Source organism: Pipistrellus kuhlii, unplaced genomic scaffold (assembly GCF_014108245.1).
Source record: "Pipistrellus kuhlii isolate mPipKuh1 unplaced genomic scaffold, mPipKuh1.p scaffold_m20_p_5, whole genome shotgun sequence".
NCBI classification, from domain to species: Eukaryota; Metazoa; Chordata; class Mammalia; order Chiroptera; family Vespertilionidae; genus Pipistrellus; species Pipistrellus kuhlii.
The window spans coordinates 42,924,772-43,068,950 of NW_023425551.1; positions in this window are offsets into that span (position 1 = coordinate 42,924,772).

Sequence of the window (144,179 nt, forward strand, 5' to 3'; positions counted from 1 at the left end):
TCTTCCCCAGATGCCTTGCTCCAGCCACATGGAACACCTTGCATTTCTCTGAATGTTTGTCCTGCTCTCCCTCACCTCTGTGGGCTTTGGGTACAAAGTTCCATCTTTCAGGAACTGTATCTCCACTATCTTTTTGGTGAATATGTACATTGCCTCTTATGTTATAATTGCATCCCCAAAGAAACCAATCCCTGTTTCAAAAACCAAGGTCAAGTTTCCTGCCTCTGCACTCCCAAAGCATGTGGTTCACCACCACACCTTCCTTCACACAAGGTCTTATAGCTGTGTTTTCCCATCTCTTCCTTTGCACTTTGAACTCCATGAGATCAGAGACCGTATCTGTCTTCTTACCATTATATCTCCAGAACCTAGTACATTGCTTGACATACAATTGCTCAATAAAAACATGTTCCAAAATGACAAGTTAACACATTTTAAGGAAAAATCTAGTCATAGCATTTTCTTAATCACATAAGAATGTAATTCAATATTACCTGAGATGCTTAAAAAGAAGAGTATTTTATTGATTACTAGTATGGTTTAAAACATTTTCAGTAACTTCTAATACTTCTTACACTACTTTATGCTATTTTATAACACATTTCTTATTCTAGCATACTATATAATTTAGTTACCCATAATGCTATCAGAGTTCCCTCTCAAGAAAGCAAACTCCATAAAAATGAAGACTCTTTTCTGTCTCATTCACTGATGCTTTCCCCATGTAACTATCCTGGAACATAAAGGGTAAATTAAGTGTATATGCAGTTTTCTACATGCCCTTTTTATTAATTGGAGATTTTATAATACAAGATTTCACCCTAATTATGTCTGAAAGTGTTTAAAATACCTTATATATTAAACACTGTGCAACCTGACTCACTTATATTTCAAATAAATTCATCCAAAAGCAGCAGAACTAATCTTCCAGAAATTATATTTGAGAATATTACAATTTTTGTACACTAGATGCACACTAAGTTTTTTAGTACATAAGGTAAAGTGGGAAATCTGTTATATTACATTGTTTTTATTTCCCTAACAACAAGAGGAGACAACTTTTATATACAGAGTCAAAACTGCTCTCCCAAGTGTTCTCATGTTGGAATTTATGGTGACACTCCTTATATAAAATTCACAGAGTTTTACAATGGATAATATCAAAAAATACTTTTTTCTTTCACCAAAGGCATAAATAAAATGGGCAAGAGGACAATTCTCACATCAACAGAGGGCACACTATTTAATCATAACTCAGCAAAGGCAGTTTACTAAAAGTCTGATAAATAGAATTTAGACACTCTGCTTTTGACAGTCAAATAATGCAGAGAAGGATAATCTTTGTTGATTAAAATAAGAGAGACAAATTAACATTATATTATAGAGGTGTAAGACAATTTTTGGCACATAGATGTTTTACACTTTAAAAAATAACTTTATCATGTTGAAAAAGCAGTACTTCTTTAGTGTTCAAAATTTAAGAAATAAAATCACATACACACACAGATTATCTGAAGTCCTCTGCTCAAAGAGGACTGATTTTGGTATATACATTTTCATATAAACCCCAATACACACACACACACACACACACACACACAAGCACACACATGCACACACAGAGAGTCAGCTGTATATAAAGTGACATTATAGTTTTCCCTCAAGTTTATGATTTACGTTACATTTACATAATCATATGTATTACATATTTTAACTGAAATAAGTTCATAATATATACTACTAGCACGTCAAACTCAAAGGCAAACACAGGCCAAATAAACAAGATTTAAGTTTATGTGGGCCAAAGAAAAGCAAAAGCATCAATTTTCATAGAAACGTAGGTTTATTTCAATAGAGACATGTTGAATACAAAGGTCTGAAATAAATGAGTAATCATTTACATAAAATAGAACATTTTAATAAAAGTTAATATTTTTTCTTGAACATTAACTTACCAGACACTGAATAACTGCACAAAGCAAATAAACACATTTTTCTTATTCTCTGAAAGTGAAATATTTCCTGTTTACACACACCAAGCAAGTCAGTACAAGACTAATTACATGCCAATAGGCTGCTAAAGTATTTGCTGCTAGTATTAGTGGAGAGAAATGGTGCATCTGCGCATAAGGTGCATAAGGGAAATGAATGCAACACGATTATAGTAATCAGTCATTAGCAAACATTGTAGTTTGTTATTAATAATTATGTATAACAGGATATTGTAAAAATTAAGTTACAAAATTTTTATTAAAATATTCTTACATACCGTTATATTGGCTGGGCCACAAAAATATTCATTGTGGGCCACATGTGGCCCACTGGCCATGTGTTTGACATACTTGGTGTACTATGTTTTATAATCCAGGGTGTTTTTTTTTTCTTTCTAATTATAAATATACCATGGCCATTATCACTCCAGGTCAGAGAAAATGTGCTTCATGCAAAATTTTATATATATATATATATTAAATTAACTGCCACATGTCCAAAATGGAAACCATCACCACATATAAAAATATTTTTAATTTAATTTAAAAAATCAATTTTCAGTGAATATCATAAAAATAAATATATTATTCACAATTGGGGTGTTCTTGAATATTTTCATCTGAAAATTCTCACAAAAAAATGATTTTAAAGTTAGTCAGGACTGCCACTTAAGGGAGAATATTTTTTTTTTATAGACACAGGTGGTATGTGGGGAAGGTCTGCCACCTATGTCTACAGACGTTTATGGTGTACAATGGGATATATCCTATATAATAAAAAGGTAATATGCAAATCAACCAAACAGCAGAATGACCAGTTGCTATGATGCACACTGATCATCAGAGGTCAGTCATTCAATGCAGGAGCTGCCCCCAGTGGTCAGTGCCCTCTCACAGAGGGAGTGCCATTCAGCCAGAAGCCCTGAGCCAGGCTCACAGCTGGGGAGTGGCGGGAGCCTCTCCTGGATCTGTGGCAGCACTAAGGATATCCAGGATATCTGACTGACCGCTCCCATACTGCAAGAGGGCACATGCCAGGCTGAGGGACAGCCCCCTCCCCCAAGCCACCAAGTGCACAAATTACATAAAAACTGTTTTTATCTAAAAGCTGATTTCAGAATTTTTCTTAAGCTAGAAACTATATAGAGAAAAGACCTCTGTAAGCTTCTGGGGTAGAAGGTGAATACTGAGGTTATAGATGTCATCAAGGTCAAAGCAATGCAAGGCAATACAATTTATCAATAGTGGGAGCTTTTTTTTTTTTAACCTCCAGAGAAAGAAGGTGGAGTGAAAGAAAGTAGAAGATGGTGGAAAAAGGAGAAGGAGGAGAGAGAGGATGGGAGCAAAAGGAGAGGGAACAGAGGGATACCCAAAGACTAGGGAGGTGGGGGATCAGAGGAAATCCCCATGTGTTAGGAGGTTACCTATGATAATAAGAATAATGCCCCACTTCCACTCTAAAAAAAAATTTAAATTAAAAAAAAAGATACCCAAACCCTAATCCCAGAAACCTATGGATATGTTGGATTACATAGCAAAGGGATTACATTTGAGAAAGCCTTGATTGACCATTGTTGGCTTGGAATACTGAAGTGGGCCATGGGCCAAGGAATATCGACAGCCTCTAGAAGCAAGAAAAGAGATTCTCACCTAGAGCTTTCAGAAAAGAGTGCAACCCTGAAGCAGCACCTTTAGGGATTTTTAGCCCAGTGAGACACATTTTGGACATCTGCATATATATAATGTTGTATTTACTTGCTATGATTGTGGTAATTCGTTATAGCAGCAACAGAAAACCAATATAGTGGCTAAATGTCATTTAATGATAGTAACAATCCTTTGCTCTCTATATGCCTGTGCCATCCATCCCCATCATTGAGATAGTGTTGATTCCTCCAGTCTTGTGACTGGTTTGGTCTGAGTTCTTTGATTGACTGTGGCAAAAGTGAAGCTATAGCCTTAGATTTTTAAGAGGGGTTTTCAGATTCCTCCTGGTTCTCTTGGCATGCTCTCTCTTGGAAGACTCCTTCTCAGGCCTAGTCACCATGTTGTTTAAAGTCCAAGTCACATGACAGCCATTCATAGATGTTCCAGTTAAGGGCTTCTAGTGAACTAGCCAACAACCAGCATCAACATCTTGCCATGTGTGTGAACCACCTTAAATATCCAGGCCAACTGAGACTTCAGATGATTGAACCTTAATTGCAACCAAGTGACAGACACAAAGCAAGAACCTCCCATCTGATATCTGTCAGAGGTAGTCAACAGGAACAGATACTTAGTGTTGAATGTAATGTTGTTTATATTGCTATGATGTGACTCACCTAATCCTCCACAAACAAATGTTTGGAAATATTTACTATCTATCAGAAATGTGTGTGTGTGTGTGTGTGTGTGTGTGTGTGTGTGTGTGTGTGTGTTGGGCATACAGAGGATGGTTGATAGAAATTTGGAAATTGTGTGAATGGGACTGAATTTCACATACAGTTTTAAAAGAAACAAAAACACATGGAAACAGAGAGTAGTGGTAACCTTGAAAACCTAAGCTCACTGGAGAATTTCTGGAAACATGTAGGGTTAATTAACCTCTGCATGATATGGTATTGGGGACCTGAGCTATTCTCAAATATCAGTGAGACATCAGCTAACATAAGATTTATTTATTTACATAAGGGGCAATAAAAGCTAAATTTGGTCTATCTACAACTCTGCCTTACTCACCTACATATCTTCAATACCTAAAACCATGCCTAGTGCATGATAGGTGTTCCTAAATGTTTATTAGTTATTTGTCAAAGGGTTAAAAAAAAAAAGCTAATGTAAATAACTCTTCATTCCCTTGTCTCAATAAACTGGCAATAGAATTTGAGATATTATCACTCAACCTTTTTCTTCATATCCCAAACATCCCTACTTCAAGAATGAGATTAGGTGATAGAAGACAAGTAAGTGTGAGTGAGAAATGTGATTTATTAACATTCTTTTAGTAAAGGTAAAGAACATAGAGACTGATGGCTAGATAGTTAATATATTGGTATTACAGCTTAAAGTATATACCTATATCTATTCTAAATATTTTTAAAAAACTAAAATTTCTACAAATGTAATAGTGAAGTAAAATTTACAGCCAAATACTCTTGAGAGATAGTGCATTCAGATTAGTTTTAGATTACAAATCGACAGAACCATACTACCATTCAAAATTTACAGAATTAGCAGTATAGAAGATATTGGCTATTTTCTTAGATACTCTCACAAGCACATATATACATTATTTATTTATTCCTTCCTCTGTCCAAAACAGATTTGAGACCACTGACAATATCATGTCATCAATTATAAAATACATAACCAAGAACCATTGAAGGAATTCAATAAACTACTCTTCAAATGTGAATAGACATGGAGGGCCTGAACTTCAAATTTAGTTCAGAATTTCCTAACTTAATAGTCCAGAGAAGACGATACAGCTCTCATTATCAGAAGGACTTTAGGGATGTACTTAACTTCTCTCAAAATGATTCTAAATAGCTAAGAGATTGTTGCATAATGTATTTGATGCAATCGATATATTATGGATTTGTAAGAAGGTGAATCAATACTGAAATGAATAGGTTCACAGTGAAAGGTTCATTCAACACAGAGACTTTGATCTAGACTGAAGGTAAACAGACCCGAGTAATGCTCTTCACATAGTAAATATGAATTAGTAAAACATTTGACATAGAAATATGTGTTAGGAGTGTTGGTACCCTGGGTGAGTCTAATGTCATACTTGAAGGTGCTGCATTCAATTTTATTCTGTTGAACAAGTTTTGTTAAGGATATTGCTATGTGGCTGATAAAATTTGAAAATTATATATTACTAGACTATTAGTTAATATATTGGATAGAACATATATTGGTTAAACAGGAAAAAAAGATTTTAACACATTCAACTAAATAGCTATTTTTGCTTGTGGGGTTTACTAATGGCTATGTAAGTGTCCTCCACTCAAATATAGAGGTCAGAACAAGGAGAAGGAGAAATGGATGCATGGGACCATCTGCCCCTCCACCAACATAAAATGAAATCTCGCTGAGTCCCAAGAAAATATCTGAGTCAACACAGCCACGTGCAGCCAAAGACAGAAGAGAGAAGTAGTAACAAGGTCTCAGAGATGTAGAGGGAGAGTGTACATGGATAGAATAAGAGTTCAAGAAAGGAAGTGGAATCTGAGTGTGTGCTTTTTAAAGTACAAAGACTGTATCCACTAATAAAGAACTGCAGACTAAATGAGGTCTTAGTGCTGAACAAGAAATTGGAAATTTCCCCAACCACTGAGAGAGGCCTAAAAGGACGATAAGGAGTGACATTCTTAGAGCAGAGAAAAGGGTGCTCTTCTTCGTAGAACATCTTGCACTATTCTTTCTTAGCTCACGTAACATGGGAGGTAAGACTGTGATTAAGAAGGGATGTGGCTGACCATTTCTAGAAAGGAGCCCATGAGTGTGTTGGGGAGAGCTGATCCTACTTTACTGGACCCATTTCCCTACATTGTTCTTTTTTCTTCCTGAGTATGATGAAATGGGGGCCTGTGGTGATGAGTTAAATGTCAAAAGAGAAATGTTTTAAAGTGCTAAATCCAATACAAAGTAAAGAGTGTTGAAAATTTATAAACACATTTTACCTGAAAAATAGTTGAGGGACCTGAAGATGTTAAGCCTATGGACAAGAAGATACACAGAAACAAACAAACAAAAATCCTAATAACTTGTCAAGTGAAAGGCAGATTAAAAGTGTTCCATAAGATCCCAGAGAGTCAAACTAGGTCTTCCAGATAAAGGTGATTAAAAAAAATTTTTAATTTGTGTAATGAAACACTGTTATAATGATCTAACATTTGTTTAGGACACATGTTATAGTGTCAGGCACTATAAGAAGTATTGGGACTCAGGCATACTGAAGACAAAACTCCAATCCTACCAGCAAGAAGAGAAATATGGCAGTCATCCACAAAAATAATTAAGTTAATCCCACCTGATGAAATTAATAAGGACTGTATAACATGCAGACAAAAGAAAGAACCAGGGAAAGCAATGAATGATAACTACAGAGGATGGGATAGGGGGCTGAGGAACAGGAAATTTGGGGTGAATTAGAAGACATTTTATTCGTCTCTATCACTGAGATATACTGCTGTGAGATGCTCAGATCTGGGGAAGAAGTGAACTACTACTCATCACAAAGAAAAAGCCAGCACTGTGCTGGGAAGAGAGTTATCTATATATTCAGTCATGCCCTAAAAAAACACAGGGAGCTTGATCAGTGAGTACAGAGTATCCCAGTGGCTCATGCCTGTCCAGTAAAGAAATAAAACATTGATAGTTGCTGCTTCTAAGGCTGAGTTGAATGCAAGAGGTGGGAGTGATATGTTATGTACTGAATATTTGTGTCTTCCCAGAATCCGTATGTTGAAATCCTAAGCCCAAAGTGATGGTATTTCAAGATGGGGCCTTTGAAGGGTAATTAGGATTAGATAAGGTTTGGGAAAGATAATTAGGGTAAGGTTCTCTCTCTCTCTCTCTCTCTCTCTCTCTCTCTCTCTCTCTCTCTCTCTCTCTCTCTCTCTCCCTCTCCCTCTCCCTCCCTCCCTCCTTCCCTCCCTCCCTCCCCACAAATGAGTCATGTGAGTATGCAGCAGGAAGGCAGAAATCTTAACCAAGGGCAGAGCTCTCACCATAATCCAATCCTGCCAAAAATTAAGGTATTAGGTTGATGATGTTAATTTTCAAAGTATTAGCTACCTCTCACTCAGGAAGTGTTATACGTTTTCACCCATTTGATGTCAGAGGGCCTGTGACATGCTCTGGCTAAAGAAACAGGAGAAAAAGTAGCACACATCACTTTTAAGTGGATGCTTTAAGATGAGGGCTTTGGTTCATCATAATCCATCTTCAGTCTCTGCCATAAGGCCAGCAGGGTTTCAGATAGTTGCAGCGAACCTACAATGGACATGCAGTATCAGCAGGTAATACATTTTGGCTGATGTAAGCAATTGAGATTTCAGATTATTTGTTACTTTTTTAGCATAATTAGAATATTCTGATTTATACTCTATTCACTTAGGTATTAAGTCTGAAATGGTGGGAAAGGTACATATACATAGGGCATTATTGCTTCTCTCAGAGTCACTCTTTGGGCCTTTCATTGTTTTATTTCTTTGTATGGCTGATGGATAATTCTAACTTGTTTTGGAAGTAGAATGTGGTTCCTGAAGCATATATATGTGTGTGTGTATATATATTATCAGAGAACTCAATATTGATTTTGGTCCCAGTGTTGAGAAGAGTTGATAGGAATAAATATTTCTGTGTCCTACACAGAGTAATCTAAGGCAGCAGAGTAGAGATAAAATAAACTGGATGGAGTTTATTGCATTGTAAGTATCAATGCAAAAGCATAAGGGGGCTGCTGGAATTAGAAAGCCATGGGGCTCACATATCTATAGCCTCAAAGACTTCTAAGAAATAATCCTATGTTTATGGTGCAGGCCAAGAGTGATGAGAGGAAAGCCAAAAATACTTTGTATTCATGTTTCTTTCCTAGGACTTATTTTCTTGTTGTTGTTGTTAATCCTCACTTGAGATAGATTTTTCCCATTGATTTTTAGAGAGGGTGGATGGAGAGAGAAAGAGATAAATCAATTGGTTGCCGCCTGTACATGCCCTGACATGGGACTCGGGATCAAGCTTGCACCAAGGTACATGCTCTTGATCGTAATCAAGCCCATGACTCTTCAGTCAGTGGGCCAATGCTCTAACCACTGAGCAAAACTAATAGCTTTCCTAGGACTTACCCAAATTAGTGCAGTCCTTGTATAACCTTGATAATCCAGAGGCAGCTTAAGAATCAATCTGTGTTGCCCTAAACTTCCAAAGTACCAATGATGTTAGAGCATCAATGAGCCAGAGGAAGTATGAGAAGGAAAATCTGAAAACCATGATATCGTAGCTGGAGGGTTATGTGAGTTTTTGCATACGAATTATCTTGTAGCAAGATAGAGGGATGGATCATTTTACCAGGAGTGTCTCTCATCTATCTGGCTGATAGGCTCTGTCTGGGCAGCAGTCTGAGAGGTGGGCTGAATGTGAGGGCAGGCAGCCTGAGGAGCTGGAAGGTTTCCTCACCCATGTGAAAATTTCAGTTGCCCCAGCATTCCGTGTCTCACTCAATGTGTACAAGTGCATTAACACTACAATAGCTACCCCCATTTTACAGAGGAAGAGATTGATAGTTTCTTGAGCTTAACTTCTACCTTGGACTAGTAACTGCTTATGGGTTGTCACACTTTCTAGGACATTCTTAAATATGGAATTGTTTCATTACCTAGTGGTACTCTTGATTCTTGTAGAAGGCACCTGTCTGGCAGTTTGGGGCTCCCTAACAATAAAAAAGTCCCAGAAAATCAGAATTCCAAAGACTGATACTCAATGCCCCTCCAAGGAAAGCAAGCATCTAGGCTGCCGAACTGAAGCTGGGCTGTGGCAAGGGAGCAAGATAGGAAAAGGCTTACTTGCTATCTGTGACAAATGACACCAAGGAGGGGAATTGATCCAGGAAGGTGCAGCCATGGGAAAATTTAATAAGAGGGGCAAAGGTTTTTCTTTGTACAACAAATGTTGGAGAGTAAAATCCCCTTTACATCTCTCCCTAAGTGCAATCCAGTTGGATATTCAAACCTTTGGCTTTTGTCTCCTCATATTCAACTGTGTGTGTGTGAGGGAGGAGGAGATGGAGGGGATGGTAGCAGGGGGGCAGGGCGGTGAATCCATCATTCAACAAGATAAACTGAGATGATCTTTCAGGGAAGGTGAAACCCAGTGGCAACTTCCTGTGTAAAAATTCCTATAAAATGTTTGTAGTTCTGTCTTTCACTGTGATTTTCCTCAGGGCTTTCATTCCATACGAACTATAGATTTGTTTTGTTTTGTTTTACTCTGCTGCTATCTTCCTAAATTTTATCTGTCCTTTAATAAATATCTGTCAATTAAAATGAACTGAATGAATTTATGAGTAAGACTATTCAGTGGAGAAGCAGACTATTTTCTTCAATTTCAGTGTGAAAGAGGAGACGTAGATTACTTTTTTTTTTTTTCAGGTTTCTTGGCAAGACAGATCTATAGATGAGTTTCTATATAGTATCTTCAGCACCACACTGCATCATACCTTACCCCGGGGCAATATATCAAAAGGTTGTGAGCACTAACCTCAAAATCCCTCCCCTACAAACACATATATTTGGAGATTCCCTCTTATCACCTACTCCTCCCTACTTGTAGCATCATAATCTAAAGGACTGGGAAGAGGGAATATTAAATTATCTACCTCTTTTTTAGTTCCTTTCAAAATGCATAGGGACCAGTGACAGAAGGAAACACCCCTGTTAATAACTCCCTTGGAACTTCTTTTTTTTTTTTACCTAAGTTGTCCTTTCAATAGAGAGTCTACCTTTGGTAAGTGTTAGCATCTCACATCTTCCACCTCCAAGACAGCCTATGGAGGCCATTCAACCACCCCAGGTAGCAGGTTAGGTCCAGCTGGGATCTCCAGGGAACTATTTGGAGAGAAAAATATATCTATCTTCCCTGTTCATAACTAAAAAATTATTAAACTAAGTAAAATTGGTTAAGATATGTTCAAATGACCACCTCACACCTGTCAGAATGGCTATCATCAACAAATCAACAAATGACAAGTGCTGGTGAGGATGTGGAGAAAAAGGAACCCTCATGCACTGCTGGTGGGAATGCAGACTGGTGAAGACACTATGGAGAACAGTATGGAGTTTCCTCAAAAAACTAAAAATGTAACTCCCATTTGATCCAGTGATCCCACTTCTTGGAATATATCCCAAGAAGCTAGAAACATCAGTCAGAAAGTATATATACACCCCTATGATCATAGCAGCACAGTTTACCATAGCTAAGATTTGGAAGCTGCCTAAGTGTCCATCAGTAGATTAAAACACTGTGCTATATCTACACAATGGAATACTATGTTGTGGGTAAAAAAAAAAAAAAAAAAAAAAAAAAAAAAAAAAGGAATTCTTACCATTTGCAACAGCATGGATGGAACTGGAAAGCATTATGCTAAGTGAAATAAGCCAGTCAGAGAAAGATAAATATCACATATTCTCACTCATTTATGGAAAATAATGAACAACATAAACTGATGAACAAAAACAGATCCAGAGACAGAGAAGCATCTTTCAGACCATCAAACCTCAGAGGGAAGGTACGGGAGGGTGAGGATAAGAAGGAAAGATCAACCAAAGGACTTATATGCATGCATATAAGCCTAACCAATGGACACAGACAGTAGGGGGGGTGAGGGCATATGGGGGGTTAGGAGGCAATGGGTAGATAAGGATACATATGTAATACTTTAATCAATAAAATAAAATTTAAAAAGGTATGTTATACCATACTCTGACATATATACATCTTTAGAAAATCATGTAAGTAATAAAATTGATTAAGGATTATATTGTAAATAGTTATCCTAATAATGCTAAGTGTCCAGTCAACCAGTCGTCCATTCAACCAATCAAACCGTAATAGGCTAATGATATGCTCAGGCTGTTCAATTGCTCGCTATAACATGCACTGACCATCAGGTGGAAGACAGTCAACCGGTTGACCGGTTGTTATGACATGCACTGATCACCAGGGGGCAGATGCTCCAATTGGTAGGTTCACTTGCTGCTGGGGTCCAGCTAATGGAGACTGAGTGAGATGGGCTGGCCATGCCCTGGAGCCCTCTCATGGTCCCTACCTGGCAGGCCAACCTCCCATGTCTCTCCCCTATCTTTTTTATTTTATTTTATTTTTTTATTAAGGTATTATATGTGTACATATACTCATGGGTTCGCTCGACCTAACCTGTATCCTCTCGCAATCTGGGACCCCTCAGGGGATGTTAGAGAGTCAGTTAGGCCTAATTTCACAGGAGGAGTGCTGCTCAGCTGGCAAATGCAGTGATGGTGGCGGAAGCCTTTCCCACATCTGCAGCAGCATTAAGAATGTCCAACTGCTGGCTACGCCTGCTCCCCTCAGGGGAGGGGGCCTAAGCTGTCAGTCAGATGTTACCCAGAGGACTCCAGGACTGACAGAGTACACAGGCAGGGCTGAGGGAATCCCACCCCAAGTGCACAAATTTTGTGCACTGGGCCTCTAGTTGAATAATAATATATCAGTGGACTAGAATCCCAGCATCTTAAATTAATTAACATGAATGTGCCAGTAAGAAGATATTAATAAAACACATAAAATATAGATGATACTGTCTTTGTAAGAATGAATCATAAAGAAAGAGTACTATAGAGCTTTCTAGTTTACTTATATAAATTTCAGATATTAGCAATTATAGCTTATGCTTTCAAATTCCATAAAATGCAAAACTACCATAAAATAGAATTAGCAGGGAGCTTTATAAATTCATTACACTGAATTCTAGTAGCAGTTTCATTTTATTGGCTAATATTGAAGTATATGTTCATGATACACTATGATACCATTTGAGACTTACAAAAAATATAAGTGTTGCCTTCAATAATTTACAAAGGTAGAAAATAATAGCAAGGGGATTTGAGAACAAACCTCACCTTTTATCATACTGTAATATACGTATATTACATCTGTGGCTTCCAATACAGATTCTTAATTTGAGCCCAGACAAGCCTTAGAGTGTGAAGAGATTAAAAGGATATCTGAGGGAGGAACTATAGATGCTTTTTCTGGTGCATAATCATGTTTGCAAACATGTTAATCAAATCTGGATGCTTGCTGACTTGATAATTAAATTTACAAATGATTGGAAATATTTGCCACAGAAAGATTTAAAATCATTCCTGAAATCCTAATGACAGCTCTAGCAATATGTGTATGCCTCTTGAGGGCCCACTGAGGATAGATGGTATTAAAAATATAATTGGTTTTAAAGTACATTAGATTAAATTTTTTCCTATGATTCATTCTCTCTTCTTTATATTCACCTTTCAGGTCATTTCCTGCTTCCTGAACAAAGTATCCATAATTCAAATGAACTACCATATAAATTTGCTTATTTTTGTTGAATCCAGCTAGTTTCAAAATGTCCCATTTCCAAATTTGAAGCACATTTAAAATGATGTGCTTCAAAATGAAAAGTTCAAACTTTTGAATTAAGTGATTCTTAGAAAAAGGCATCAACAGTAGCTGAAATCTGACAAAAGGCACATTGTTAAAAAACACCGAAGTAGAAAGCAACTGGGAAGTTAGTTGAGGTCACTCTAAATTAAAAAAATAAAATAAATTTACTAGGTCCACTTTTAGCTCCTCCATGTAGTTTCATGCCACATCTGACATATTGCATTTACATGTTGAATAAAAGCATTCTGGTTAAGTCACAATTTTTAAAATGATGCATGAACTTTCAGCTGCATTGAATGAGTTTCTAACAGCATTTCCAACCCCCTGTTGTTAGGGGGGAAAATAAAAATCCAACCTCCCAATTTTGGTGGCTGCAGCTAGCAATGGCACATGGAGTGCTCTCTTGTGCATATTATAATGGGGTCAAGGGTCATAGGAATGAATTGGTTGCCAAACAATATCAATGGTGCCCTGGTCTGACCTTGTATATAATTGTTTGCCTAACAGAGCTGAAGAGTAGCAGCATGGCTAATCTGTGCTTGTGTATTTCTAGCCATCCGGGTACCTTAAGGGTCAATATGATTTACTAACATCCACTAAAGGTTATTAAAATCGCTGTACAAAGTTGATGAAAAGATGTTATTGCCTTTGTAACAAAAAATTACTTTCATGGGAAAATTTACACAGAATTTTTTTTTATTAGATTTTACTTCTCCTCCTCCTCCTCCTCCTCCTCACCCCTTCAGTTTCACGGTTGATAACAGTTGATTATTTGTGTTGCTTGGTGGCATTCTTTATTTTTTAGATGTATGGCACCAAGAATGTGGATAGTAGTTTCCAGGGCTTAAATTATAAATGAGGCAGCTCTCTGCCCCAGATAGCCCCAGGCTGCTGCCTATACAAAGCGCACCAGGAGGAAAGCAGGAGATTTGTCCTCAGAATAATATGATCATAGTGACTGTCCAAATTAAGAGATTTCAATGATCTGAAACGTTCATACTTCTCCAGAGTCCTCCGGGCAGCTGAAATGTTTGAAAATGCATCAAATGAATTGCTAACCTCCCCCCAGCCCCCGAAAATAGAACCATCGCTTTGGAAAAATCCCATAGCCACCAGCAGACCTAAACAGAACAGCAAAAGTGAAGTCCAGCAAAGAGTACATGTAGGTGTCGAAAGAGGAAAAAATTGGAGCAAAGAGAAGGGACAGAAGGTTACAGAGTATCACCATCACAAAACATTTGTTAAACCCAACATCAGGTGAAGTACAGCATAGATATGTTTCTGGCCCATCAGAAATTTAACATCTGAGTTGTCACTCAAGGGGAAAGCCAACTAAAAACACGGAAGTTATTCAGAGCAAACTCATACAGAGAAAGACACAAAGAAAACATAGATGTAGAAACTAGGAGAAAGGTTGGCTTTGAAAAGTTACTTCAATTAGAACACTATTATGAAATGTGACTATAAAGTTATGATCATATGTATGTGATATAATCAATGTAATGCAGTCTCATTACTTTCCTATAGTGTGTTTTATTTTCCACTGCTTCATACTAAAGCATACCAGAAAAAGTATCCAATTTAAATTGCATCTGGTCTTTAGGGAAATAATAGGCCACACGACTCTGATTCAAGATTTAGCAAGTGCTAATACGAGCTCAATATACTTTTTTTAATAAATGAAAGACTCTAAAATTAATAATTTTTATGATTTATTATATGGAACTCTAGATGTATTTTTCACTTTAGGTACATTTTAGTACTTCACATTCTCTCTCACTCAATGCATAATATTTCAGATATAAAGAAATATCCATCATGTTTCTATCATTATAACTCAGAAGAAAATCTCAGAACACATAAGTTATAATTAGAAAGTGATTTTAACATTTAATTTATATTATAGTTTGTTTTCTTCTTTAGGAATAAGGACAATGAACTGTAATGAGATTCAGATTAAGCTAACATTTTTTGAATACTAAATATGTGCCATATACTTATAAGTGCTTCTACAGTAAGATCAAAACCTATGGAATTTTTAATTTGTCACCATGAGAAATTCCCAAGGGATCTATAATTAAATAGCATAAAAAAAGAAAAAGCTAAGAAAAAAAACAGTATCAAGAATTCCCTAGGCCTACTTAAGGGAGAACAAAAGAAAATATCCTCATATCTGAGAAATATGAACAAGGAAAATCTTTATTTGATTTTATTTCTTTGATGGCCCCAGTGTCCCCATGCTACCTGCCAGTGTGCATTGAGAAGTCCTATGACAGGTCTGCCTTTATTTATTTTTATTTTATTTTCTATATTCTTTTTTAAATTTATTGTTGACATTATTACAGATGTCCCTTGTTTCCCTCTGCCCTTTACCCACCTCCACCTAGCCACTGACCCACCCCCTGGCCATCACCACACCTGTCTGTGTCCATTGGCTATGTCTATATGTTCTTTGAATAATCTCTTCACCGTCTTTCTCCCAGGCCCCAACCATCCCCATCACCCTCCCTGCCAATCTGTCTCATGTATCCATGCCTCTGGTTCTATTGTGTCCATCAGTTTAACAAGGAAAATTTCTAAGTAAGAATATGATTTTAAAATACGTGCATACATTTAGATTTTCTCTTTTGTCCTCTGGGAATTCTTCATAAAGCAGTGAAGTGGGGAAGAGGAAAATGCAAATACGGTCTCCAGTGAAACTGAGATGCCCCAAACTCTGGATCACAAAACAGGAAGAGACTCTAACAAATGCACTGAAGTTCAAAGAAGGGGATGGGGTGACCAGCAGAAAGATGTTTGCAGCTGCAGATACCAGAAAAAAAACTAACAAACAAACAAACAAAAAATCTAGCCAAATACAAAGCTTCTAAGAGCGTACACATCTTCAAGTTTAAAACAATACAAAACAAACAAATAAAAAATGGTAACTTTGTTGCTATAACAAGCCAGGTTTGGGGAACTAAAGGCAGTGGCTCTCTTGATCCCAATATGCATAAATAGTGGAGAGTAGGGTGAGCTCAGTCTGTGTGTGGTGTGTCTGGTGGACAGGGGAACAGTAGCTGTAAAATCGGAAAGATTTGAACATGTAAACAGACCCAGAATACCTCTCTCTCTCTCTCTCTCTCTCTCTCTCTCTCTCTCTCTCTCTCTCTCTCTCTCTCTCTCTCCCCTTCACACACACACACACACACTAATCATAGATGGATGGGTAAACAAGGTGAGGGGATTAAGAAACACAAATTGGTTGTTACAAAATAGTCACAGGGATGTAAATTCAGCACAGGGAATATAGTCATTAATACTTTAATAACTCTGTATGGTGCTAGTTTCTACATTTATGTTTTCTTAGTGTCTTTCTCTGTATGAGTTTGCTCTTGAATAACTTTTGTGTTTTAGTTGGATTTTCCCTCAAGTGACAACTCAGATGTTAAATTTCTGATGGGCCAAAATCTTTCTAGAAGTAACGAATTAAAAATCATTTCAATTCAGTCTCACCCTGGGTATGAAATGCTAGAAAAAATACAACAGGAGATAAAAAGTATTTTTTTCTATAACAAGGTATGATTTATCCTATCTAATAAAAGAATAATATGCAAATTGACCATATCTCTGCCGGACCCACAAACCAAGCCCACCAGCCAATCAGAAACAAGTATGCAAATTACCCCAACCAAGATGGCTGTGGCCATGGAGAGAGCTGGAGGCTTGGGTTTCCCTAGCAATGGAGGAAGCCAAGTTTTCTGCACACCCTGGACTCTCTTGGCCTCCACTTAAGGCTATCCCCCCAAAAATGGCTGTGGCCATGGAGCAAGCAGGAGGCTTGGCTCCACTCAAGGCTACAAAGTTTCAATTATAGAAGATAAATAAATCCCAGATACCAGGGCCTCTGATTGGGTCGCTGGGGGTGGGTTCGCCTGAAAACCACCACAGGCCCCTAACCCAGGCTGTCCCATGCCCCAAGGTAACCCCCACCCTGATCTGGGACACCCTTCAGGGCAAACCAGCTAGTCCCCACCCACGTACCAGGTCTTTATTCTATCTAATCCTATCTAAACAAAGAATAATATGCAAATTGACCATCACTCCAATACACAAGATGGCTGCCCCCATGTGATCAAAAATGACTGCCCCCATGTGGACACAAGATGGCCACCACAACATGGCCAGCAGAAGAAGGCAGTTGGGAGGGACCAGGCTTGCAGGGGAGGGCAGTTAGGGGCAAACAGACTGGTAGGGGAGTGGTTAGAGAGTGATCAAGCTGGCAGGCAGAAGTAGTTAGGGGCAATCAGGAAGGCAGGTAGGCGAGCAGTTGGAAGCCAGCAGTCTTGGATTGTGAGAGGAATGCCCAACTGCCCATTTAGGCCTGATCCCAGTAGATCAGGCCTAAATGGGCAATTGGACATCCCTCAAGGGGTCCCAGATTAGAGAGGGTGCAGGCTGGGCTGAGGGACACCCCTCCTCATGTATGAATTTTGTGCACCAGGCCTCTGTATATATATATAGTTCTTAATAGTTAGTTCTTAATAGTTTCATTGCTTTCTGGCACAACGACTGAATGACTGAATGACCAAACAACTGGTTGACCAGTTGCTATGACATGCACTGACCGTCAGGAGCAGATGCTCAAGCAGGAGCTGGCCCTGGTGGTCAGTGCACTTCCACAGTGGAAACACCATTCAGCTGACCTTAGGATGCCAGCTGGCAAGTGGAGCTGCTGTAGTGCGACCATCTCCTGCCTCCACAGCAGTGCTACTAAGCAGCAGTGTCAGTAGGCATAGTGGGGTTGGGATGAGCAAGAACAAAGCAGTGCCTGGCCTGAGCTCAGGCTCCTCCCTGACTGCCTGCCATGCACTACTGTGGGGATCAGGCCGAAACTATGAGTCCAATATACCCTGAGGGTCCTAGATTGTTAGGGCGCAGGCCAGGCTGAGGGACCCCACAAGTGCATGAATCCACACACCAGGCCTCTAGTTATATTATAAAAAAGAATCTACCTCTGCTATATATCAGCGAATCAGAACTGGAATTCCATAACTGATTTCAGTATTAAATTTGATATTTCAAATCAATGAGGAATAGATGAATTGAATATAAACAGTGAAGTCCTACCTCAAACTTTAAACAAAGATAAATTCAAGCTGATACAAAGTTATTAAAAGGTTAAAAATGAAAGTCTAAAAATATTTAGAGAAATTTTTTAAATAATTCAAGATCAAAAAAGAATTTGTTAAATAAGATTTCAGTCCAAGTGCCATAAAAGAAAAAAAAAGAATTGATAAATTTTACCACATTCAAAAGATATAAGATATAAAACACCATAAATAATCAAGTGACAAACAGCAAATGTGGCTGGTATTTGCAATACATATGACAGGCAATAATTCCTATGAATCACTTAGAAAAAGACCAGCAACTCTTTAGGGCAAACAGGGCAAATATTTAGTTTAGAAAAAAAGAAAATACAAAAGGATTCATCTCTATGAAAATGTGCTAGCCTTTTCAACAAGAAAAATAAAATAAAAATTGCAACAAATACTAGCTGGTTCCATGTCTAGAGCTGAAAATATACAAGATGTACCTGAGATAGCAGGTTGTGCCAGAAAGCAATGAAACTATTAAGAACTAAATGGGCCATGTCACAGGGACACAGGAAACAATATGAGGACTATTTGGCCAATATGTAACAATTAGAGCTTGAAAAGAGATTAATGAATGCAAATGATTGAAGCACATAAAATATGAAAACTCAAGCATTCCCATGACAGCCTCCTCAATAAAAGAGCTGGAGAGAGAGAACCTAAAATTTAAATAAAATGAACAGAACACCACTGGAAATAACAAGGGCCCAAAATTTTTATCCTGAAAATAAACAGTTAAAAGGAAATAACTCATATTGCCTTTCTTCTATGAAGTATACATAAGGAAAATAATTAGCCCTAGTTGGTGTGGAAAGGTTATTTTTTATTGCAGAGTTCTAACTAAAACTTATGGAAGGAATGGTAGAATTTTTTTTTTAAATCACCGTTCTGCAATCCCTCATAAAATAAATGATTCAAGCAATGATCACATGGATGAAGCCATTTGATAAAATATAAATGGGGAACTTTAAAATGGAGAGATCAGACTGTGACCACCTGAATCCATTTATCATCAGTCTATCATCTCAGAAAATAGCAAAAGCACGGAACATACTTTAATACCTATGAAGTATTGCTATCATGTTGAACCCAAATCTAATCCAATGTCAGGTGTTCACTTTTCTCTACAGGGGATAAATGAACAAGTTAAATTGCATCACAAGAAAGCAAACAGGCAAATCCAGAATTTGGGACTCTGTGTAGGAGAAAAGGAAAGAATGCTGTGCTAATTTGAAAGAGAGTTAGAAGACATAAAAAAACAAACATAATGGGTGGATCTTTTACAGGCCCTGATTCAATCAAACCATCAATTATATGATTTTTTTCTCACATTTGGAGAAATCTGCTTAAGACTTTTTATTAGATGATAAGGGAGCAATAAACATTAATGAGATCTGATTATGACATTGTGGTTATACAATAAAATGCCCACATGTTTTAGAGATGCTTGTTGAAGTATAGAGATGAAATAAAGTTATGTCTGGATCATCTTAAAATAGTTCAGTAACGAAAATAGCAAAAATAGCAGTAGATCACTGAAACAAATGTGGCAAAATTCTGATAATTGTAAAGTTTGACTGATGATTATGTGAAGTGTCATTCTTTCTATATTTGCATACCACAAGGTCCAGTTCTTAATCTATCAGTTTGAATTTCAAACTGTGTAAAGACAGTTACTCTCATATAATATGGAGGGAGGGTAAACTGATCAACCCTATGTGGAGAAGATGGCAGTATTTATCAAAATTTTAAATGCATATAACCAGCATTTATACTCTTAGGTGTGTATTCTACACATATATTCTCATATCTACAAAGTATACTTTCATTAGAGCATTGTTTGTAATAGAAAATATTAAAAACTACCTGATGAGATACCTAAAGATTAATCAAAGGTTAGTGCAGGCAGACAAAACACCCTGCTATCATTCAAGAAGGAGAAGAGAACTAGGTCAAGCAAATAACAGGGCACTTGCTGGGTTGCAGGCTTGATCCCAATCAATGGTTCTCTCCCATCATTGATATTTCTCTTTCTCCCTCCCCCTTCCTCTCTGAAATCAATAAAGACATTTTTTTAAATAACAACAGACAAAATAATACAAATACTAAATATTTTTAAGTTATTCAAATAATTCTGAAAAACTTTTAAGTTTGTGGATGCACTTTCCAGAAAGGAAGGAAATCTCAAAGGCAGAAGTAAGGACGTAGGGAAGTAGGACCAAGCTGAAGCTCTTGGCACCAACCAGTCCTGTTTGACCTAGAACATGGTTTCTCCAATTAGTGATTAGTGACTTTTGGAGCCAGGTAAATCTTTGTTGAAACTGGTCTGTGCATTGTAGGACTTTTAGGGGATCCTTAGCCTTTACCCACTAAATTCCAGTGGGCACCTCCCTCCAACTATAATAACCAGAAATGTCTCCAGACATTGCCATTGTCCCTTATGGGAGCCTGGGGGAAGGTCTACGGGGGAAAAATGAGATATATGTACTACTATATGTAATACTTTAAACAATAAAAAATAAATAAAATTTAAAAAAAAATCACTCTGACTAGTATCAGCTACAAAGAGGCCATTGAGGAGAAATGTAAGCAGACCTTCCCCAATAAAACTTGAAGCCATGGAAAGGAGGAATAAATATATGTAAAATCTGACCAGCAGAGAAAGACAGCAAGGAAACTTATTTATTTTTATCCATACTCATTCTTTTTACAAGGTCTAAAAAAATAAAACTCAAGTTAATTAAAATCAGACATATTTTGGTAGTAGCAACTGACAAGTAAAAACATCTTCAGAAAGAAAGAAACGCACTATTCAAATAAAGCCCACAGATAAAGTTCCAATGAACAGAGTCTCTCAGAAAGTAATTAAACACCCAAATACATAATTAAGCAACACACCAGTAGCAAGAGTCAATAGAAACAATAACCCACAAAACCAGGTACAAAAGATATATAAATATATTAATTTAATTATCAAGTACAAACTATAAAGTATATTCAATATATTTTTAAAACTGATAGTTGAAAATATGTATAATTATATAATTATCAAAAATTACCAGAAATATTTATAGAAGAATTAAATAAAATATTTAGAAATGAGAAATGTAATTGAAATAGAAAACTTATTAGATAGGGTGACAGGAAATTATACTGAAATAAACAATTAGTCAACTGGAACCTAAAGCAGATGAGATTATCCCTGATGCAGCACAGAGACATTGAATTGAAATACATGAAATAGAGCTTAAGACTCATAAAGGATAAAATGAGAATGTCTAAAGAAAATCTGTCAAAATTTATAGGGAAGCAGTAGAAACAATGAAAGTGAGTAATATTTGAAGAAAAAATGGCTGAAATTTTCCAGAATGGAAAAAAAGATCAATTGTCAAACTCAACTTCAAGCAAGAATTGTTGATATTCTGAGATGTCATAATAAAAATAATAATAGCACAATAATAGCTACCATGTTGGATGTTTACTCTGTACTAGATGTTATATTTACTATGCTGCATAAATTACCCTATTTGATAAATAATTTTTTTAAAAGAGGAAGACATGCAGCTGCCATCTATGTTAAAGATTAGATATACTGAAAAAAATGTTAGGAGATAATCAAAACCAATTGCAATGCATGGATAATGTTTGATAATTCAAGCAATAAAACTATAATTATCATATTATTTAATGTTTCTCTGTGGAAAGATTTAAACCCAGGGTTAGAAGCGATGTTTAAACCATGCAAATCTCTAAAAGTTTGCTATTATTTTGTACTCTTTCTTAAAGTAATTTGATTTCAGAAAATGTTCTATACAGCTTTTACTGGAATAAAGGGAAACTAAGTATAATGACAACAAGGACAAAATTAAGAATGATATGAACAAAATAAAAATTATAATAAAACATTGTTAAAAACAAGCTAATGATAACAGACATAATTTATCATTTCTATTATGCAAGAAGATTCCTTCTATTTGTATCATAGTTTTCCTCAGTAAAGATATAAGAAATATGTTTTGCAAGTTATTATTTAAAACTAAGATATTAAACAATATGCATAAAGTGGCCAAATGTCTCTCTAACTCCATCAGTATACCACATAAATGTCTAATTTATAAATGACATTCTGTGAAGAAGAAAGTTTTACATGACTTTCTTACAGCTTTGATACAGAGAGAGATAAAGCAAATCTTTCTGCATCACCACAGCCTAGTTGTGATTCTCAAACCAAGAGAACTAAAATAAATCCCAAACTAAGCTCCCAAATATGTTTATAGCTAAGGGCCCCAGAGGGTTGGGGAGGAATTGGAGAAGAACCAGGATCACATTAATGGACACTGAGGGCAAGCCTCATACAAGGTAAGACTAGGGTAAGAAAAGCTTCCCGATAGTAATAATTTGATGCAAAGAACTTGGTTCTAAACTATGAACTCAAAAGATAGGTGCCTCTCTCATGTGATTCTTGTACTGGGTATTTAATAGGTATCCCTAAGATAGACTAAGCTGGACTGAGCAAAATAACGAAACAATATTTATCCCTCTGACCGCCCCCCATGAATTTTTCCTCCTTGATAATTTCCTGTGCTAAATCCCTATAGTCTTACTATACTTGAGCTAAGTCTCTTGAGACCAAAGTAAATGGCGGGGAATGAAGGGGGTGACTAATCTAATAAATTTAACCCCTTACAAACATTTTTAGGAAAAATATAGAGCCAAACTAGATGTGTACATCTGGCCAGATAATTCCATTTACTAACTTTTCATTCCTTTTCCCTCAGACTGGACACTCTGCTTGCATATATTTTAAAGATAAAACTTCTTTAATTTTCTACTTAATAGCCTAGATAGGTATAAACACATTATAAGTGTTCACTTTAATTATCTTAGAAAAGAAATCTGATAGTAGAAGGTCAGATTAGAAAAAAAGAGGTCTTACTATGAAGGCAGGCAACTTGGGTAATTTCCTTCTCATATGAGTGTGTGTTTGCACTCAGGGAGAAGAAAAGTTGAAGGCAGAGGGTATGTAAATTGGATTTTTTTTTAAATTAAAATAAAGTCAAAGGAAAAGACATGGGTGTAGTTAATATTCTCCTTTGTGTAGACATCTACAAGGGAGCAGGAGAGCATAACTGACACCTTCCATTATAGACCAGTACAGTAAATGCACTCTCTGTTGTTGAGACACAAAAATTACTAGAGATCAGAAAAGTAACAGAGAAATGGCTAGAGGCCAACACACTGAATTAATTTGTAATAGATTCCAAGAGAAGTGGAAAGAAGCAGTCTCAGCAATGAAGAGAAAATAGATTTTGATGATCATTTCCAGAAGAAAAAGATTAGATAGAAAAGTTAGGCTTTACATATAATTTATTTTCAATAGGATGCTACTGGTTTATGCTTTAGTATTCTTATAGTCATAGTTCTAGCAACATTTAAAATTAAGAACAATTAAACATAAAAATATGTTAATTGCCTATGAGAGTTCTGAGTGTCCTAAATAAAAGGTTATGATTTATAAAACGTTGTCCTGCACTGGGAAGAGTGGGAAAGCAGGAAGAAGGGAAACGATGTTTGCCAATTACCTTCTGCATATTGTGGTAGGTACCATCACATATGAGGGCTGGCTAACCCCTAACAACAATCCTGGGTGTGAAGCATCCTGACACTCTTTGAAAAAGTCAAAAAAGACAGAAAGAGGTGGAAGGATCAACTGAGATCTTTCCACAATAAGTGGCTGAAATGCAATTTAAATCTAGATTGTCTCCAGATATCTTACTATGATGGACTGTTTGGTAATTTGCATTTAATAAATAAATCTTAATAATGAAAATAATGGCATAGTCACAAATGTGTTGAAACCAAGCAATAAGGAATGGTTTAGTGGTGTTTGTTTCAAGCAGTTTTCTCCACTGGCTAAAATAAGTCAACTTTGACTACTACACCACTCACTATTGCTAAGTTTATATAAATTGTTCCATATCATAGGATCAAAAAATATTTTTGAAAATCATTCATTCAATAAAGATTTACTGAGCTCTTACTTCATGATTATGCTGTACACTGATGCAATGACTGTGAGTAAAACAGACATGATAATGCATATTTTACAGTCTAGCAGGAGCTCACTCAATTGTCTTCATTTGAAATATGAAAACAATATCTTTAAATATTGGTTAATTTGTCCCCACAAACCAATAGTGTTTTTCTTCCCCATTTACTAATTCAGTACTATAATTTCCTAGAAGTACAAAGGGAACTGAATGAAAGAAAGGTGGTTATTGTGACCTTTTCTGTCACAACAGATACCAAATCATCAACATATTGTCCAACACGAATAACAGAGAATAACAACATCAAATGCTATCCTCATAAAGCTTTCTTAAAATTTTCAAAATGGTTACACTATTATCAATAAGGTTCGTCTTCTAAAACAATACTTCTTCTTAACTTAGAATTTGGGATATTCTGTGTTTCAAAAGTACAGTATTAATAGATGACTACTTTATTGATTCATTTAAAAGAAATGTCACTAAATTTACATTATCTGTCTCAGCTGCACACAAAAGAGGAGATTTTGGCAAGTACTGATACAACTGTGTAGGAGGGAGATTAATGGAGAGCAAATTGGAGACTAATTAATCAAGCTGCATAAGAAAGTGAGAAGAAAAAACAAAGATGCAAGATTTGACAGGAGAATTCTAAGCTCTTTGTACTTGGCACCAGTCAAAAACATTTTTTTTTAAAGAAGCATAAATGGGCTAAAAAGTTCATGAATATGCTTCAATTAATCTGTATGTGCACTCAAATGCTTTTTAGTTTGGTTCATTTAAATCTGAAATTCCCTTCCCCATTGATGTCAGCTAGTTAGCCAAGATGGTGCAATACCGTTATGATCACTGCAGCGCACATAATTTAGATTTATCTCTTTGGGGACTCGGCCCCACCCCCTGCTAGCTAATATGCTCACCATGTTTAATGATGCAAAAAATTTCCCTGAGTACAGGTTATTTATCTTTATCAGAGGCTGCATTTGGCTGGCTGTCTGTTATCGGCCAGGATATTTGTTCCGAAATGGTTAGTTCTCATCCATATTCCAGGGCAATCGTCAGGCCCATGTCATCACTCAGATTTGCAATAAAAGTGTGTTAGTTCCTTAGATACACCTTAGTAATACTGATTTATAAGTTTGAAACACCTGAAATTATGATTCAGTCTATGAACCCTGAAATCACTGTCATTAAATACAAAATCAATCTAAAATCTGAGAAAGGATTTTCTTTGGTGGAGTTGGGAGAATATGTAATAAACAATACAGAAATACAAGCATATAAGAAGAAAAACAAGTTATATATGACTTTTAAGTATTAATGTTGTCAAAACATTACCTGAAAAGAAAAACTGAATAATAATAAAAGGGGGGCCAAAGAAATAGAATAGTTAATTATCAGTAACCATTATCATCATCCCTCCAAAATTAAATGAAAAAAAATGAAATTAAGGGTCCTTGCAATATAGTGAACAAATGGTACCCTCCCCTAAATCTAAACCCAAAGATGCCAGAATTGAGGGGCATATTGGTAGTTTTGAGAATATAGTATTTTTTTAATGGCAAGAGAACCCTCGGAAGATATAAGATTTCAAAGTACAAGTGCCTAAGAGGTCTTTGGGGAACAGTCTCGATGTGAAGGGGAATTTTTATTTGAGCTCTTTTTTTCTCTTCAGTTTGCTTGGAGGATCACTGCCCACCCATTTCCTAAGCAAAACAGACAGCACTATCAGCAGCCTAGCCCAGGTGAAAGGGCTTGGCAATAACAGGGCGGGGTTCGAGCTGGGTAAGGTAAGGGTTGACAGGCAAACACTCCCCTTCACAATGTGGTTTCTAGGCAATTCACGTAAAGAACAGTGTCAATGGGAAGGTTCAAGGCCCAGAGAGTTCTAATGGGATGTGGCCAGCTGAGTGTGGTCTATCCCTACTGTAAAAGCAGAGGTCCTTTGCACAAGGCAAGTCCCACCCACGTCATATCCCTAAACTCACAAATGGGAGATCATGCCATCCCTATCAGCAAAAGAAAATGTATATAATTGGCCACAGTTACTACTAATCTCCAGACGAAGAACTTTGGGGAAAAATAAAGAGGACTGAAAATCCCAATTCCTATTTTAAAAAAACAACCAACCAAAAAAAATTAACTGAACAAACTATTAAAAAAAAACTATATCAAAACATATTTATTATATGCTAAGAATATGAATTAATTTGAAAAAACCTGTATACCAAAATCTATAGTAAAGTTATATAAAATATAAAAACTTTAATTCCCCCTTCATAATAGGATAAGATAAATATTTCAAATATCTTTTTTTAATTCTAAAATGTAGAGATATTATTATCATAATTTTCAGATAATCTGACCATCTACATAAAAAATTGTATAGAAGCAACAGTTGCCAGATAAAACTCAATAAAATTCAATGTTAATCTTCCAGATAAACAATAATCAAATAAAAACATAGGCATTAATCACAATATAAATAAAACTATTAAATATCTAGACATTATCCTAATGAATAATGCCCATGATTGTTAGAACAAAAGTTTTAAAACTCAAAAGACACAAAGAAAAACAAAAGAGAAATAGTATGTTCATGCATGGGATGAAAGTTCTATTTAAATTAACCTATAAATATAATTAGATTGCATAGAAAATTCCTAAGCAAACCAACAAATTATTAAAATTTATATGGAAAATAAAGATGCATGAATAACTAAGTCAATTCTGAAAAATAAGATAAAGAACTCATCTTATAGATCAAGAAATTCTACAGAGCCCTAGGAACAATTTTTAAGTAATAACAACATACTACTAAGGCTGGCTCATACAAACAGTAGAAATAGAAAACACTAGAAATTTCTAAAACCCATGTAAGTATGAAAACTGAAAGGTAGCACCACAATCAGGGGGAAGTGAATTAATAGAAGTATTGGGGGGGGAGGGAGACTCAATTTGAGTCTCCTTATCTCACTCCATATATAATGGAACACCTTGTAGATTAATAAATGTAAAAGGTAAAACACTAAAGAAGAAAAAAAGATAAAAGGAAGGATACTTACTCCATGACCTTCTTTAGCAAGACTCCAAAATTACATAACCCAAAGTGAAAAATGAAATGATTTGACATTAAAATTTTCTAAAATTTTAAGAAAAATTATATATTTGTGAGGACATAGAGATGCATTATAATGGGTCCCTCTGTGAGGAGGAAATGGAAATGGGTATCATGAATCAAAAGCAAACAAAACAGAACAAGGGGCTCATTGACTGAGGCAGTGTGTCATGAGCCCAGGAGATGAACAACTTAGTCCCTGGACCCAAGGTCTGAAGGAAGAAAAGAAGTCAGGGAGAGAAAAATGGAAGCAAAGATCAAGGAACCACTTCATTTATACCCAGACTGCCGGGGGCCCCAATATGCCTCTTGTTATACATTGCATTTTGGGTTCAGCCTTCACTGGTCTCTCCCTCTCTCTCTCTCTCTCCCTCTCTCTCTCTCCCTCTCTCTCTCTTTCCCTCTCTCTCTCTCTCTCTCCTCTCTCTCCTCTCTCTCCTCTCTCTCCTCTCTCTCCTCTCTCTCCTCTCTCTCCTCTCTCTCTCTCTCTCTCTCTCTCTCTCTCTCTCTCTCTCTCTCTCTCTCTCTCTCTCTCTCTCTCTCTCCCTTGCCTCCTCCCTCTCTCACACACTTTCTTGTCTGAAAGTCACACCCTCTTTCTTACAAGCCACAGTATCCCAATGATCCATTAAGCTGCCAATAAGCAGACAAAGCACCTTAAGTCCTGAGACTACATATGTTGTAGAAGCGGAGGTACACTGAAAAGGCATATAGGTAAGAATCTCCACATTACACAGAGGACTACAACAAGCAATACATTCGAAAGTACTATCCCCCTCTTCACAAACCATGAAATCTGGTATCAATGTTTTTAGATGAAACATGCTTACAAAATGATTGTGATTTGGGGGGGTACATTATAAGTAAAATTCTTTATTATAAGACTTTTCAAGGGGAAATTCAAAATGGTTATGACCTTTCCAATGTTAAGGTCATGCAAAATGAGAAAAGATTAAGAAACAGTTACAGTTTGGAGGACAGCAAGGGAACATGATGCATTTAGTGCATCATCATTTCCTGAACTGGGTCCTGGGACATCCCCTGAACTCATATTACTGTTTTTCCTCATTTCCTATTATAACTCAAATGATAATATAGAATGAAGCACTTTTTTCTACTTGGGGTCTCTTCCCTACTGCCCCGCACATGCTCCCAAGCCTAGCACTATGGGTTCAAACCCCCTGAAATCTCTTTCCTGCAATCTAAATATTCCACCTTTTTCAAGGCATAGCTCCAGTTCCATCTCTCCCAGGATACTTCCTGATTTAACACACCCATGATTTTTATTAGAGCGCTGAAGTTTAGAAAGCAATTCAAATCTGCATCACGCATTCTATTTTTTAAATAATTGTATATGCCACTTGTCTCTAGATGTTTCTTGACGTAATCCTTCAACATCCAAATTACATTTTGAAATCCTTGAAGCAAGGGTCATCTCCCAGTTTTGGGTGTGTGTGTGTCTGTGTGTTTGTGTGTGTGTTTGTGTGTTTGTTTTAATCTTCTACAGCACCCAATCTGTCACCAGCTGTGCAAATACCATGTAATGAATTGTCTTTCCCTCCTCCCCCACTATATCATTGCTGGGAATGATATCCAAATATCATTTGGATTGGTATTTGTGAAGGGAAATAACATACGTGATGAAATTAAGTACAGCTTTCAATGAAGTTTTTATTGCCATTTGGTAAAAACAAAATTGTTTGAATTATGATGAAAATACTTAAGTGAAACAATTTCCACAGGAAGCTGTTAGCCTGCTGAAACATGGAAAAATACAGATCGCACTGGAATGGAATTTAGTCGTGTACTCCCTGATTCAACTACTTAGATAATGTACTTTCATTCAAATCGGCAGCTAAGCCCGAGAGAGGTAATGTTCTTTCATACACAGGTGTAACGAGCCATTAATCAGTGGCACAGGTAATATTACAAAGGATAAAGGGATGCTGAGAAGCACTTGCTTAGTTGCACTGACACACATCATATGCCCTCCAACAGCTCTGTCCAGGGGGAAGTCTACTTTTCCCCAAAGGTTTTTATCCCACAACATATGTGTTCTCCCCACTTCAACATTTCTCCGCAGTCGGCCATCGGGGTAAAAAGACCCCCCCCCCCACCTTTTTCTCAAAACCTCTTGAATCTATGATGGTTTAAGTTCCCTCCAGAAATATGCACAAAAAGGGAGCTAGATTCTTGCCTCATCCTGCCAAATGATATTGTCTCCAGTTATACCTGAAACTAGCATCTTTATAAAATGTTAGTTTCACATCCTGATTTTGGTATATTATGCTGCCAAAGTGAATACAAAATGTTGTCAATCCAAGTTAAGTAAGCACGTTTTTGGCAAATGTAAAAAAAAAAAGAATAGACATTTTTATATTTTTATAATTTATACATTAGCACATCAGGAAAAAAAATCATTGTTTAGAGACTCTGCAAAAGAAAAATTCAAACAAAGGCTGTAAATGTGCATACTTGCATGGAGGGGAAGCAGAAGATAAGAGTTTAGATGTTTTGGGGAGTTTATTAACCTGCTTAAGGCAAGTCCTAAGCTATCTCAGTTAATTCACATGATTAGATGTTGGCTACAGGCTATAGTCTATCTTAAGGAATACTGGCCCTGGCCTGGAGTATTTCTAGTCTCCTGGAAAACATAATCCGCCTTCCCTCTGACAGTCAGACCTGTTTTCTGTTTGCCACCTACCTTTGAGACACTCTGCAGAACAGTCATTGTCTTGTGGTCTTCTCCAAGCTACCTGGAACATGCTCCATTTACTTTTGGCAGAATAGGTTAAAAGGAGACCATGAAGCTGTCCTCCTATATGATGGGTGATTACAACTATTTACAATACCATCAGACTCTCCATGATATATTCCTTCCTCTAAGCCAAGGACTAGCAGAGCAAGGCCATTTACACCAGTAAGCATGTTTTAATAGTTACTTGACATGTAAGATGCCAACATTTAAAAAAAAATCAGGTGACTTTTATATAAAAATACGGATTTCTGATTTCTTTTAAAAAATTATAACAGTCAAAATTCTACCATATCCCGTGCATCAGCATAAAGAGGGATGCCCCTTTTATCTACCTCACACTGAGGCTGAGTATCAGTTGCCAATTACTACTGGGTTCATGATGTGGTTTTTTTGTTGTTTTTTTTTTGTTTGTTTCTTTGTTTTTGTGATGTGGTTTTTGTTACCTCTAATATTAATAAACTTGATTCACTACATTCCATGCTTGGGACCTGCTGAAGGCATTTTTGTTTCTGACTTCTGACCATGACTATAACTCAGAGACTCTGAAAGTCAGTGATTCAGCCATTAGATTGTAAGGGTCAGGTGGGCAGGGTCAAGAAAATCTGCTTTGAATCACTACTGTATTCCAGCACTTGCACAGCATTTGGGACAAAGGAGGGGCTAAATATATGTTAGATGAATGAACCTAATAATAGGGTTAATATTTTCTCTCTAATTTCTGTCTCCTTGCTCACTATTATGGGTTGAATTGTGTCCCTCTCAAATTCACATTCAAAGCCTAACCTTAAATATTTCAGAATGTGAGCTTATTTGGAGAATGGATTTTTATAGATATTATCAAGTTAAAATGAGAGAATCAAGGAGACTTTAATCCAACATGAATGGCAGCAAAATCTTGGGATTTTTTTGTAACCTTTATGGGCTTTTTAAATTTTTATTCATTATTCAGACTTGTCATTTTTAGACTAGTTTTTATCATTCAGACATCCTCAAATTATTTAGCAGCATTTTAAAAATATTAAATTTTTTCTATCACTAAATGGAATACTCAAAAGCAAATTGATCACAAATGAATGTTTCCAATCACTACATAAATATTTAAATATTCAGCTAATTTTCTTACCTCCGGTTTTATCAGCTTTAGCATTTTTGCATACTAAAATTTCAGCCTATAATTACTTCCAGTATTTATACATGCTGCTATATGTTCTTTAAATTTCAGCAGTCACCATAAAGCTTTATTTATTTAAAAATATACCACAAAATATGCAGAAATGGTTAAATGTTGTTTGTGTGAAGATGGCATTAAGATTTTGTTATTTTAACATTGAAATATGAATAAATAGTGAGCCACAGTTCTCAGGATCATCTTGATTAATCACAGATATTATCCTACCATTCATATTAAAGATCCAATTTAGAATCAATTAGAATCACCGAGTTTTGCTTATTTCAAGCAATCACTTTATAAAGGTCAAGCATGGCTTAGTAGTTGATTACTGTCAATTGAAAAACAATGACAACTATTCTTTTAGTTTAATCTTTGAATAGGTAAAATGAACATCACCAGCCAAGTTTTTTAAGTTATCAAATAATGACTAAAAGTATTCTGTATTTATCATATCTCTGCTTCTGCATTTTAATAGGCTAATAAACAGCTTCCAAATTTATTGGGAATAGATGTAGGAAGAAACCACGGAAGTGAAAAATGAGAAATATGCCGTAATTGGTTGGAATACACTCGTTTTATATCTACCTAAATGGTTCTAGGTGAAACCCAAGTAATCGTTTCTCCAAATTTGACAAAATGAAAACTGAAAGTCAGTGTGAAATTCTGGGCCTCTTAGTTAAGTGAACGACATGCAAATTATAACTTAAACCTGGATATCTTGAATCTATTATTATGTAGTCAAAATCTCAAGCATAATAGTCTTGCAGATTTAGAAGCAGAGCAGGGATTCAATGATTCAGTGAGCCTGAAGATAAAATGATAATCACCTTTAAGTGACTCTGAGAGGCTTCCCTGGGAAATGAACAAATGCATCATCTTCAATGGTTAGGGAAGTTAAAAGAGGAATACTTGAAAGACAGAAACACTTATTCTGTGGTTTCTGGCCTCTTAATTTAAGAAAGTCAGAACATATTCAAGTGAGTATAGTCATTAATAAAATGAAGACTTAGATCAATAAGAAAATTAAGAAAGAAATTTAAAAGCAAAAATAGACATTTTCCATACATACGAGTTACAGAAAAACAAGGACAGTTTGAAGATCACTTATTTTTTTAATTTCTTTATTGATCAGTGTTACATGTGTCCTTATTCCCCCATTACCACCCTATTTCCCCCCTCACTCATGCCTGTGTCAATTGGTTAGGCTTATATGCATGCATACAAGTCCTTTGGTTGATCTCTCCCCTTTACCCCCTCCATCCCCTGCCTTCCCTCTGAGGTTTAATGGTCTGATCAATGTTTCTCTGTCTCTGGATCTATTTTTGTTCAACAGTTTATGTTGTTCATTATATTCCATATATGAGTGAGATAATGTGATATTTATCTTTCTCTGCCTGGCTTATTTCACTTAGCACAATGCTCTCCAGTTCCATCCATGCTGTTGTTATAATTCAGACATGTTGAAATATGTGAGTGATAATGGGATGATGGCTGTCATCTTGGGGTACCACTATAGACCCCCAAAGAACATTATCCAGAGTCAAGCCACACTAGCAAATGAGAACTCTCAAACAACATTTACTTTGAAAGAAACTTCTATTGGGGGAAAATAATATAAAGCAGCATTTTCAAAATGTGAAGAGGTAGAAAAATAAAAATTTCAGCTAAAATGTTTAAACCATTGTGGGAATTGGCTCACTTTAATATGCTTTTCAATTCTGAACACATTGGCAGTGTTCAAAACACATTACAAAAGTAATAGCATGGTAATAGAGTTGGGAATCCTGTAAAGGTTACAAAGAATTCAATTTATAAATCAAAATGACTAAAAATCAAAGTTGGGCCAACTGCCTTAAAATATTGAATTTTCACTACAGTGAATAAGACAAGGATCTCATAACCATGAGAATAAGCAGTGACCAATAAGCCTAGGGCCTACTTTTAAAAGTGTTTAAACTCTTAGTTATTCTTTCTCATTCCTTAAAAAAATAAAAAGCTTTTCTGCATTTTTTCATTGAAATCTAAACTCAGAGATTAGAAAATATGAGGATTTGGTAATAGTCAAATATTTGTGAATGTTGAGAAAATACTACGGTAGTAGTCTACAGAAAGAAGGATGGCACTGGAATTACATGATCCCCATATAATCATTAGAATTGGAATTAAACAAAAACAAAACCAAACAAAGAACACAGAACATTTTAGTTTTAAAAACAGTAAAATTATTCTAAGCTATTTAAGTTATTTAAAATATCTTAAATGCAGTCTTATAAAGACAGAATTGTGTTTTTTAATACATATGGTTTAAGACTTTCTGAAAACCAAATGTATTGGGGCTGTTTGACAAAGAAGCAATATATAATATAAGAAATTTGAAGTGAAGCATTCTCAGAGAAAAATAAAAAAAGGGTGTTGAGCCTGGCCGTTGGGGCTTAGTGGTTGAGCGTCGATTTATGAACCAGGAGGCCATGGTTCGGTTCCCAGTCAGGGCACATGTCGGGATTGCGGGCTTGATTCCCAGTGGGGGACATGCAGGAGGCATCAGTGATTCTCTATCATGACTGAGGTTTCCATCTCTCTCTCTCTCTCCTGCTCCCTTCCTCTCTGAAATAAAAATAAAAGGGGGGGAGGAGGGCTTTGAAATAACTTTTCTAATTAAGCAAAAGGAAAACATTGATCTCACTGCTAAGAATCATCCCGCTCCATGTATAAGATATATTTTTTATTCCTCTTTCAATAGATAATATGGAGCAACTGAGGCAGAGAAGAAAGGAAGGCCACTCTTTACATTCTGCTAAAGTGTGAGGAAAAAATGTATGTAACTTTAAGGTTAGAAAAACTTCTGACTTTCAGTCTTTCCTAGCATTTGTAGTGGTGCTAGAATGTGTACCCTCAAAAATAGATTTCTCATATAAAAGGAAATTCAAGGAGAAATTTACTATATAATATTTCTGGAATGTGTTCAGGATTTAGAGTACTTCCTCATTGCAGAAAATCATCCATCTGTTTAATCTAATTGCATGCAATTGGAACAATTTTATCCCCAAATTTATAATATGTAAATAATATAGAATTAATATCATAGGCACAATTGACCATTAAAAACAAAAACAAAATGCTGAACTAATATAGATAGCATAATTCCTAATGTATCCACTTGATTTGTAAATTTTGTTATTTTCTTAGACAATCATGTAAGTTTAAGTTTTTATCAAAAGTTTAAGAGAAAATGTCCATATTTGATGAATATATACCAAGCACTATTCTCAGAACTTTTTGCCTATCAATTAATTTAATTATCTCATAATCCTAGGACTTAGATCTTAGTATTATCCCCATGCTTTAGATGAGGAAACAAAGGAGAGAGATATAAATTCAGTTAGTCCCCAAAAATGGGAACGATGGCAGAAACTGATTTGGCTCAGTGGATAGAGCGTCAGCCTGTGGACTGAAAGGTCCCGAGTTCGATTCTGGTCAAGGGCATGTACCTTGGTTGCGGGCGCATCCCCAGTAAGGGGTAAGACGCAGCTGATCAATGATTCTCTCTCATCGATGTTTCTAACTCTCTATCCCTCTCTCTTCTTCTCTGTAAAAAATCAATAATTTTATATACATATATAAGAAAATGGGGCAATGAACTGTTACTTAGTTAAGCAATATAATATCTATAGCTTAGTATATGGAATAATAGCCCTAATTTAAGATTATTTAAGATTATTACTGGTTTAAACAATAATTAATAATGTTTAAAGAGAACATTACCAAATAGATAAGTCGTTATTATTTGTAATACATTTTTTATTTTGAAAGTTTGAAAAAAGAGCTTTAACTTTTATATTTAAATAGAAAGTAGCCTTGAAAGCCACTGCTTAGAATCTTAATCTTAAGCCTTGTCTTAGGCTGAGAACTTCACTCTAGTCCTCATAGTTCACCTTGTCCTCTCTGAAGCCCAAGTACCTCAGGAAAAATAAATGGCCTCCAGAATATGTCTTAAAAATCAAACTGAAAGATTTCAAAATATTAAAGCAAGTCAAACTTTAAAAAACATTTATTCTCAAGAGATTTCAGATAGGTAAATTTCATGTTCATATGATGCTAAGAATATACATAGCAAAGTCCATGAAAAATAGTGAGTCAAGACATTTTGAAAGTAAAATGCAAAGAGGAAAGGCTGCTGAGGATATCCAGATTATATCTGGGATAGTGCTTTGTGCATGTGAACTACTCAAATATTTACTGTATTAAGTGAATGCATGAATAAAGAAGAATGAAAACCAAGTCCCCTTTACTGGGTAAGAAAAGTACAAGTCATTCTGAGAAACCACTCTTTCCCCAAAAAATATCTTTATTATGTCTGGAGAGCCAGATGCCTAATGTGAACAACCACCAAAGTCACAACAAACAATGACCGACCCCGCTCATCTGGGGACAAGGCTCACATATTGTACAGAGAGAACCATTGAGTGTTCCAGTTGATGCTGTTGGTGTTATGTACATTAATTACTAAAAAATTGTTTCAATTAGTGGTCCAACTGGTTATTATTTTTTTATTAAAAAAGAAAGTCACCTCTTTTAGTTCCAGGCTAGTATACTGTCCCTTAACTAGTGTTTCAGACGTGTATTTTAAACTAGAATGCTAATCTAGTTAAATAACACGTCTACATAGCAGGACCCCACATTCTTATAAAGTACATTTTAACAGAAACTAAAAATGTTATAACAATTCATCCAATTCTCAAAATGATTTTATGTGTCATTAGTTAATTAATTCAATAGATATTTTGGGAAAATTTTCATCTTTATATGACTTACCTTGGTCATATACAATTATAATAGATTTTTAAGGTATTATGATCTTGAAAGAGCAATGATTGTGTATGTGTACATGGATGATGAGACCTGGGGATTATGTCATGTATTTCTCCTCTTACATGTTTTTATATTCCCTACATTTTCTTTATTGACTAAATTGAAATTTTACAATAAAACGTGAGTTACATAAACAAGAGGTATATCTATAGATAAATTGATATATAGGTCTCAGAAAGGAAGACATCTTTAATGGCTGGCATCTGTCCCAAAAGAGCTTTTAGTTTCTGTACACAGTTCTGTCAATGTCAATCTTTTAATCATGTATTCACAACTTGCGTATATTCTTATTTAAAATTTTATACGTGTACTACTCAATATATTATAAATATCATAAAACTTACTTCAACATCAGAAAAAAAAAATAACATAAAATATTAGATGTTCCAATGCTTTCTTCCTTCACCCTAATGCAATCTTGAATTTTTAACACAAAATTCATAATAATTGGAATGTGACCTATATATATATGTACACACACACACACACACACACACACACACACACACACATATATATATATTTTTTAAATCTGAAAACATTGTCCTAGTCTGAAAATAGTTAAGTTTCAAGAAAAGAAACTGAAATGGCATAAGTTTTATTGAAAATATGCCTGAAGGAATAGTATTTCTTTCACAAATTCTGATTGCTTAACTATTGCCTGGGTTTTTAAATCTTTGCCATTTATCCTTTTAATTTTATTCTTCCTTTTTTATTGCTCCAGTTTCTGCTTTTACTTGTCTTCTTTAATCTTTTACTGTGATTTAGATGCTAACAAATTACAACTTGCAAAGTGAACTTGGAAATCCTCTTATCATTTCATTCCTAATGAAGTGAAGTTGCTCAAGGTCACACAGCTATAAGTAAATTTGGGATTAAAATTCCCAATTTTTTTTTTTTTTTTGCCTGCAAGTACAGTGACCTTTAGAACACTACAGGATTGTTTTCTCATATCATTTTGAGGTCTTCTAAAATATAATTACATATATATATACACAAAATAATATGACATTACCTCAGTCTAGCTAATCAATTCTGTTTGAGAGTGGTCTTTGAAGATATCTCATAAACAATGTCATGTTTTGGTTCATATAAAACTAGTATTTGTTAAAATAAATCCTTAATTGCCAAGTTTCCTGAGACTAATTTTTCCTTTATACTTTGAGGCAGTACATACTGAAGGGTCACATTTTGGTAAACTACTCACTCTTGATCTCTGCTTTCTTCTTCCTATAATGATTTCTAGTTTATTTCATGTAAGCATAGATGTTATATTCTAAAAGGTCATGCACACACCCATCCAAAAACTAAGACTTAAGTCTTTTGTCTTTAATGAGGGTCAAAACATAAAGCTTTGTGTAAAAGAAACTTTATTAAATCACAATTCGAAAACTCTTGTTTCAAACTGAGAGGTGTGTTAACAGAGAGAATAATGGCTGTTAGCATTATTCATTTAAAAGCTTATATCTGAATCAAAATTTTACTAACCATAGCTTTTCTATTTTTGTGACTAAGCAATTATACTAAATTCTCATTATTTGGCAAGGAAATTGGAAAGTTCAATGGTGTTTAAGAGGAGATATACTATAAACACCAGTCAACAGTTCTGTTACAAGATTTTATGTGTCATTAGTTAATTAATTCAACAAACATTGAATGAATTCATGCGGTGTTTTGTCCCCCTACTTTGCACTGGGAACTGTCTGGGCTCATATGGTAGCAGGCAGGTATATAAGCACAGAGTTCCGATAAAACAAATGCAGTAACAGAGATGCGAAGAAGAAGACAGTACTACTTTCTTTAAGTCCCAGTAAACGAATTGACATTTCCCATGTGCGGCCCAGGAAAAGGACACTCCAGGTGCAAAGACAGCATATACAGTGGCACAAAAATGTGAAAGAATTTACGGTTCAGATTTAGGGAGATACCAGAGCACTGGGAATGCAGGAATTAATAAGGGCACTCCCACTCACCACTCACCACCCTCCCACTCACCACTCTCTACTTCCCTCCCCCTCAAATGAGTGTGACTTTTATACTACATGCAAGAGGGATCCTTTGAAGGTGTGCATATGGTTAATGGATTGTAGTTGGGTCTAAATTTATTGAAATTCATTCAGATCTGGGGGAGAGGTCGGACAAGGAAATATAGATTTTCATTTCCTGTATTGTGACTCTCCATTCTAGCTGATAACAAAAACAAAGAATGAAAAAAAAAGTGCCAATTAAAGATAATTTGGTTTCCTTTGTCATTAAAATGCCACACATTTGAACCAGTTCAACATTTAAATTTCCTATCAGCTGATTCCTCTCTTTAGGGGCCTCTTTTCTGCCTGCTTAGTTCTGGGTTTGCTTCTGGTAGAGGGGTAGGCAATTAGACAGACATAAGCAGAGCAAGGAGATGGACCAGGTACAAAAGGTTGCCAGGGCAGAAAGCCCTAAGGGCTTAGCAACAGGCAAACTGGGCGGAAAAAGACCTTACCCCCAGGTTACTTTTCCCTCTTAGAATATTGCTAGTCATGTTTAGACACCCCTTCCCCCTCCCCCCACCCTTCATATCTCAGGTCATGTGATTCAGATCCTCCCCTGACCTTTCCTTTCCTCCCTGCCTATTGCTAGTCATGTGGGTTAGAGTGCCTTAGTAGGGGTGTCGAACTCAATCAGAGAAGGGGCCAAAATCTAAAATCCAGCCTAAATCGCGGGCCGAATGGTTTACTGAACAGTCATAAACTGTCATTGTGATGGAAACGCAGCAGAGTGCAGTGATGACAGCACGGTGCGGGCCACATTGCAAGGCCTGGCGGGACGGATTTGGCCCGCGGGCCTTGTGTTTGACACATGTGCCTTAGAGGGAGAATGAACACGAGGACTGGAGAATAGCCCTTAAGCATTCAGTCCGCAGGAGAAATGAAGTTATGACCTGAATTAAATACATCTAGGCCTCAGTTGTGTTCAGAAAAGAAGGCAAGTGATCCCATGGCTGCCTCAGGACCATCTGTGATGACTAATGACCTCTTATCTTGACACTGACCAATTATAGGAGATTATCAGGGAGTGACTAAGCTAGGGAGTGGTGGCATTTGATGTAAGTTGTTAATAAAACATTCAAGATATGGCAGTGCCCAAACTAAGACATACACATCAGAGTTGAGGAGAAAGGCAAAACCTGAGTGATACCTTAAAGGTGGAATTGACAGGAACTGGTGACCAATTGGATGTGGAAAAGTAGAGCAAAAAGAAAAAAAATTGAGGATTAGTTTAAGGTTTCTATTGTGGACATCCTGGTGGGTAACAGTACCACTAGTTTTAATAAAGATATAGACCTGATGGATGGTTTGGGAAAGAATGTTTTAAATTTGATGCATTTATATTAATAGTTGGAGCTCTAACACTTAGAGTTGACCAATAAATATATGGTGTATAAATGAACAAGTATAGCACAGGGATGTGAAACATATAGTCAATACACTAGTGATGGAAGTTGTCTTTTTTTCTTCTACAAGCAAAACAGAATGCAAAACCATGCAGTTAAGTGAATTATGTGGCTATGCATATAATAAAACAGCAGACTATGCTTACAAATGAAAAGCAACAAAAAAAAAATGATGTTATCCAGATATTTCCAAAAGCTGAACCATGGGCTCTTAAATGCACATATGTTGCCTTTTCTATTTCATCCTAACATTTACTCAAGAAATACTTCCTGGGGATAATCAAAAATGAAACTAAATAATAGGTATTTTTCTGTCAATCCTTCATATTAATAATTTCCCCAAAAGGTCTAAAAACCAAAATCATCATAATTTAAAGCAATTCATTATAACCTGCCAACACACTTAGAATGAATGCCTAAAACCTGAAAATGAAAGAGAGAATAAGTTAACACTAAGTATGAAATCAAAATAAAGATTAACACTGGCTGGTGTGGCTCAGTTCGTTGGGCATCCTCTTGTTCACTGAAAGGTTTCTGGTTCAGTTCTCAGTCAGGGCACATGCCAGGGTTGCAGAATGGATCCTCAGGAGGGAGGATGCAAGAGGCAGCTGATCCACAGATCTCTCTCTCTTATTGATATTCCTCTCTCCCTCCCTTTCTCTCTCTCAAAAAAAAAATCAATAAAATAATATTTTAAAAAAGCATTTTGCTTTTGTTTTGTCCTTTTTGAAAATATAGGACTAATATGTTAGCGACCTGAAGCAAAAGAGTGAAGATGAAAGCAGCGGTATCACACGTGGGGAAAGTCCACAGTGTTCCTCTCCTACATGACAGTTTAGTTCCATCATTCATTTCACATCCCCAGGACTTATTAATGAGTGAAATGGAGGTACCCAAAAGGACACAGTGAAATTCTTCAGCAGAAACTAAAAAGAGAAATGACAAGTTATGGAGCCCACGTTCTTTCTAATAGTGCATTAGGGTTTCTGGAACTACACTGGACAGAGCTGGCCTTGTAATTTTTTTTAAAGGCCTTAAGAAAGACATAGGTTAAAAATCATGTTTTGAATTTCTGTTTTAATTCTATAATACTTTTCCATTACCAGAAAGAAAGGTTAGCTATATCTGGTATGTTTTCACAAAACAATAAACCAAGGAATAGATAGCAGAAGTCTGAATTTGGACTAAAATTGATTTTACTGTCTATCACAGCTTACAGAATGTTACTCTTTTCAAAGGTAGGTAGTTTGTACTTTGTGTCAGAGACAGCCAAGGGAAAGGGACATTAGAACCAACAGAGTCTGAATAACAATATTGGTTTCCCTACTTAAGAGAGAGTGCAGAATAGGAAACCACTACTGTGTCTTTCTGGTGCTCAGCCAGTTGTCTGGTAAACCAGCAAGACACTGTAGTAGTTTCCTAGGGCTGCCATACAAATTACCACAAATTGGGCAGCTTAAAATAAAATAATTTTATTCCTTCAGAGTTCTGGAGGCCAGAAGTCTGAACTCAAATTGTCAGCAGGATTGCTTCCTTTTGGAGACTCTGGGGAGTATCCTTTCCATGCCTCATACTAGTTTTTGGTGCCTGTCAGTAATCCTTGGCATCGCTTGGTTTGTAGACCCAGCACTCCAATCTTTGCTCCCCTTTCACTTCATCTCTTCTGTGTCTCTCTGTGTCTCCTTTTCAGTCTCTTATAAAGACCACCCATTGAAAGTAGGCTCCATTCCAATCCAGTATGACCTGATCCTCTTACCTTAGTTATAGCTACAAGATCTTATTCCCGAGGTCTGGGTGAATAGGGGACACTATTCAACACACTACAGATGGATTACTCGGAAGAAAAGATAAAGCCAAGAGGAAAAAAAAAAAAACTTGAAGGATCAATAGAGGCACTATTATCTTAGAGTCAGTAAATTTTCATCACCAAAACATGTGAACATATCAATATTTCCATATCGACCCCCTTCTACAGATAGATGTGGAAGTCTTAGCGTACATTAATTAGACCACTGGGACTTAATGGCTTAAACCCTGAGGAAATGATTCAGACACACAAGAGAGTAGAAGAAAAGATACTGCAACCAGTTTAAACTGAACAAGTAAGTACACAGTCAAAAAAATTTTTAATTTAAATTTTTTCATGTATAATTTCTTTTTTACATTAATAAATCTATTGACATTGAAATTGTAATTTGTTTTATTATTAAATATAAACACAAGTAATTTTCCAGGAATTATTAGTTTTTTTTTAGAAAAAACTTTCCATATGTAAATCACTTTGTGTAATGTCTTCAGACTCTATAAATTAATAGGTATAAGCTGCTACACATAAACACTTCAGAAAGGAAACTTCCCATCCAGTTGAAATTTTACTAAAACTTTAATCATGTTAGACTATCATTTTATGTATTTAGCTCCAGACTTGTACCTTCCTGAGATTGCTATAACTTATCATTTTAATGTCCTTCAGGAGATTCAGTCATTCAACGAACATTTGTTGAACATCTACTTTCTATTACACACAGTTCCAGGAAGTAGAAATATACCAGTGACCAAGATAAATGAACCCCCTGTGCTCAAATGTTTACTATCTAAGTAGAGTGAACATGTAAGCAAATAAATCATGTAGGTAGTGGAAAATGCTATAAAGAAAATATAACTGGGTAATGGAAGACAGAGGTAGTGTGAGGTGAAGTTTGGGGCTTGTAATATTTGGGCTGAGAAGTGAATGATGCAAAGATCTAGAGAAAAAGCACTGAAGACCCGGAGCACAAGTGCAAGGTCCTAAAGTAGGAGAGAGCAGATGAGCTCTGTACAGCAAAGCTCCACAGTGAAAGGTAAAGACATGCAGGCAAGTCTGTTCAAGTCCAGAGAAACCAATCTATTTCAGAAGTGAAAATGGAACTGGCTTCATAGAAGAGCATGGTTGGCATCCTAAACTCCAAGAGAAAGAAAAGCACATTGGTTTATCAACTTGCTCAGGATAGAAGAAATCAAAACCACTAACATTAAAGTGATTCACACCTCAGGTCCAGCAAGTGTTGCTAGGATCTAGCACTTGGTGCAAAGTCCTATAACATCCTGGATTAAATTGGAATTTTTTTTCATGTAATAGTTCAGAGGTGAACATTTTAGGGTAAGTGGAGATTTTCATATTTGGATGTGAGGTGTCAAGTCCAATTATCACTACTCCTCAGGCAAAAATATGTGAAAAGGGGGAATGAAAGCCACCAGTCCCACAGAGAAATAGGACAAATTTCTCTTACCTTCATCTTGCTGTCCAAAAAGTAGTCATGATCACATGGAGATTCAAGAGTCTAGGGAATGCAATTTCTTGCTAGGTGAATTTTTGTCAGGATCCAATGGATAGTGGAAGGTAATTTTCAGCTTCTGACACAGATTAGAAAAAGGAAAGTTGTAAAAGAGGTTATGGCCATGCCTAGAGGAAGAGATGTAGATGGGCTGTCCCCAAAGCACTGTCCCAGCTCCTAATCAATGTTCACCCAAGACAAGGGGATGACGAGAATGAGAATACTGGTAAGTAATGATCACCGAATGCAACAGAAGTGAGTCACTGAGCCATTGCTGGGCCAGTCAGCTACCTACAGGGAAATGAGAGCAGAGGTCTATATGATTTGCAAAGAATCTCCAAGCCCAAGGGTAGAACTCACCCAGCAAGGCTGTTTCCAAGCACCTGGCCCCTGGGTGCTATACCAGAGACTGTGACTATTATTTTTTATTAATCAGTGTGTTCTTCAGACTGGGTAAAGTGTTTGAGGGAATATCACAGTTATTAAATTGTCACAAGTGTGCATATGTACAAATATCCTTCTCTATATGGACACATTCAGTTCTTGGTATTGATTGCTATAGTGTGGAGACTGGTTTCAGATAGAGAGGGATACTGAGTAAGCCAAATCTATTTGTTCCTGATTTTTACTTTGGGAGGCATCAGAGAGCAAGTATCTGTAATTGCCTTATTGGACACAATATTACAAGTCCTACTGTTTCCATATTTACAGTTTTCACCATTTAAGTTTCTTTGTTGGCATAATGTGTATTATATTTCCCATTGTAGTGTATTTCTGGCAACTATTTTTCTATTTAGTGTCCATTGCTCTGAGTAAAGTTACCTATTTCCTATTTATCCATTGCTCTAAACCAGAGGTAGGGATCGTCCAACCCTCAGGCCATATAAGGCCCATGAAATCATTTGGTCTGGATCTGCCATAGCATTAGGGTAAGTTCATTAAGTGTTTGACCAAATATAGCAGGCTAATTTTTTTTTTAAGTTTCTTTTTTTAAATATATATTTTATTGATTTTTTACAGAGAGGAAGGGAGGGGGGAAAAGAGTTAGAAACATTGATCAGCTGCCTCATGCACACTCCCTAATTTGTATGTGTTCACAACCATACATGCCCTTGACCAGAATCGAACCTGGGACCCTTGAGTCCGTAGGCCAATGCTCTATCCACTGAGCCAAACTGGTTAGGGCCCCAAATGGTGTTATAAATATCCAAATGGCCCTCGGCAGAAAAAAAGGTTCCCCACCCCTGCAACTGTCAAGAACATAATTGATTCTCTGAAAACACAGAACTCATAAATGACCACACCAATGTTTTCTATTTATAATTGCCATCAAGAATTTATAAAGCACCAAAGCTGGTTTGGCTCAGTGGTAGAGCGTCGGTCTGCGGACTGAAAGGTCCCAGGTTCGATTCCAGTCAGGGGCATGTACCTTGGTTGCGGGCACATCCCCGGTAAGGGGTGTGCAAGATGCAGCTGGTTGATGTTTCTCTTTCATCGATGTTTCTAGCTCTCTATCTCTCTCCCTTTCTCTCTGTAAAAAGTCAATAAAATATATATTTTTTAAAAAGAATTTATAAAGCAACAAGTTTATATTTATATGTACAGATGTTTTGTAAACCTGTGATACATTCCTTGAAAAAATTATTTTCCCTAAGTTTTTTAATCATTAAAAAGAGATTGAAAACAATATATAGTCAACTTCTGTCTCTTCCACCTCACCACCTTAATGGCTGGTACTGGAAAGAGGCAAGACAGATGAGATGAGTAGAGAATGCTTTATAACCAAATATGTTTAGATTACACATAATTCTTGATGGAATCTAAAAGTGGTCTTATATAGGGCTTAGATTAGACTTTAATCTCAAATACTAAAAAATTGAAATGGCTCTATTAGTTCTCAAAGCACAACAATGACCTTATGATTGAGATACAGAGATGCGGGTATTGAGGCAGCACTATCAGTGGCTAGGCCAGCCAGTCTCTCTCTCTTCCTCATCATACACTTCCATTCTCCAACTTCCTCTAAGATAAAACAGGACTCTCTCAAACTAAGATTCTGTCTAAGTGAGCTATAGCTAATATAAAATTATCTGAACAAGTTTTATATGCATGCAGATCTCTGTACCTCATGTATATTCCTTTAGAAATATATGATGAGCACCCACTATGCACCAGACTATTTTCTAGGTACTGGAAAGGCAGGCAAGGTATCCTCTCTGGTAGAATTTCCACTTTAGTCATTTTGCTTTCTTTACCGCAGCATTAACCTGGAGTGCTAACCCTTGGCTTCCCACAGTGATTTCCAAATGTCAGTTAATATTTTTTTTGTCCTGCATCACAGGAATTCATTTCATAACAGGACCTATATATTTGAGTTCCCCAGCCAAGTCCCATAGTTCATCGGATAATCCTCTGGCTTTCATTTCCACTCTAATGTCCTACTCTAATAAATCTATTTTCCAGTCCTTTCCTAATAAATTGAATTCCACCCACTTCTTGCCAGTCTCCTGAGTTAAAATCCAGAGACACTTCATTAACTCTAAATATTCCAAATTTTGGGACAGATGTTCAACAATAGTTGGCAATAACATCTATGGATCCCTACTTTTATAGCGATAACCCCTATGGGGACCCACTGATACCTTGCACTGGACGTGTAAGTGCTGACTATTTTCCTGACTGACCCTAGAGATTGCTAAGCCCTCATGAACTTTATGTCTTCCTTACTTGGTTGAAAGCCTTTTCCTTTCCCTATTGATATAAACATCTCTCTCCTCACCTTAGTGTCGTGTTAATCCATACATATCTATGTAATAAAAAATAAAATTATGGGGAAATCTATAGCCACAGAAACTCCTGTATCTATCCCACAATCCCTTCAGGACATAGACTATGCATTATGTATAAATTGTCATCCCAGATTTGTCACTGCATAATGGAATGTAACACTTTTCAATTATGATGGATAAACACCATACGATTCTCTGGACCTCGCTTTGTTGTAGTAGCAATCCTTCTGGAAACAGCATGTGCTGCAACATTGGCCCAAAGGCCACTGAAAGCAGCATTTGGTCACGAGTTAGCCTTTTATTCAATTCCATCATGTTGGAACAACACCACACATAAAAAATGAACCTTAATGCAAAATTTTTAAATTTAAATTATATTATCTCTTGCACTCTATTTTTATCTGTAAGTGCATTGCTAACTGATGTTATAACTTATTTCAGCTCTTTCCTTAGTAAAGTGTAACATATCCATCATGCTGAAACACTTAGGTTACAGGCAGTTTACTCACATTAGATCTCATTAGCAATTACACTAGTGTTCAAAATACATTACCTCATTTGTCACATAGCCCGTATAGTTTTTTTACATAATGAATTAGACCAATTAGTCTCACATGACAGAAAGAAATCTTAAATAACACTGTCCTTACTATGAGACAAGCTTGACTGAAGTGCAATGAAGGAAACCATAAAATTAATTTGTTTTGTAAAATGGATAGCAAAAAGAAGTACATAACTAGACTTCAAGCTAAATGTTTGTAGTTGAGGTTAGGCATCAGAGAGAAGAAAAATAGCAAAAGTTGTCTTGTAAAACAAGTTCATTATTTGTATAGCTAAGAGTCATGTTTAGATGTCTAAACTAACTTGTTTATAGACTTTTCAATTGAGACCATTATTGTTCTTTAGGGAAAACATTGCTGATTGTAATCAGCCAAGAGCTTTACAGCTATTGCACAGATCAGTAGCTAGAGATTTTGGGAAACATGAAGCCAACTCTCTATCCATGGATTCATTTACCAGGACAGGTTGTTTCTTAGTGTCCTACGTACTCCCTTTAAAGGACTCTTTACAACATCAAATCCAATTTCCTATCCACTGTTAATATTTCTTTCTTCAAACTTCAGACAGAATCATAAAATGCACAGGGTCGATAGGAGTTACCCAACCAATTTTACATGTTAACCTGAGGGGACAAACCCTAAAGATACTCCCTGCACTCCATGACCCTATACAGAGACTGTGTCTTTGTTCCTCATCAGTATAATAATTATGTCTCCTTTATACATTATAATTACTTTCCTCATTGTTCGATTAAGGACTGCTGTGCAGTGAAATGACTATGGGCTGGTTAAGTAGTTGGAAGTGCCCCCAGTCTTCCATTTATGGGCACAATAAATTATGTCAAATAAAGAGTCAACAAAAGATACCAATCTGGGAGCAGATCATTCCTGAAAATATGCTTAGGAACCTAGAGGCAAAATTTGACCCAATAATTCCCCTCCAATCAAAGTGACTCTTAATAAGTAGTTTTTAATGTCATTACTATGTAGTTAAAGATAATTTATCACTGAAGGGGGAAAGTAAAATAAAGATTCTGGGTCAATAGGGAAAAAGGTTTTCAGAGAATTCTCACATTACAAGAATGACTTTTCCTTTTCCTTCTGAACCAAGTATCCTTTTCAAAGGAAGTGTACATTAGAGAAAATAAATCACCAAGACAGTAGAATTAGAGTTTTTTGAAAATGCCTGATTAGAAAGCTCTTTTTCCTTTTCATATCTTTTTTTTTTTTTTTTTTTTTTTTTTGCTTTAGCAAAATTATTTCTCATACAAAAAGTTATCTACCAGACTTCACTAATACATGTGACTGATGTTCAAATTACATGTTTTAAACTGGCATAGTTTTTTAAAATTAGGCTTTTAAAAATGCTTATAGCTGACACTTTGGAAAATATTGACTCCAGTATTTGTCATTCAGAGCTGAACTCAGAGAATCAGGATCTTTGAAAGTAAACTTTCCTTTTTCTCAACTCTCAAAGTTCCATAAAAATTCTCATTATACCTGGTGGGCAACTCAAGGAATCCTGTGCCTCAGAATCAGGACAAAAAGGAGATGTTAATTAAGAATTTGCATCCTTAAGCGACCTTCAATATTGCCTTAAAAGCTTAAAAATGACCCAATTTAATCAAATGAAAAATGCAGTATGTCCTCTACTCTATACAGATGGTTGAAAACGCATTTCAATTAGTTTTTATTAATGAACTCTTGATACACAACCCTTTGTCAGTTACATTCGGAGATTCCTAGAATTATGTGAAATACCTTCTTTCCCAAAGACTTTGCAATCTACATAGGAAAGCAATTTGTGCCTGCAAAACAAATAATTATATCAGAAATTATAAACTTAAGTGACACTATTAGGTTTAAGAAAAAAAAAAGCATAACTTGCGACAAAGAAGATGGGAAAGACGTTACTGAATATCCTTACCCCAGGGAAGGACTTGGCTATTTGGATATAGTTCAGGGATCAATATGTTTTCTCAAAAGAATTTTTAAGTTTGCCTAGCTGATAGCCAAGTAGAACTCAGCCCTTCTCCTGTTTGAGAGCCTCCCTGGCACAGAGGGGCCTGTGGCTCCCAGCGGCCCTCAATAAGCACCTCACACGTTCTGTCAGCCAGGATCCAATGGTCATTAAAACACTACATCAGCAACACTACTCTCAAACTTGTTTCTAATATTTATATAATTAACTTTTTAATTATAAAGTCCCATTGGCTTCCTTGCTTTTTTTGGTGGCTATCAAAAGCAAAGAAAAAGGCAGACAAATCCCTGATTGCTCAAATATGTGGCCTCCCTGTGCAGTTTTTCAGCATCACCTTGTTTGCTTGGACAGCATAAGCCAGAAAATTCATTTAAAGTTCTCTGATGTATTGAGATGCTTACAGAGTAAGCACGCTTTCCTGTCATTTCCAAGCCCAGTGGATATGCAGTCATAGATCTATGTCATTTAGGTTTTATTATTGTGAATCTAGGTCTCCACAAAGACACTTTCTTCAGTCTTCCCTGGGATTTAATCATTCAATTCTCTAGTCCAAAGTGTAGCCCAAAGCCAGGGAAAGCCTGTACCTCTAACCTAATCTAGACAACAATAAAGGCAATAGTAACATTGGACATTTACTGTGCCATTATTATGTGCCAATCACTGCGCCATGAAGTATATGTATAATAGCTCATTTAGGCCTCAAAACCATGCTGCAAAGTCACTCTTACATTTCTATTTTATGGACAGACATCAAGTCTCAAGGACATTAAATGACTTACCCAAGGCCATTTAAAGTAGCTGCACAGACGTGTCTAATTCATTTCTAACGCAGGGGTTAGCATCACTATAGGGCATCTTTATGGGATGAAAACCAAGTCTGTCATGTTCTTCTTCTTACAGAAGAGTGGCTACCCATCTTCTGCCTATCAGAGAGACCCAAAAGGCACTGAAAGGAGAAGACAGTCTTTGCTCCATATACTCTGAAGACTATGAAAAGGCATCCTTCTAAATCATAAAATCTTGCCAGAATCAGTTTGGCTCAGTGGATAGAGCATCAGCCTACGGACTGAAAGGTCCTAGGTTTGATTCTGGTCAAGGGCATGTCCCTTGGTTGCAGACACATCACCAATAGGAGGTGTGCAGGAGGCAGCTGGTATATGTTCCTCTTTCATCGATGTTTCTGACTTTCTGTCCCTCTCCCTTCCTCTCTGTAAAAAATCAATAAAATACATATTTTTTTAAAATCATAAAATCTTAAAGCTGATAGAAACCTTAAAGATTAACTAGCTCTAACCCATTGTTTTAAAAAATATATCTTATCAAGTAGTGCCTCATCATCAGGTCAGAATTAAGAAGCTATAGCCTAATTTTCAATCTAGGTGGTTAGTGTTTTTTGGTTACCTCATGAAGTTGTCAAATGACTTAAAACACTCTTCTTGCTGAATTACTAAGAATACTGAAGATTGTTATCAGCTGTTGTAACAAATGCATCCAAAAACTTAATCAACATATTCATCACTTATGCATCAGTCCAGTGTGGACATTTCAGGATAGCAAGTGGCTCTTCCCTGTGGGGTGATTGAAGAACCAAGGTTTCTGTGGATTTCATGGTTTCATCCTCCTCTGGGAACTTAGTATCCTCAGCTTCTAGCTGCTCTAAAGGGAAAGGAGATAGACAAGATAGCCTAGCATGTCAGGGTACAAGTGACCCTAGTGTTGCTCACATTTCATTGGTAAAACTAGTCACTTGGCCACACCTAGATGCAAATAATCTGAGAAATGTATTCTTTGTTGGGCATCTGCTTCCCAGCACAAATGCAACCCCCTGTAAGAATGACCAAATATTTTGGGTAGACAGCTAGACATCTCTGCCACATTTTTTTTTTCTGCCACATACTCCTAAATAAAAAAGTCCAGTTTTAAACATCTACTGGTAGTTGAATTTAGAAGACGGCTAAACTTCAAAATGTGAGGATAGTAGATTAGATTATTTTCCCTACATTTTGCTCCTCCCCTTAAAAGAATCAAACACCCATACCCTTGCTGTGAGTCTACAAATTGTCCCCCTCAATGGGCAGTGAACATTTCCCCACGCATTAATGTAGGGCATGAGGATATGACTTGCATTGGCCAGTGAATGTGGGTGAAAGGGACAGGTGCCAGTTCTGTGGTAAAGCCTTAAGAAAGATTATCTGCTCATCCTCTGGTTTCTCTGCCAGAAGCCTATGCCACAAGTTGTCACTCCTCCCAGAACAAGTTGTTATGTGGGGCAGAACGGAATCTAACCTGCATCTGAAATCAAGCACAGCTGATTTCAGCCAAACTGTACAAACTCTGGAGCAGGAAAACGAAGTGTTTGTTTTGTAAGCCATGAAGTTTTGAAGCCTCAACAATAGTTAGTTAATACAATGAGGTTTGATCATTCCATGAGTATAAATAATTCACAGTTGTTCTTCTAAGCGGGAATTTGTCAGCAAAATGACCAGCTTACATTTTAACGAAACCAAAGATTTAAGAATAGCAAAACATGTTTCTCAGTCATGTTCCCAGAAGCATTTCATTCTCTTTAAGACTTCCAGGAAAAATAATTATTGTGTTTTCTTATGAGAAGAGACTAGTTCCTCTCCAGGAATAAGCCCAAGAACCCTTGAAGAAGAGGTAGAGACACCAATTGCAGAGCCCACTTTTTTTAGACCAAGGTGGGAGCACAACAGACCAGTTGGGAGGACAATTATGGGGGAATAAAACTTCCCAGGACTTCTCAGTGTTCCTGAAAAAAGCCCTATCCTCCCAAGGTATAAAAATAGAGAATCTTTGCTTTCACTTCTCATTGAAACATTTTCAAATACACAAAGATTATATCTATAATCACAGCTTTACCTAATTTATAGGACACAAAGAATAATAACACATCTTCTATCTTCCCCAAAGCCAACAGTTAGAACCCAGGACAGGCATCTGTTATAACTGTAGATGCCAGGGGACCTGGAGCTTTGCCTTCCTAGGTATTTACATGTCAAAAGAGACATAATGCCAAAACATAATGACATCTCTAGGCTGGACACCTATGGGGCTATCTGGCATTTGCAGAGATTTTATTAACATAACAAAGGGTTGGAGTTAATGGTCAGGCCATTCCCTGTCCAAGGAGATGCTTCTAGGAGGAGAGAAGACAACTGCTTCCTTATCCCTGATCCTCATTTACGAGGTGTCTGGCACACGGGACATTTGACCTGGTTTTTATCATCATACCCTAAGTTTAGGGCCTTAGGTAATAAGAGGCTGATTCAATTTTTATTTACTGTGAGGTAATTAATAAGAAATATGTCTCTGGCATCTAAGATTTCATGTGCCCATTCAAGATAAAATTAATAAAGATAAATATTTTAAAAAAAACAACTAAAGGAATTGCCAATTTTATAAATGTTCAAGTTTGCTAAATTTGGCCTTATTCCCAGGGCAATTAATGCTAAGTAAGCTCTCTATTTTTGTCTGCAGAATCTTCAATGGGACACAAGTATAGACTGGACACAAGCTGAAGCTCATATCTCAACAGCCAGCAAAGGACTGAAGCATCCTGCCAGCCACTGCATGAGCTTGAAAGCAGATCCTTCAGCCAGTCAAGATGATGCTGCCTGGGCCAACAGCTTGGCTGTAACCTAGTGAGAGATCCTGTGCCATAACTACACAGCTAAGCCACTACTGGATGCCTAACCCTCAGAAACTGGGTGAGGTAATACATATTTTTGTTTTTAATTGCTCCAGTTATGCAGCCTAGGTAACTAATAAACATATTTTTGCGAAGTATGTAAGACAGATAGGGCCCAATAAATATTAGTTTATACCACTAGCTAATAATGGCATGATACTTCCAATCAAATTGCATTTTCCCTTGCATCCTTCCTCCCAACCCAAAATACTATCTCAGAAGTCCCTTAAAGCAAAAAGAGAGTATATAAGAAGAAATATTGGAATAGATAATGACTCATAATATTTCAAACTAACAAAAGAAGCCACACTATTAGTCCAAGAAGCCAAGAAATTCCAAGAAGGAAAAATAAAAGTGGTATTCTGTACCACCACAGTGAAACCTACAGAAGTTAAAGCCAAAAACAAAATCTTTGAGAATGAATTGATATCTATCTTCTGTAAACCGAGAATTTGATACTTATTAAAAATATCCTTCAATAATAAAAGCAAAATAAAGACCTTTTAGATTAACAAAATACTGAGAGAGGAAATTACCAGCATATTTCAAATAAGAATATTCCAATGGGTATACTTCAGGTACAAGAAAATCAAGCTCAGATGTAGGTTCTGAGAAATAAGAAAGAATGAAAAGCTAAAGAAGTTGGAATATTTGGAAAACTATTTTTAAAAAATATTTCTTGTGAATAAAAGAGAGATTAAAAGTACACAATAGTTATGTATAAGTTGGTAGGGAAAAATGTAATTAAAGTAGTCTAAGTTACTGTGATTTATCTATAATTAAATTTGTATACTAGGAAGACAAGAAAGCATATAATAATTTCCAGAGTAATCACTAAAAGAAAAGAAACAGTGCATAATTTTTGAAATACTACGGAAAGACATGAAAAGATTAAAAAGTCATTTCATAAGACAAAACAAAACATTTAACAAGTATAGTAAATAAAGAGCACAAAATAAAATGTTGGATGTAAACTTCTGCATATAAGCAATTAATATAAATTCACTAAATGTTCTATTTAAAAGATGATGATTTTCAGCTGAAAAAACCTACAATTCAACTATATGGTTTTTATAATAGACAAATCTAAGAGAAAATCCAGAAAGCTTGAAAACAAAAGGACAGAAAAAGTTATAGAACATAAATACTACTCAAAAAAGAAAACGGCTATATTAATATTTTAAAATAAACATTAAGGCAAAAGATTTTTATTAGAGTTAAAGAGGTCCATGGGTAAAAAAATGTTATTGACCCAGAAGATATAACTTAACAATTTTTGTTTTGTGTGCCTGTACCTAACAACATATTTATCAAAATATATAGTTAAAAAACTGAATTTCAAAGAGAAATAGACAAATCCACATTCACCATGGCAGATTGTAATATTTCTCTTCTGGTAACTAGAATAGAAAAAAAAAATTAACTTGGTGAGTGTATTTAGAACACTGCATCTTACCACTGCATTGTGAACATTTTGTTAAGCACTCGTGGGACATTTGCAAAAGTTGAGCATGAACTGGGTCATAGAGTCAAGTCCCAATAGCTTACAAAGGATTAAGTACGTTTTCCCACCAAAGTACAATTATTCTGGAGTAGGAAAAAAATTCCTATTTATGTCACAATATGTTGAAATTAACTTTTAAGTATCCCATAAGTCAAAGAAAAAATCATACTAGTAAAGGAATTTAGGAAGTATTTAAAACTGGGTGATAATATTAATTACATAATCTTGTGGTGATACAGTTAAAGCAATATGTATAATAAAAATTGTTGATTACATGTGTTGATTAATCTTTAAAAGTTGTTTAATTAATGTAATAAGCATTCATATAAAAAGGTAAAAGAAACCCAACAAATAGAATGGAGATAAAGAAATAAAAATAAGCTTTAAAAAATCAGTAAAATAGAACAACATATAATAGATAGAATAAGAAACCATAAAAGTTAGTTTTTTTAAAACATTAAAGAAAACATAAATATTACCAAGAATGAAAAGGGAAACACCACTTTATATCTTGTAGATTGATTTGTAGAAGTTATTATGAACGCCTTTATGCCAACAGATTTGAAAATGGATGACTATATAGAAAAAATAATTTTGCAAATAGTATTAAAAATAGAAAATATCAACATTTACATAATTATTAAAAATATTGAATCAGTATCCAAAAATCTTTCCACAAAGGAAACTCCAGGCCAAGATTAATTCTCTGGAAATTTCTATCACAAATTCCAAAGTCAATAATTCCAGTACTATCCAAACTCATTCAGAATATGCAGGGGCTGGGAATGGGAGCAGAATAAAACTCTCTCAATTCATTTAACAAGCCTAGCATCATCCTGGTAACAAAACCTGCTTGGACAGTAAAAGAGAATTTAAGAATTTACAGCCAAACTCACTCATGAACATAGATCCAAAAATTTAAATACAATAGTTGCAAATGAAACCCAGCCTGTATAAACTAGATACTGCATTGTGACTAAGTGGATTTATTCAAGAAATTTAAGTTTGATCTAATATTTGAAAACCAATCAAAGTAATTCATCAAATTAACAGATAAAAGGGGGAAATCTCAATAGATGCAGAAAAAGCATTTGATATAATAAAATTTTAAAATATTTACAAATTTATTTTTTAAAATAAAGTGACTGAATCACTCAAACACAGAAATGAGAATCTGTGAGAACAAAATGGATACTTTATTGGGTGATATTAAAGAATTAAATGTATTAGAATATAAATCATCTTTAATGTTTGAAAAAAATCAATTTTATAAAAATGATCATTGTCCTCAAACTGATCTGAGATTCGATGTAATCCCAGCCATTTTTTAACATTTTTACAGAAAAAGGAGAAATAACTATTAAAATTTACATCCCAAAAGGGTTTTTTTCTGCCAAGAAGAACCAAGACAACTGACTAAAAAAAAAGAAAAAAATTGGAAGACTTACTGACTAGATGTCAAATTTCTTCATAAAGATAATGTAACATTGGTGTGAATAGTGAAAAACAAGCAAATGAAATAATATAAAAAGCTGATCAATAGACTACACATGTATGGACACTTGCTCTACAAGACGTGCATTTAGTGGTGAGTACTGTGGATAGAACAGAGTTTTACTAGCAAATAAATGGCATTGGAACAATTTGGTGTTCATATGGGAAAATCATTCAATTAAACCATGAAGTCAGACCATATAGACAAATCATTTCCAGGTGGATTAAAGAACTAAACATTAAGTGAAAAACTATTAAGCTTTTATGTGATAATAAGGGGAATATTTGCATAACTTCAGAGTAGGGGAAAATTACCTTAGCAAGTCACAAAAAGCACTACCAAAAAGGACAAAACTGGCAAACTTACTACATTAAACTAAGAACTTCAGTTCCAGTTCGTCAGAAGACATCACAAAGAGCGTATATAAGCAGTACAGAGACTGAAGGGAAACACATGCAAGGGAGAATTCATACTCTAAATACACACACACACACACACACACACACCCCTTTGAAATAGGCCAAAAACTAAAAAAGGCATTCTTTTAAAAAGAAGATCCAAATAGCTAATCAGGTATAAAAAGGTTTTGACCTCACTGCTAGCCTGGGAAACAAAACAATCCTAATGAATTAAAACTCTATACCCACAGATTCTTAGGTAGTTACCCTGGAGAAACTCTGGCTCATGTTCAAAAATTTCCACAGTGGCATTGTTCTCAGGAGCCCCAAACTGAAAACACACACACACACACACACACACACAAACACACACACACACACACACACACACACACACACACACTAGCAGTAGGATGAATAAATAGTTATGGCATATTGGAGTGCAGTATTAGGCACTATTCTAAAACAGTAAAAATGAGTAAACCATGGCCACCTACAACAAGGATGGAGCTCATAAATATTGACTATAAAGGGAAGACAGAATTCAGATTTGATTATTTAATTTAATAAAGTTAAAAATATAAAAGTAAACTACATTCACTTTTATGCATGCATACATACGTTTATGTATACATACATATAGTGATAAAATATATGAAGGATATTTTTAGTCTTGGCAAAATTATATTTCTTGGGCTTGGCCATGGAAACATGCATTTTCACTATTATTTATTAAACTCTTCATCTATGGTTTATACATTTCTCTCAATAGATATGGTTTATGATTTACTTCATAAGAAAAGTATTGAACAGTAAAATGTAAATAAAAATTACTGTCCTATGCTTATTTGGTCCCCACCCAGTGGTCTATTCTCAAAGCTATTATATATTTTTTTAATTTCCATATACGATTGTCACATATGTAATACATAACATGCCAGTGAATTTCTTAAAGAAACAAGAAAAGAGATTAAAGATATGGATTGCATCCACAGATTCATCCAGGCATTAAAAATGTATTTGTAAAACCCCATATACTCTTTGGATAAGTAATCATGATTTTGCAGCATTTTAAGATTCCTTTGAGGTAGTTCAGTGATGTGGGACTGAGTCATTAGCCAGCTCTCTAATGTGTAACTTCTCTTACCTGTGAAGAGAGGCAGAAAATGAAGTGTTTGGAGTAGAACAGAAAATTCTTGTTAGTTGAATGCTGAGAGGCTGGCACAAGTGGCTATTTCTGAGATTTACATATCTCTTAAAGATGTCCCGAGGGATATGGCAGTCCCTATCTCTTGCAAGGTGGATGACTATTACCTGGAGATCTTTAAGAAGCACAGCTGGTGAGCAATGGGACATAGAAGTGTAAAGAGTTTCAGAGATAATTCCAAGAACTAATATGCCTAGGGGTAGCCCTTTCAAGCTCTTGTTTAAAATTATCTTTTTATCACACTTCCCTCTACCTTTTCTGTTAATATATACTAACTTCTCACTAAATACTGGCCTTTTTTTCACCCGTCCTTTTTGGCAATTAAAATGACGATGAAGAACTGAGAAAAAGAGGAATGTCAAATGGCATCCATCAAAGATTTCTGATTCCAGTGAAGATGGAATAACAGGGACCACATTTGTCCTGCCACATTAAACAACTAGAAAACAGGATAAAATGTGTGAAACAATAGTTTCACCTAGCCGTCTATGTCTACAGGAGTGTAAGACTGTGATCCCTGAGAGAAGGGAAACAATAAGGTGAGCCCTGCCATGGTCCTAGCCTAGAGAGTGTCCAGGATACAATGCAGAGAGGAGGAATACAGAGTTCAGTTTGTCCCACTGCATTGAGGAAACAGATTACAGTTTGAAAGGCCAAGGCAGCTAGAATGTGCAGGGGAAGTAGCAGAAGAGCACTCTAGACAGAGAGAGAGAGCTCTGCAAAACTTGCAGAATAGTTACATCAAGAGTTTGGTTGAATATTTCCCAGCACATGTATGAGAAAACCTACTTGAGGGGAGGATGCACCAGAAAAAATGTAATTGAAACATATGTGAAAGTTGCACAGGGTAAGGACTAGTTTCTGTTCTCATCTACCAGAGTGATAAGACAAGACCCTTGGGTAGAATACTTAGAAAGTATTATCTGGCCAAAGTTTGCTCAAGAGTTTCCCTATAGTTAAAAGGAAGCCTCAAAATAATCTGAGTCCAAGTAATTTATCTGCTCAACAGAACAAACACCATCATTTTTTAAATGTAATAAAATTCAACAACCATGTAAAATTCACAATGTATGTCATCCAATCAATTTATGACATATATGAATAGTAATCATCTTTACATATTTCCATATACATGAAGAAGCAGGAAAATATGACCCATAACCACAAAAACAATCAATTTGAAATATACACAGAAATCACATGTGATAAAACTAGCTGATATAAATGTCAAAACTGTTACACTATACCCCGAATATTAGTGAAGATAGAGGAAAACATGAATATGATAAAGAAATAGAATATATAAAAAACAAAAATAATTTTCTAAAGATGAAAATGTCTGGTATAAAAATTATACCAGATAAAATTAGAAGCAGATTAGATATTGCAGTGAAAAGATCAATGAACTTGAAAGCACATTAATGAAAACTCTTCCAAAATAAAGCTATAAAAAAATTTTTAAAGACTTTAAAAAAAAAATGAACACAGCATCTGGGACCTATGGGATAAATATTAAGTGTGAAATTGACCTGGCTGGCTTAACTCAGTAGTTGAGTGTCAACCTATGAACCAGAAGGTCACAGTTTGATTCCCAGTCAGGGCACACACCCAGGTTGGGGGCTTGATTCCTAATGTGCAAGAGGAAGCCAATCAATGATTCTCTCTCATCATTGATGTTTCTATTTCTCTCTCTCTTTCCCTTCCTCTCTGAAATCAATAAAAATATATTTAAAGTGTGAAATTAAAGCCACAGAGGGAGGCAAAAAAATATTTGAAAAAACAATTGCTGAAAATTTCTCAAATTTGATGAAATATGTAAATCCATTATCTAAGACCCTTAAAAACCACAGAATTAATCTAAAAATTTGAGTGGAGCCATGGCCTGTATGCTTAGTCGGTTGGAAGGAGCACCATCCTGTACACCAAAAGTTGATGAGTTTGATTCCTCGTCAGGACACATACCCAGCTGGTAGGTTCACTCCTCAGCTGGGGTGGGTGTGGGAGGCAGCCAATCAATAAAAAAGAGGGGGAAAAAAGAATTTGAATAAAGAAGGATGAACATTTATGTAATAAAACATAAATGGGGGCTAGTCTAGAACCATGTTCTCAGCAGTCCCTAAAGTGACTCTCCATCTTTGAAGAAACTGAGTTACTTTATTTACTCATAAGAGAATTTGAAAATCATCCACAGTAGTATGATATAAAAATGTACCTTAATTAAATTAATTAAAATTATTATTGTGTTCAAACATACTTAAATAAATGATGACTATACAAAAACATGTGTTGGTAATCCCAAGATCTCTTCTGTTTCATCTGAAGTCAAGTCTTTCATTTTATTTTTCCTGATTTTGATTCTTTGGGCCCATAGCCACCACACTGAACAGACAGCACACAATAGAAAACTGCCACTGCCAGAAAACAAGTTCACCGCTTGCTGATCCAGTCTGGGGCCTTCTTCCTGCCCCATGAACTAGGGCACTGTGGAAATGCCAACAGAAGCACACACCAAATTTGTTCTTTCCTAAAATAATCATCCTTCAGCTTCTTCCATCATGACTCATATGACCTCCCAGCTACCTCAGCCTGAAACTCCCAGTACATCCAAGCCCTTCTAAAGTGAAACACAGGATGCACTGAGTATGGCTAGACACAATTTGGTGTCTGACTTTTCTTCACCTACAATATAGTCCAAAAGTATATGAGTTCTTAGAGCAAGAGTGTTCCTGTTAATTTGTTTTGAATTTTTTATTTTCTAAAATCATGAGATACTTAACATGAACTACTATCAAGTCAAACTTAACCCATACTTCATATAACTACCTTAAAATAATCTCTTATTACCTAATCTCTCCTTGGCCTGTCAGTATCATTTAATTCTTCATTCTATAGCCCAACATAGTCACTATTTAGTTATTGGTAATCCTAAAAATGTTATAAATAAGCACTGTTTGTTTTCCTCATGGTATAGTATAGTATAGTTTATTAAATATTGCACAGGAAAATATCAAGGGCAGAACCCTGTGGCATAGATATTGATCAGAGAGAAAGCAGGCAGTGAAAAACAAAAACAAAACAAACAAACAAAAACAGACAAGTTTTGGAATGCCAGGAGAGAGAAGGGATCTCAAGTTTTCCAAGTTACATATTTGGTCTTTGGAGTCCTTGTCATGGGCTCTTAAATTTATATGCATTGCTTAAAGCACATGTGTCAAACACAAGGCCCGCGGGCCAAATCCGTCCCGCCAGGCCTTGCAATGTGGCCCGCACCGCGCTGTCATCACTGCACTCCGCTGCGTTTCCATCACAATGACAGTTTATGACTGTTCAGTAAACCATTCGGCCCGCGATTTAGGCTGGATTTTAGATTTTGGCCCCTTCTCTGATTGAGTTCGACACCCCTAGCTTAAAGGATCTTATAAAAACAAGGACTCCTCTTCCAGAAAAAAAAATACAAACAGAAATAGGTTACTGACATTTTTTGGCACTTACAACAAAAGCTAACTCTATCGAAAGCTGAATTTTAACCAGAAGTTACTTTTGCAATTTCTAGTACATTCAGAAAATAATGGGTGGCACCTGCACACTTACAGAGTGAATATATTCCAATAAAATGTGCTGTGCAGCATCTTTCGTGAAAAGAAATAGTGTACTTCCTTGTATGAGTACCAGTAGGACCTTTAGTGTAGAGTTTTTCATGGTTCATATTCTAGTTCTGATATTTACTGTGTAATTTCTGGTAAGTTACTTAACTACCCTGTGCCGCATTAACTCATTTTATACATCTGTAAGAATGCTCATCTATCTGTAAGAGTAGATTATCAGAGCTAACATTAGTTACTTGTGATATACCAGAAAGTGTTCTGAGAGCTTGATGACCAAATATTAGGCACAGAGAGGATAATAACTTGCTCAAGTTCACACATTGAGTAAGTAGTAGACTCCAGATTGAAACCCAGTCTGAATCCAAGAAACATGATTCTACACATCACCCTGCCTCTATATAGGCTAAAAAGAGTGCATACCTCAAAGGGCTGCTATGAGAATTACAAGAAACATTGCAAGGGAAATACTTGAAATAGTAAGAATTCAAATATATACCTGTCATTATTGCTTTAAAATCAGACATCCTTTTGCCTCTAACAGCGCATTCCCCACACTCCTTTCAAGGGATGTTCAATGCAGCACAGGACAGCTTATCATTTAAAATTGCATCAATTTGAACAGTTTCAAGATGATAATTTATTTCAAAACTGTTTTAAGTCTAGTTGTCCTTTGTAACTTCCAATAGGCACATGTACTAATCCATACAACACACATCAACTGAGTATCTAAATAGAATTTTCACAAAAGGAATTAATTTGAAATGCATTTAGAGAGTTTAACATGTAACAAGAAATCCCAAGATAAATGCTTTGTCAAAAAAAAAAATACTTCCTCTGAAATAAGGACAATTTACCTCCCCTGTCCATGTGAATATATGCTTAATATAGTCTGAGGGCAGAGAAAACACAATGAGTCAAAGACTAAAGTGGACAACATTCTCAGGGATTGGCTCCTGGGGGCCACAGAGCCAGCATGGAGAAGATGAGTCACATGATCATGATCACTAAACAAGCAGCTGGCCACCTATTTCCAGGAAGAGGTTAAGAGAAAAGGAAGAACTGCTTTCCAGCTAGCAAGAAAGGCTCTGTGCTTCTGCAAAGTGTAAAAATGGGGAGAGAGACGGTAAGAGAGAAAACAGCCTCCTGGTTTTGTCATGGTGACGTCTGCTGGCAAGTGTGAGGATGCCTTTGCTACGGAGCTGTCTGACCCTGAGATCCTCAAAGCACAAGAAGTGTAGCACTGTCTCCTTCACAACGGAGAGGACTGAAACACTGATGAGCATAACCAATAGGCTTAGCGAGTCAAAGCACAGCATGGACAAGGAGCCAGAGAAAAGACGCCAAGAAGGAAGTTTACGAGTCCCCGAATAAGGCCAATAAATCCTTCAGCGCCTGGGTGTCAAGGCCTCAGTCTGTGCACCAGATGCGGCCTGATGGATGGGTTTATCTGTCCCAGACGGCAAATAGAGATTGTTCTGCCTTTGGCCCCACACATAGTCGAGACAGAGCTCTAGTGTTTTCCCCCTCTAGCTTTCTTCAAATGTATTACATGTGTCCCACTCAGTACTTCAACTTCTTTGCCTTCCAGTATTACCACTGAAAGAGCAGCCGTAGGTCCTCTGTATGCAGGGAGTGTGTTTACTATCCTTAGACTGCCAGGACATCTTGAACAAAATCAAGAAAAATATATCTCCATTAATTCAATCCACTTGAAAGAGAGTAATCTCTTATTTTCTTGCTTCTCACAATCAGAATCAACTTAGCACACTTTGGATCTTCTCCCAACATTCTTCACAATCACTTATAAACAGTATTCAGCAGTACAGACTCATGTGGTAGAAGAGTGTGTGGCTCAGGCATAGTTCCTATTTGCTCATAACTACAATAGATATAGATTAGGGTTGAAAGCTGGCCGAAATGTCCCAGAAGCAAATTATTCACCTTTACCATAGAGACAGTCATTTTACAGAGATGCATCTTTATAAACGAAAGGACTGGTTTTATAACTAAACTAAAGAACTGACAGAGCCCTGGCCCATGTGGCTTAGTTGGTTGGGGACTGCCCCATCCACTGAAAGGTTGCTGATTTGATTTCCAGTCAGGGCACAGGCCTGGGTTGCTGGCCTTAATTTCCAGGAGGGTGCGTTAAGATTCTAGTTCCTCTCTCTCCTTCTCCCTTCCATCCTCTGTAAAAATCAATTTTAAAATCTTTCTTTTTAAAAAAGAACCGAAAGAGGGTCAAATGTGGTCTGAATGAGCAGAATTAGAGTGGAAGACATAGGAAGATGTGGGAAGAACACACTGCCTTGAAAGCCCTGAGCCCTTATCATGGGATAGTTTAAATGACTGGCATTAAGCTTTTGATTTTGGAGGCATGCCTTTCAAAGACATCCATCTTGAATAAATATACTGCCAGGAATATAATACAGCTATTAGCACACCAAGTAGATAAGGGAAAACCCCATGAAGTTCCCCTTTTAGATAGCCCTGGGTAACCTAGATAACTGACCACCTGAATGAATGGGCTGCTTTCCACTACCTAATTCTTGTTTTTGTGTTTTAATTCACCCATAAAAAATGAGCCATAAAACTTAGATATACCACCTTCAGACCCTAATAAAGGCAGAGAAAGCATCAGGTTCTGTTCCCTCCCACTCTATCTACCTATAACCTCACTGTGTGGCCCACACGGGTGCAGTACACATACCCCCAGGACCCACAAATGATGTCTTCTTCTGGCTCCAGTCAGAGAAATAAGTGTCTGTGGGGCTCAACACAAGTAATATGGGCCAGGTGAGTGCCTCAGGTATTCTTAGCCAATAGCATCACTACTGATAGGCTGAGGCTGTCACAACACCTGGATACCTGGATCTCAGAGATGTCCTAGATGAAGCAGCACCCTCCTCAGACAGTGATGCTCAGTCATCTTCCAAATAACCAAACACCTGGCTGACCTCTGCACTTGCTGGCCCTTCTTTGTGGAATGCTCTTCTCTAAGATAGATGTTTTTTCTCCCTCTCTTCATCCACAACCATGTTATATTTATCATGGGAATTCAAAAACAGTTCATAAAGAAATAATCTTCAGTGAAATATGCCATTGGCAAATTAAAGTAAAAAAAAAAACTAAATAATTAGCTCAACAGATGCAATTCTTTTTTATAGAATCAAAAATTATGATTTAAGACAGGATTATTAGGAATAAAAACCTATAGTGCTATTCTAGTGGAATGTAATTTTCTTAACCTAATTAAAATTATCAATAAAAAACTTGAAGCAATCAACAGTCCGGACATACCAATATTGAAGTGGAACAAAAGACAAGAAAGACTTCTATTCTGGCTTCCATTCAACATGTGCTATGTATATCCTCGATGATGCAATAAGACAAGGAAAGACATAAAAAGTAAAAAGATTGAGAAGATAGACAAAAACATAATTGCCTACATAAAAAATTCAAGGTGACTTACAAATTAAGTCTTTGAAAGGATATTCCTATATACCAGTATAAGCAAATTAAAAACTTTAAGTAGAAAAAAGAAAAGTCTTTCCATTTAAAATAGCAACCAAAACCTTTAACTACCTCATTAGAAACCTAAGAAATAAGATTCAAGATCTTTATGTGAAAAACTTTATAAAATACTAGAGGCACAGGGCACAAAATTGATGTGTATGTGTGGGGGGGAGGGGAGGTTCCCTCAGCCCTACCTGCATTCTCTCCAATCTGGGAGCCCTCGAGTGATGTCCAACTAGTTGGACATCCCTCTTGTAATCCTGGACCTCTGGCTCCTAACTGCTCACCTGCCTGCCTGCCTGCTCTAACCACTCTGCATGCCTGACCCTCCCTAACTGGCCTCCCCTGCTGGCCTGGTCCCCCCAACTGCCCTCCCCTGCCAGCCTGGTCACCCCTATTAACTTTTTTTTAAATCTTATCCCCTTCACACACAATTGTATTTGACTTCCTTGTTGGCTTCTCCGTCACACAATTTTTCTCTTTCCTTCATATAACACTTTTTCCTATTGACTCATCATTTATAAACTTTTCTTTCCTACTTCTGTTCCATCATCCTTCTTCCCATCTTTCTCCTACCCTCCCTCCCTCCCCACATTCCTTCATTCCTTTATCTTTACCCTCCCTTCCTTCCCCTTTTCCTTCTTTCACATCTTAATTTTTTTCTTCACTTCCTCCCTTGGACCTGCTTTGCTCCCTCCCTCATTTCTTTCTTCTTCCCATTCTCCTTTTAAACTCTACCAGCTCCCCTTTAAAACTTTTCTTTCCTTCCCCTTTCTCTCTCATCCACATTCTTCTCTACTTACTTCCACTGTTTTAATATCTATCTGCCTAATTATTCACTATCATTTTTTTCTTTTTTGACCCCTACTTTTAAAATCTGTCCCCAGTACACAACTACACTTAATTTTCGTTATAGTTCCTAAAGTTCACTCACAGATCCTCTTCCGTTCTTTAACTCTGCTCTCTACTGACTCCTTTATAAAGTTCTTCCCTCCCTTCTTCCTTTCTTAAAGCTTCCTTTGCGGGGAGGGCATTAACCCCCATCCCAGGGCTCAGGACCCCAGCCCAGCAAGGGTGGCCGAGGCCCACATGGCCTGGGTGCTGCTGCTGGGAGACAGGAGCACCTCTGTCCAGAAGACCTCAGACCGTCCTCCGCCCTGTCCTGGACCCATGGGCACCTCCCCGCCAACGGTCGCCACCGACCTCCTCCCACATCTGGGTGGGGCTCGCCGCTCCCCGCTGCCTGCGCCCCACCCCTCACAGAGCGCACCTGCTTTCCCTCCACCCGGCAGTTGCCACCCCTCCCATGTGCAGCCCCACATTTCCTTCCCTTTTGCATTCCTGCATCTTTTTCTTGTTCCCTTTCTGTGTTTCTGTTTCTCCTCTCAGCCTGTCTGCATGCAGGCCTGCCTTCCTCTCCCTCTTCTTTCTTATACCCTCTTATTATATCCTATCCTAACCCAGGCCGTGCAGCTGCCTAAGAGGGCGGGGACGCAGCCTGCTGATCTGGTCATGACGTGATACCGTAACAGAGAAATTTGCATATTCCTCTATTATGAGATTAAATGAAGAAAATACAAATAAAGAACAAAAACTATAACCTGAATAAATAAAGCACTATTATCCAGTAGTGGATTAGAAAACATAACATTATAAAGGTATCAATTCTCCTCAAATTACACATCAATGTATTCAATTTAAGATGCCAACAGAATTTTTTTTATGGAACTTGACACCTAAAAGTGCAAAATGTCAAGAATAGCTAAGATCATATTTAAAAGAAGCAAAGTGGGAAAACTATTTCTAACAGATATTAAGATGTATTTTGAAGCTAGTTTGCAATATGGTACTGATACAGAGAAATACACATTGATGAATAAAACAGAATAGAGAGCCCAGGGGGGAAAAACAAAAACAAAAAATATCTTGAAAATATAGCTATTTTTATATGACAGAATTGGCATTAACCACTATGGTAAAAAAAAAAAAAAAAAAAAAAAAAAAAAAAAAGGAAATAGACTGCTCACACAATTTTGCTGAGATAATTAGTTATCAATATGGGGGTTGGAGGAAGAAATACACTTTACAAATAACAAATACCAGCTGAACTACGTATTTCTATACAAAATTTAACACTTCCATAATTTTTAAAGAAAATATAGACATATGCCCTTACCAACTTGGTTTAGGGCAGAATTTCCTAGACAAGGTGCAAAAAGCCTAACCCATAAAGGAGATAACTTTTATTTAACTAATTATAAAATTTAAGACCTTTTCACAAAAAGAGATAATAATCAAAGTTAAAAGATAAGTCATAGACTTGGAATAGATATTTGCAACCCATATAAACAATAGATAGTTATCTTAAAATATTCAAAAATTCCTCAAATCAATAAGAAAAAGAAAATAGTAGAAAATAGGCAAAGGATAGGAAAAGAAGAAAAATCTTTTTTTTTCAAGGGGTCAATAAACATGTGAAAAAAGGCTCTCAGCCCAATTGGTAATAAAATTTAAATAATGAGATGCCATTCACTCCCTTTCACACCCACCAGATTGGTAAAAATATTAAAATTGGCAAGGACATGGAGCAATGGAAATTTTCACACACTGACATTAAGAGCATGAATTGGTCCAACTGTTTGGAGAATAATTTGGCAATATTGAGTAAATCTGTTTGTTCATACCCCTTCTGAATTTTCATCTTGAGATATTTTTGCATATTGTTTTCAACGCAAAGAGTGCAAAAGTGTTCATTTTCTTGTCATTTGTATTTCTCACTGTAAGAAGTAATTATCCATCAACAGGAGAATAGACAAATATACTATGGCATATGTAGACAATGGTATTTGATACAGCACTTAAAATAATCTATCAAAGTATGTAAACTCAAAAACATCCTACATAATAAAAAGTCAATATGCAAATTTACCCTAACAGCAGAACAATCAGAACGGCCACTGGACCAGTCACTATGAGGCACACTGACCACCTCTTAGTCCCTTTCCCCAGTCAGCAGGCTCATATCTCCTGGCCACACATGGCAGGGGCAAGGCCAGTGAGCCAGCAGCTGGGGAAGATGACCCTGATTGCAGGCCAGGCCTAGAGACCATGCCCGCACACAAATTTCATGTGCCGGGCCTCATGGGAATAATAATTAACAATTATAACAATAATTAACAATTATTAACAATAATAAGAGCAAATATATAGTATTTACAATGTGCCATGTGTTGGTCTAAGTGCCTTACATGTATTTATTTACTTTTCTTCACATTTATATTTAACATTCATTACACGCCTAAGAGATTAGTACTATTATAATCCCATTTAATATTAGATGAGGAAACTGAGGCATAGAAAAGTGAAGTGATTTCCTTGAGGCCATATAGCTAGTTAATGGCAAAGGAGTATTCCAACCCAGTCTAGCTCTTAACTTCATTCACTACCACACTACTTCAAATTTTTAAATTGCAGAGCATACCATTTATTTTTTAAAAATATACATTTATTGATTTCTAAGAGGAAGGGAGAGGGAGATAGAAACATCAATCAGCTGCCTCCTGCAAGCCTCCTACTGGGATCAAGCTTGAAACCCGGGCCTATGCCCTGACCAGGAATCTAACCCTCACCTCCTGGTTCATAGGTCGCTGCTCAACCATTGAGCCAGGTACTGCAAAACAATGCCATGTAATTAATGTACAAAGATAAACAGATATGCTATAGAATTATGTAATTGTAAATCATTTCTATTTATAACATAATCTACAGTAACGATATTTATAATTTATATCATAAACAGCACATCTTAAATGTTTCAAGCCAGCCCTTACCCGTGATTCAAATCTCTCCCAGGTAAAGAAACACGTGGGCATTGCTGCCATTGACGACCTGGTGATGTACTTCCCGCTTCAGTTCACTCCCCTAAGGCAGTGAGCAGCTGTGGTCGGTGCAGCAGTCACTCCCAGCCTCAGTGTCACCGCAGCCACAGTAGAGCAGCCTTTGATATGCCTGCGACTAGAGCAGGAGTGTTTGAAGAGACTAAGAGTGGAGAGAGGTGGGGGTCAAGAAAGGGAAGCGAACACCACCCCTTCTCATAGCCTGTTTCAATTCCACCTGTCCCGGCTTTAAGTGGATTTGCACAGTCGAAACCACCAGTTTGGGCTTCACCACAGGTTCAGCCTACAATGTGGACACTTCAAAGACTTCAAAGGCAGGGGACACAGTGCTATGTCTGGAGTGAAACCAAAAATGTAGGATTTAGCAAAGTTTTCATAGGGTGGTTCAAGGGCTTGAAGTGATTTCCACTTCAATACACTGTAAGTGAGTGAACAAAAAGAAAAAGGGGAAAAAAATAGGCCTGAGGAAAGAAAAAAAAAAATCTCATTTTTCTCTTTTGTTAATGCTATAGAAATATCAATCCTGAGGGCTTGGTGAGATTTTTATAAAGCCTGTTCCACGAATCTGAGCCTGACTTTCAGGAGCAAAAATTCAGGAGGCTCGACTTTTATGCCTTTCTACTCAGTTTCATTTTTAAATAATTGATAGGTGAAAAGGAAAGAAAGGGAAGTGTAATAGGAGGCGACTCCACGCCAAGTTGTATGCTGGGTGCTTTCATCTATTTTCATCTCACACTCCTAACAACCCTATAAAGTAGTGTGATTGGTTCCTATTTACGAACGAGTACACTGAGGCTACCCCAACTTGCTTCCCTTAAGGCACAGAACTGAATTCAGCCCAACGTTTTGAAGCTACAAAGCTCGTGCCTTTCCACCAGGCCATGAGGTGTTACAATAATTGAATATGAAAGGGGCCTAACCCAGTGGTCTGCAAACTCATTAGCCAACAGAGCTAAATGTCAACAGTGCAATGATTGAAATTTCTTTTGAGAGCCAAATTTTTTAAACTTAAACTTCTTCTAATGCCACTTCTTCAAAATAGACTCACCCAGGCCATGGTATTTTGTGGAAGAGCCATACTCAAGGGGCCAAAGAGCTGCATGTGGTTCGAGAGCCGCAGTTTGCCGACCACGGGCCTAACCTAAATAAGCCAAAATACAATCATTACACCTAATTAAAAATACTCATGTTTAAATTTATATACAAGCCAAAAATGTTTTTTGGATCTCCTGAAAAACTCGCTGGGGGTTGATAGTGTTTGATTTTGGTTTCCTGTGATCTGTTTGGTTGTTTCATAAAGTTTTAACCAGTGCCCATCAGGAGTAATGGTGTGTATTGCAATAGGGGCTCAGGGGTTCCAAATCCATCCTCTGAGGGCTTTCTGGCATCTAGTGTTTGAGTTCTAAATAATTAGGAAAACTAGACATGGTTATAGTAAGGGCCTTTCTAATTGAAAAATATATAGGGTTTTAAAACCAGATTCTCTAGGAACTGTCCTGGCAAAATGAATATTGTTTAATTTTCATTTTGAATTAAAGACTTGGAAACCGAGTAATACAGAGGCTAATGATAAACTAAGCTGAGCAGAGACTCCTCTGAGAGCCATAGCGATGTATTAAAACAAGAATTATTTTGTACACTGTGCTGTACTCCAACAGTGGATTCTCAGCAGACTGCAAAATCACTTCCCAGATAATGAAATTATAAAAGAATTTTAATTTCATGTTAGAACTTGTATTACAAATTATTAGGGAAAGAAACAGGGGAGAACATCATTTTCAAGCAAACTCCTCCTGTGGATTGCCAAACGGATGGACTTTCTGATGAGAAGTCCTTGTGAAAAGTGTTATCAGAGGCAGCGGAAACATTTTAAACTTTCAAAACACAGATTCTGTTTGAGGGCAATGTGAATGTATTAGTTTCAAGGACATTTAAGGGCTGTGATTCAACAGCCCTGAAAGGGATCACTTCCAAAAGTATGGTAGGCAAATATCACATACCTTTTGGCACCATGGATGCCTTATTGAAAGGGGCCAAAGCATCAAGGGTACGGTGCTCTTCCCCCGAAATGAGCAAGCAGGCCTAGCCAACACGAGGAAGATCACATTCACGCATCTGTGGGAACCACCACATTTCCAGGGAGGTAATGAGCTATGCCATTCCCCACGGAGCTGCTTCCCAAACCACGGCTGATTCCTCCGTAGAGACTTGGGACTTGGTCGAAATGAAATAACATATACTAAAGCATCCTCAGTTTAATGAGGCAAAAGGAATTTCCTCAAAAGCCTAAGGCAATAGAAGCTGATTCTATCATAGAAGAATGTTTAAGGACGTGTTCTCTAATGGTTGCAATCTTTCCTGTCTTTGGGGCTTGGAATTCCTTTTGTCCTACATCCCAACACCACTAAGGAGAGGAGGTGTTCTAGAGATGGTCACACCAGCTGGAAGCAGGTAGTCAGGATTTTCACTTTCATTCCGTGTTGCAACCGGATCCAGTTCAGCATCCAGGCTAACTGAAGTCCTTTATTTCATTGTGTGGGTCCCGCATAGCCATGATCCACCTGGGGGCAGGAGAGCACATCCCCCCTGCAAAAGGAGCCCTTAAAGGGCAAGAAGACCAAAGGCCAAGAGAGCATGCTCTTTTGTCTAGGAGTTCAAATATTCAGATTTCACACCCTTGCAGTGGCCATGCCTATTCTGACCACTGATTCACTTTCAGGTGTGACTGACACAAAAGCAGCTTCCCACATCACTCAGACCTTATGGGGCATGGGTCTAAACAGCCTTTGTCCAGTCCCTTCCCCCACTGAGCAGCAGGGAACAGACTTAGAGAGTGTTAAATGAGCAAATCTGTATAAATGGCATGCTTATATTATCTAGTCTTCCTTTTACTCCTTTCCTGTTAAATAATAACCAGATTACTATGCAGGTATCATAGCTGCTAAATAATATGTTATTGAAACATTATAACATAATATCATGAATCTATCAAAGCATTCCAAATGTTTCAACAGAGGGAAATACACACATCTACATTTATATACATATATGTTTGTATGCATGCATATACATACAAGAGCATTCGTATGTATGTATATTAAGTTCAGCATAATGAAAGCTCTGAAAGTATCTGAGGTGGCAAAGCAGCAAGATAGTAAAGGAACTTGCCTTGACATCAGTATTTTTTTTGTTCATTAACCTAAGAGAAACATTCTACCAAATAATCCATAGCATTTTGTCTAAAAAAACAAATTTACTACTGAGTTATCTCATTGTAAAACTGACTTCCAATGCCTCACATAAATCTGCTCAAAGCTAAAGCTGCCGTAGGCTGGGAAAATAAGAAGAAGTGGAGATAAAAGCAAGAGTAACACATGTGGTTTCATGTTGGCAAAGGCGTTTATCTCAGAGTACATGTTTAAATATCAGCAATGAAATCATGTCTTTAAAATCAGTTATTTTATTCTAAATTAAATTTCAGATTCTAACCACCTTTACTATACCCTTGTGTGATGTGCAAACCATGGGAAATGTTCACAAAAAGAGCTCTGGTGTGAGGAAGAGAGCCAGTGTTTGCTGCCCACTGCTGTGAAGCTGACAGAGGACAGTGTATCTCAGGGAAAAGCCCATAGCTCCCAAAGCGCGATGAGTGATTCTTATGAAAAAGGCAAAAGCTAAGCAGTGGGTTAATAGTCTGGCTCTGGAGCCAGAGCAATTTCAGCTCCACCACCTAAGGCCTGTGCTACTCAACCTTTCCAAGCTGCAATTTCCTCACCTCTAAAATAGGGACAGCAGTAGTGCACACCTCAGGGGGCTGGAGAAGAAAATGAGCCAATAGTACTTGCACATCTCTCGGCTTTCTTGTGGCCTAGCATACAATAAGCATGCAGATGCTTGATTCTTCTCCTGGCTATGGTTTTCATCTTTATTTTATTTTATTTTATTTTATTTTATTTTATTTTATTTTAAATATATATTTTTATTGATTTCAGAAAGAAAGAGAGAGGGAGCCAGCAATAGAAACATCAATGATGAGAGAAAATCATTGATTGGCTGCCTCCTGCACACCCCCTACTGAGGATAGAGCCTGCAACTCTATCCCCCTTATGCCCTGACCAGGAACCAAACCATGACCTCCTGTTTGATAGGTTGATACTCAACCATTGAGCCATACCAGCCGGGTGTCATTGTTATTTTAATTATAATTATATTCATTTCTATTAGAACATATATGAACGCATAAGACCAGTTGGTTGAAAAAGGATAGATATGGTAGGGTAATCTTGGAGACATTTTGTTTCATTCTCACTTTATTTTCCCTTTCCTGGTCAGAAAATGCATTTGTGTGCCCTGTGTTCTAGTATGGAGCACAAAAGTTGCCTAAAAACATCCCTTGACCACTCCCTGGCATTTGGTCTCCAAGCTTAAACTCATAGAAGGGTTTCTCAAAAGGTTTTTTCAAGATCAGGCAGGAAGCTAAGAGTGGTGGTATATATGTTCTTGTCCTCCAGGTGCTCCAGGAAGGTATCAGGACCTGAGAAAGTGATTGTTTCATGGCACCCCAAGGGGAGCTGGTTCAGGGTCCAGGCTCAGCAAAGATTCCCAGAACCTAGCTTTTCCTGGAACAAGCAGAACCACAACCTTTAAGAATCATGAGGACAGCAGGTTGACCAAAACCAAAGGGCTCTCCATGAGAGTATTACTGCATATAAAATTCTGTTTTCTCTTATCAAGCTGCTCAGGAAGGGAGACTCAGCAACAAATGGGACTGAATTCCTCACCACCGTGGTATGGTGGGTACTCAGGGCAACATTTTCTCAGTTTTTAGGAAAATAATATGACCTTTCTTGCACAGCAGAGTGTGTTTGTGTGTGTGTGTGTGTGTGTGTGTGTGTGTGTATACACACTCAAGGTCTGGAGCACAAGATTCATGCACTCAGCGGGGTAGAAGTCACCTCAACCTGGCCTGTGCCTTCTTGCAGTCTGGGAGCCCTTGGGGGATGTCCAACTGAATGCTTAGGCCCACTCCCTGGGCAGTTAGACATCCTTAGTGCTGCCACAGATTTGGGAAAGGCTCCTGCCACCTACACTGAGCAGTACTCCCCCCCTGTGGAAACACACTGACCACCAGGGGGCAGCTTTTGCATTGAACGCTTGCCCCCTGGTGGTCAGTGCACATTATAGCAAACAGTCCTTCCACCTTTTGGTAGATTTGCATACTATTGGTATTTTATTATATAGGATACTAGAGGCCCAGTGCATGAAATTTGTGCACAGAAGGGGGTTCCCTCAGCCCAGCCTGCACCCTCTCCAATCCAGGACCCCTTAGGGGATGTCTGACTCCTGGTTTAGTAATCCCTCACTAAACCCCCTGCCAGCCTTGTCTCCCCATGCAGTCTGCTGGTCAGTCATTTGGTCACCCCTCATTAACCTTCCTGCCAGCCTGGTCACCCCACGCAGCCTGCTGTTCCGTCGTCCATCCAGTTGTTTCAGTTGTGACAGTACCTGCTTTTTATATATTAGGTTGTGCATATGTATACACAATAATCTATAATAATAAAAGCATAATATACAAATTGACTAAACAGCCGAACAGCAGAACCACTGTCCTGAGGACCTTCGGATGTGAGGGCCGAAGCAGCAGCCAGGTCAGCTGTGAGAGCCAAGGCAGCCAGGGCTGTAAGACCTACCCTTGTATGAATTCTGTGTATTGGGCCTCTAGTACATATATAAATATGTATACATATATACACATATATTTAAAGAGAAAGAGAAATCCTATCCTCAATTTGATAATTCTAGAATTATTAATTATTAGTGACAAAATTCTTTTCATAGAGACTGATGTGAAGAGATGACAGCAATAATAGAGACTGATGTGAAGAGATGACAGCAATATCTATTTTCCACAATATCCACACAAACCAGAATTAAACTGATCTACTTCCAATAAAATTTTTCCTTTCAAATTACTGCATTTAAAAATACCATATCTCAGAGGACTCAGGAAGTCGATTGCTTATTGACTTTCCAGCAGGTCCATATAGTGTAATGAGTCTTTATATCTCTATTTTTAAATTGCTTATTGGATTTTTAAGATTAAACAAAGCATACAAGAAAAATTATAGTGCTGGAAATTGGGAGTTGGTCAAATAAGTACATTATTATCCTATCAAAACTATATTTAAACTTTCCAGGATGAATATTAAATCATTGCAAAGGTTGCTTTAAAAAATTCTTACATCGAGCATTTTATAAATTATATCTTTATAAATTGACTATCTTTTTTTAAATTTTAGTTACTATAATATGAACTTCTATCTCCATATAAAAAGTCTAATGGCCTTCTCTAGATTAGGTAATAAAATTAGTTCCCAACTTGAATGAATTTGTACTGCTATATAAAAGTCATAATGAGACTTTCCCTAAAAACTTTAAAGTAGCAGTGAAATTTAGAACTTTTGACTGATACCTTATAATAAGGATATTATTATAAAGGCAAATCTGATCATGGCATTTCTCTGTTTAAAATGCTTCTAATGTTTCCTATTATTCTTAGGCTAGTGACCGATATTTTGAATGCAGCCTGTAAGTTCCAGCATGGCCTGCCCCTGCTTCCCACACAACCATATCACATGCCACTCTCCCTACTTGCTTTCTGCTTCTGCATGCTTTTGTTTCTTACCACCTGCCTCCCTCACCCAGCTAACTCCTCCCCATTCCTTCTCTTTTTCTCTATGTTCTTCTGGAGAGCCCTGCACACTTCCATAACATTCGTTTTTCATGTAATCCATTGCTCTAGGTTTGACTACACCTAAGCAATTTATTTATTTATAATTTTATTGAGCCCTGGCATTGAACACCAGTGACTCAGAATCATGTCCATTGAAGGAGTGAGTGGCACCCGAGCACAGCTTGCCCACTCTAGCAAAGCCCTCTCTTTCACCACCATAGAGATAAGGTGAAGAACGTTCTCTTCTTGCAGTGAAGTAGAAGAAATCCCACTCCTCACCATGATGACTACTCATGAGTTAGACGGGACTTATTCCTGTTTTCCCCATAAATATCAAATAGTACATTTGTATGGGAAGGTTTAGTTTTTAATTTCTTTTACCCAACCAGCTTAGAAAAACAACAACAATTTGCAAATCATATATTTGATAAGTATATTTGATATTCTCACACCTAGAACAAAACAATAAAAGAACAGATGATCCAATTTTAAAATGGGCAAAGGATTTGAACAGACATTTCTTCAAATAGGCTATAAGAAGTACATGAAAAGATGCTCAGCATCATTATTCATCAAGGAGATGCATTTCAAAACCACAATGAGATACCACCAGGATGGTAATAATCAAAAGTCAGACAATAACAATGTCGTTGAGGATGTGAAATGGTAATAATCAAAAGTCAGACTATAGCAATGCTGTTGAGGATGTGAAGAAATTGAAACCCTAATGCCTTGCTGGTGGGGATATAAACTGGTATGGCTCTTTTGGAAAACAGTTTGGCAGTTTTCTCAAAAAGTTAAACAGAATTGTGATGCAGGCTGAATTGTGTCAACCCACCCCCAAAATTATAGCCCCTACTACCTCAAAATGTGACTGTATTTGGAGACAGGGACTTTAAAGAGGTATCTGAGGTAAAACAAGGTTGTATGAATGGATCCTAATCCAGCATAGCTGGTATCCTTATAAGAAGATAAGATGAAAGAGAGAGAGAGAGAGAGAGAGAGAGAGAGAGAGAGAGAGAGAGAGAGAGAGAATGTAACCACACAAAAATATAACCATATGAAGACACAGAGAGAACCATATGAAGGCACAGAGAGAAGGTTGCCATCTGGAAGCCAAAAAGAGAGGCAACAGAAGAAACCAAACCTGCTGATACTTCAATTTTGGACTTTTGGCCTCCTGAACTGTGGAAAAATAGTTTTTTGTAAAAATAAAAAATCCTATCAAGATTTAAGATTTTTCTTCCATTTTTCATTTTTTAAATAAAAATTCCCAGTGGAAAACAATAGTTCTAAAGGGTGACACAGCTTTTTGCAGAAGACATAGAACAGAATGTAGAGCATATAAGTGAAAGCTGTGCGGTACCCTAGTACAAAGCCTTTGTTTGGTGACTAAATCACCTTTATAGAAATTTTGGAATCAAGGAATCTACATTTGCCAGAAGAAATAGCCCAGAACTTTAATGAACTGCATAAATCACAATATAATCAGTTTCACCCTTTTAAGTACAATGCTAGACTATTATGTATTTATTTTCATAGCTTTCTTTACTTATTTGGTGCAGTTGAGTTCAAATTGTACTTGTAAATCTAAGAAAGACAAATGTTTATGTCACATTTATTCTGGTTTTCTAAACTGCTCTGTTATAGCTATACAATGAAATTAAAACAGATGTGTTTTGAGAAACTGTGAGGATTTCTATTCATTTGTGCTAAGATGTATTTATCTCCTTTCTATCACCCAAATACAGGCTGCATTCATTTTTTTTAATGTATTTGTGCTACCCCTATGAGTCTATTCCTCTGGATATATAAAATTATCTCCAAGTACCCTTGGCCTTTAGTCCCAAAATTCTTTGCCTCTTGGTATTCTTTAGTTGCATTTCTTCTATTGCTCAGTGAATGGGGGAAATCACGTAGGAATTCACTTTGTAAATTCTGAGTCTCAGGTCCTCGGGGCGCCTATCTCTGCCTCAGCTTCCTTAGACCAAGCAACAAAATGCTCAAGAGGTGGATGTTCTCAACTGTGTGAAAAGGCTTCTTAAAATTACAGGATTCTAAAGGACTTGAACATTGCCAGATTTGGGTATCTGCCAGGGTTGTGGAACCAGACCCCTACTGAGACAAAAAGCTGGCTACAGTTAATATTTGGGGAGTCAAAAGTTACACTAATAAATTGTATTGTATTGGGGGGGCGGGGGGGAGGGGGGAAGGACCTAATCCCGTTATTGTTCAAGGGTCAACTGCATGTTTCTGGCATTTCAACAAGAAGCCTAAAGTCTCGTAAGTATTTCTGCGGACAATCGTTCCAAGAATTTGAGGGGTTGGATCAGAAATGAGTGAGAAACAGAAGTTGGTATCAGGAGCCAGTGAAGTTTCAACAAATCAATAAGTTGTCTAACATAAAAGAAAGATGAGAAAAGGAGCTAAGGATTTTGGACACCAAAAAATGATTAAGCTAATTAAGATAAGTTTCAATGTTTTTGAAGCTAGCATGTCAAAAAGCATGCAGATGTTATTCTTGGGTTTCTTCTTGCTCCTTGTGCTATTTCCATGCTCAATTATGTTTGTTTCATGGCTAGGGTTTCATTAGTCATACACCATATTTATTAAAAACTGTGAAAATGAGAAGCCTAATTTCAAGACCCTGACTGCATTTGGTCCAGACCTCTTAAAATGCAGCACAATATCACCATCTAGTGTCCAAAACCTAAAACTTAAGTGAGATGTCACTGACCTACCTATTATATAAAGTCCTTGGACAGGAACCTCAGGAAGAAACCATTATTCCAAAGGTAAGCAAACTGAAATTCAGACAGTAGAAGTGATGTATTTGCTTGTACTCACAGACGGATGGGAAAACAGATCTCTTAACCAGCAGTCCAATCTTGTGGCTTCAAACCCAGTCTGGGGATAAGTGAACCTAAGCCATGTAGAATTTCTATGCTCTAAACAATGTCCTGGAATTAGGAATCAGCAACAAGAGAGGCAGAGCCTCTGTTGCTTCAGACTTCAACTCTAATCAACAGATCTGCCCTCAACTTGAAATATTTACATGACAACTAGAATGTTATCAAATGTTAAAAGGAACTTAAATAAATACAGATGTAATTAACTAAGCCTTCAACTAGTTCTGGAACAATAAGAGAATTGGGTAAGGGCACGTTATTTCCCAAAGGGCTTCTTGTTTAATAACCTAGAGTATTTAGTATATTAATATCAAAGGAAATGTGCACCTTATCCACATATTATTTGCTTACAAGTAAAAATAGAATTTTTGATCATATGTCTTCACCAGCTTTTCTACATCATCTAAACCTTCAAAAGATAGGAATTCAAAACAGTGACTATCACGATTTCATTAATAATCTTCAGTGTGCTGGCAATTTCCTCAAAAAGTCACCTTTTAGCCCCTCATTAGTCTGTACACCCCACCTCTATCACCTATGAACCCATACTTAGTAGCATCTTTCTTTATCAGCAACCTTGGGAGACCGACCGAGATTGGAGTAAAGATGGAAAAGCACTGGGATGGGGTTCTTTTTTTCCATCTCGTTCATAAATCCAGCATCAAGCAGATTAACAGTTAATCTCTGCTTCTGCTTATAGCAAAGGCCTTCACCTTCTTCCTTCTGGCTACCCCCAGTTTTCAATACCCAGAGTTGAGTGCAAATGGTAAGAGACAGCTAACAGTGCTAGTAATGCTTAGGGCACCTGCCATACTTTTGATTCTCTGTGCCCTAGCTGACTACTTACAACAAAACCCTGCCATCAGAGCCCCAGCTTAGCTGGAGTCCTGACAGGGCCTCTGCTGCCCTTCCTGCCCTAATTCCAGGCTTGCCTGAGGGGTACAAGGCTTTAATCAAAGGCATAAAACCTGGATTCTCAAGAAGGGGTAGGGAGTTTATCAGAATCACCTCAGGAGATTTTCCTAATTATAGCCCCCCACGTACCTCATCTTTTCCTTTCAGAAGGAGTATTTCATAACCCTCAGGTATGTTAGAGAAGGGGGGGAAAAAGAAGTTGGAACCCATTGGCTTCAAACAATGAGAAATGTAAGGTTAATCTTCTTTTGATTCAGATAGAAAATACTTTCAAAGAAAGAAATGAAACCTGGTCTCCTAAGGATGAAACTATAATAAAACCTTAATTAATTTGGACCCCATTAATTCAAAACATGTGATAATTAGAAAGATGGTTAGGTTAAAATTTACCTTTCCTCCAGCTGGGGGGAAAGTGGCTGAAAATTACTTTCCTGTGCCTAGGAAAAAATGATTTTGCAAAGCAAATTAATATTTCCAAAGACAAAAGCATCTCACTGATTAAGCATGTAGTTTTCAGACAATTTAGGTGCATTTAACAGATAAACAAATGCTACTGTAATTATAAAGCATTTCTATCTAGTCATTAGAATAGACTCCCCCAAGGACCTTTTCTAGGCGGCACTCAAGGAATAAAAGTCATCTATTAGAGATACTAAAATTAAAGTTCTTTTCAAACTTTCCACAAGTAGTTACAGACGATCAGGCAGGCAGGCAGAGTGGTTAGGGGTGATCAGGCAGGCATAGTGGTTAGGGGCTATTAGGCAAGCAGGCAGGCCAGCAGTTGGGAGCGGTCCCAGATTACAAGAGGGTGCAGGCTGGGCTGAGCTGAGGCTGAGGGCCCCGTTTCCACACACACACACACACACCCCTTGCACAAATTTTGTGAACCGGGCCTCTAGTATTATTATATTTATCTACCCTATCGCATTTCAGTTTCTTACAATTGCTGGCTCTACCCTGAGGCTTTGTGAACTGAAGTTCCTATGGTTTGATTTAAAATATTTTAATTAAGTGAAGCTTTCTGCCCCAAGGCTTTCTAAAGCAATTTTCAAAACCTCAGAAACAAACAAATAATCATTATACCAATGGGTTGCCATTGACAAACCACAACCATTTCCAGGCCCTCATTTCCTGCTATATTTTACTATGCATTGAAGTATTTTATTTCAAATGACAACAGTAAATCACAGAGTTAGGCACTGTAGTTAGGCGTAGTTAGTACCTAAGTTATGTGCCCTGGATATTGTGGGGAAATACAAAACTCACCACAAAACACCTCCAGCCACTGAAGAAGTCATCTGATACAGGGGCTGCTGTGCCTACACCTATCACAGGACTGGAGTCATCAAAGTTTACCTGGTGGAGAGTTATATCTGATTTCTTTCAAAGTGTTAGGAGAATACATACGCATTTTACTGTGGAACCCACACGAATCTGAGCACATATCATAGCAGAATTTCTCAAAGTGTGGTCCTAGGACCGGAAGCTTCTGCATCCCAGAAAACAAATTCTAAAACTTAAACGTCAGACTCATAAAGACCAAAATGTGATATTATGTAATCTTCCTAAGCCTTAGTTTCTTATTCATAAAATGACTTTTAAAAATAATATTACTTACCTCAAAAAGTTGCTTTGAAGAAAGGAAAATGATGATATATGTAAAACACTTTCTGTAGTACCTGCTTGGAAACAGAACAATTAAGTAATTTTTTGGCCCACTTGGGAAACAGGAAGCCTTACTTAGAAAGGAAATAAACCTATTTTTTCCCTACAAAGTTTGTTCTTGAATGGCTGACTCAGGGAACTCTAGTATATTGTGAATCCTCTACAGGTGTGACCCCGAATTTTGTTCAATGTACAAAATTGATCTTTGCTATAAAATCGGTCTTTGCTACTCCAAATGTATACTTTACTAAATGGCTGTTGGGCAGGACATTTTGGTGATGGGTCCTGTGTTTGATACGAGCAGAACTAAAACTTGCTGTACGGTAAGAGACAGCACATCTTTGCCCAAGAAAGATCTAGCATTGACTGGACCAGATAGAGGTGAAATTGACTTCTGCAGCTCAAGACAGTGCTGTCAGGACAGTGGACAGTGCCAGGGCCTGAAGAGCTTTCAGGGGTTGTGACCTCTAAGTCACATGTGTCAAACACAAGGCCCGCGGGCCAAATCCGTCCCGCCAGGCCTTGCAATGTGGCCCGCACCGCGCTGTCATCACTGCACTCCGCTGCGTTTCCATCACAATGACAGTTTATGACTGTTCAGTAAACCATTCGGCCCGCGATTTAGGCTGGATTTTAGATTTTGGCCCCTTCTCTGATTGAGTTCGACACCCCTACTCTAAGTTGTTTTCTTGAATCTCCCTAATACCTCATGATTGAGGTCCTTCTCTTCTTCCCCCGTTTACAGGTGCAGAAGCTGATGATTCAAGTCAATAAGTAAGGGGCCCAAGATCACAGAGTCGGTATCCAGACCTCCCTCGGGCTCCTCACTACATGCCCCACTAGCTCTCAGTCCTCGGGGTGCTATTGTGGACACTGCCATTATCGTTAAATGGTAGCAGTGATTGTGTCGAAATTGTGCTGAATTGCCTAGTGTTGTTTTGAGCTTTTCAATTCCTTCAAGTACACTACTAAATGTCTAACACCCCAAGGTGTGCCAAGAGCACAGAAAGGAGGCTAAGCACCAGGTGAGGTTTTAATGATAGGCTTCCACTCAGGTATCCTGCCCTGTGCCTTGCCTTTACGAACCATGCTGCACAGCTTTGCCTCCTTTGATCTTGTCTTCCTCTAAAATGAGTTTCTCTAGAGCAGGTTTAAAACTCATATTTGTATTCTACCTTGAATGCCTACCGTGACCTGGAGTCTCATTTTCTACCTTCCCCTTTGGAATGCTCCCCCCTGGCTTCTGTTTCCTGGTTTCTTGGTCTGAATTCTTAATCGGCCTTATCTTCCACTCATCACCTCTGGCCTTGCTGGTGACCAGTCCCTGGGGAAGAGCCCAAGTCCTAATAGAGCATAAACTGCTCTCCTTCCATTTGCTGGAATAACCCGCCACTGCAGTCCTCCGCGCCAGGAATCAATTGAACCCATACAGCTTAGCTCTTATGCAGCTTCTCGACCCCCCACCTGCTTTTCCAATATCATCTTATGAGTTCCCTTCTGATCCAATCCATTACGTGAAACTGAAGTATACTTCATTTATTAGCTGCTCTTTTAAAATTCTGTGAAGACGTGGGGAACGGAAGGCGGCGGAATGATAAACGCTCAAAAATGGAAATTTTGGCCATTTTGGGAAGGGGGTATGTTGAAGTCTCAGTACTTGAGGGTTTTCATTATCTACTTCAAAGTAAAATTAACACTATTTCTGGGTCTTTTTCGTGCCTTTTGAAATACATACGCAAGCTGGCAGCATCCCGTCGCTTAGTAAACTCGTATTTAAGACTGATTGATCCTCTTATCTTTCACTAAGACTTCTTGGCCTTTGAAGAGCATTTCCTGTGTCATTAAAGATTTTCATTTCCAGTTCTTGAAACAGACAATAAACATCTCTTTTCCAGTTTTATGGGACAGTTGGGCCCTTGTCATTAGCAAACACTTCAGGTTTCTGAACTGACATTTTGTTCAAGAGGGTATCAGAGGAGCTAATTAGGCTGCATCTCTTGCTTTAGAGCTGTTGGCCTTGGTGAAGCAGCTTTGGATGCTGAACTTTGCGAGTTGGATTGAATTGTTCTCATGCCAAAGAAAATCCTATAGTGTGGTGAGTTTTGCTCCTTCATATACTGCTGCCTTGGCACCCATTTTTGTAACCAGGTGGTCTGTGAGGGCCTGAAACTGGCACTAGTCCCCTCATGTATGCCCTAGAGAACAGCCCACAAGTAAATGAAAGTTCCTGATATGACTTTGCCAACAGTCCTTTGACTGACAGCTCCCCAGCTCACTTCAGAGCTTTTACCCATTAGACCTCATGGAGCTCACCCAAACTCTGTTCTTTTTGGTTCGAATTGGCCAATTGTGCCTAAGCCTGGGGAATCCCAAAGCATTCCACCCAGGAACACTAGTAAAGGCCTGTGCCCCTGCTCCTATCTCTCTCTCTCCCTGAACTCTGCCTTGGTCTCCCACTATGGCTTCTTCATACATGCCGTGTGCTTCCTCTAGGACCTGGGAGTAATAGACTTTCCTATTTTGATTTCCCTTGCAAACTTTTAAACCATGGCTCATCACCCAGCACCCTGTGTTGCACTTAATCAATGTTAATTTAAGAAAGTCATAGCATACAGTGACATAAATAGAATTTAGGTCTGAAGTCTCTGAGATACTTCTGCATTTTTATTGAAAATACTCCCAGAATTTATCTACATAAACAATAAAAATAGAGATGAAAAAAAGATAAACTGGGTGTTTGTTTCAATGATCTTCCCGTTGATTTAAATAAAAGGTAGAACAGAGTAAATTATATCCTCAGAAGAAATGTGTTTTTTAATGGTGCATCAAATTATTTGGTTTTAAAAAGATGGCACATGGCCCTGGCCAGTTTGGCTCAGTGGATAGAGTGTCATCCTGCAGACCTAAGAGTCCCAGGTTCAATTCTGGTCAAGGGCACATGCCTGGGTCGTGGGCTCGATCCCCACTAGGAGGCGTGCAGGAGGTGGCCAACCCATCATGGATGTTTCTATCTCCCTCCCTCTCCCTTCCTCTCTGAAATCAATAAAAATGTGTGTGTGTTTTTTTGTTTGTTTTTGTTTTAAGATGCCACATGCCTTGCCAATTCTAAGGGACTTTCTCTGAAGTAACAGAATTGGGGCACATAGTTTTATGTTATTTGTCTTAATTTTAAAGTCCGCCTTGCACATCATTACTGGGGGATTGGAGAAGGATAAGCCCCTCTGGTTCTTGACCCAGACAACAAACAAGATGCCTTTGTGCTGTAGTTAGTGTCATAACCTAAGTGTTGAAAAGCATTTCTGACACTTCTTCTACAAAGTTAATCACAAAATCCTAGTTCTTCCCGCAAAGCATTCATGTAGACTCCAAAAACTGAGCAATTCGGCACCAGCAGCAGTTCTGATGTGCCTGCGTGCTGAACCTCCTCCAAATGTCTAAAAAAGGATGCCTGCAGCATCTTAATTCTAACTTACATCTCCATTCAAAAGATTACCAGATCCAGATTTTTTTTTTTTTTATAATCTTTAAACACAAAAGTGGGTATTTTCTACCGAAGCTGGAGATAGGGAGAGAAAGACAGAGCTCTCCCTCTGTCCACAGCTCAGGCTAATCAAGGGTTCAGTTATCCTGAGCCAGCTTCCTGGGCAAAAAGAGCCAGATCTTTCATTTCTTTATCTACTATGACCTCGAGATGGCACAAGCCGTAATGCCATGGATTATTTTTCTTATGATTCATGGAATCATTGCTCTTTAGCCATGTTCACAGTATCCTCGTTAACTGAATGACAGCCCTTACAAGATAAGCAGGCTACAACATTCCCAAGAAAGAACAAATAAGATAAACCCACAGTCTAAACAACAAAACCAAAAGACATTTTTCATGCTAAATTCATGTGCTAACTATACAAAGTTCACTGACGTTATGATCCGTCTCCTCCCAGGACTTCTATTTCTGATGGGATTTTTTTTTTTTTCAATTGTGACTATTATTTTTGTTCTCAGTAAATGTTTCCTTAGCCCACTGGAGAAAGGCAAAACTCAGAACTCTCAGATGTGAATTTATTGTCTATTCTTGTCTCATTACATCTTTACATTGATACCTGGTAGACTTGTTTATAGTGTTATCTATCTCTGTCAAGACAGCAGCAATACAAAAGCCTAAAAATGTAAAAGTAGAAGTAACCTGTAATTAGCTCACACTCCAAAACCTTCTAGCCAGCTACAGGCTGAGAGAAATGGTGGCTTTCGGATGTGGAGAAAGAAGTTGTGAGACTTGAGGCAGACCACTTTCACGCGCTTAAAAGTGTCAGAATTTAACAGTCAGCTATCTGGGAGCACCAACGAGTCTATGAACAACCCCTTCCTCCCAACAGCTTCAGTTTATAGCCACAACTGGCCATTTATCCTCCATGTAGACTCAGTAATTTTCTTTACAAGCTTAAACAGTGAGTTATTTTGAAAAATTATTACAACACTGGGGTCGTTCAGGGGGCAACAGCTCCTGGTTTCCGTTCCCATTGGTTTCTCTTCATTGACCCAGGAGAGCGCAGTGAGGTTTCACCTCTCAGTTAAAGAGGCACATTTTTGTTAGGTGCCTGGGAATTTATACCTATGCAATAATGATTCATATACAGCCTCCTATCTCTTGTTAATGTCATCTTCATGCTTTTGACAAAAAATCCAGAAAAAGTTATGGCATCTATAATGTTTTGCATTTCAAATGTTTGTGCCAATTCTTTCACAGAGTACATGGCACTATTTTAAAAGAAAACTTTGTTTCTTAGCATATATTTGCTTGGCATGCAAAATAGGACCCTGCTTTTTCTCTTATTAGTTCAAGATTTATGTGGCATATTTTATTTACTTGAACACTTTTTTCCGTAAGATTTTTTCTCTGTTTTTCCTTCAATATTAAGTAGTTGTCTATCTCGCACATTGCAAAGAAGTATTTGCTAGATTTTCATAGCATTCAGACTTTTCTGATTGCAAAACAACACAGCACTATTTTATGTGAAACCATTAGATTTATATGTGGTAAGATTATTTCTACTCATCATTTTATTTCTTTAGTCCCTTCACGCAGTATCCATTCAAAAAAAAATTTGGATGGAATGCATTGAAGCCTATGGCCCATTCAAAATTATTTGGACTCTATGATGTTCTTGTTTCTTTACAAAAATGCTTTTACTACTTCAGAGGCCTATATACTATAAGATCTATGAATAATGTTATCAAAGAAAATAAAGACTTTGGATTCAAATCCTAGCTCTTTAATTTACTGGCTGTGTGACATTAGAAATTAAAAGAGAGAGAGAGAAAGTAAAAACATGCTTACATAGTAAGGTAGTTCTCATAGCCAGAAAAAATAATGTGCTTTAAATACTTGTCCGTAAGCAGGCATTCTATATGTTGATATTAGTATTGTTTTTGAAATATAATATAATGTATGAAACCCTGATCACCCACCACCCTCACCAGCTTCTTCTGGATAAAGCATCAATCAACAGTTCCTTAAGCACAACCCTTGGTTTCTAAGACCCCACCACCTTTCCCTTATGCCTAAATCAAGGTAATCATCTGATTCAAGTCAGCAGGAAGTACATGGGTTGGCCAGTAGCCTGTGGCATCACCTAAGGTGAGAAATTTAAACAATAACAAGACTCTAATAAATCACGACAACCAAACAACCCTCTAAGATCTCCTCATAGAATGTGAATGTTAGGCACCCAGAGACTAGATGTGGAGCAGAGCAGATGTGAAGGGCTGTATGGAGAGAACAAGGCATGCGATGGCCAAGAGGAGCCAAAATGAGAGAAGAGTCAGGAATGGGATGGAAGCAGATAGTTGCAGTAGAAGTAGAAAGATGCTGACTCCTGACAGTGAGCGAGTGATGGAAAGACCCATTCCTACATGTGACTCCCAGAGTTGCTATTGCTTCTCTATAATATGTCCAGTCTCCTGTAAACAGCCAATTGCCAATGATTCTTCATTTCCCATAATGTTTATCCTTTGTGATAAATTCCCTCCACCTGGTCTGTCTTTGTGCCCTGAGATCATTCTGAGTGTTACTAATCTGGTAGTGGAGAGTGGGAGGTAGGAGAAGCCAGGGAGGAAAGACTGACTCATGGCAGAGCACACTCTTCAGGTCTTTATTCTTTTCCTTTTGCCTCCATTCTTTCACTTCCACAACTTAATCTTAATGTTGAAAAGTACCATAAAAGTGGCTTAAGCTAACTATCCATAAAACATTTATTGTTCAATGTCAGCCGTTAATATACTTCCTAATTATCCTTCCATTTTTTCCTTTGGAAATGCCACCTCTCCTCCTTTGATTATTTGTTGAGTGTCTGTTTCCCATGCCAAAATAGAGGGTGTCCCCCAAAAATGTATACATACTTTAGTAGCTGATAGTTCAATTTTTAAAAGATTTTAATAAACACTGTCTGTATAATTATTCAAAAAGTGTGTGTACACTTTTTGGGACACCCTAATAATCTCCACAAAACAAGGCCCTTTGTTCATTTTTTTTTTTGTGTGTGGTAGCCAGTGCCTGAATCTTTTGTAGATATTCAATAAATGTTTAAATAAAGCAAAAATTGCTTCATTTTAATGTTCGTGTCTGACCTGCAACTAGACCTTTGGGAGTTAACTGAATTTTTCTCTGTTCAAAACCTAGGCAATTAGCCTCTCCTGGCAACTCCAAGCTCTCTCAGATCCTTTCAGTACATTCCACTCTTGCATAGGTGACTTAAGATGTTTAATTTTGCTTTAATAAATGAACTCTAGTTTACACACTTCTTAATCAATGTTTAAATTTCCTGAAACACACTCTTTTCTTAGCCCTGAGGAGATACCAAAAGAAGCTGGAAACATGCACTCCTTCCCACCTAAGAAAACCCTTTCTCACTACAATCAGTCCTAGTTCTGCCCTCTGCAGCAAAAGTAAACCAACTTAATCCCACTATCACTAATACGAGTCAATAATATTAAAGTAATCAATAGGAAGATGGTGTGAATGGTCAATCTCATTAATCTGTAAGTAGTTATTTGCATCTCAAATAAGGAATTGCTTAATTCATAAAAGCTTATAATTTCTCAATAAACATTAGATGAGGGGCCAATTTATTTGGTTTAGATTCCTTGTTTTGCTTCTTCCCTACTCCAGCTTATGATCTTCTCCCAACATTTTATATCCTTTCCTCTCTTTATATTAAAACAAAAGGAAAGAGAAGAGAAAGAAAACTAATGAAAAGAAGGGAAAATAAAAGTACTAGAGCAACAAATATTATTTAGCAATTTCCACCCACACATCCCTTACCACCTGATCATATGTCTGAATATGTGATATTGTGATGGATTACATACTGAACCTTGTCTATAACATCACAACTTGGCTTACTGTGACCTTATTCATCTAACATACATGTATTGAATAAAATATTTTCTATTTCCCAGAAGTCTCAAAACCTTGAATTTTTTGAAATGGAAGCTTTCTAGTTGAGAGGAACAACAGAGGTAAATAGAAAAGTAGCCTGATTTCAAAGTAAATAAAATGAGGCCATAAACTAAAGCATGTGGAACAGAAAAATGCAGTCCTGGACAGATCAGTAAGAAGAGTTTCCAAAGTGAAAGGGGGCTTGATTTTTGTATTCTAAAACTGTATTATCTATTTTGTATGTAGCTTGTACATGGGTTACCTTCATATCTGTTATAGAATGGTTTTGTCTATAATGAAGAAAGCCATCCCCAAGGCATGTAGTTGTTGTGGCAATTTATTAACCTGGAAAGGCAGAGGAAACCCAAAAGGTCCACGTTCCTAAGGCCATAGCCATGAGAGAGAAGCCCAAAGGATGTGGGCAGCAAATCATCATTGAAACTGAGTCTCTTTTTTTCTTTCAGAACTGAGCTTTGCATTGCTTTGCATACCCTGGTTATCTCTTACTTTAACTACTCCACTACCTGCTTTCTCTCAGGCATAAATCATCTGCTCCCACTGCTTCCATACTCTTCCTTCAACAAGACTGTGCTAATATGAATTCTCCCAAATTATTTCTAAAACCAATTCTACAGAATATTAACTAGCCCATTTAATGACATTGTTTTACTATTTTGTTAACAATCGAGATATGGAAAGTAGCAATATGCAACATAATTATTGGCCAAAACTTGTAAGAAAACTTGTTTTTACATAAATATGTCTCTCTCATATCTATGCTCTTTGCCTATCCCATCACTATGGTCTGGTTCAGGCGTTTTCGCCTCTAAATCATACAGCTGTCCATTCTAACATAGCCTTCTAACTATCCCTCTCTTATAACATCAATATCTTTCCATTCATCTCTCACAATACTAGGCAGTCTTTCTAAAATACAAGTGGAGAATGTAACATCAATCCATAGCACAAGGATGCAGATATGAAATAGTATTACATTGAAAAACTTCTGAAAGCTGCTGAATAAGAATTTTCACACTTTAGGATTTTATAAAACACACATCAAGATAAGTAAATTTTAAAATATCAATAAAAAACCAGTTTAGCTATGGTTCACAGTAGACATAAACAAACAAATAAAGCGGCCATATGCTAATGCCTTTCTAGCTATTATAAGATACCACAGTGTCTTACATCCTGCAGTCCTCAATCTCAATAACCATATTTTGCACATTACTATTCTATGTATAATGTCCACATATAGTACAATGAATTCTTAGGAAATTCAGGTGGAAAAATTACTTTTTTCTCCCCAAAATCAACTAAATAGGTGGAAAATATAATTTTTTATTTTAATTTTAGAGCCTAAATTGTTTTGGGAGAAAAAGGTAGCAATACTCTGGATATCACCAACATTTTAAAATATGTAAGTCAGGAGCTTGTAGTGGTCATTTTATCACCACAGGGTAGAGACCCCATCTGAGAATAAAGCCTTCCACAAAGAAAGCAGAGCCCCAAGAAGAACAGAAACAGATCCTTATCAGTGCTTACATTATCAGTGTAACTAACCTAGCTGTGCTTGAAATCAACCTATTGTCTAAACATCTCAAGTTAATTAGGCAATGATTTTTAATAATATGAGTTCAGTTTCTAACACTGCAACCTGGATCATCATGACTAATATAGCAACCTATTTTTTTTATAAAATATCAAGGTGAGAAAAAATATATAGGTAAGATATGAGTGGTCTTCCTCCTATGGAAAACACACTCATTCATACTAGGAATTTGCCAGGCTTTCTCAGTAAAGTTGTTAGAGATTATAGCCATTCCTTCATCTAATTGTTGCACCCTGCCCCTCTTCTAGGGGAACTTATCCACACTTGTGAGTCCAAGCCTGACCCCACAGCCTTGATAAACAGGCAGGGAGTGCCAGGACCTCCTCCCAGTCACAACAGAATTCTTTCTCTTGAAAATCTGAAATTGTCTACTCTCTGATGTTGCTTAGACTAAATGGACATAACTTGGTGTGGACATTTTATACACATGCTCATTAAAAAATAAATCAAACAAACAAGGAAATAACAGAGATAACAAAGAAGCTAAATATTTAATACACACCAAAGAGACCACAGAACGGTAATTCCCTTGGTCTCAGGCTTATTCTCCTTCCAGGTCCTGGTGGCAGTCCCCCTAAGGTCTGGCTACATTGATTGCCCTTCAAATAATTCAATATATCTCTCCCCCCAACCCTCACAGCTAGAGCTAGTTTGAATGGCTTGCAACCAAGCAATTTCGCTCTGAAAAATAGCCCATCTAGTGTATGTGGAATATTTTTAGATCCTTTAAAGAAAAGGCTAAACCAATTCAAAGAATGAATAAAGGTAGTTCCAACTTTTAGATTCAACTTGTGCTTTTGGCGACCCCATCTTTAGGAGAAATTCCACAAAGGCAAATCCTCTGGCCTGTGCACTGTTTGCAGGTTGTCCATTTAAGGACCTTAGATTTAGTTGTCTGGACATTGATGGAAAACATCGAATGATTCAGTACAGCCAGGGAAAATGAAAAACAGATGTACAAACCATATTTTTTAAAGCATGACTTCAGAAGTACTTATGGGTACTTGTCACCAGAATGATCCTTCTAAAACCCCGAACTGATCATGCCATTCCTGCTTCTAATCTTCTTTTAGTGCTCCATTTCCTTTTATATAAATGCAAACTTATAGATGCTTAGTGCCTGCGACCCCTCCAATTCCATGTTCCACTCAATTATTTAAGTATGCCTTATGAGCACTCCTTGAAGTCTCTCAGCACAGTATCTCTGACTCTAGAATAAAATAAGCACATCTTCTGGGGTCCAGGGCCACTGCCAATAGCTGCTCTTGCAAACAGAAAATTCCTGTAAAATTCTTTGAATTGGTTTAGCCTTTTCTTTAAAGGATCTAAAAATATTCCACATACACTTGCTTGATGGCATAAGTTGTTACATTCTACTCAATAATATATACACATTTGTTTATATATATATACATATATATGTGTGTGTATATACCCAAAATTGACAATCCATGAGTTTTAAGAATGTCTCATTGGTTTGTCTATCCCTCATGACTGTCTGAGTGCCTAGCACAGATTAGGTGTTCAATAAATATTTTTCAGCCGAAACCGGTTTGGCTCAGTGGTAGAGCATCGGTCTGCGGACTGAAAGGTCCCAGGTTCGATTCCGGTCAGGGGCATGTACATTGGTTGCGGGCACATCCCCGGTAGGGGGTGTGCAAGAGGCAGCTGGTCGATGTTTCTCTCTCATCGACGTTTCTAGCTCTCTATATCTCTCCCTTCCTCTCTGTAAAAAATCAATAAAAAAAATATTTAAAAAAAAAATAAAATAAAAAAAAAATAAATAAATATTTTTCAAATTAGTAAACAATTAATTCTTATTGGATAAATAAAGTCATGTCTGTTCTGGGCCTTTTACACCTCCTGGCACAGGACTGTGTACGCAAGCTCGAGAAGCAGGGCTCTGGTTATTGAGAACTGCCTGTTCTCTTTCTAACACATCTTCAAGGTACAGTCCATTGTACCTTGGAAGCTCTCCTCCCTACGTGAAGATTTTAGTGTTCTTTATGCATTACTAGGAAATATAGTATATTGTATTATAATTATTTGTCTGCTTCACTGTCTTTCCTATAAGATCTGAAACCCCCAGAGGTGGTGATCATGCTGTGTTCCCCTCAGGAGCACCAGCACCGGGCCCATGGCGGGCTTGAAGGAACACTGTATCAAATGAGTAAATGAGTGAATGGTTATGATGACTTGAAATAGACACGTGGTTGCCACTGCTATAGGTCTTGGCAGGTCACCACTAAATGCAGAAATCAACTTAGTGAGACTCTATAACATCTGAGATATGCCTCTGGCCGAAACATCATTTGTTACCTCTCCTATAGAAAAGCTGGTCAGATGAAGAAGTTACAACCAGAAACCCGTTACATTCAGAGACACCAATTCCATAATTGTGCTGGCCCCGACAGCTGCAGTACATCACTACAGTATTTTCCACCTCAATGGGGCTGACAGCGAAGTGGTCGCGAACTGAAGAGCAGAAGCACATCCCTCTCTCCCTGGTCCTTTGCTTCAGCCACGTGGGCCTGTGACTACTGCCAGAGTCTAACTTTATTCTTAGCACAACTAAGCATTCAAATATGTCAGAAATTTAAACCCTAATGAATTTGTCTGGCAGCCCAAATATTTATCTTTTGCTTTAGAAACACCAAAGGGAGAAAATAGAATCCTATGCAGGTGGGTCATGGGTACGTAGATTAGACAGCCATTCTCCGGTGCGGTTTGTACCCTGCTCAATGTTAGGAAACCCTTCCAACATCCCTGTGTCCTTCATAATCTATAACACTTTGGGGAATCTGGAAATTGTTTTGCTGCCAAAGCACAGAGGGGAAGGAAAGGCAGCACGCCAGCTCCTCTTAAAGCAAGCACAAAAGTGCCATTCTCCCCTCCAGCAAAACAATGCGATTAGCCCTTTTATCACTAATTTTTCACTCTCCTCGCCTGCTTTGTAAACACAGCATGGATGACTTTGCTCCTTATCAGTGGCAAACTGAATCTGCCTTTCTGGAAGCGCAGTCCATCAGCAGGCTTTCTGTGCATCCGCTCCCGTGACATACCCCAGCGAAAAAAAGACAGACTTTCATTTTCCCCAGCACTATCAGAGAGGAAAAAAAAAAGCAAAACACAAAAAACAAAAAGGACTTCTCTGCACAGCATAACCTGGAGTTCATTTACTCAGACAGACAGAATGAGATTAAAAACCAATCAAGGTCAAAGCTATTAGCATTTGGATCAGAGGGCATTTTGCCTGTTAGGATCTAGTTAGATGGGGCCTTTGTAATTGCCCAGTTTGTTTCCAACGTGCCCTGTAAACACCACCATTAGCTAACGCCTGGGTGGACTCGGGCTACACACAGGTAGCTCAAAGGCCAGCTTTATCTTTGATTAGCAGCAACAAAAATTCGCAGTTCTTATACACCTATTTGAATAGTCAATGAGCCAATGAACCGCTTCATTTTTGCTGGTATCACTTGGTTGTGACATTTCCATTTCCAAATAAACCACGACTTGATATTTCCCTTTAGAATCCTTCCGCTGTACATGTGAAGTACGTGATTGACGGCTTCCTTGCACACTAGGCAACACTGAGGGTTGGCATGTCCAACTTAACAAAGAATGCCCTTGGTCACCAGGGGAGGCTAAGGAAATGTGAGTGCTAATCCAAAAGATAACCTCTTTTAATTAAATTACTGTCAACACACTATGAAACATCTTATTTCTCAAGCTCTGGTACTAACGTCTTTCCTTAGCTCGTATGCTTTCCCAAAATTATAGCTGAACTCTGAGAGCACTTTCTACCAGACTAAATTGCAAATAAGGCATAGGGGAACTGTATATAACTTTGAATGCATACCCAACCCCTTCAAAAATAGCTGAGCAGTATTTACATTTCTGCAAATATCGGTACACGTAAAGGAAACTCTTCTACCTCTGTTTTCTTCTCTACCCACACATATCTCAGTCCTCAAATCTCACATTCTTCTATAGTCTTCCCTGACCACATCAGAGATCTGGTGTCTCCCACTGTTATAGGTGTTCATACTCCGTCCAGGCTTTATGTGGGAACCAGTTTGGTTTGTTATTGTTTCTTGATTACTTCTACCAGTCTTAAATTATTAGTTGTTGATTCCCATCTCTCCTGCTGCACTCTGAGCTTATCAAGGGCAGGCTCTTTATATTTTTATCACCAGCATCTAGTGCTTTCTTGGGGCTGACTCACTGTTAAATGAATCTTTAGGAGAGCAGAAATCATTTCAAAAGTGTAATATTCCTTTATCCGGAAATCACTTAAGTGATTTAAATTAAACATCATGGCTCTATGTATTAGCTATAAGAATGTTGTAACTATTCTTAAGAAAACTTTATATATACTAAGTCATGTTGGAATTACAAAAAAAAATCAAATTCTAGAAGGTTATTTTTAAAAGATTTTTATTGATTTCAGAGAAGAAGGGAAAGGGAGAGAGAGATAAAAACATTATTGATAAGAGATAATCACTGATCAGCTGCCTCCTGCATGCCCCACATGGGGATTAAGCCCATAACCCAGGCATTGAACCGTGACTTGATTCACAGGTTGATGCTCAACCACTGAGCCATGCCAGCCAGGCAAGGGTTATATTTTAAAAGTTAAATGTGATTTGTTGCATTGCTTTTACTATCTTGATTTGGCTAGACTGTTTAATTGCAGGCAAACTCCCAGTGAAACTAGCAAATAACTAAATATAAATAAATAAACATATGTGTAAACTCAAATAGGAGAGCCCAGGCTGAAGAAACTGCAAAGTCAAACATCCACCCTTCTGTTTCTGTCCCTGCTTTTGTTTCTCAAGTGACTGTTTAATTTTTCTTCTGCCTCTATTTGGTATATCACTGTAACCTTAACACTGTGGTTTCAGCCCTTGAGCCTGTATACTATTGCAGACCCAGAACCAGAACAATCTGAATTGTTCTATCCATGTCTCAATGCAAATTTTGGCATGGAAAAAATAGTTGGCCCAGTTTGATTTATGTTTATACCTTTGGTCCAATCACTTATTGCCAAAGTCAATAATACATACACTGTCTCTATTACTGGATATAAGTGGGATATACTCTTTAAGATGGGAAGGAAGAAAGAAAAAATATAATATATATCCCCATTATATAGATTTCTGAATGTTTCTACCATGACAGAAAAGCTGAAGTAAATATTTTATTATCTATTAATGCAACTAATACTTATTGAACTTTGACTTTTTGAGGATCTAAGGTAGATTCCCAGATGCAAAGATAACTTGCAGACTCAGTGCAGAAGAAACACACTCTTCAATGGGAAAGCAGGCATGGAAAGAGATAATTGAAGCATATTATGATATGACAACGTTCTGTCAGCTCTTCAACACATAATGTTGGAACATTTAGATATTCATATGCAAAAATATAAACTTAACCTAAACCCCACATTTCATACAAAAAAAACAAAAAAAAAAAAAACTCCAAATGGATCATGGGTCTAAATGGAAAGTGTAAGATTATAAAAAGTTTGAACAAAAGCATAGGAGAAAAATTTCATGACCTGGAGCTATGCAAAAAGGTCTTATATATGAAAACAAAAGCATGGTCCATAAAGAAAAAGACTGATAAGTTGAAATTTTGCTCCATTAAAGACATTTCTAAAAGATTAAAAATACAACTTACAGACCTGGGGGAAAGTATTTGAAAAGCAACATAATGAAAAAGAAAAAAGGTATCTATCTATATAAAAGCCTAAGCAACCAATGCAACCAAATGGCTGACAGAACAGGCCACATGGGGCAACCAGGCTGGCAGGGGAGTTAGTGAGGGGCATCCAAATGACTGAGAAATAGACTGTGTGGGGCAATCAGGCCAGCAGGGGGGTTAGTGAGGTGCAACCAAACAACCAAGCAGCAAGCTGCATGGGGTGACCTGGCTGGCAGGGAACTGCAGTTTGGGGTGACCAAATGACTGAAAAGCAGACTGTGTGGGGCAACCAGGCCAGAAGGGGGACAGTTGGGGCACCCAGGCTGGCAGGGAGGGCAGTGAGGGGCAATCAGGCCAGCAAGCAGAAGAAGTTAGGTGATCAGGCTGGCAGGGGGGGGCAGTCAGGATGATCAGGCAGGCAGGCATGTGAGCAGTTAAGAGCCAGTGGTCCAGGACTTTGAGAAGGATGTCTGACTGCCAATTTAGGCCAGATCCCGGGATCTGGCCTAAATTGGCAATCAGACATCCCCCAAGAGGTCCTGGATTGGAGAGGGTGCAGGCTAGGCTGAGGGGACCCTTCCCCCTGCTCCCCTATGCAGGAATTTTGTGCACTGGGCCTCTAGTAAGAATTAGAAAAGAGGAACCAAAATTGTTACTAGTCACAAATAATAAAATTATCTTATCTACCTTTTAAAACATATTTTGAATTGTTTCTGATAGTCATGGTATCTGGACCACCTCTGGGGATATTCCTTTTGTCTGTATTTTGTCTTGCTTTTTATTCACCTAATTCTGTATTCTGATATGCCTGATCAGTATTTATTGAATGTTGGATATTGTGAATTCAAAACTGGACGAATCTGAACGATGTTTCATTCTTTGGAATATATACAAGTAAGCTTTAATTATTCTTTGGGAAAGAGCTGTTTAAAACTTACTTTTTCAACTTATGTCAGTTTTAATACATACTTTATATTTTCCCAGGATTTCCCTATATGCTCTATATTCAAATTTATTCAAAATAATAAAGTTATGTTTGTATTTTAGCATTATATTATCTCTGCTCTACCTTGTTCTCTGTTTCATTCTACAGATATCTGCCTTCTCTCTCTCTCTCTCTGTCTCGCTCTCGCTTTTTTTTTTTTTTTTTACCTTGAGCAATCTTGCCAGAGTTTTTATTTATTAGTCTTTTCAAATGATCAGTTTGGCTTTGTTGTTTCATTCTATTCTACATTCTTTTCCCTGTTTCATTATTTCTTTACTTACTTTTATCCTTATTCTAATTTGATCTTCCTAGCTTTATTATGGATTGAATTTTTTAAGTTCTAACATTGGAAACCTAATAAGATTTAATCATATCTCTTCTTTTGGTATGTCTTTACAATGCATTTGCTTATCTTTTAATATCCAGTCTTTCTTGCTTATGTGGTCTTCTTTATATGTAGATATAGTCGGATTTTAGCCAACTATTCTTAAATCTTTCTGTGTTTGCTGAAAACAAGAAATATTTAAGGAGATTATTTTTCCTTTTGGGCTTTGATATGGGAGAAAGAAAGTACTGTGAAGCTGGAAATAAATTATTTTTAGTATTGATATTCCTCTAATTAACTTCAGTACTTTTGAAACTTCCATAAAACTTCTGTTTACATTTTTCTAACTATTAGGTTATAAAAATAATACCTTCTCCATTTATCATTTAGGGTTTTTTTTTAATATAAATATAGAGAAGTTACCATATTTTCAAGTTGTACATATAACATAACATTATTTTTAAAATACATTATATTTTTCCTTGTTAGCTTAATTGGGAAGAGGCAAATTTAATCGCTTGTAAATCTGTGGCCATCCATAAAACAGCCCAGTAACTTCCCTATTTTATTGCATCAATCATGGTATAAGAGCTGAAATCACTGGTGGACCCACCAAAAAAAAAGTATAAGAGATACAGCCACGCAATGCACAAATTAGTAAGTTAATTCTGTGTTACTGATTAAATTGGGACAAGTACATTTAGAGGTATTTCTTAATTTCAAATATCAATTCTTATTTCTGCTTTTAGAATATTTTATTTGTATTATCTGAGGATCTAGCATATTAAAATGTTGCTTTATCTTCTGATTTCCACAATTTCTCTTTTATTCTGATTTTTTAAAAAATATTCTCATGATTCACGGTATCTCTCTTAAATCCTCATTATTCTTTGTCTCAAAAATATACTGAGCTAGTTTTCTGATTCTGCCTAGAGAATAGTATATGATTGAGTGTGGCTTCTGGTATACTTCCAAGGTCATTTACCCAAAATTTATTTTAGCCTTTATTTCAATTCCATAGCCCATAGCCCTTATTTCACTCAATAAGAAATATGGAGCTCGGGGAATTTATTGACCAAGAAGTAGATTTGAAAATACTGACCCATGAGCAGCCTATATTATTTTCTCATTATCATTTCTCTAGAATGTCTATGACTAAGAATTCCATGATAAATATTGAGGGCATAAATTACAACTTGGTCAACTAGAGTTATCAAATATAACTTAGAGACACTGAAAAGATGACTATATCTTGGAAATCTTTAAGCTTATTATGGACTATGGTTTCATAAAAGGGTACTGTCTAATTTTAATCTACTTTCCCTATACTGGTCAAAAGAAGACAAGACTCAGAAATAAGTATGGGTGTTTCTAGTCAATGTTTTGTGTGGGGTTTTGTTTTGTTGTTGTTGTTGTTGTTTTCCACAAGAGGCATGGACATTTGCTTCTTTCAAGTAAGAAATAATTTTCTAACACATTTTCGGTTAACTTTTAAACAAAGTTTCGGGTTAATAATTGAGGGAATTGTGTGTGATCACAGACTATTTCTAACATGTTAGATTACAAATATTAGACGTATTATAAATGGATCCTTGGATATAATTTAGCCCAAACTTCTACATGGTAAACCTGAGATAAATGATTAATAATAAAGATATATGTTTGAGGTTAATTCTCTAAAAAAATGTTACAAAGAATATATATTATAAGGATGTGAGCAAGGATTTAGACATTTAGTTCTCTATTATCTGTTCAATACCTACTTTAATTTTCCTATTACACAAAAAATCCAAAGTCAACATCAATTGTAGGAGTAAAAAAAGGAACCATCATCCAAGAAATCTGATCACAGTCTTGATCCCCCAAACTGCTATAGAGCTGCATCAGAGATATTTCTAGTACTTATTCTCAGGGAGGATAGGCCTACTCTAAAGCTGATAATAGGTATTATTCCACAGTTTAAAGAACATTTTTATAAAATAAGTTGTGTTATAGGTATTAACAGCACACAACATCCTTTTTACTTGAGGCAAATTTATAATTGCATTTCTGAATCTCTTCTCAACATGGACTCTTAGCACCATTAGTAAGGAATAAATCTTTCAGATGACAGGAAAATGTTCATGCTGGTGGACCCTTGGCACCCTTAGCTCCCATGCTTCTGTTAGAGGTTGAAGTTGCTTGATGAATGCCAGAAGTTATACACAGCAATCTATATCTACAATTTGATAGGAGAAACAGACAAAGATGGCTATTCATAGCAATGTTGCAAGAGACTGTTTTTGCCATTTCTGCCATGAACTTGTTAAGTGGTTCTCTGCATTTTGTAACTGCCCTTGCATCAGCCATGCCTGTCTTAAATCTTTTCCTTAGAATCATTTTGAAACAAATTTTTAAAAGAAGATAGGAGCGAGAGATATTTCTATTAATTTTGGAGGTTTAGGCAACTTTGTGAAATGGGTAACTCCTGTCTTTACCATCTGTGACCTAGCTGTTTATTTGTGTGTGTTGTTGTTGTTGTTGTTTTGTTTGTGTGTGTGTTTGTTTTCAGAGCTGGCAGTCTTACTTTCCCCTATTCTGTCTCTTTACTACAATCCTATCTAGTATTATCCCAGGAAACACCCTGTTCTCCCACCAGTTAAACATGTTCTTTAAGAAGGATCTGGTAAACCATTTATCCTGAAATATAAAGGACAGATAAGGTTTAGTAAATAACCTCCCAAAAGGCATTGGTTATTTTAGAAAAGGAAAAGCAATGTTTATAGTTAAGAATACTCTAAATGACTGAAATTCCCATTATTGCATTCCAGGTATTAGATAGTAGCTATATATTTCTTGGAAAAGGTAGAGATGTGTTTCAGTACCCAAGAATATAACTCTTACTAGAGCAATAGTACTATTTATAGGTAAAAGTGTGTATTAGTATGTGAAAGAGATAAAATAAACAAAACAGGTTCTCTTCAGTTCAGAAGAACAACAAAAACAAGAAATTTCATCATTCTCTGAATCAAAGTTCAGTCTCACCCTTTTTGTTTCTAGAATGTACAGTCTTAAGCAATGTCTATAATGGGCTTTGAGATGAGGTCAAGAATGAGGCCACATGCACTGTTCCCCATTTCTGGCTGTGAAATGTGCTATATATTCATATGCACCTCCCCCACAAAGGTGAATGAAGCAGGCTCTATTTTGATATGGTGCTTTGGGATATAAAACAAGTGTAGAAAATAAAGCCAAGGATAATTTAACTCAATAAGTTATTTTCTGAATATTCCCTTAAGAAGGAAAAATATATATATGTTAAATATGCCTTATGTTCTCAAAAATCTTAGTTTACTAAATCTAGATAATAACTATATGCATGTTTCTTTATAATACTTTTATACTAGAATGTATACTCGTAAATAATCTTTTAACACTAAGTCATTAATCCTTGGACACCCCATGGGGGTGCTGGTGGGAGAAGAGTGAGGGTTGTGAGAAACATAAATGTGTTCACCTTGGGGGTTAAGTTTCCCAGGACTGATTTCATTTTTGCCTTGAAACAAAAATAGTGTGAGTCCTGTATAAATTAAAAATAAGAACAGGAACAGGACTTTATTGCTAGCTTTGAACAAGTCACTTTGATCCCTATGTCTGAGTTACATACATCTCTGAAATGGCAGTTTTACAAAATATGTCCAAATTCCATCAGGTTTTGATGTGTTCCGATGAACTAAATTATTTCAAAAGCACTTGGCCCCTAGAGTTGTTCTCAAATAGCTACCAAAATTTCATCTTAAAATGTGTATGGAAATTACATGTGCCCGTTGTAACATAAAATTACAAGTGAGATGAGATTGTAAGCACCATAGAAATTCTAGTATTCCTAAACACCATCACAGTGCAGGTTACATAATTTTCCAGGCATGTGCAAAATGAATATGTCGGTTCCCTCATTCAAAGAACAGGGGGAAAAAAAAAAAAGCTTTCTTCCTTTACTTGGCAGTCATTTTTGTGACCTATTATGATGTTTTCTATTGGCTCTACTGTCATACTTCCTCTGGCCTAGGGATACTCTGACAGTGAATGCAGACCCAGCCCAGCAACTCTCTGTTCAATGTGGAAGAGCGTTGCCATCTCCAGATCCCACATGGTGTGAAAAGTGGCTGCAGTAGCTATGCTGGGACAAGCAGGGGCAGGCCAGGAACCTCTCTGAGGAGGTGGAAAGCCGAAGAGCAGCAGCATGCATCGTGAGCTGTGCAAGTACCAGGTGCATGCTCCATTTTCTCATCAGACTTCACTCAGAAAACATAATTTCAAAGATAGTTATTGAGGATTTCAAGATGGCCACCAAAGAGCATTAAACCTATGCATAGGGCCACCTTCTGAGATACTGCTTGTGCATGAAACCAGTCCTACACTAGTAAGCTATCAATTAGAAAGCTAAAAGAACAAGGATACTATTTGCAATATAAATAACAACTTTGAGGAATTAACTGCAACTAACTCTAATGAAGATGTACAAGAGATCTTTACAGAGAAAATTGTGAAATATTATTAAAAACATAAATTAGGACCTGAATAAATTAAGCAATGTACTATGTAATGGATAGGAAAAAATCATGAAGACAGAAAGTCTTCCCCAAATCAGTCCATAAAACACAAGACAGTGACAACAGAATTTTTTAAACAGAAATAGGCAAACCAATTTAGAAAAGTCATATGGAAGACAAAAGCCTTATAAAATAAAAGTTAATTCAGAAAAAGAATTTAAAAATAGGGTTTTTCCATCAGATTTCAAGACTTATAAAGATTTATACATGAAAAAAAAAAAGAAGAATGATAGATCAATTAAACCAAAGCCTATAGAGAAACCTGGTATATGACAAGGTGACATTATAATTCAGTTGGAATTATGTAACAAATAGTAATGAAACAAAGGAATTCTTGTTTATATAAATATTAATGTATAGTCTTTGTTTATACCATACACTAAAACAAATTTCATCTATTGGGTTCAGGGCTGAAGTGGGCTATGCTTTCAGTCTCCATGATGAACCCATTAGTGTGGCTTTACAAGTAGCAAGAGAGTATTGAACCAAGAGCCAAGTTAAGAATAAAAAATTTAACTGCCAGAAGAAAATACAGGAGAGTAAATTATGATACCAGCATATGAAATAATTTTTTAAATCAAGATACAAAAACCCTATTCATCAGGGGGAAAATTATTAAGATTAACAATGTAAAATTTTTAAACCAGAAAGATAAGACAAGACACAAACTGGGGGGTGGGGAACATTGATATTTTCAATGCATATAATTGATAAAGAACCAGAATTCAGACTATCTAAAGAACTCCTACACATAGATTCAAAATATCTATGAACAACCAGCAGAAAATGGGCAAAAGATATGAAGAAGCTATCACTGAAAAGGAAGTCCATATTGCCAATAACCATTAAAAAAAAAATGCTTACCCTCCCTTCTAAGCAGGAGATGCAAATTAAAACAATGGTAAGGTGACATTTCACACCAAAAGGTTAAATGTATACTAGTATATATATATTGGCAAGAATGTGGGAAGACTGGATTTCTACATCTTGGAGGTAGGAGTATAAACTAGTGTAAGTACTTTGGACAACTTGATAATATCCCATGAAGCTAACAAACAAACAAAACATATGCACAATAACCAATATATTCTACTTCTAAGTATATTTCTATTACAATTTTTGCATATATGAACTAGGACTCATGTAGGAGATTTAATATAGCTTTAACCTGAGGCCTGGTGCACGAAATTCATGCATGGGGGAGGGGGTGTCCATCAGCCCAGCCTGCACCTTCTCCAATCTGGGATCTTTTGAGGGATGTCCGACCACCCATTTAAATGGGACATCCCTCTCACAATCCAGGACTGCTGGCTCCCAACCGCTCGCCTGCCTCTGCCTGATTACCCTTAACCGCTTCTGCCTGCCTACCTGATCTCCCCTAACCACTCCACTGCCAGCCTGATTGATACCTAACTGCTCCCCAGCCAGCTCGATTGCCCCTAACTGTCCTCCCTTGTGGGCCTGGTCACCCCCAACTGCCCTCCCTGCTGGCCCGATCAGCCCTAACTGCCCTTCCCTGTAGGCCTGTCACTCCCAACTTCCCTCCCCTTCTGGCCTGGTCTCCCCTAACTGCCCTCCTCTGCAGGTCTGGTCCCCCCAACTGTCCTCCCCTGCTGGTCTGGTCTTTCCCAACTGCCTTCCTCTGCAGGCCTAGGTCCCCCTCCCCCCCAACTGCCCTCCTCTGCTGGCCTGGTCACCCCTAACTTCCCACAACTGCCTTCCCCTGCCAGCCATCTTGTGGAGGCCATCTTGTGCCCACATGGGGGCAGCTATCTTTGACACATGAGGGTGGCCATCTTGTGTCTTAGAGTGACATCAATTTGCATATTACTCTTTTGTTAGATAGGATTATAACAGAAAAAAGTGTAACATACATTATCTCCTATCCTTTTTTTTATATTAGTGTTGGTTTTTATTGAATTCATTGGGGTGATGCTAGTTAAGAAAATCATACAGGTTTCAACTGTACAATTCAACAAAACATCATCTGCATACTGTATGATGCACTTATCTCTCAAAATCAAGTCTCTTTTCAGCCCCATTTTTACCCCCTTTGTACACTCCCACCTTCCCCACCCCTTCCCTCTGGCTATCCCCATACTGTTGTCCATGTCTATGTGTCATATATATGTATTTTCGTTTAATCCAATGAAATTTTGTTTCTACCACTTTGTCTCTACCTCAAAAGTTATACTTTTTACTTTCATTTTAATAGCTACAAGATTTTAATGTGCTTATTTGAATTAGAAAAGTCATAAATTAACATTTGTATCCTCACCCTGGACAGTTCAAGAGCTATAATATATATATATATATATATATATATATATATATATATATATTATAAAAGATGTAATATAGGAATTTGCTCACCTGGTCACAGAGGTCAAGATGTCCCACAACCTGCTGTGTGCAAGCTGGAGAAGCAAGAAAACCTGTGATGTAATTCAGTCCCAGTCCAAAGACTCCAGAATTAGGAGGCTGATGATGAAAATCCTGGTCCAAAGTCTCATGAACCAGGACTGCTAATATCTAAGGGCAGGAAATGATGGTTGCCAATAAAGCAAAGAGAACAAATTCACCGCCCTTCTGCCATTTTGTCCTATTCAGGACCTGAACAAATTAGATGATGCCCACCATCCCTGGGGAGGGTGAATCTTCTTTATTAGTCTACTGATTCAAATGCTATTCACAGACTCTCCCAGAAATAATGTTTTACAGCTATCCAGGCATTCCTTAGCCCAGTTAAGTTAATACATAAAATTAAGCAACAAAAGAAGGGTTCAGTGAGCTCCTACTAGGGCAAGTACAGCCCTTTACTGCTAGGTCCTTTAATCCTTACAACAATTTTTCAGTCTTACAGATGGGGCAAGGGGTAACAGGAAGTCTGAGAAGATAACATGCCCAGTGCCCCACATAGGTGCATGGCAGAATAAGGGTATAAACTAATGAATAACTACATCCAAAGTCTCTGCTCTTTCTATCCAAGCCTGCTACTATCTTAACACCAGCATAAAACTCTCTCCTTCTCCCCCCGCCCTCTCTCTCTCTCTCTCTCTCTCTCTCTCTCTCTCTCTCTCTCTCTCATTTGTCCAGGAAACAAAGAATTCTTTGTTTTCATTTAATTTTATGTTATTTCATTTAATGCACAATATATTTATCCCAATTTAGTTCATCAGATAAGATGCAGTTCTGTCCTGTCCTGTAATACAAGGAGAATCTAACCCTAAGGGGACTAGATGGATAATAAGTCCATTTATATGGATGGGATGATGTCAAAGGGGCCCAGGAGGTAGAGGTGCCCAAGCAGATGGAGGCAAGAAGACCCTAAACACAGATTTTGCCTTTTGGTCTCCAGTCTTTTCTATACTTGCTATTTCTACTCACTATTTTTTCCAACTCTTCTGGCATTCCTCAACCATTTCCAATGCCTCACAGGTTACACATTCAGATACAGAAATCTTCAAGACTCATACCTATAACTCTTAAAAAGTTCAACAAACTCTCAAAGTGAATTAAAACCTTTTTATTTCTTCTTACATGCACTCTTTCTGTTTGTATCATCCAAAGAAATGAAAGAAAACAAAATCAATTCCATTTCATGTTTGGATTTCAGCAAAGTGTGAGAATGATTTGAGCCATTTCCTTGTCCTATTTAAGGAAATATGTTCTCCATGACATGGTTGGCTGGAATCACACAGGTAAAATAAAATCTTCAAACTACTTCCCTTCTGATCCAGAAATGATGAGCAATTTGACATTCTGTATCCCCCTGACTGCAAACCAGAAACCTCTCTGTCAGAACCTATTCTTGCAATATTATACCTCTAATGTGCGGAAAGTTGTTTGAGGCAAAAGGCAGCAGTCATAATGGGATTGCGTTTCAAAAAAGAGCTGGCTGCAAAGTCATGCTGTAAATGAAAAGCATAATAAAAGGAACATTACCATTCTTAAAAAACAGTTAGACTGCTCAAATAACTCATTGCAGGCTATTTTATAGTCCCCTAATTCTGTTTTTAAAATCAAATCCAACTCTAAAAGAATAGCTCACTCCACATTGGGAAGAAAGCCAAACCACTTCAGTTTATGGAGAATCTCAAATCCTACCTGCTAAGATTCATTCATTCTTTCATCATTTATTCATTCATAAAAGCATGTATTGAGCACCAACCATATGTAAGGTATTGAATTAGATGGTGAGGAGCACTTCTATGCAGTTTTTATAACCAGAGGCAATAAGACCTGTACATATATCACTAATAGAAAGTATAATAGGTTAAATGTGCTAAGAGAAAAACAAACAAAGATGCGATAGTAGTGAGAAGTTTGGGAAAATAAATTCTGGCTGTGGGGATTCAAGAAGATATGTGGAGGAAGTAGCATTTAGACTCAGCCTTGGAGGATGGGAACAGAGAACACCCAGTGTGTGAAAAGGCAGGGCAACAGAGTGCACTCATGGAAAGGAAAACAACTCCATTCAACTGGAATCTGACCAAAAGCTCAAAAGGCAGACAAGAGCAGGATCATGAAGAACCCATTTCGCTAAGGCTCGGTGTATGGCCCACTGTCCAGCAAAACCTTCTGATCATAAAATAAACTCAAAAGTTTTAGTTGGCTGCTGTGAGTAATCTGCTTTGTAGGGGAAGACTGAAAAGGGGATTACTCCATAGTCAAAGATGACTATGAAGATGTTTTCTCTTTGCCTTGGTTGTTATGATGCTATAGTCAACTCCTCTAGCAGAGAACAAGGACTGCTGGCATTTATATTTTGCACACCTCACTCATTTCTGGTTTCATGTTAGGTTCCTTAATCTATTTTATCCTTTGTTCCTAGTTCTTCATATAAAAAATGTATTTCATATTCCATATATTTTTATTGTAAAACAGTGACCAAATAAACAAATGCAACATTGAGATATAAAAAAATAAAAAAGGAGGTATGCCTCCAAATAAATCCATTTTCCAAAAGTTATTGACTAACAAGTGCTGTAATTTCTACAGTTAGAAATGTTTTTCATAGGTAATTTTTTGTAGCTATGGCTCTATAAATACAAGTGAACACTACTTTATATAGTAGCATGTCTTTTTTAAAAAAGAATTAGATCACTTAACATGGAATTGTTAAGCAAGCAGGCAAAATCATTTTTTATTCAGTATTAAAACAACAATCAAATTTGCTTTTGCACTAAATCCAAATCAATGCTTACAACAGCGCTATGATGTACTTTAGAGCAAAACATGACAATTCAGAGTTATTTGACATGTCCAAATATAACATGGCCATCATAGTGATAGTGATTATGGATAATAAAACATGCATCCTAGGATATCAATGTCCTAGGATCTTCAGATGACTCATTATTCATATCATCCTAAGTGGGTGAGTATTTAGTTTTCATTAAGGTATAAACCTGAGTATTAAGTATGCAATTCATCAAGATATCCTTCTAATACTTTCTGCTCCCCTCAGCATTGTTCTAGCTGTAAACTGACAAACATCAAAGATCATTTCTATATAATTGTATGCATGCTGAGGCATGTCAAAAGAAACATCCAACCAATGACCAAATGGCTTGCATAGGTCTAGTTAAAACATTGTTGTATCCATCTGAAGCAATGAGAATAAAAATGAAAAGCAGGAAAAATCAGAGCTGAAATTCCTGTAGTAATGCAAATATTTGCCATGAGCATTGGGTAGAGATAGTGGATTACACACATGGTTGGTTGGTTATTTCATCTGTTAAACAATGTCTTAGCAGCTGTTGAAATAGATACTTAATTATAAAACACATGCCTTCACTCTGAGTTTATGGAGGAGTATAGTGTGACTTCTGTAGCAGCATGATCAGGAAGTCAAAGCACATTCTTATTTTGGGGTATAAATACATTTCCTTGAGAGATTTTTAGCATTTGCTTAGCTCATACATACTCTCTAGTCAATACCTCTTTCCCAAAAATATTTAAGAGAAAAAATAATAAAGGCAGGAAGCTTTCAAATTTCTACCTGCATTAACATGCAAGAGCATAATAGTTTTGAAACCATTTCTGCTTAATGAACACCCATTCTTGCATTACAAGAGCACCTCAGGGTGCAATAAAGCCAATAAAGCATAGATAATTTTGAAACCAACCCTTCTCACTTCCTAAAAGATCTTATAACTATAAAAAACAATCTTAATAAAAAGGCAGCTGTACTCAGAGCCTCCATTATATATAAAGTATTTCATCATGACATAAAAGTTTTGGCCCAAAGACCAACTTCAAGGAATTCATAGGAGATTAATGTCTTTATTAATCATGACTGTGTACAACAAATTGTGTTCTCACGGTTCTTCCAACATGAGGTCAAAAGAAGAAATTGAATTTTAATTTCTGTAGAATAATTCCTTAGCTGTCCATCTACCTTGGTTACTGCATGAAGGATGAAGTTGAAAATGTAATCTTTCTCATCCACTAAAGAGCCACATAATGAATGCTTTTGGTCAGAAGTAATGGCATTAAGTTACAACTCTCTAAATCAAATTTCAGAAATGCCTCAGGTTGTAGCAGCAGATAATAGGGTCACCTTTCCCCATGTTCCCAAGACCTAGAATGTTAGTGCATAGAAAATGATGAAGCTCACAAAAAGTGGCAATTCTTAAAGCACAGAAACCCATAAAGCATCTTTTTTATATCAGGTATTTAATTTAGAGTTTATACTATACATAACTTATAATGTATATTTAAATTTAACTTATGATCAGACTGGTCCGAGTGCAGTGGTGTCTTAAATTTAACTTATGATCAGAGTTATTCTTCTGCATTTTTAAAATATGACTTCTTTTGAGAGGCCTTCTCTGACCACCCTATGAAAAGTAGTTACTCCTTTTGGTTCTAATTCCCATAACCTATTTTACTTTTCCTCATAGCACTTATCTCCCACTGACATTTTATATTTTATATTGTGTGTCTTCCTGCTAGTTTTTAAGTTCCAAATGGTGAGAATTTTACCATTCTCCAATGCCTAAATAGTGTCTGGTATATAACAGCCACCTATTAAATGAGTGAATGAATGAATGAAATAGAACAAGTTTTAGATCTTAATGGGAGTCTCTCTCTACTCATCTCCCATGGTGAACTCTTCCAACTATGAGCTCTTTATGAGCAGAAAGTAGAGTGTCTGGCTCCTAAGGAACATTCAATACTTCAGAAACTATTTTTTGGGTGAGTGGTGTATGATTTCCTACTGTAACAAAGTACCATAAACTCAGTGGCTTAAAATTCTTACTTTATAATTCATTACCTTATAATTCAGTAGAAATCTAACACATGCTGAAATCAAGTGCTGGTAGGGATGCGTTGTTTTCTGTACACTCTGAATGAGAGATGTTTCCGTTATTTCTAACTGCTAAACTGGCTGCCATATTCTTTAGGGGGTGGCCCCCTTCCTCTAATCTCTTCACACCTGCCTCCTCTGTGGTCTCCAAAACCAATAATGGTAGGCTAAGTCTTTCTCACATGGAATCACTCAGACCCTACTTTTGTCTTCTTTCTTTTCAGCCTTCCTCTCCCACTTGTAAGGACTCTGATATCATTTTATTAGGCCTGCCTGGATAATCAAAGATAGTCTCTCCATCTCAAAGTCATGTAATTAGCAACCTTAGTTCCATCTGCAACCTTAACTCCCTCTTGCCATTGAACATATATATCCACAGGTTTGAAGATTAGATGTAGACACTTTTGTGGACTGTTATTCTGAGGGGGAGGGGAAAGTTGTAGGTTGGTGAGTGCTTAAATGAGTGAGTGAGAACACCTAGTTGGTGAGTGCTTGAATGAGGAGTGAGAATACCTACCAACCAGTGAAAATATTGTTCTAAGCTGCACAGTAAAACTTAACAGGTTATATAAAAATAGCAAGATTTTTTTTTAATGACCAAATACGTTTTTACTTGAGGAGAAGGAAGGTGAGTAATCCCTGACTCCACTTTTGATCAGAAGGGTGAGATAATAAAAGTTGAATTTATGGAAGACTAATCAGGAAACAGAGCACCACATACTTCAGAGAAAGAGGAGTCTGGAGGTACCAAGACCCACACAGAGGAGGCAATTGTGAAGAGATCTGTGTATTAGGGATAATGGCCTGAGTTAAAGACAGAAAGAGATAAATGTGAGAGACACTTCAGAAAATGATAGAATGATGATGAGGAATAAAGAAGAGACAGGAATCAAAGATGTTTACAAGATTATGAACCCAAGAGATTAATGAAGAAACCAAGAAGTGGGAAGAGGAGCCAGTGTTCACATATGAAAAACATAAGCTTGATATCACAAGATCACTAGGTAGAAAAGTTCAATTTTATCCAACCAGACAGAGTTTAGATAAGGAAATAAGACAGGAAACCATTACCTTGGAAGTAAAAGATATCCTCAAGAGATAATGTGACAATAAAGGAGATGTAGCCAAGGATCCTAAGTTGTTTTATCCAGAAGCATCTTACCTGCATCCAAATCTCTTCACTCTATAGTCTACCAACTTGCTCCCTTTCTTAGCTCAGAACCACTCTCACGGATACCTGAGGATGATTCTTAATGAGAAACCACTGTGTTCTGATTTCTGCTGCTCACCCATGTCCTGGTATCTCCCTGGACTCCAGCCAAGCACACAGAGAGTTTGGGCTGCTAACTTCTGTTCCTGATATCTGACAGCTGTCACAGATGTTCCCGGGCCCCTGTTAAAACTCCTGGTGTTTGAATCCTTGCTGTTTTTCACATCTGCTAAGTGTCCTCTCCTTGACTTCTCTTTAAACTTTCTGGACCTTCTGCCCAGTCCTTTTTCTGATACTTCGTCATTTGGAAGCCAGATTTTCCCATTATTTACTTATACCTTTATTCTACTGAAAAAAAGGTAAAGGAAACCTTATTCAAAGGAGAGTGGGGAAGCCAGTAAAGGAGAGCTCTCACACATATACCATTTATCGCAGCACTCCTATCTGCTATGATATGGAGGTAAACAACACAGATTTCTGTAATGAATGTACCAAATCTCCCAGTTGATATCCAAAAGCACACTGACCTGCCCAACTGGGCTAGAGATATGCCCAGAGAGTAATGTCCTCACCCCACTCTCCAGTCACCTTTAGGCTTGGGAGTCTCACCTGGAAACTCCTCTGTGCTGCACAATCTTCTACGAGCATTATAACTTGAACCAAAAAAGTTGAAAAGCATAGATCTCCAGTAGAGATCATAGAGGAGATGAAGAGCAAAAAGAACAGTCAGAGGGGAAAATGAACCGGGAAAACAGTGTCATGGAAGTCAGAGGACAAGGACATTTCAAAAAAAGGGGAGAAGCATCAGTGTCAATTGCAGCAGAATAGCCCAGAAGAATGAGGACTGAGAAAAGGCCACTGGGTCTATAACTGTATAAGTTCATTTTTCATGTCAGGCAAACAGTTGATTCAAAAAGGAAGTGTAGGACTAAAGGCAACTAAAAATAAAAAAAGGTCAACTTGGTGCCTGAAGAAGCAAAATAATGTTAAAAGGTATCAGGAATTCTTTACTAGTAAGGCCTAAAAATATGCCAGGAAACTTAAAGCTATCTTCAGCTAGCAATAACATAACTGACAGAAATCATTTACATAACTGAGGCAGCTTATTAAGTCAACCATAACTGTCAACATTTGCTTAAGGATCTTAAAACAAAAAGGAATGAGAGGCAAGTGTTTAAGTTAAATAAAAATTAATCCAGTTCACAATCAAATGAAAATGTCATGAGCCCAAAGAACATTTATGTGTGGGATTTCATTTCAAGACCCTAAATTTAACAAGCTGAAATTACCATGGCATTCAATGGTTTGAAATGAAGAATTTCCTTTTAATCAGATATTTTTATTTCATTCAAAAAAAAAGAAAAAAGAAAATGAAAGAAAGGAAGGAAGAAAAAAGTAACAAAGGGTCCTTAACTTGGTTTCCAGAGAAGCAAATATTTATTGTGCTATTAAGATAAGCTTTGTGACAGGATACAATAGAAATGGTGCTTCCCTGCCCACCCCACTTCCTATCCAGGCCTTCCAACACAGATTATGTTCTTTGCTTGCAAATGGAGGCTTGCCATAGCAACTTGTGAAAGCAGCTAGTAAACATGAGTGAGATCTAGTGTCTCTGGGGAAAAACACCTCATTTTTTAAAAATATATTTTATTGATTTTTCACGGAAAGGAAGAGAGAGGAATAGAGAGTCAGAAACATTGATGAGAGAGAATCATCAATCAGCTGCCTCCTGCACACCTCCTACTGGGGATGTGTCCACAACCAAGGTACATGCCCTTGACCGGAATCGAACCTGGGACCTTTCAGTCCGCAGGCCAACGCTCTTTCCACTGAGCCAAACCGGTTTTGGCAAAACACCTTATATCTGCAACCTCAACCTCAGTACACAGGAGCCTTTGACCAATCCTCAAAACCCAGTTGCTTGTCACTATGACAGGTAGAATGATAAAGTAGTGCTAAGTACATTCAGATAGAACTGAGTTCAAATATTGGCTTCAATACTTATTGCATGACCTTGGGCAATTTACCCTCCTCAGACTTAGACTTATCACTTTCAATATCTACCTAAGTTTTCTATGAGGATACATGTATGTAAATGGCTGGCACACAGTTATTTGAAGGATTTGTTATTTGTCTCCTTCACCCTCATCCATTCTCAGCCCCACAAAAACCATTTTCCTGCCTCAACCAGCTTCCTGCTCTCCTGAACTCTGTCTTCCTCTGTCTCATCTGGGTGGTATGGGATTCTCTATGCAACCTCAAATACTCTGGCCCTAGTTCACATTTCAGCTTAAAGATCTATTGATATCTGGCTCCTGAGGAAGCTTAGTACCAATGGATAACAAAGACCAGGAGAAGGAAAACAGCATACATGTCAATCAATGTTTATTCAACCAGAATTACTGGAATAGGGCCAGTCACCCAGTGATGAGCCTGGCAGTTTTCAGCTACCCGAGTAATGGTCAGAAAACTGGGCAATGAAGTCTTTTATTATTTGGAAATTAATGCTGCCAAGTCTATATCCCAAGTTACTACATTGAACAGTTGTACAAACATTAAAAGTTTCTAATAAATTTGAGGGGAGTGGGACGTCATCCTGCTCATTCAGCTTTGCTGTCCTCACCTAAATTCAAATTTCAAATAATTGATCTAAGACTTGATTACCTAGAAGCAAAGAAAGAATATTTTAAAAATTAGCTAATTTTTTTCACCTTCTTATATGCTAAATGTATTACTGAAAATCTTATAACTGAAATCAGGAGAACATGAAAAGTTAAAAGGTTTGAAGAAGATGTGATTGGGTCAATTCCAGTATGGGGTAGAGCAAAGCTGTTTGTTAAGCATGATCAAGCATTGAACCATGCTCTCTGTAAAGTTTAAGTTCTTGCTTGTTTTAAAGAAATTTGACAACATATTTAAAAAACATCTTAAGTAAGCAATAAGTAGTTTAAATTGTAAAAATTGATGGGAAAGAAAGTATACTGAATCTTATTCCCAAAAGCCCAAACTCTTTTGAAACATTTTAGTAGTTTAATTAAAAAATCTATTAGTGATAAACTAATACATTCTTGAGTCAATTAACACTGCTTAGGACTTAACTATGATTGATAGCTATTTGGTAACACAAAGATTTCCCAGAGATAATATATTATTATTCTAAAGTAACCTCTTAGATCATCTAGCTAAAGTTGTGATGCCAGGTTCAAAAGATTTATAACTATGTATATCTTACAAATAAAATTAAAAAACAATTATAGAAAAACTAGAGGCCTCATGCACAAAATTCAGGCACAGGTAGGGTGCCTAGACCTGGCTGGTGATCATAGCTGATATGGGCCTGCCTTCATTCTGTGCCACCCCCGGGTGGTCAGTGCACGCCATACCGAGTGATAGAATTCTGTATCCTAGTCGAACTCCTGTGGGGACACTTTGCATATTAACCTTCTATATAGAAAGATAGTAAGTCAGTTAGGAGGGAGTTGAGAATTGGACTCCTACTTTATATAGAAGAGAAAACTGAGTCCTCAAACTGGTCCAAGTAACACAAGGAGTTACTGGTGAAATCACAACTAGTAAGTCATCTACTAGCACTTTGTCCATGCTGTGGATGTGTCAGATTGCTGCTACTTCACTGTTAGGCTAGTATCTGATGGTTAAGGGCCCTGCTGAGTCCATTGGCTCAACTAGTGCAGTCTGTTTAGGGCTGCAGTCATATCTCTTCAGTCCATTCAAAGTCTGGCCTGCCTTTTCCATTTGTCATCTAACACATTCACTATGGCTTTCACAGAGATTCACCAACCAATCTATAGCAGAAACAAAATGATAAAGTCCTTGTTGATCAAAAAAATTTTAAGTGTTATATGTACATTGTTTAAAAATCAAATAGTACAGAATATTATGGGGGAAAAAGTTTTCTAGTCTACTCTCCACTGTGAATTCCACCACCCTTTGTAGTCACAGTTTTATTCAAGTGGTTATAAATATGTAAAGCATGTCTTTCATCATTTCCTAATTCTAGACATTAACTTTTGATTCAGTGATACCCAAAAGCCCAAACTCTTTTGAAACATTAAACCTGAGAAAAGTAACTAAATTATACTTTTTCCTTTTTCCCTCCCCATCAAGTTTTATTAGTCATATTACTTTTAGTCCTTCCACTGTTTAACTTCATAACTTTAAATAATATAGCTAACCTTCCATATAATGTTCCATTTACTTTAAATTGTATCTCTTGATTTTCCATTGTTAGATGAATTAGAACCCTCACATCCCTCCCACATCTTCCCACCATCCATCCTCACCTCCTGACTCCTGTCAGCACTACCATAACTTTCACAGTGTCAGGATTTATAAAAGTCACACTTTGTTCCATAACTATAATGTTCAATATTTTGTCTGTGGATTGATCATAAGAGTAAAATCCAATAAAAATATCACTTATAATATTATGATGAGTACTTTTCACTATAGAATCAAGTTATGTCATTGGACCTAAAGAGAAAATATATCCTACACATTAGCAAATCTCAAGGGAGAGTGATACAAGTATAAGCATTAAATAGCACCAAGCTACTCCAGTCTATCAACAGTACTAGAATTATAACCCATTAAGAAACACTTCTTTTTAATAATCATAGGCTTATGACCAAAAAACAAAAATCACTCTTTATGACCTCAGTATATTTGCACATTCAGCAAACATGTTAAACTCAACTACTTGTAGCCAAAATTAGCTGCAGATATTCAAGCAATATCTTGGATTCTAATCAACAAATTGATGTTTATAATAAAAGAGCTTCCATAACAAAGAGAGGTGGCTCTATATTTTACAAAGAGCTTATAGCTTCAAGTCCAAATTATATTTCAGTAACTTAATCCCTGAGCCTCAGTTTCCTTATCTAAGAAAAATTAGAGCAATACAATCTATCACATATGCTAATTATGAGGATTATGTTAGAAAATACATGTGAAATGAATGGAAAATTATAAGTTGCTTTGCAAATACAAGGTATTATTGTTATTAACAAAAAGCACAGGGTGCTGCTTTTTATGAAATTGAAATGCAGTACAGATACCTAACATCAAATAAAGGCCATTTGGAGATAAAAGAATCAAAATAGTATGTGCACAAATTGGTGTTATATCCTAGCAAGGAGTTTAAAACTGCTCAACAAGACATTAAGAAACCTGCTGCTTTAAATAACTTATTCAATACATTGATAATTTTATGCAAGGCAGACTCAGCAAGGAACCTCATTCTTGCAGCTATATGAACGACAGTAGCTTCAAGAACTTCTGTATGGAGCATTTCATTGGTCAAATGAGGATAATATAAAAATGGGTTTTAAGGTTTTGTGTCATGAATCTACTCGTGTCTGTCAATAATAAGGAATTAACTCAGATATCATTTTGTCTCTTCCAAGGAAATTTTAAAATGTCCAGAAACCTAGATTGGTTTAAACATTCTTTGTTCTACTCCTTGGACAGTCTTTCTACATGTTAATAACAACTCATTTTATCATTTCAGCACATACAACACACAATCTTCTGGTATTATTAGATTACTAGAGGCCCGGTGCGTGAATTCGTGCACCAGTTGAGTCCCTTGGCCTGGCCTGTGGGATCCGGCCAACACCAGCTCTCAGATATCCCCGGCGGGGATCCCAATTGCAAGAAGTTGCAAACCAGGCCAAGGGATCCCGCCAGTCAATCAGGGTCAGTAGGGACATGGGAAGTTGACCAGCCAAGAGGGACTGCGAGAAGACTCCAGGGCATGTCCAGCCCCTCTCACCCAGTCCCGAACAGCCAGACCCCAGCAGCAAGCTAACCTACCAGTGCATATCATAGCAACTGGTCAACCAGTCTACTGCTGTCTCCTCACCAGTAAACATCATAATAAGTGGTTGAACAGCCTTAGCATATCAGTAGCATATTACACTTTGATTTGCTTAATGGACAACCAGATGACCAGACACTTAGCATATTAGGTTTTTATTATATAGAATCATTCAAATCCAAAGGACTATGCAGACCAAAGAGTCCAATCAAATTACAATAGGGATGTAAAGGAGGATCTGATCTAGGTCTGATGTAGGAATTACCCATGACACATGTTCTTCACAGTATCTTACTAAGAACCTCAAGTCCCCAGCAAAGAGAATACCCATGGATATTACTCCCCCAATCACCAAGAGACAAAATCCTAACCTAAGGACCCTATATCAGTGTTCAGAGTTGTTCCTCCCATGTTTGCCTTTTCTTAAGTTTAACACTGACAACCCTAGGGACCAAAATCATTGAACTGTCTCTGGGATCCGCTAAGACCAAAATATGCCTGAGAAACATCTGCATTCCAATAAGTTACAATAGTTGTGATCCAATGCAGGATGATGGGACTCATTAGAGCTGCAGACCTGCTGAACTCAGGCCATCTCCATTCCTATTAAGAGGCTACTGCCTCTTTTACCCTTACTGGCAACTGAATGTTTCCTCAGCTGTTGATGAGAGGAATCTCTGTCTTTATTGAGTAGATATTTCCCTCAAGTGTTGCTCTCCTTAATGGCAATTTTACCCTATTATGTGTATTTCCCAGGGAACCAAAGAATGTTAATGAATGTCAAGTCCACGTTTCTCTCAGTGGCTCGATTTTCGAATGTGGTTAGAGCAGTGGACTGCTGCAAGCGCACATGCTAATCAGCCTCCATCTGCACAGGAGGCTGCTTGCAGAAACAGACAATTATTTTGCTCCATGTAGGGCTGCTTGGAGAGGGGGAGCAGCTGCAGAGAAGTAAATTCCCAGGGCTTATGATGATTAGGGACCCCCCAAAGTACACTTAAGTCTTTGAAATAAACACCAAAATAAAGTTTCCAAAAAACATGAAAAAAAAAAAAAAAAAAGAATCTTACTCTTTGGTTCCCTTTACCATTTATTTCAAAGTCTTTTCCATCAGAGGAAATATTTCTCTCCAGCTGATTCAGGGACAAGGGCCCAGGCATGGGGAGCTATCCCACTGTGTACTCAGTAGTAGGTGGGTAGGTTTTTCCTTTCAACTAAATGAAGAAGTTCTGGAACAGGAGGCCACAGACAATGCTATGCCATTGACACTTGAGAGTGGAGAATATTAAATATATCTCCCGCTGAGTAATCGTTTCTCTACTGCAGTGTGCTCAAGGGGAGAAGTCATAAATGAATTACTGATCATCATAGGAATGTTGAATTTACTAACCACCAGACATAGTCTCTGGTGGCCTCCGTTCCACACATGGACGAATTTATGACTCTTTAGGCACTGAGAAACTCTACCTCAAGTAATCACTTGACATCATTATTTTGAAGTTGAGAAATATTAGATGACTCTGCTTCTCATGTTTCACCCCAAGCCTTGAAATGTTTTTTTGAAAAGGAGGCACATGCACACCACAAGAAAGCAGGGATCATGAAGGCAATCTGATAACTGAAATTGTAGGATTACCAAAAAGAGTTGCCCATTTCACCACATGGCAGAACAGAGAGATTTTCACGTCATCCCCTGACCCTCAGAAAGTCCTAATATGCTACCTTAGGTGTCTGAAGAGGAGCAAAGAGTGACAGAGTTTTAGCTTCTGTTTGGACACTTCTAAAAGCTTGGTGTTGGTGACATGGAACTCCTGTAAGGTCATGATCATGGCCCATCCTGCATCAGTGAGGCCTCTGCTCTGGAAACCCCAGGAGAGATCTTAAGCAGAGCAGAGGCAGCTTTACGTCCTGGAGCTTTCCAGGTGCCCCAGGCACTCTTGGAACAAAGCAATATCCCCACGGGGCACAGCCCAGGTTCTCAATGCGCTCCAGGAAGAAGTAGCATCCCCAGTTTGCTGCACTCTGTACTGCATCTCAGCAGGGGCCCAGGGCCAGAGTAGTGACTCCCAGGTTAGGGAAGAAAAGAAGAGAACAGAGGGGTCTCCTAACACAGTTTGCTGTTGGCACCACCTGTTTGGTGTCAGTGAAGGCTTCCCTGTCCAGGACCCTGCCAAGCCTTCTCTGGAACAACACTGTAGTAAACTGATAAAATTGGCTGGTTAGATTACAGCTCCTTTCGAATAACAGGCCTCATAGCTGCTGATACGGAAAAGAAGATTAAGGGTGGGGGAAAAAAATCTTTCGATTAAGGGAGAGGAAGAGGAGAGACTAGAAAGATGCCTATAACCCATGCCCTGCCTCATTTGCCTTAAATAGAACAGAAAAAAAATTAACAATTGAATTTTCACCCTCTCCCCAACCAGCCCCTCCCCCCCCCAAAAAAAAACAACAAATGGGAAAAAATTAAATTTGTATGTCCAGATAAAAATGATAGAAAAGTATTGCTCAAATGTATAGTCCAGAGATTCAAATGTTCTGAAACATGCAGAGAGGGATGTAATTGCCTAAAGCAAGGCTCTTTCCACGCCACACCAATAACCCAGCCACAGGAAATCCTGACGTCTGACAGCATGGGTGTTTATCTTAATCTTGATCCCAAGGACTCACCTGGCTGTATGCTAACCTCACTTCTATGCTCGAACCTCAATCCTGAGTGATGGTGGGAAATATCCCCAGCCAAAGAAAACACATTTTGTGGAGCTAGACTAGGAAGGAAACAAAACTTTCATGACCCTAATGCAAAATTTTCTAAGAGTCCTTTCAGTTGAACTGCACTCTGATGTCAAAACTTAAAAATATCTGCCCATTTGTTATCTCATTTCATCATTATCATCACACTTGAAGGCAGGTCTCATACAAATACCATTTTTTAAGGACAGAAAAAATGAAGCACGGGAAACATAAGTGAGCAGCTCAAGATCACCCAGCATCTTGGTGGCAGAGATGATTTCAGAATCTAGTTTCCTCAGTGCCCTAATTCAATATGACTAGTGTTCTTATATAAAAAAAGAGGAGATTCAAGACAGACACATGCAGAAAAAAGACAATGTGAAGAAAGAGGGAGAAGACAGCCGCCAAGGAGAGAGGCTCTAGGAGAAGCCAATCCTGCTGACACATTGATCTTGAACTTCCAGCCTCCAAAATATGAGAAATTAAATTTGTTGTTTAGGTCACCCAGCCTGTGGCAGCTCCAGAAAACTAAAGCAAGCCCCAAAGAAAGAAACCTAAATCTTCTTCCCAAGAGAGATCTTTTGACTTTTCCCTTCTGTTTCCATTGCCTCATCCATAAAATATGGAGAAGAATAATTAATACTTAGCCCAAAGACTTGTTATGAGAATTAATCGAAATAATAGAAAGAACTACCCACAGCAAGGATTACTTGCTGTTATTATTATTCAGAATGAAGACTGGATCTTTACCTTTTGTGACTCCTCAAGGCACCTTCATCCAGTAAATTCCCAATAAATGGCTGACTAAATGTTCCTAGGATTAGCAGTTTCAACAAAAGAGAAATTAAAACACAATATTCATGAAAAATAGGTTCATATGGCTGTCTTAAAGCAGATGTCTTAAATTACTGACCATTGAGTTGTTAAAACAGGTGCAAGTAAAAATATAGGTCATAGCCCAAGACAAGTAGCAACAGTCCATCTAAAATAAATGGAAACGGGGCTCTAATAACATTCACATACCATTATTTAGCTATTGATATACCCTCAAAATATCATAGAAAATAAAGACTCAGAAAAATTTAGACTCAGAAACAAAAAAAATATATATTATCTAGCAAATGCTACAATTTCAAAGAGGAAAATAAGCACAGGACTGCATTTTATTTTGCATTAATGTATGACATTTTCTGCCTTGGAAAAGTTCATGGCTATGGTGCTCTTTTGTTGTTTAGATTGTGTGTGTGTGTGTGTGTGTGTGTGTGTGTGTGTGTGTGTGTGTGTGTGTGTGTGTTTTGCCTTTTTTCTCCACATGCATTATGGTTGGATGTAATGATTGTGAATAAAGTTAATTCTTAGAAAGGAGCAGTCTTACCTTATACATATTAATAAGTGCTTTCTTTGAGAAGCAATGACAGCCCTTGATACATTTTGAAGAAAATGAAAGGGGGGAAAAAAACCAGCACCACTATTAAGAACACCCCTGAGGTGATAGAGAGCCACATTTTTGATACATCAGCTCTTGGTCTCAATGCACACACTTATTAACTCACCTGTGCACCAAGAATTAGAATGAGCTCCTTCTTTAGACACATATTCTTAACAGCGGTCCCAACAGACATCCTGGAACCTAAAGCAGGGCTTCCATGTGGGCTGTGGTGTAATTTTCTCACAGTCTCACAGTACAGTTTGTACCGACAGCATCTCTCAGCAGATGAGAGACAGGCAGCATGGAAGTGATCATTAAAAAGCTTGGCGAGGCCAAAAGGGTGAAAAAATATCTCAGCTCCAAGCAAAACGCTGTCCTTTACTAAGAGAAGGGCATGAGGTTGTGCCTTCCAAATTATTGCCTCAAAGATTCCAAATGATCTAAAATACATACACAGGGACAAATGAGTGCCAACTCCAGATACCCACATTTGTGTGACTACTGTGCCTTTTCTTCAGAGCTACTCAGGGTGCTCTGCAAACACTGTTTCATTAGTCCCCTCCAACTCCCTGGGAGGAAGCCGGGTGATGGCAAGTAGCTGTAGCTAAAGAAGCAGCAGCACAAAGAAACCCAACTAAGTGCAGAAAAGGTTTCAAGAACAAATGCCTCAACTCTCAGGCTTTTAAAAATCATCCACTGCAGCGAGGTCGTAATTTAGAAGAACTACTAAAAACAGAAAGGGGATGCAAATTAACCTGTATAAGTGGTTTTCCATTCTTTTCCTACGTTTTATGAGTGTATTAGTCAAGATCCTTGGGATCACAAAAAAAAAAAAAAAAAAAAAAAAAAAAAAAAAAAAAAAAAAAAATGACACCCACGGTGATGAGAGTTGACTGTAGGAAAACTGGAGGAAGAAAAGCTGCCTGGGTAATGCCTTGTCTGTTCCAGGAACATTAAGAGTCCCAGGACTCCTGACTGCACAGGGTCTGGGATGGAGGCCCAGCATCATTCACAGCCACCACCTGGCTCAGAAAGAATAGTAATAATAATAGCTAAATCCCCTGTGGAGTTAGCTATTGGGTGGCATAACAAACCACCCAAACCTCAGTGCCTTTACACAATGACCATTTACTATCACACATACATCTGCGCATTAATTGAAGTTCAACTGATCTAGGCTGGGTTCCCCAGGAGTTCTGCTGCAGGCTGCAAAAGCTAGGGTGACCCTACTTCTCATTATGGGCGGAGGCTGCTCTGCTCCCTGTGCCTCTCATCATTCTTGAAAAAGAAAGCAAACTGGTGCCTATTCTTTCCACAGCAGTGGTCAAGAAGGAAGCCAAAAACAGGCAAGACTTCTGATGCCTGGACTCAGAACTAGCATGTAGTCAATTTCACCCAGATGCCATTGGCCAAAGTGAATCATGCAGCCAACCCTAAATGTAAGGGTAGTCTGTTCACTGACTCCAACTTGGGGTCAAGGCAGGGTGTGAACATGGAATGCTGTGAAGAATCAAAGCTAACAACTCCAACTACCTCACTAACATTATCCTGAATTAACTCATTGACTTAATCCTCACAACATGCCATGTGGTAGGTAATATTATGCCATTTTAGAGACAAAAAGACTGAGATTTAAAGAGGTTTGCAAATGTCTAAATTCCCACTGTCTTGTAATAAAGTGTCTCCTGGGGAAAAGGTCATTCCAACCCACTCAGAGACAGATATCTGAGATGATCATCCCTTATATGGCTGCTTTCAACAGCGCCCAGACCCTGCAGGCAATCAGTTATCACTGGCATAGCAAACCAAGGATGCTGAAACTAGGTAGGTAGAGCCTAATCACTCCACATCTGGAGGTGTTATTCTCAGAAGAGGGTAATGTAGTGGGCTTCATGACCTTTCCAGAAAAAAAAAAGAAAAAGAAAAAAAAAAGATTCTTTCATGTTTATCAAAGTCCCAATGAGCAGCTTCCGGCCAAGTAAGAGAAGTTATGCTAAGTATCCACAGCTACATTAGGAGCCAGATTCAGAGTTGCCCTCGGGGAATCCATTGGACAACAGAGGCTAATACATAGGGAACAGAATAATATATAATCAAGTACTTAATGAGGAAATCAGGGGTTTTGACTTAAACCATTTAAAATGAGCACAGTCATTTTCTAGCCTTTTCTACCCGTACTGCTACAGCACATGCACTCCAAATGAAGACAAAGCTATGGCCCAGTTAAAGAAGGGAATATGAAGCCCAAACTTTGAAAAGGCATCAGGAAACATTTATCCAATGTCTCCTATATGCCAGGCTATTTACCTATATTACCTTAACTCTAAAACTTTATGAGGTATCAGTATTCTCATTTTAAAGTAAACTGATATTTGAAAGTTATAATTTCCCCAGTGTCTCACATTCAGAGAGATGAACCCAGGATTCACATCCTAATTCACATCCCATGTCTCCAAGCACATGATCTTTCCTTAGATTGAATAGTATTATTAGAGATAAGCCATATTTTCAGTTCAACAAGACTTCAATAGAAGTCTATTTAAACCCAGCCTTATATGATCCTGCCTTGGTCAGTGAGAAAGTTGGGGTTATGTGAAGAGTGACCAATAGTTTCAGTAGCATATAAAATAGATGACAAAGGGTTGATTTGAGGCTGGGATGGAATATGAAATGAGAAGTGACTACCACAGGATTGTAACTGACCCTTCCCACCCAAATCACGAATGTGATTTGCAAGGCCAGATGGTCCAGCTGTGATGGAAGCCTTACTTCCTTCACACAAGCTCACACATAACTGCTCACATTTTATTTCACTGCTGTTGAACAGGGCCCTTCACGTTATTTAATTAAAGCCCCAGGCACCAAATAATCTATTTTAAAACTAATTCTATAACTAATTCACTTTAAGTAGATATTATTGCACAATTCAACCCTTACTTGTAGCAATTATTACTTTTTAGTATAATAAAATTTAGCACGAATTGTGTAGCACCTAGAACACTTGACTTGAAACTTATAAGCAGGTGCCTATATTTACCAGCTGACTTTAAAAAAGAAAAAAAAAAAAGCCATTCCTAATCACTCTCTCCCAAGAAATTAAACAAATGAAATGAGTCTGGGCAGATTCATTTTTTGAACTTGCTAAATCCACCCAAAGCTGTGAATTGTTACAAAATCATTGGCAATTATTATCATTTATCATGTTCATTAACAGTAAAGGAAATGGTATTGGATAGTTGATTATATAGATTATATGCACTTAAATGGGACTGAAAGAAAAAGAGAGAGACTTCAAAAGGCCCTACAACTTCTGAAAAAAATCATTCTTGAAAGGTTCTAATACTGAAGAAAAAAAAAAGTCCTCAAATTCAGCATATTGGAATATTTCTTTTATCTAAGATTTAATGTTTCATATAGTTGTAGATCAGAGAAACAACAAGATGCTTTGCATCAAGAATATCATATTTATTGAATGAGCTATATCATTCAATATGCTTATAGACTTCCTCAATTTAAAAATAACGTACTTCTTGGTTTGTAAAGCCACTACTGACTCAAACTATAACTCTTATTACAGAGCCATTATACTTTTGCTCTACCCCCTAACTAAAATTGCTAGGAACAGAAAAACTCAATCAAATGTTGGATATACAATTTTAAAGTCTAAGCCTTCCTAGCACTGAAATCAAGATAGCACCTTACTAAATCAGATAGACTGTGAGACAGATACACTGAGAAGCAACTTCCCTACGTAATGCACACTGAGAACTCGGGCAGAATTCAGGGACAATAAGTTAGAGGTTAAGAATACTTGGATGAATTTGTGGCTGAAAGACAGCCTTCAGAGAATGACAGAATACTGTGCAAAAGCCAAGATGTGGTTGTTAAATACTCATGACACTAATTTTCTTTATGGGAAATCTGAGAAAAATGAATTTTGTTTTTCACAGAGATGCTAACAAGGATGGCTGTGGGAAGGTCTAAAGCTGGTAAGGAACAGAGCAGTCTCCCAATGAGTCCAGGAAAAAATGAAATGGTGAGCTCAATGAATTATTTCAAAGTAACAAAAATGGATTTGATCTCAATAAAGGAGCAAAGGCCACTGCTGTGGAATGGGAGGAAGAGTGTTTACTTGCTGAAGGAGAATTAAATGTTTGCATTTTTTCTATCCTAAGAAAAAAACAATTCTACAAGGTTATGCATGGGATCTTAAAAAAGAAATCAATAGTATAGTATTACAACATTCTGCATTCCATGCAAGATCAGCAGAATTGCTTTTGATGCTATATACACTTTCCAGATATGGGATGATATAATACTAAGAAAAATTCAATCTTAATAATTAAGACTACTTCATCAAAATAATAATCTTCCTCTCCTTCACTTCACAATTGTATGCAGCAATTAACGATGTGGTTGCATTTCTCAAATATGCTGTAATTGCCATTTTTTTTTACTCTCTTCTGAATCATTAAAATTCTCAAATTACCTTATCATTCTAGTTTTACATAACCACCAGAATAGTTTTGCTATAGAGAAATACTTTTTCTTTTCCAATGTGTATATTAAAACAAATGAATTTTTATATATTTGTTTTAGAGAGCAACTTTTTGCAGTGAGGGTTTATTATGCTTCGAAAGATGACTACTTTTTAAAAAGAAACCAGTGTAAATGGCGTAATCCAAAATCAACCAGTTTGCCTCATGAAAAAGTTTCCTCAAACCTACACTGTATTTAAGTCTCCTCAGGGAGAGTATCTTGAAGACTCATTTGGGACAAATTCTGGAATGCTATTTTTAAGGGTATTATGGTTCTCATGTTTCCACCAGACAGGAGATATAACTCTCCATTATAGCAACCAGGACAGTTCAACTGAACCCCAAATAGCTGAAATAGAGAGGAAAGGAAATCTGTACATTACTTGACCCTGTCAAGCAAAAGAAGATTCATAAGCCTATTATTTTATAAATGCAAGAAACTGCATAAGAGCATAACTCATCTTCCAAATCCCATTTATTAAAGTTAAGCAAAACTTTTCTTTATAGATCATTTGCTCAAAATATTTTTCTTTCAATTTTTATGACTAACCATTAATTTTCATATTTTAACATACTGAGATGTTTTTGAAGGTAGTTTACTAAATAACATGATTTATTTTACAGGAGGAAGTGCACATTTGTTAAACGTATTCACGAATTTTTCTCTTCTAAGAAACTATATATTTTCCCTCAGCAGAAAAGATACAGAAAATCTCTCTTTCTTGCTCAACGTATATCTTCACAGAGACTAAAGGATACCAGAATTTCTCAGACAGCTAAATCTCTAGGATTCAAAGGCCCAGCTTCTTCAAAAGTAGGTCTTTTTAGGGCTACCAATTAAAATTGCCTTAGAAATGGTAAGAGAGATGTCAGCATGCAGAATGTAATGTTGGATACCATGAGCACATCTCTGCTCTTGCATTGCCTCTCCATAAAAGTAAAACTGGAACATGGAGACAACCACGTAAAGATTGAAAATCAGATTCTTTTCTTCTATTTAAGGAAACTCGTAGATACCAGTATCTCTCAATGAATGAATTGCATAAGTGCCAATCATCAAAAAACAAAATTTAAAACTCAAACTATTCATCATTGACTCTATAGAAGTATATATAAATACTTTATATTTTTATGCACATTTTTATCATAATTAAATTTTCTATTTTGTAAGGTGGAATAATATCATGGGATGCTAGTAAATGATTCCTCTCCCACTAACTTGCCTATTAAAACAGCTAATGATATTTAATCCTGTGTCCCATGCCTTAGTGGACGAATATGGTAAAAATAAATAAATAAATAAATAAATAAATAAATAAATAAATGTTACTTTATGGGTTACTTTCTAGAAGACTAAACCCTGTAATGAGATTATACCAGGTAAACAAAGTGGAAGACTTTCAGCTGGGTTGGCGAGAAGGAAGAAAAAAAGAGAGATTTGGGTACGTAAGAATGGGGCCAGACCTGATGAGCCATGCAGGCAAGAACAACACTCAGTAAAAGGCTCTCAGAGGGGCTTTGATTGTCCAAGAGCCAAGTGGGAGCAGAATAGACCCCCATAGACTGCCTACTCTTCACTGGAAGGAGCATCACCCTTCCCAAGGCCCAGTGTGGGGGGTCTTTCCTGCACTAAGGGCTAAGGGTGACCACTCATAAGCAGCCTACTCCTGGTCTGGCTCCTTCCCTGTCCTACTCACTCTGAGCAAAGAACTACTAGCTCATCATATCCCACAGGCCTGAGACAAGGGCATGGAGCTCAAATGACTAGCGGGGTGGGGTAGGGCACTTAATTTGGGGCATCCTGAACAGAGACCAGGATTATCCACACCTCTTTCACGTGTGTTTTATTTTGGCTATGTTAAAATTAGTTTGTAGCAAATATTTGAAGTTCTGGAGACTACTCCTGGTCCCAGCTCCCACCTGGGGAGCGTGCTATGTTAAGGAAGAACAATAATAGAGGACTATCCTTCCACAGATAACCCCTAAGGCACAAAATAGGATATGAGGAATGGAGATCACAGTGTGACCTAAGGAACAAATTTGTGAACAAACACTGCAGCCTACCCTGGGGGCCTCACACTGTAATGGATGAGAGGAAGAGGAGAAGATGCTGCCTCAGCTGCTACTGCACACCCTCCGTCCTAAAGCATTCTCCTTCATCACAAGTGGACTCACTTTCTCCCTCCCCCGCATTTCCTCAGAATATCTGGTGTCTCACTGCTCGGTGACACATGCACCCCTGCAGTTAATCCTAAAGTTTCCCTAACTGAGCATCTTTAAAGAAAGGGGAAAAAATGAATGATTGAGGGATATATTCTTCACATAGGAAGTAAAAAAAAAAAACAATATCTTTGACTTATCTGTGAAAGCCTGGTCTTCAGAGATTTTAGAGGCTATTCATGAACACAAATAATTACTGAGATAGATTACACCCACACAACCAAACATATTGCACACAATCCATTTGTCTTCTGCAGGCACTCCACAGTGGATTATGTAGTTTTCATTAGTTTTTATTTTGTAGAGGTTAGATGTTAGATGCTGATAGTGATATGAGAGAGGATGAAGAAATCAATCTTCAAGTCATTCTGAAGCAGAATGAGAAAAGCAGTCTGTCAATGTTGGCTTAGTAAGTGCCATGTTTTCTCCCACACTTAAAACATTGGACCCCAAAATTACAAATTTATCATGCTGTTTACCCAGCCAGCACTGCCGTTGGGAATTTTATAGAATCTTAGTAAAGAGAAATGACAAAAGTCAGCCCATTGGTTCACTCTCATTTATTTATTTGCTTATATACTTGTTCATTCATATATTGAGCAACCATATGTGCCTAAAAGTTTCATAGACAGAGAAATACTTGAACTGTGGCTTTAAGATAAGGCATTCTTTTCCAGCTGATGTAGCTCAGTGGTTGAGCATCAGCCTATGAACCAGGTGGTCACAGTTCAATTCCCAGTCAGGACACATGCCCAGGTTACAGGCTTGATCTACAGTGTGGGGCATAAAGAAGGCAGCCAATGATTCTCTCTCTCTCTCCTTCCTCTTTCTCTATGAAATTAATCAACTATATATATATATATATATATATATATATATATATATATATAATTTTTTTTTTTTAAAGATCAAGCAGGTGCTTGCCAGGTGGCTAATGGGAAAGAGGGGAAGGAATCTAGGCAGAGATAAACATCTGCAAAGGGACAAGGCATAGCAAACTCCACGTACATCACGATTGATGGGCCATAGAGCATGATAGAGACCTGAGGGAGAAAAGGCTGGAAATGACAGCAGGAGCCAGGTCCTGTAAAGAAATTAGCAAGATCACTAAGGCCACACTGGGGCAAGAGGTGAGACAGGCAGAACTATTAGAAGGCTGTTGCTGACAGTGACAAAAACAATATTTAGAATTTGACTCTGAAAAATTCCAGCATTGGAGTAAGTGATGCTTCTTTCATTTACTTCCTACCATTAGAGCACACGTGTCAAACACAAGGCCCGCGGGCCAAATCCGTCCCGCCAGGCCTTGCAATGTGGCCCGCACCGCGCTGTCATCACTGCACTCCGCTGCGTTTCCATCACAATGACAGTTTATGACTGTTCAGTAAACCATTCGGCCCACGATTTAGGCTGGATTTTAGATTTTGGCCCCTTCTCTGATTGAGTTCGACACCCCTACATTAGAGCATACTTTCAGGCCTTGTTCTGGCTCCCATCTGTATGTGATGCAACTTGCCTGGTCCACTCTACACATTTTTAACTTGAATGTCAATGTGAGGTCCAATTGGTGCAGCTGCTTCTCCTTAACCACCAAATTTTTTACTTGGAATCTTATCAAGACAGCCAAGATAATTAATTGAGAAAACTTTGAAATGAACCATAGAGTGTCAACCAAAGAATTAACCTGTGCAAAAACAAACCAGAAGCATCTTGCAAATCTAATTATAAGGTATCTCTGGGACCATCTGTGTGCCTTCCTCAGGAGGACATCAGTGAATTCCCTAGTCCTGTAAAGAATTATGGGAGGAAAAAGTGTTCCCCTCTCTTTTCCCCACTGCTTCTAGTTCCCAAACAAGAGCTGCTTACAGTCCCTTCTGGGACTATCAGCAGCACTCCTTCACTGCCTCACACTCTTCTGCTACAGAGCTCATAGGCATCCCATGTCAACTAGGTGATAGGCTCCTTCTTTGTATCAGTGCCAATAGCAACAGAGAATTCTTAGTCTCTCTCTGGACAATTGTTCTAAAATCTAACATGAAGATAAAAATTTATATCAACTGCATATATAAAACATTATTTATGTTATGTTAACGAAGGGGTTCCTGCAAATACTAGGCAGCCAGAGCACGGGACTCTTGCCCTAAAAGTTCAATATGAAATGTGCCTACTACAAATACCAACTCCTGTCTTGTGTCTATGCAGTAGGAGGGGGTCTTAAATGAGCCTTTCTGGCTTTTGGAAGGAAGAGAAAAAGTTCTGCTCTGAGCCCTGACAAAAAGAGTTTTCCTTCCATTACCTTGAAGCCTCCATTATATTTTCTTCCATTGGCACCCTATTAATACCTACTATGAAACACAACTATTAAGTTGTGTTTCATGTCCTCTCACATTTGTATTCCAGTAACACAACCTCTGTGTTCCCATCTGTAAAATGGAGAAAGCAGAATGTACATCTAGCTCCTTTTATTAAGATAGCACCTCTCGATAAGTAACACTGGACACCAAAATTTCCCTTATCCGTGGTCAACCTAGGAGACATTTTACCACCCACAATCACCATAAAAAGGCTTCTCTATTAAACTCCAAGTTCTAGGTCTACCCTCTAATTATTTCATTAGCAGAAAAGCAGAATTAAAGGATGAATGAAGTCAGGGCATTGACCCAACCAAGAGCTATGTTATTAACTGGTATAACAACAAGCACCCAACTGTCCACTATCTGAGCAAGATGGGTACAACTTTTGTCAGTTTGTTTAAACCTCCAGGAGGAGGGATGCAGGGCAAGCATAGAGCTTTAATCACAGATGCCAACCCTGGAGATGCATTTGAGAGCAAAGCCTTTCCCCTTCATGCATGCTTTAGTGTGGCAGCCCGGAGAGAAGCAGATTTTTCCTGTGGGCGGAGACCATATGCTTCTGTGTAAAAGTAGAGATAAAATCCGGCTCCTCTGTCGCAGCCTGTGCTGTGCGACTGGTTTTCCAGCATCCTCATTTGAGAGAAGTTCCAGGTATGAACTGAAAGCTTGATTTAAGAGAGACAGAGGCTGCTGAAGCATGTCTCAGCTCAACTTGATGGATCCATAGAGCGGTTATTTAAATGGGCTGTTGTTCCAGGCTTGTCTGGAATGTCTGTGAAACATATGACAGAATTCTCCACTCCCCTGAATCTCCTTTTTCGGCCAACTATGAAGAGACAAGCTTTTTTCTTTCTTTTTTTTCTTTTTTCAAAGTAAATCACACAGCAAAAGCTTTTGTGAAACTTGTCTGTAAACGGGGACTATGCAAAAGGCAGGTAGGGAGGGAATGCCATCTCTCTGACAAGCAGTCATTATTTGGAGGAACATTCATGTCACCAGACATGAGCTGTATGCTGATGAGTGAAGACCAACTTTCTCAACACAGTTTACCTGTCCTAGAATAAGTATGCTAATTAACTCAAGGGAAAATGACTATATCTGTTTGACTCAGCATTCAATCCTCCCCCAATTCATTTTACTTCAGATTAATTTGCCCGATGACAAAGTCTTTACACTACCCTAGCGGATTTGAGACAAGTAAAGCGGAATCCGGTATTGGCAGGCATCCCTTCCCTGCTAAAAGCGGAACCTGATACTTCCTTTTCCTGAGGCAATAGTGATTCCTTCCAGGGTTCTTCAAGTGATTAGTATGGGGCCAGAATAAGCTTTAATTTTTTTTTTTTTTTCAGGTCAAACATTCTATCTCAGGAGACACCATGCCAGAAGCCATTCTGAGTACCCCGCCCTTATGCAATCTCTCTGCTCTTGTGTTTGCGTAGCTGAATCAGTTGTCCCAGCCCCTGGACTTTAATTTGTCTCCACCCTTTACATCAAAAGAAGGGTCAAGTTTTAAAAAAATTGATTCTCATTATTCATATTGGCTTATATACTTTAAAACCTACAAAATATATTAATAAACACAAGCAATTTTTTCTTTTATTTATTTAAAAGATAAATACTGATTGATTTATTTTTTAGCCATTGGGTAATTCAAAATATCTGTTCCCCAAATTGACAAATAGAATAAAAATTTATTTTTTAAAAAAATTTCTTTATTGATTAAGGTATTACATATGTGTCTTTATTCCCCCATTACCTCTCACCCCCCACCCATTTATTCCCTTACCCCCCCCCCCTCCGTTATCTGTGTCCATTGATTAGGCTTACATGCATGCATATAAGTCTTTTGGTTGGTCTCTCCCCTGTGCCTCAAAATATCTTTTTTGAACTTCCCAAATTGTCACTACTAAACATGCAGGACCTTAAATTAGCTGGCCTGCTAATAAAAAATATTTTTCCCAATGATTTTAATAATTTTTTTAAGAATCAGATGAAAGGTATGGATCTTTTCTACAGAATACGGCACATAGGTGCCCAAACACAGAATCCTGCATATCATTTTAGGGGCTCATAAGCCCCAAGTTAAGAAACCCAACACCAGTGACAGCTGATGCAATCAAATATTTTCTCTCGATATATAACCAAGATAAGCACATTGACAGAGATGGATGGTAGAGATGTGTAAAGTGGATGAGGAATGAGGTCCATGAGCATATAGGGAGTAAAAGGCAGGGACTTTGGAGGAGTGATTGGGGGAAAGAATCTCTACTTCATACATATGTTTAGAACCAATTTGTACATATGCAATGTGATTATTTAAAACTTATGTTGTTTTTCATGACTATTATGATATTATTTTTTATACTCATTTTTCAGATGATGATAGTAAGCTGAGAGAGAGTGACTCTTGTAGCATTTATATTCCCTTTGTTGAGCTAAATCACACATAGTCAAGATGTGATTCTATAATCATAGCTGGACAAGGGGTAGGTGTGAAGCAACTGTTGCATATGCAAACGGGTTTGCTCATCTTTGTCAGTCCTTTCTGGGGGATATTTTTCTATTAATTTATAGAGAGAGTAGAAGGGAGGGGAAGAGAGAAAAAAACATCAAAGTCCAAGAGACGCATCAGTTGGTTGCCTCCCATCTCAACTGGGCCAGGGATTGAGCCTGCAAACAAGGTACTTGTCCTTGACTGGAATCAAACCCACAACCCTTCAGTCTGCAGGCTGACACTTTATCCACTGATACAAATTGGGTAAGGCAGTCTGTGCATCTTAATTGGGAGGGAAGAGAGTGAACATCTTCATAGCACTTCAGTTTTCTAACTTGAGTGTCAGACTAGAAGGGAAGTAGTGATAGCAGCAGCACATGATGCTGAGTTCTCTCTCCCTGAAAAGTGGCTTCTGGGAGCACAAAATGTCATGTTTATATGCTGTAGGAGAAATTACCAAAAGAACCATAAATCCTATTCTTTCTATTTTCTTATTTTTCAGACACAAAAAGATTACCTTGTAAGACATTTGAAATCAGAAAGCTTTAGCCAATCTGAAGGTTCCTGGGAAGTTATACCCAAGAACTGACATCACAGCATTAACCCTTATCTTTAAACTCGGGTCATTGCCTCTAAAGATTTAAACTTTTACAAAGAATTTTACAAGCTCAAAGCCCAGTGCACTGCAACTCTGCCAACTTGTGATATGTCCCACCCTCCCCTGGCCAGTGGAGACTGAGAACCTTTCAAGACAAAATGAGTTCAATATGTGAAGAGAGAATGAAAGAAAAACTCAAAGAGGCTCAGAGCAGCAGCTGCCCTTACTGAGAACTGCTGCTGGAAATTCAGTGGGGGGGAAAATGCATGTGCCACAAATAAAATTCCATGGAGGGGAAAACCAAGGCTCCGTCTGTCTTGTGAAATTCCAACCCATGTTGGCTGGAAGTAAGGCTCCTGGTGAATCCTTGGCCCTAAGATAAATACAGAAGGAGAGAAAGTTAAGAAAAACCTAAGCAAAACGGGGAGCAATGTTCATAAATGACAAGCCCTCTTTGACTTAGCCATTGAGAAATGGAGATAGTCAAAAGGAATGGCTATGTTGGGAGAAAGCGATCAAGACTCATGTCAGAGAAGTGTCATGTTGATTTAGACAGACTGTAATCTTTTTCCCTTTTTTAAAAAACATTGATAGAGTGGGTAGTTTGATATCCACTCTGAAACTATCAATTTAACAGCCACTGAAGCATGTAGTAACAAGATGTCAGAGTGTCCCAGTCAGCCTTCAGGCTTGTTCAAGTTCCACCCATGAAGGAACTGGAAATTGGAGGAAGAAAGGGTCAGATCAGCTTTTTTTTTTTTTTTTTTTTTTTTTTTTTTTCCTAAAGGAGCACAAAGAAGACATGTGAGATTGATCTTTTATAAGGAAGGAAGTTTAAGGCAAGAAATAGAAAGTCTAGCACATCCTAAACCATAATTTTAAAAGATGCTAATCAAGACTACATTTGGAAAAGCAAAAACATATTTATTCTCCTTTTTGCTGAAACTGTTTCTGACTATGTATTACTGCACTTCTTGGATTTCATTTGGGATTCAGAATGCTATAATGGAATAGCATTGATCTTCAGACCAGGAAGCCAAAGACAGTACAAAGTAAGCTAAGTAGCCCCAGGAAATTCCGTCATTCTTTGCCTCTGCCTGCTTCCCCCGCCCCTCCAACCCCCAGCATGCTAAGCTGAACAGTTTATTTGAAACTACTCTTCCACCTCCTGACTCCCCTTTATCCCCCACCACCACTGTGCTCACAGTTTCCTGTTGACTCACCTTTTGCTTTCTCTCCACTTCCCCAGGTCTGCATTTGGAAGAAACTAAATCTTAATCACACTGTGCTTCTCTCCTCGGACATTCCTGGAGCAGGACCTTGAACGCTGTCTTTGCTCAATGATCATTCTTAGCCGGGGGATGCTTTCTTCCACCTGCTGCTTCTGCAGCATCAGATGGTCAGCAGGCCGGCATTCTTTAATTCTTCCTCTGCTTCCTCTCTCGAATGGTCCTTTGTCTACTTTCTTTCTCTTCTCTTGTCTGAAAATGGTCCTGAATTCCATTTTCCTCTTTTCTTTTCCTTTTCAACCTCTGTCAGTCTCTGCTTATTCATGTCTCCAACCTCAAAAATATATGTGTTAACCTTCATCCTGATCTTTCTTTATAAGGACTTGACTTGCCTCTTCATTCACAAGCAATTGCCAAGGAGACGAGATAAGTTAGCGTCAGCATAGAGCTCTTCTGAATGCCTCTTATCAACACCAGGTGCCCTGAAAAATGAGGCAGCATAAAATGCAGCCTCTGTCCACTTCATAAAAGGTGCCCAGTGAGACGGCAATATTGTTCCTATATTCCCAGAAGAGGATTAAGCTCAATACAATAGTATTTCATATAGAACTCTACAATAAGCAGACACCTTTCCAGAAAATAGCTACAAACTGGGAAGAACATAAAGAAGTCTCTAAGCAGCCAAAGTATGTCACAAACTCCAGGCACTAAAGCTGAGGCACTTGTCCCAGAGGAAAGCCACCAGGGATTCATCATCACTCACTGATGTTTATGGTCCATGTAATCCTGAAGGCAGAGATCAGATTGCTCATCTCATAGTTCATTAGAAATAGCAAGTTTGAAGAAGGGACACAGACTGTAACAGACAAGAAAATTTACAGCGGTGAGAAGAAATAGGACACAGTCCAGAAGTAGACAAGAGTTATAAAAGTTAGAACTCAAAGAACATGGAAGTGTGTGAATTATAGGTACAAACAGTTCTGTCACAGCAAAGCATGGCTCAGAGGTAAGGTGATGTTTTAGTAACATGGACTCAAGAGAAAGACACCAGGGTGCTGGGATAGTGGGATAGCAGCGGCAGGTCTGAGTTTTTACTTGAGGGACTTTAATGTTTAGGAAATGATTCATGAGTCTCCCCATGTTTCATTTGCTCTGAGACCATGTCCCCAGGTTTACCTTCACTGCTCCCCATCCTGTACCCACTGATTTTCACACCTGATCTCAGGCTCCAGAGGTAAGAAAGTGGTCACTCACCCCTTGAGACCGGACAGGAATCTGGGTACCAATGCTGACCACCATGGCCCACTATGGCCTCCTATGCCAACTTCTATACCTGTCCCTTCCAACTCAGCCAGCATTGTTTAAGAATTCACTGCAAGCCAGACACTGTCCGAAGAACTTTCAGGAAGAGAAGAGCACAATAACCTGTTGGGAAAATATTGTCATCCCCATTTTTAGAAGGAACTGAGATTCTCTAGTAGAAGAGGTAAGACTGAAACTCATTTCTACTGACTTAAAGCCTATGGTTGTAAGACTACACCATGCACTCCGATGTACAAACATAATGTGTCTCCTATCCATACCCCAAATCACTTGATTGTACCAATTCAGAATGCATTTTCTTTATCCTTTTTAAAAAGCAAAACTATCTATTTCTGAAAGTTTCTAGGTATTTTATTGGTTACAAAAATGACCCAAATCCAAAATCTATACTATAGGTAGTATTCAAGATTAGATTAAAAACAATTTAGGAAAAGTTCTTCAATATTTCTGAACTGCAATTTACCCCTAGGTTGTTCCTATTTAGCAAAACATATATTAGGCAAACTCATATGTTTGGAGAGAAATTATTTTCAGATGATTCCCAAATGGTTCATCCTGGATGATACAAAGAGCATAGGGTATAGCTTATTTCCCTTTACTGATTTAATGATGCTTTCTTTGTTCACTAGGATATTGACTTCATTTGTATATTAATAATGATCAAAATCAGTGGAACACTCAGTGAAAACATTCACACTACTACCATGTATATCTATTCAAACAGTTTTCTCAAAGGCACTTTAATTAGATCATTAAAGTTGTTTAAGTTGATGTAGCACTAAAAAGGGAGGAGGAAGGGACCTAGAGGGGGTTCATATTTTAATATTCCAATGTGTGCACCACATATCCAGTCCCAAGCATTTTTCACATCCCAGTCCAGAAACCACACTGGTAGGAACAGAGCTGGGAGACTGGGCAAAGGTGGAAACACACACATATCCCCAGTCATTGTGTTGTGGTTAGGGTCCAGTCAGGAGCACTGAAACCTCCTGGACATTTCAACAGGGTATATATTAGAGGCAATTGGTGACACGGGTGTGAGAGGACTAAAACAGCCTTTTAAATGGAAGACTGAGAAGACAGAGTTACTAACTGTAGGAAGCAGTGCTTCTTCTGGCTGAGGAAACACAGAAAAGAACCTAAAAGCTAGAGGAGTCACCCCTCCTCTGGCCTCCAATGTCTGAGAAGGGGCCACCACTCACTCAGTGGCCACTCAGGGAACTGGAGGTGGGCCTTATAGAGCTGGCTTGGCCATGACTGAGAAGAGGGGGCTGCACAGCTGCTGGTGGTGCCAAGAGATGGGTCCTGAAGACTGGGTGCACCTCCTGCTGATAAGGTGATGTGCCATCCAGCGACATTTCAGGAACATCAAGCAAAACAAAGGAGCAAGTCCTTCCTCATTCACCCCTTTCCAGCCCCTCCTCCTCATGCCCCTAATGGCAGAGTCTAAAGGGAGCAGCCAGCACAGCAGATGGATGGTTTGCAGAGTCCCAGTCCCAGCATCACAGAACAGAGTGAGAAAAGGGCATTGGAGCTGAGCCTCAATAGCTTAATAATTGGCCCACTTGGCTGCTGCTGCCAAATCTAATAGGAAAGATAAAACACATGTGCGAATATAAAGCTAAAATTAACAAGTAACCCAGCATTATGTAGAACATGATGATGTAAGTGTTCGGCGGAGAACATATTTCCAAGTGAGGAGATCAGGAAAAGCTTTATGGAGGGCACGAGTTTTCACATCAGTCTTGAAACAGGATAAAGCTTGGGGGGGAAAAATGAGAGGGCAAAGGAAACGTTGGACAGAAGGCACCGTATGAGCAAGAACAGGGTGGCTGGAAATCACAGAGAACAACAAACTAGGAAGTAGATGGGAAAACATTATAGAGGGCTTTATAATGTTAAAAGTATTTCTAAGTACTTTTAACAGGGCTCTGCCAGGTTGTTTGCATTCCAGGTGATACTATTCAAAAAATTAGCATAGGAAGTCACCTCTTTGCCGGGATGAAAAAAGCCCTCATGATAGAGTATAAATATAAGGCCCCTCAAAAATCAAAGTTGTGACCTTGCAACTCTCTCTACTGCTCTACAGTGCCAGGCTCCCCACGAGTAGCCAGCAAATCAAAGAATTGGTAGATGTTTCACTAAACTCAGTGTGGTGTTTAGGCTATTTGGAGTTCATTTTTGGCACGATCTCTAGGTGGAACCACTTTTCATTTAAATCTCTGCCCAACTGCTGGGTGCACAATGGTTTAAATGACACACCAGCTGTGTAACACAGTCATCTGTCATTCCCAAACGTGGACAAGAATATCACCACTTCTATGAATAAATATATTTATTTTCCATGTATGGTGGCTAACACTTTGGAGAATAACTGCATACAATTGTGCCATCAACTTGGAGTTGGGATCATTCATATGAATCTAAGGTACTACACCACTGCGTGGAGACAGCCTGGCTCAGGGGAGAGAGGGATTTCGTGCATGTGTGTTTTGATTTTTGTGTTATAAATACTACCACCATTGCCAATTCCAAGTTATCAACCTGAAGTCACAAGCCTTGGAATTAGGAAAAGATATGCAAAATTGATTCTCCCAAGCCGGTATGAGCTAGCTCTAGTGCAATGCTGTAAGCACCAGGTAGACAAGGAAATGATGAGATATAGCCAAGTGAAAGGGGCCTAAAAATATGGATTACAATTTAAATAAGGGAGCAACACAGACACGGAAACCAATAGAACTCCTGCCAAAAGTATTGAAAGCCATTGAAAACATGATCACAGGGGAGGAGGAGGGGGAAAAAATGTCCAAAAATGACCAGTGTGGTCAGCTGCCTTACCTGATGCTCTAGCTTGGTAAATTACCTGACCTACCTTTATTGACGATGAGCGTTTTATTCTCCCATCATCTATTCTAATATTTTATATAAGAAAACGGGAAAATAAATTGTATCTATTAAAAATTCTGAAGCTAAGATGTGTGACTTTTATATGAGAAATGAGGCATATGCATAGCTTCCATGTTTTCCTCATGACTTGGAGAGATGGCCCATTTCTTTGTTCCGAACAGGTTAAGAGTACAAGTAAACATGTTCTGTAGTGCTCCTGATGCATGGTGTGACACTCATGTAGTCCATTGCTAATGGCCTGGTCAACCAGCCTGAGTCCAGTAAAATATTTAATTCAGCCATAAAAATGACTACATTAAAAACTGAATTAATAATTATTAGAATTAAGTATTAACCATTCAATTAAATTTCAAAAATCCAGGGACTTTTAATTCTCCTTATGGAGAAAAACAGAGTTAATACGCTTGACAAATATTTAATAAAATATTTAACTTCACATTCACATCCAATATGGAGAAAGAAAAAAGTTAAAATTTGATATCATAGGTTATAAAACTGTCATGCGCTGAGCTTTTACAATGCCCTTGAGTTAAACTAGAATGCTGATGGAGAGTAAGCTTGTGTTTTCAATCAAAAAGGAGGCATATAAATCGGAGCCAGGAGTCAGTGCATTTTTCAACCAATGAATCTAATCATTTAACACAGTTTCTCGTGGAAAGCAAAGGATTTGAGGGCTGGTGAGTTATTAAACTTGTGCTGCACTCGACTCAAACACCAACGGTTGAGCACACACACAGAGAAATAGCAGCTGTGGCTGCTGTGAAGGGAGGCGCTGGTAACAGTTCCCTGTCCTGCAAACAGCACAGCATTCATCCTCACGTTGGAGGAGCGCCTTGTGCTTATTCTGCCACCTTGTGTGATGCACACATATTACAAGGCCAAACATCTTCAGGCACTTGTTCTATTGGCCCTTAACACACTGTTTTCTTTCTTTAAAAAAAAGGAATCCTGATGGCTCTATTTCAATGGTTACCTCTGCCAAGTCATTTGTGCAGCTGAAGAGCAGTGATTTGACTCCCGAGGTATTTTTGTCTCGGGAGTATTAGCTTGTGATGCCAGGGCACAGAGGCTGGCCTACACACATACACAAAGAGAGATGCTCATAAAGACACCGGCATGGTCTCGCTGGGCTCAGATGACACTCTGTCCGGGGCACCCGCAGGTGGCAGATGAAGTGGAGCACGGAAGACCATAGCACTGATTTTGTGCCTCTGGGAAAGTGATTGGTGGGTAATCCTTGGCATTGAGTAACCTGCTCCATCCTCCATTCTGCAAACATCAATGCCAGCTCCACGCAGCTTCACTGTGTTTGCATCTATGCTTAGTACCAGCAGCAGGGATTTGGAACAAGACCTTGCAAATGACTTCCCTGCCTCCTCTGACAAAACATAGGAGGATGGATCTAACAGCCCAAACTGAGCTGCATTTCGAAGTTGGAGACGTCAGGAGCCAAGGAGCCTGCGAGCAGGGGGCACAGTTACACTTCCCAGACCAGCCGCTCTGGACAAATCTGTACAGATAGCAAGCCAATTGTCTTTAGGCCAGACATGATGCTTGTCAGTCAGCAAGGGAACTGAACCACATGTACTCTGGTTCCAAAGTAAATGTCAAATTTCATTCCTGGCACTACTGAATTCCTGCTAACACTGACTTAAATATAGCCATACAGGAGCAATGATTATTTAAAATCACAAGACTTTGGTAATTTTAATAATATTACTCTCCCTTTTAAGTGCTATATTTGCTGATGAAATTGCTCTTCTGATTCTTATAACCGTATCTGAAACCTCATCCATTGTTGAAGACAGTTTGCGATGACCCCGATTAGGTGTTCTGTTACCATGTGCAGAAAGCACTTACTCCTCCAAGGAGGCTATGCACTGGGGAGAGAGCGCCTGGCTCTGGCACAAATCTCAGGCCTGGGTTTGAATCCCTCCTCTGCCCCTTTCACAAATCTCTCTGATTTCAGTGTAAAGGAGGTCAAAATGCCAGTGTTGACAGAGTGTCTGTGTGTTAGCCATAATATATGCAAAATATGCAGCACGTAAGAGACGCATTGTAGGTGCTACTCCACATATTATAAATATTCTGTCAAGTGTGGTCAGAGGACAAATTGCAAAGTGAGGGAAAAAGAGAGGAGAGGAAGGTCTGAAATGCATTATGCCTGAGACTAAATGATATTGATATACTTAAGTCTTATACTTTGATATCACTGAGAAAATAAAGTTTCATTTCTTTTCATCTTGGTATCATTTATTGACAAGGATTTAACTGGAATACAATGTTATGCTGTGTTATTTTATGTTATGCTGTGTTATATAGTGCAATGCATTTCAATTTATGGAATTCTCACTCAAAGTTTAAAGGCACCATAAGTGACAGCACATGGCAATTTATTGGATGCTTACATGATCCCACTGCCAGAGTTGTGGCAGCAGAAGATCTGGAGTTGCATTATTTGAGAGCATGAGGCTGCCACTGAACCAGATAAATTCCATCTTTCAGAATAATCTCTCTAAACACATGAAAAAAATGATATAAAGGATGTTTTATTGTTTTTACTTTTATTTATTTGTGTTAATCCTCACCTGAGGATATTTTTTCCCATTGCTTTTCAGAGAGATTCAGAGAGAGTAGATGGGAGAAAGAAAGAATAGGGAGGGAGGGAGGGAAGGAGGAAGGGAGGGAGGGAGGGAGGGAGGGAGGGAGGGAGAGAGAGAGAGAGAGAGAGAGAGAGAGAGAGAGAGAGAGAGAGAGAGAGAGATTGACAGGTTGCCTCCCACAGGCAAACCAACGGGGGGCAGGGATCCAATCTGCAACCAAAGTACATGCCCTTGACCAGAACCAAACCTGAGACCCTTCAGTGCACAGGCCAGCACTCTAACCATTCAGCACACCAGCCAGGGCAGAAAAATGTTTTATTAAGAAAGCAGCAATGAGCTTTCACCCTTACTTGAACATGGACAGAGTATGATGGTCTCAGCTCACAATGAGCTTTATCATCATCCACTTCAAATACCAGACACCACCTGGCCTCAGGGCCCCAGGACTCCCAGGACCAGAGGCTGCCTCTTTGCTTAGTATTGGGCCACCCTCTAGGCTCTAGATTGGGAAAGGGGCCCTTCCTTTGCCTCCAAGGATACCAACAGACCTTCTAAGTCCCCATAATCACCAGGATTCCTCACACTCTGTCCTATCAAGGGCCTGTAGAAAAAGTATCTTCCCTTGAGGACATTTCCCTTTGCTCTCCGTTACAACATCTTGAGTGAAAATGCCTTGTCCAGCATTTTAAGTTGGCAAGTCTTGACATTCTTCTCAGTACAGCATATGCATGGGTGAGATGGATGTTGCCTATGCCATTCTGTCCTTTAAGGGCTTTTTCATCAAGGAAAAGAAGCAGGACTCTGTCACTGTACCCAACCTCAGCACAGGGCCACATGCACAGCAAAGGCTACTCATGTTTGTTGCTTGAACAACCAAATGAATAAACAAACTCCTATGTTAGTCATATGAAGATTTTTAATAATTATCAAGGGTTAAACTATTCTATTCAGGAAAGTATTCTTATTTTACTTAATCCTCCAGAATGACATCTAGCGATCTTTTAAACAGTTTCTGCTACCTGCTTCTATGCTTATTATCATCCATTTATTTTCTGTCAGAAATCTTCGTGTTATATTTAACTGAGACCCTAAAAGAAACTTAACATCTCCTGATCAGCATCTTTTAATTAGCAGGTTGAACTTCCCTGAATGCCAGAGTAAATTGCAATATTCACTGAAACTACTAATGCTGACAGAATTGGAAAACACTAGAATATTAAAACTGGTGCAAACTAAATATCAATTTCCAGAGAACCCTTACAAGATAGGAAAACAAAAAATAATGACCAGAAAAAAATTATTTTTGTCCTCTCTCGAGAGAAATGTCTGAAGCTTTATGCAAAATGATTTTTTAGAAACATATTAGGTTTCAATAATGCATATCTACTAATTTGATAAAGCACACAATGACAAGTGAAATATTTAAAACACTTTCTGACATGCAGCAATTAAGAAAACATTATTTTTTTAAAGTTTAAGCTGACAAATATTTAAGGAGATAACAAAGACTAAAAAAACAATGTTAACAGTATTAAGAGCCAGATCCATAAAAATTAAAGAAGTACTATTTGTTTTGCCTTAAAAGGTGTGATTTAATTGGTGTTTGTGTTACCATGAGGAGACACCTAGCCTATTCTCTATCTCTAAAGAAAATTGGGACCAGGAAAAAAAATTGGCTTAAATTTTAAGGATTTCTACAAAATAAGGAAAAGAACATTATCAATATAAAGATAAATTAACACTAAAATGGGATACCTAAGATGATTGGAAGCTCTGTTCCTAAATAAGTCTAAAGAAGGTCTCAGTCGAATAACCTGAAAGTCACTCTTTGTAACCAGATTTATTGATGAGACATAATTCATTTGTATGGGGAACTCTTCATGATTCCCCATGGAGTTCAAGAAATATTGTAATATTGTAATGAAGCAAGGAGACCCAAAGAGAACCTTAATTCTTCTCCCTTGTCTAGAATAGAAAAAAAAAATCATATAATCTGAGCATCAAAAGAATGTGCACACCCAGAGGCAAGAGAGAGTCAAAGGAATACGGCAAAAGCCTGGACAGCCCGAAACACACTCACTTGTTCTGTTTGACTTCTAGGAGCATCTGTCTTTGCTGTGCCATTTCTGCATTCCTCTTGTCTATCTCACTCCTGTAAGCAAGAAAACAGATCAAAGTATAAAGAAGTTCTTTTCAGATGCTCGAGAGACCAAGAGTCTGCCTGTTTCAAAGGATGTCTCAATAAAGCATGCCAGAGCACTGGCTACATGATCATGTTATTAAGTCTGAGAATAACTCCCCAGATTAACACCAAACCCACCAGAAAGCACTTTTTATTGGAGAATTAGATTTTTAGACTTATCATCAACACCAGTGGATTGAGACCATTTGGGACTTGGCAAGTTTGACAGTATCTCTCTGAGTTATATTGGAGCAAAGTTTCTGTGTGTTTCTTATGCATTTCTAGAGTGGCGGTTCTCAAAGTGTAGTCTGGGACCAACAGCATCAAAATTGCCTGGGCACTTATTAAAAATAAAAATTTTTGTGCCCCACCTGATTGACCAGATCAGAAGTGTGGGAATGGAACCTAACCACCATTGCCTTAACAAGCCTTCTAGGGGATTGTAATGTCTGCTAAAGATTGAGCAGCTCTGTTCTAGGGCAATGGCACTCCAGTGTTCCTGGGACCATGCTAGCACTCGTTCTTCGCTAGAGAAACATAGGACAACAACTTACCCATCCTCGTCTATTATAACAGAATACTCTAGTTCAGAAATTAGGTGTCAAAAAGAACCAAAAGATGGAAGTGAAATCATTGCATGGTTGAAATGAATGAGTACTCTCTGTGACTTAAGAGGATACAAAGAAGTCACAAAGAATTGTGACATAATTGACGGTGAATAAAGGATTGTTTTATTATGAAGCACAAGCTTCCATATGTCACAGCTGATTTATAACTAGGTGACATTGTTGTTAGGTAAATCCTGAGCTTAATTGGCCTATTAAAAAGTGAAACTGTTGGGGGGGTTGGACTATATGCTCTAAATCAGGCGTCTTCAAACTACAGCCCGCGGGCCACATGCGGCCCACAGAGGAGTCTGATCCGGCCCGCCAGGTTTTTTGGGCAGTGAGCGCAGTCGAGGTGTTACAGTAGGAATTAGTAGTTCATATAGTCCGGCCCTCCAGCTCTCTGAGGGACTGTGATCTGGCCCCCACTTTAAAAAGTTTGAGGACCCCTGAATCTTATATGCTCTTATCAGCTTAATAACTGATGCAGAACCTCACTAGTTAAATATCAAACAGCTAACATTCTGATGTTGTACACAGCCAGTAAGTGTGGCTGAGGTTAGCATCACTGCCCCATTCATTAAAAAAATACATGTATGAGGGGCGAGGGGGTGAGACAGCCAGAATAAATTAACAGAAGAATTTATATGCATATATGCATAACCCATGGACAGACAATAATCCAGTGACAGCCTGGGTTGAGGGGGTAATGGGAAAAGAAAAAAAAAAAGATGTATGAGTTTGCTAAAGCATTTTAACACTGAAAACAAAAGATACATATATAGAGACACACAGAGAAAAATAGAACATTTTCTCTGATTACAACACACTAAAAACTAAAAGATAACAAAATACTTAAATCAAAACTCCATTTACTGGGGCAGTGAGGGGGGTGGGGGGGGAAGATAGGAGGAGCAAAGGGGACATAGAAAAAAAACTATCTTCTTAAAATAATTGGGCCAAAGAGGAAACCAATCAATATATAAATAAATAAAAGTTATTTTCTGTGGTTTATTTAAGAATGTAAATGCTGTATTTAGCATGGTCTGAAGAAAACTATACACTATTAAGGTAAATGTGAAATTTGCTCTGGAGGTGGGAGGGGAGAGGGCTAAGCAGTGTCTATTGAAATAATTATGTCCTTCAGAGCAGCTAAAACTGAGGAACAGTGAGAAAAGAGATGAGAGAGGTGTTCTTTGTGTACTTTGATGTCCTGGTGGAGAAAGCAGAGTAGTTTCAACAGGAACCTCACAACTCCACTTACAATGTAAGGAATTCCCTCCCTGGTAGGTGTTGAAGTGGGCGGGAGGTAATAGCTCCCAGGGGCACCCAGCTGGCTGAGTGACACAGGATCTAAAGCAGTGTTCGCAGTGTTTCTCCTGAGACACTAGGTGTCTCGGATTATTCTCTAATCTCCAAATTTGGGACCACTTGTTCTCCGAGGCCATAGCTTGCTTTCATTCTTTTAGTTGGTTTGAGTCAGAAACTACAAAAAAAAAATTTGAGAATAGCAACTAATCTGTGTTTCTTCTTTTATTCCCTATCTAATATAATGCCAAGGACTGTCTCAGCATCGTCCACCTTGCTTGCCACACTCTGACAGTGCTGGGGGATTTTGGTGTGAATTTTCTGGACTCTTCAGCTGTTTAGGCTGGCCTGGTAATGGTCACGGGCACTGAGAGGTTTTGCCTGTAGCCTGCAGCTTAGCTCAAAGGGACATGAGCAGGGGCTCAGAGGGGTGTGTTCTGATGCCTGTGGGGGAAAGAACACGTTTCCTCTTTTCTGCAACCCTCTTATTAGAGTCCCTGGCTGTACCTAAAAAATTAAACTGACAAAATAGATTAACGGGAGAAAAGTATACAGTTTTATTTAATGTAAGTTAAATAAACTTAGGCGATACAGGAGCTGTCATAAGGAAATGAAAATCTCCTTCCAAAAAAGCAGGTGAAGCCTGGTGTTTCATGCTAGGCGTGATAAAGGGTGGGAAGTCTCGGGGAAACCTGCCAGGACAGAGGGCATGAGCTCAGGGTGGTAAGCTGGGGAAAACTAGCAAAG